Source organism: Rhea pennata, chromosome 16 (genome assembly GCF_028389875.1).
Source record: "Rhea pennata isolate bPtePen1 chromosome 16, bPtePen1.pri, whole genome shotgun sequence".
NCBI lineage: Eukaryota > Metazoa > Chordata > Aves > Rheiformes > Rheidae > Rhea > Rhea pennata.
Genome location: NC_084678.1, coordinates 4,168,590 through 4,290,602, shown reverse-complemented (window position 1 = coordinate 4,290,602; position 122,013 = coordinate 4,168,590). Strand labels below are relative to the sequence as shown.

Genomic DNA, 122,013 nt, shown 5'->3' with positions numbered 1-122,013 from the left:
GGGGGCTCCCCATGGGGTGTGAGGGTGTAGGAGGACACCCCATGGGGCAAGTGATGGAGAGGGCTCCCCATGGGGTGTGGGGGTGTAGGAGGACACCCCATGGGGCAAGTGATGGGGGGGCTCCCCACTGGGGGTGGTGATGTGGGGAGGACACCTCATGGGGCAAGGTGATATGCGGGGTCACCTAATGAGGTGAGGTGATATGGAGGGGACACACCATGGGGTGAGGTGATCTGGAGGGTCACCTCATGAGATGAGATGATGTGGCAGTACGTCATGAGCTGAGGTGACATGGGGGCACCCTATGGGACGAGGTGATGCAGGGGACACCCTATGGGGTGAGATAATGTAGGAGTGGACCACATGGGGCGATGTGATGTCAGGGGGGGACCCCAGTGGGTGAGGTGACACACGGGGCACAGTGAGTGATGCGGTAGCAGCATGTGGGGTGAGATGACTATGGAGTGTCCTGCTCTGGAGCCTTCCCCATGGGGTGAGATGGTGTGGGGGCACTCCCTGGAACAAGCTGATCGGGGGGCCTCCCCGGGAGGAGCTGGCACTGCAGTGTCCCCGTGGAATTACAGGAATGCAGTCAGAGTATGTAGAGATGCGGCGAGGAAGGCTAAGGCCCAGCTGGAACTGAGTCTGGCGAGGGATGTCAAGGACAACAGGAAGGGCTTCTCAACTACATCAGCAGCAGGAGGAGGACTAGGGAGAATGTGGGCCCGCTGCTGAATGGGGCAGGGGACCTGGCGACAAGGGATACAGAGAAGGCCCATTTCAAAAATCATAAGATATAAATTACATATTTTGGGGCGAAAATAAAATCCCATTTGAGGCAAAGGGAATGGCCTGGCCCTTAGAAGTACGCAGTACTCGGAAGTACGCAGTGCTGGCATGTGTGGATAAATCTGTTGTCTTGGCTATAAAACAGTGGTGCATTAACAGATGAGAGAACAAGTTTACTAGGTCTTTTCCATTTCCCACCCTTATGGAAACCCACCACATAGTTACATTATGTGTTTCTCAGTCCTGAGATGTCTGTGTAGGGACTGCGGTTCTCTCTGATGAAGCTTGTGACGGTTTCTGCCCCTGCGACGTGGCTTTGCCCAGTGATGTGGGTATGATTTTGCTTTTACTGGTCTCGGTGCACGGCAGACAAAGGAGAGGAGGCTGTCGTGTGGCAACTGTCATACCAACCCTCTCGTCCCAGCTGAGGCCAATGGCAGGGAACACTCCCTACACGTACTCACCTTGGGCTTGGTGAAAGATTGTGATTTCTTTAGGAGAAATATTTTTTGTTGCATTGCTAGAGCATGGTTCAACTCTGAAGAACTACTGCAGAATAGATGCAATACCAATAGCGATGTGTTGGCTTTGGAAAGGTCTTCTCTACCAAGTGAAGGTGTCCAACTTTCCCATTAGCTTCAGAAACCATGTAATGTGCTGTGAATAGTGAATGTGATTTCTGTACAAGTTTCACCCTTATAGGACTGAAGGCAACTTCCAAATATTTCTTTAAAAACAAACAAACAAACAAACAAACCTTAGATGATGTTCACATTTTAGGTGCTATGTCCAGTGGGAGCACAACATGGTGTGACACTGAAATGACTCTATTGTTAATTGTTCCTGCTAGAAAGCAAATGCTTTGCACAATCACTGTGGTTGCAAAGGTAAAATAGACATTAGACTTCAAATCTTGGCTATGCTCCAGGAATGTTTTGATTTGAAGAATGAATGGGTTGCCTGAAGAGATTGTGGAGTCTCCTGCTTTGGACATATTCAAAACGCACCTGGATGCAATCCTGTGCAACGTGCTCTAGGTGACCCTGCTTAAGCAGGGGGATTGGACTAGATGATCTCCAGAGGTCCCTTCCAACCTCAACCATTCTGTGATTCTGTGCGTAATGGTGGTTTGTTAGAAAAGTTTTCTCTAACGGACTCACCACCAGTACTTGCCAATATCGTGTTGTGCCTTAATACTGGGGACAATAATTTTACTGATTTATTGGAATAGATCTGATAATTGTTGGGCTGAATTGAAATACCATTTATTGAAAGTAACCAAAGTTTTCCTCTCTAGAGATCGCTGACTGCGACGGTGAGTGATCTTTATTCCTGCATTGATACAGAGGATCAGTGTCATCTGCAGAGAGGACAGCAGGAGAAAGACTCAGGACCAAATGACTCAGCTGGTGTTTCCTTGCTGCCAGGGAACAGCTTAAGTGACAAAAATACAAGCTGTGAAGACAGTCTCCTGCTGCAAGTAAATAATCCACAAAATACCAGGCAACACCGAAAAAGAAGTCTCCAAAACCGCTTTTTTTTCCTGGATTCAGCAAACATCTGAAAAGTTTCTAATTGTCTGTGGGTTTCCAGTCAAAAGGGTTTCTTCTTCTGGAAGCAGAAGCCCCTAACTCTTCATTCTGAGCAATCCACACAGACGCTGTCCTTCATCACAATCAAGAAACTCCACCTAGTGAGCTGGAAATGGAGAAATCAATTGCCTCTTGCTTGTCCTCCTACTGCAAACCATAAGGCTGTGCAAGCTGCTTTTGTGTGTAGAGGTGCATACCACATTAAGAGTAGTCTCTGTGAATGTCAAGCAACGTTATCATAATAAGTCGTAATAAGAAAACTGAACTAGACGAAAGCTCCTGTAGTTCATAAAACTGAAAGCATTTCCAGTGATAAGACCTCAGCGGGTGAACAGGTAGATTCATATCCTTTGAAAGCAGCATCTGAGAGAACTGGCAGATTGAAAGCTGAGTGTGGTGTTTTGTATATTAACTCATTGACTCTTGCTTTATCTGGGCACTCAGGATTCCTGCCAGGGGCCGCCCCAAAGTGCCTCAGCCTCTGGAGGGGCAACCACAAACAGCTGATTCTGCCGCATATCAAGAGAGCTGGTGCTAGTTAAAGCTGAACCTCTGGGTGAGAACCAGCTCCTTGTGTCACCAGAAGATACACAAGACAGACTCAGACCCGTCAGACACTCCATTGTGTATCTCAGTCCCAAAGAAATACAACAAGATCAACATTTTAAAGAGAAATCTTGCAATTCCTTCAAAAGTGACTTGGATATTATACCTTACAGCCTTTGATCATAACTATAAAACTGTGGAAGAAGCAGAAACTGATACATTAAATACTCTAAACAGAAGCTCTTATATGTCATTGCTTTCCACTATGTAACCTGAATATCAGGCTGCATCTAAAGAGGAGACGTGATGCTATGAAGCCCTGACATCCTAGGAGGTAGCAGTCAAGAAGTGTGTGGTAACACACAGCCTCTCTTGACAGTCCTGACCCAGTGATAACTGCAGTTTGGAGGAAACCTGCTGCCTCTCACCAGCCCAGAGGAGGACAGATGGGAAGATGCAGCACATCCTCAGCTTCTGCTTTGGGTGGCCTGTAGGGAAACAGAAGTTTGAGAAGTCTCTCACTAATGGGGAGAGGTCTTCCTCTGCAGAGAGCACAGAAAGTGCACAGGAAGGCCTCTCAACCCCCTCTCTCCCTCTCCCACAAAAGGAACATCTTGCAAATCCTCTGCCTTTTCTGCGGGAGGGAGAGCCTTCCAAGGCTCCCTCTCCTCCCAAGGAGGAGATCCCAAGCAAACCCCTACTCCCTGGTGAGAGAGGGAGCCCAGCGACCCCCTTTCCCTGCAAGAAGGGGCAGAATCAGAGCTCTGTGGATGAAGCATTGCGGCCTTCAGACAGCAAGAGTGCTGTGGACTCACCGTGCACTGGCAGCAGTCATGACTTAACTCAGCCACTGGAGAAAGGAAGCACATTTGAGGACAATAATAATGCCTCTTCAGAGGAACTGAGGCCTAATGCTGCCCAGGTGCCTCCTGAAGATTCAGTCCTGAATCAGCTCCTGTTGTGCAGATGTGGCCATGTCCCTCCTCACCAACTCTTCCTCAGTGGAGATGTTTCCCAGGCAGTTACCAGGAAAAGCAAAAGCAGCTCTGTTACTGCAATGGAACGTGGTAAATCTGAATCCTCATGTGTGATCTCCTGTGAAGAAGCAGCAGGTGACATAAATGAAAGATACTGGCAACATTACCAAGCTATGTTTCCAGTTCATTCATCCTTGGAAAGCATCCACAAGTATGAGGACAAGAAGATGCAGCTTGCAACCACACAGTCTTTCTTTGAGAAGGGCTTTCCAGCTAACAGCACGAAAGGTGAGCTGCTGCGGGAAGGTGTGCAAGTGGGAATGAATGGAAAAAAAAATGTCAAGACCAACACAGATGCTGATGCAATACAGCTGAATTATGTCCCTGGTGTATACGTGTGCTCCCTTCCCATGAAAGGTGAGGTGACTCGGTCAGAGAGCGCCATCCATCACCCCCTTCTCTCCTCCTCCTGTCTAACTGCTGCCAGAAAAACCTCTGGCTCAGAAAGTGACTCTTCCAACTGTTGCAAGCCAAAACTGGAAACACCAGAGAGTTACAAGAGTGCAGACAAAGGATCTATGTTTAACCCTTGCCTGGGGAGTAGAAGCTGGTGCAAGTGCTCCCAAGAAATCCTGCTCCACCGTCTGGAAGAAGGTGCTAGCTACAAGGGGAGGAGAGGAACCCTTTCAAAGAGCAATATCCCAGACATCATCCAGGTTTGTACCAGCTTCAGAGTTTGTACTTGCCACACCTGTCCCTCAGCAGCATAACTCTAGCTGGCCTGCTCACCTCCCACTGGGGAAGGGCCTCCTCAGACTGGGGTCTCCTCACATTTCTAAGCATTTGCAGAGGTGGCTGATGTGGAGAGCATGTTCTCCACCCCTCCTCAGGCAAGACTGGTTCATGTTTTATGTCTTTCATCACACTATCCAATTCATTTGAAATTGTCCCAGCTTGGAGGGACCTGTGAAGTCTGGAAGTCAGTCCTACACTGCTCTGCAGGCCTTCTCTTTCCTGCAGGTCTACTTTTTCTTTCATAGGGCCTCTAAGCACATTCACTCTGTAGAACTTGGAACCTAGACCTTGATTTATTTTACATGACAGATCAGTCCCAGGGTATCTTCTGCTAATCTGCAACACCATTTCTGCTAGAAATGGCAGTGTGAAAAAAATCTGGAGGCATATTTTTGCAGAAGTATATCTGTACTGGAAGAGTGAAAATTTGTTTATATAAAAATAAATCCAATCCAAACCAGGCCCTTCCTACATTTTTTCTTTAAATATACAAAAGAGCTGTCAGTCCTAACTTGCTCTGCCCTTACAAAAAGCATAATGCGAACAAATTATTCTAACAAGTTTACCAGTAACATAACATTGATACAGTGTAACTAGAAGAAAGATTTATGGTATCACAAGGCATTCCTCTGTGTACGTATTGGAGCAATATAATTATTTAGGCATTTTTAGAGAGCATTTATGATACAGCTATGTGAAGTGGTATGGATATGTGAGGCTCTGACAAAAGCAGTGGGAAAGAACATGGTTTCTGACCTGGTTTGTGAATAATGTTTCATATCACTGATTATTGGCAAATAGACAGTTGTGTGAAGCTTGTGCATAGCTGGAAGAATAAAGGCTGCATACAGCCTCAATTTGCATTTTATTTGAACTTAATTTTTCACTGGTGCAGGTTTTGGAATTGAATGTGTAATCCATATATGATGCTCAGCTCCTACAGCCACAAAACCAGGAAATTGTAAATTATTATTTCATTGACTTTAGTATACTGCCAACAGATACCCATTTTTTTCTGCATACTGTACAGCCAGAGATGCGCTTGGACATTTCCTCATGTCAAGGAATCAGAGAGGTGCTGGTGGGGAATAGACTGGACTCTAACCCAACCTCCTGCTCAGAGTAGGACTGTTTCTAGCAGTAGATCAGGGTGGCCATGCCTTTGTCTAGCTGAGTCTTGAAAATCTCAGAGAATGCAGATCTCCCCACCTCTCTGGTGACCTGTGCCAGGACGGCATCACCCTCTTGGAGATGAAGTTTTTCCTAAAGTCCAACCTGAATGTCCCAATCTGCAATTAGTGGATGTTGCCCCTTGTGACATTGTTTGACACTGCCTAGAAGAGTTTGGCTCCATCATCTTTGTATGTAACTACAGCCTTCTCCTCTCAAGCCAGACGAGCCCAGCACTCTGAGAAGAGAGGGAAGGTCTGGGCAACGGAGACTCAGGTGTTGCTCACAGGTCTAGAGCTGGCTCCAATCCTGAGGGACTGCCTGCCCCTGGGGATAAGCCAGAGCATATGTGATGTGTGAGAGTGGCAAATGGAGTGCTTCACCTCTTCCAAGTTTTCTTTCTTTTCTTTAGGATGTTTCACAAAATCACCACTGCTAGAAAAAAAGATGAAAGCACAGGATCTATGTGAAGGCAGAGCTCAGTACAGCACTGGATGAAGCTGTTGAATAAGGATGAGATGTGCTGGCTTCAAATCCCTGGTGAGAGTTTACATCAAAGTATGCATGCCTGATGAATAAAGAATGTCTCTGTATGGTGTGCAGCAAAGCTTGGGGCCACAGAGCCGCAGCAGTGGGGCTGAATGAGGGACATGGCTGGTAGCTGAACTGTGGATGCAGACAAGAGAGGCTGTGCCAGGCTTGCCCTCAGTGTGCTGTGGTATGGTGCTGTCTTGCAGCTTTGGGCAGGAACAGGGTTTAAGAACAGCCCTTGTGTGAAAATGGAGAGGTTGGGCTCCACTGCCCAGTGCACACTCAGCAGCTCTGTGTGACCTTGGCTCGAGGGCAGTGCACCAGCTCCGATCCCTCCTTTTTTTGCCTATCCCTGCATCATGTGGCGCATCGCTGGCCTGGAGTGGGGCTCACAGGTTCCCTTTATCTTCCCACAGTCCTAGGGAAGGAGCTGATGGTGCACCATTTCTGCTCTTGGGGGGAGCAGCATGTCCAGGATGCTGGCAGAGCAGCACTCAGCAGTGCTGCTGGCCAGTGGTGACACTGTTTTTCTATGTGCATTAGGAATGCATTCCTGGTTTAGGGGGTAATTGCTAACTTGAGCAAGTGTAGCAGCAATGGGAGAGCCCCTCTGCCCAGTCTTGCCCTGCCTTCTTGCTCCTATGGGCAGCACAGCCCAGGAATTGGTGCTGGCCCTGTGTGCCCACCTCACACTGTGTGATGGGCACAGGGCATGTGGCCATCATCCCAGTCTGTCCTCCAGATCATGCTATTGTCAATGGTGCCCCAACCTGGGTATTTTAGGAGGATGGTATGATATGTGGGGAAATAATCTGGTGACCTGGGGCCTGATCTCAGTGCCACACATCTGCTCTCATAGCTCTGCTTTTGTTGGTCTGTGTGAGCTTGGTCACTGGAGTTGAGCGGCTGCAGTGTAAGGACAGAGCTCATCTCATGTCCGTGTCACTAGCAGTGCTTCATCCAGGCACTGTGGCGGGCAGAACCCGCTGCCCTGCTCTGCCCTCTCACACCAGCAGCTCCTGGGTTTCCAGCCTCTGCAGAAACAAAGCTCCCCAGGCTCATAGTTTCTGTGGCTCAGGCTGCCAGCCATCAGCCTCTTGTGCTGATGACCCAAATTGTATCAAGGGCTCTAGGTTTTGCAAGCCCTAATGCTTACCTACGTCGGAGTTGACAACCCTGCTCTGACCTAGCCTCCCTCATTGACTTCAACTGAGTGCTTACCTCTCTGTCCTATTTTTCCCTATCGTAAAATGGGAGGAGTAGTGCTCTCCAACAAGCAGCAAGGCTGGGACACTCTGTGGTCTCACTGCTATATAGGGAGGGGAAGATCACTGCAAATGGCAGGTAAGGAGAGCACCCGGACAATGACCTAGGTGGACATCAGGTATCTTTGGTGTGATGGGCCTAGGCCTATTGTGTGCAGGCTTCCTGCACACATGCAGCTTTAATGTTAGCTCAGCTTTTCATGAATGCCTGAACCCTGATGCATGCTGAAACCCACCAGCTGCTGTGCTGGACTTGACTATGGTGCTATGTGGAATGGAAGAAGGGATGCTTTCCTCACTTGACCACTGACCTGCTGATGATTTTGGGCAAGAGACTTTATCCTTTGCCTTGGTTTCTCCATCCACCCTCTTCTCTGCCTTCTCTCTGATGATAGAAGCTAAGTGTTGTTATCTGGCAGCAAAAGCAGTCAGTACCAAGTCGGGGATGAGACATGCTAAGTGCCAAGCCCGAAAGGAAGCCCTCAGCTCTGGAGTTCATCTGCACAAGTTAAGTCTAGGATGTCTCCTCCTCCCTGAGCATCACTGCATGCCAGCCTCACCTGTTGGCTGGAAGAAGCTTGCCTGGATGTGCTCCACCACTGCAAAGACAGTTCCTGACCCATCTAACCGGCAGAGAGGCAATGGGTGGATTGAGACTATATATATATATATATACACATTACATATATACATATACATATATATATATATATATGCATATATGTATTTATGCTTGGAGCATGGCTGCCAGTGAGGGTGCCAGCTGCATGCATGCTGCACTGAGGAGTGTGCTGCTTGTGTGCTCACACAAGTCTGCACGCTACGGTGCACACCCATATACCTACAAGTGAAACTCCCAGACACGAGCGTCCAGCCTTGGGACACATTAATTGGAGGATGCTGGGATGTGCTGGCCCATGATGAGGGTATTTCTTCAGTAAGCACTGAGCAATGCTTACTGTTACATGTGGTCACCTTCCACAGACAGATCATCATCAGTGGCCAGGCTTTTTATTCTACTACCAGCTTCAGGAATTGTCCAAGTCATTGCAAGTTTCTTGTCTCTGCTTTTACTGTCCCATTAATGAACGTTTATCCAAAGGGCTTAGTGTGTGGGCTTCTTTGGAAGGGAGTTTGAAAGAAACCTTTCTCCCCTTCTCAGCTGCATTTCTCAGGGGTACAGCATGCCCTACACACTTCTCTTGGGAGCCCATGCCAGTCACATGCCCATGACAGGCAGTGCTTTTTCACTCTGACTGCCCACCCCACCACAAATATCCCTGTGTGGTTTCTGCCAGCGCCCTGCTCAGAGTGGTGGTTGGAGCAGCGGAAAAAATGGGAAAAATGAAGAGTAGCCTCACCCCTGGTTACGGGTCAGTGTGAGATGCCATGGGACACAGACATGCCAGTGCAGAATTTAAGCATGATACTCTGGGTGCAGGCAGGGGTGGCAACCCCTTGTCCTATGTACTTTGGCTGTCATATCCCCCTGAGCACTTCTGAGAGTGACACATGGGAGCCAGACGTGGCTCACATCACTGCTGTCATCTGCCAGGAACAAGTGATCTGCACCATCACCAGGGCAGAGCATTGTTTCCTGATGACTCTGGCAGTGCCTGTAACAATTTCCCCAGTGCATGGAGGTACCTCAGCCCTGGCCACCAGATCTCCAGAAGGACGAGGTGTTATGCTGAGGGGTGGGATCACTTCTGCCAGCCCACCCTTTGCTCTGTCTTGCTAAAAAGATCCTGCTGTTATCGTTTTTCTGCCTTATCTCACGCTGCGTAGCTCTGAAACACTGCTCTGTGGTTATAGAACTCCAACACACCCGTTTTGTGGCTTTTCTGGCCTGGGGAGTCCTATTTCTTTTTCCTCTGTGGATATCCTGCCATCCCTTTAGTGAGTAATCATGGATCTAAACCTTTGATGAATAATAACCCAGAATTTAGAAGCGGATTGGTGATCCAATCCTGTCTTGCAATAATATCGCTCTTACCAGGAGCTTGCTCAGCCCCTCAACACTGGGCAAAGTCTGTTCTCCCAGCTGTTGGCCAAATGGCAGAATTAAGGAGGAAAGTCAAATAGTTTTAAAGGCAATGCGGAATGATGGAGTTTGACTCAAAGAGAAACACTCTCCTCTCAATCCTAGGTCTTGGCAGTGTCCTGAGTCCTCTCTACTCTATTTGCTCTGAGAGTCTTAGGGCATAAAAAGCTTGAGTTTCTGTGCGAAACTTTGCAAAAAAATGCTCCAGTTTTATTGCAAGAAAGTGGAAAAAGGTGCTGCTCTCTCCTCAAGAACTCCTAGAACTCATGCATACTGCTCAGACTAGGAAAGCTCTTTTTATAGAGAGCGCTGGCTTACCTTTTCTTTCTCTTATTCCAAATTCAGCCTGGAGAATGAGATCTTTTCATTGTAATCCAGTAGCCTAGGAAGGATTTGTACATGAATATAGCCCATAATCTCTTCCGCAACGTAAGAGAGCTGCAATGCGGCTCAGAGAAGGTTAAATGATAAAAAATATGGCAGACATGGTAAGTATTTGGCATGTTACATGCAACAAAAGATGAACAACAGCAACTGGGACATTATCTTTATTTGCTAAAAATAGAGACCTGCAAAGTTGCAAGAAAAGCACATTATACTTGTAAACCTCTCCTCTGACTGTTAGAGAGCCTGCAACGATGGGCTTCGAGGCTTTAGGATGTCGCATCCCCTTTCAACGGCTGCCCAGCGCTCAGACAATTGAAACTCAATCCAATATCAGCAATAGCAGGGAGGAATAAATAGTTCTGACACTACCCTGCTTTGGTTTTACATCAGAGCCTGCTGTGTGAACGTGACGGTTGTCGCAGGTATGTCCTCCCGCACAGCTCCATTCCCGTACCTGGGAAGTTTGTGGCACAGCCTAGGCCCCCAAAGTCCTGCCAGTGCCCTCTCTGTACTTGCAGAGCACAAGCACCCCGGCGCTGAGTGCACTGACAGAGCACACCAGCAAGCGAGCAGATTGTGTGCCAGCGATGTTGCGGAGTTATGCACGGGCATTTGATACACTGCAGCTGACGGGCCTGTTGCAGAGCTGGGTGCCTGGCTGCCGTCCACTCCTTCAGTGAATCACTCATCAGCCTCACACGGGTGCACTCCATTTCCCCGGTACCCAATAACGCAGACAAAAAAATATCCCCAAATGCTGTTTTGCTCTTCCAGCTGCAAAGAAACAAGCTTAGAAAAATCTGAGGTTTTGGCCAACGCTGGATATTTTGTGCATTAATAGAGAAAATCATTTTGAACTAGAGTAGTACCAAATCCACTGACTTGACCATGCCAGCAGAGGGGATGGATGATGTGATGTTTGACATCAGCCAAATAAAGGCCAAACAATAGGGCTATTTTTGTGGGAGAGCGTTCAGAAAACTCCCTGGGGAGCTGAACCTTGCGCTGGCCCAACATGCGAAAGAAAAACAAGACAGAGCTCTTGCACTCCAGCTTCTCTGTTGTATAAATACCAGCTTCAGTAAGGGCACGAAAGAAATCTATTATCTCTGCATTTCAATGTGAAATGCTCTGGTAAGGCCAGCAATCTTAACCCCCCCCACACACGTGTGCCTATTGTTTGAAGTGCAGAACAATTGAAGAGTGCTCTAATGGGCTAAAGATAGAAAGGCAGCTGGTGCTGTCCTTTTCCCTGTAACTGAGAATAAAACAATGACCAAGTATTGTCTGCATTACTGGAGCAATGACATTGGACTCTCTGCCAGAAGAGCATCTAAAAGATCAATGAAACCCGGGTTATTTTTAAATGGGTAGTGTCATTTCTTCCCAAAAGTAATTTCACTTCCTTAGCTTTTCCACCAGGCCTTTCTGCGACATTAAGTGGCCATGTAGTGAAGTATAAATAGAATGAAGCCCGGCTGTGAGAGAGACAAAAGGAACAGGACTGATGGAAAACAAAGCGATCGTAACAAACCTCGGTTTGGCTGTGCCTTCGCTTCCCAGAGCTGTGCACAGAGCAGGCCCCAGGGCTCCCTGGCAAAGGGCAGAGGCAGGGACAGGGATAGGGGCACCTGTCTCCTAGTCTTTCTCCCCTGTCCGTGACCACGGGTGCTGAGCCCTGAGTGCTGACTCCCCTGGCTCAGACCGTGGGGGGATCAGCTTCCTGCAGGCACAGCCCCCCAGCTGGGGCATGACTCTTCCCTGTGCCTCATGGGCCTTTCGTGGGCCCAGCAGCTGGGTAGTACAGGACCAGAGTTCCTCCAACACAGTACTTGCTTCCTGAGGGGAGCTTTTAGGGAGCTGGCCATCAAACAGAAGCAGCATTAGCTTCATACTTCTGTCCAGCTCAGCAGTTGCACTGAGATGCACAAGGCAATCCTTGAGTCCACAAGCTGTTGTCCAGAATCTTGTCTAGGGACAAACGGCATCTTGTAAGAGAAACATGTTACCTGCAAGACATCATCCCACCAAGGTGTATCCAGACAAAAGAGTGGAAACCTGGGGTCAGATATTCAATGCAGTGTGGAGAAAACAAAGCCCTTCACTCCTGTGGTGGAGCAGCTGTTGGACACTGAGTCAAGGCTGGAAGATCATCTCTGGGCATAACAGAATAGCAACTGATTTTTTTTTCTCTCTTAGCCAATGTGCGGTGAGTTCTTGTCCCCAAACCAGGCCTGGGCTGGAACCTGCTATGGCCTTCTGTGCAGGTCCAAGAGCAGGTGCCCTCCACCAGAGGATGTTAAGGTTCTGCTGCCAGGGCCAAGAATGGAGAAGTCCTGGGTAGTTGCCACCATCTCATGCCATCCTAACCAAAGTATGGCCTGTTGGAGACTCAAAAGTGAGCTACCTCTTTTCTTTGACTGTATGATGGACTGTAGTGAAGTGGGAAGGTCTCCTGTCATGATCTGGGGATATACAGGAATATTGCTTCCTCCCAGGTGCAGCCAGCCTCAAGCAGAGTCCAAGCCTATCGGGTCCTACAAGAAGGTCCTTGTGTTTGCTGCCACTCCATTTTGAACAGTTGTCACTTGTCACTGGATAAACTGAGCTCGATCAAGTGTGCATCCTACGTGACCAAGCACACGAGGAGCGCAAGCTGTGCTATGTCTAAGCTGACAGTGAGTGGAAAACTAGGTAGATGGGCTAGGAGAGCAAAGCTATGGCCTTCGCCAAGGAAACAAATGCTCAACCAAACAGCAGGTCCCAGCCCAGTGTGGCCACTTCTCATCAGCTTATCTTCTCAACACGTCCCTAATCTAGGTTTCCATGGAGCAAGAAGAAGGCGTGTGAGGAGTGGAGAGAGCAGGGGGCTGTGATGGGATTGTCTGGGGGACTATTGCTCTTTGAGCAGCTGAGTTGTGCAGGTTCACTGTGATAATGTATCTGCAAGGCTACAGTGCAGAAAAGCTGGGTCAAAACAGGAGGGAAACAGCCCCTAAATGGCTTTATGGAGCTGGAGAGGTGAAGCCCAGGCAGGAGGGAGAACACAACCTTCCCTCTTTTTCCCAGTTCTCAAAGCACATGGAAACTGTTGCAAAATGAGAAACCATTAGGGCACTCCAAGAATGGCAGGCCCAGAATATGGACTGGCAGAGCCATGGCCTGGTGCTGGCTCTGATCTGAGCTCTCTGCCTCCATCACAACCTCCAAGGCAGCTCTGGGTCTTGATTTCCAGCGGCTGTTACCCCCTATTGCCCCTGAAGAGTGCTAATTCCAAAGACCTAGCAGAGTCTCTGGGTTGAGGCATCCAGCATGTGGTTGTCTGTGCCCTTGGCAGGCTCTGCCTCCTTAGGCTTCGGGAATATGACCACAGCTCTCCTGGCACAGCATACTGATGCTCTACTCAGCTGTAGGCCCTACAGGGAAACAGTGTCCTGCAGAGGCCCAGCTGCTGAAGGAGTTATCCTTCTGAGATATCCTTCTCGATCTCCTGGCAGGCCTTCCCACATGTATGCCGTGGTTCATGATGCATTACGGCAGCTCTAGGTTTGGCCTTTCTGTGCTTGTGCCAATACGTGCCTCCCGAGCTGTTATTTGCCGACTCCATGCCCAAGCCTGGCCCATTTCCTAAGGTGTTGCGTGCTTCATGCAGATGCCAATCTCTGAGACTGGCTTATGGAACTGAGGCCAACAGGCCTGGCCGTAGGAAGGACAGCCTAATGCCAGGGGTTCTCACCACTGTGTGAGTGTGATAACAAGCCTTGGCTCAGCCCAAAGCTGAGGAGTAATTATCCACCATGGTCCTCTCCAAGCTGGGAGCCCGGCACTGGCCTTGCGTGCAGACCAACATACACCAGCTACTGTTTCCCCTCACACCCTTCCTCTGTGGGAGCGCTCCTATTTTATTCCCTTCCTGGCGTAGCAGCAAGGCAAACATTCCCTTCAAACAAAAAGGACATCCTGGCTGGAAACAGGTAACTGCTTGTCAAAGCACTGGAAAGGACTCCTGGTGTGATCATCTGTTTCAAGTGAACTCGCTCTGCCTTACAGCTGCCATTTAGCCTTTTACTATTCATTTCTTCTACCTTTTTCAAAGTTTCTTCTGCTCTGTTGCTGTGTGCCAGGGCCTGTCTCAGCAAGCTAGCTGCAGTGAGGTGCTGTTAAGTGTTCAAATAAATGGGGGGCAAGAGTCTCTTTTCTCTCATCTCTTTTTGAAACACATTGCCAAAACCTCAGGCATATTTGCCAGAGTCAATTCACACATTGCTACAGGAAGTAGAATGATTTTTGCAATGATGTTCACTACAGCCTTCATCTTTAAATGAAACCTGGATCTTTTCAGTGCCAATCTCTCTAGAAAAAAAAAAATACAAGAAACTCAAAACTAGTAGATTCAAAATGAACAAACAAAAATTCCCCAGTTTTCCTAGTCTCCAGGTCATCTTGCTGTCTCTGATACTCATTTTGAGGCTCTTTTCTTGTCACATGCTCCCAGGTGCATGTAGCAGTGCCGCTGCACTGGAAGCGAGGTGCCAAGAGGCTCAGCCCTCAGCACCCTCATGCTGCAGAAGCCTCATGCCATAACGAGCTGCTTCCACAGCACTGAGGCACTCACTGTAGCAGCAAGTTCACATACTTTCCTGAAGGTTTATGAAGTTAGCACCTCATCCGTGGCCAAATGGCAGCCAGATGGGGATGCAGGTGAAAGCATATTCCTGGTGTGGTATGTCCAGGCAGTAGGGGACACACATGCTGGAGGGGCCCAGGGAGCAGAGATGAAGGGATTAAGCACTGTGCCCTATCTTGAGCCCTGTGGGTGCCTCTTTTGGCTCCCTGCAGCAGTGTCGGTGCTACATCCCTGTCCTTGCTCCACATCTTCCCAGCATGTGGGCCTTGAGAGTAAGTCTCATAGACCCCTCTAAAGCTGACGCCATCGTACTGAGACCACCACCTCTTCTCCTCTCTAACAAGGAGCTGGGTCTGATTCTTCTGCCTGTAAATTCAGGAATAATTCTGCTGATATGGAGGAATACATTAAAAGCAGAGCTGGGATTGTGGTTGCTATCATCTCTCTCGCTCTCTGGTGGGATGTGGCTGTGGGGAAGGAATACAACAGGAAAATGGTTCCTAGTGCAGGCTGTAGCCCAGACTCTGTCTCAGTCCTAGAAGGCAGGATTGCTTTTTGGTGAAAAAGTGCTTCCTAGAAAACACATCCATGATGTTGGTATTTGCTTTGGAGGGAGCCTTGCAGCCACAGGCTTGTATGGCCAGGCTGAGCCAGAGGGACATTGTCAGACTTGTAGCACTGGCCTGTCACCTTCGCCTGTCTGCTTGTAAGTGGACATTCTCGCTTGATGGAAATATGCCTTAAATAGCCCCTTTGCAGATTGTCTCTATCTAATCAGCTGCCTTTGCAGTCCCCTCTAGTGCATTTCAGGGAGCTGATAGTGCTGATATGTTAAGTGTAGAAACCTCTAGCGAACTGTCTGACACATAGAGTAATTCTCCTTCCTGTCACTTATCAGAACTTGCTAATGGGAAACATTCCTCCTATGGGGTCAGGGAGCAGCCCTGGGATTTTACTGCACAGGATGACTGGGCTCTGGGCACCCTCCTGGTTCTCCTGAGATTGGGTAGGCACTGATCTGGCTGTAAAATGCTGCTCGGTAAAGGAACTGCTCTGTAGTCTAGCGCTGGTGGTGTCATGTCCCATGGAGAGAGGCTTCTCCCATCCTCAGGAGCAAAATTGAGGAGCCCTTTCCTCTTCCATCATGCCATGAGATCCCAGTGGGTCAAGCATAGAGCCACAGGGGGAGCAGATAGCACATTGATGGCCAAGGGAGATGCTTCTGCAGCTAGGGATGGTTGCACAGGATGGGTGAAACATTCAGGCAAACTGCTTGCTTCACACTCTAACTACCTAAAGTAAATTCCTCTCTGCTCGGACTAGAGGCCATGGGCTCCTAGTTATGCCTGTGGGGTTTCATGGGAGCTTCATACAAACCTCTTTCCATAGCTGCGCCACTCAAGATGCCCATTTTACATGTGTGTGAGCAGGACACAGCATGGGCCTTCCCAGGAATATGAGGAGCTCCCTACCACACTGAAAACCACATCACAACCTCCAGCTTAGAAAATGTCCGAAACTAAAGGAAGTACATTTTAGCAGCTGCTGGAGTGACCGTTCCATATTTCCCTGTCTGTAGATCTGCTAGGCCTTTGATGGGCCCTGCTGGAACATCTTCAAAGAGGGAGAGAAACTATGGCTAACAGAAGGAACTGTAGAAGGAATCTCCGAAAATAAAATCGCTTTAAAGATAAGGCAGGGAGGGGGTGAGCAGAGCATGGGGTGGGTACATGCCCTGAGAAGAATGTGTGAGGCTGGGCCAGCTGGTGGGTCTGGGCCGAGAGCTCATCCCACTGCTGGGGCACGCGTGGCAAAGGTACTTGGCACCAGACCTGCCAAAGGCCTTAGGCTCCACCAGGATGTGGGTGGAAATCTGACTCCAAGCTCACAACAGTGAGGCGGAAGACCACCAGGCTAACCTCAGAGGAACCCGTGGTCAACCAAGGCTTGTTTGCACTGCGTTGTTCTTCAGGACACTGCCCTGCTTTTGCTGCCTCTCACCACTGCCATCTTGGCACAGTTGAATACATTGATGCCTCTTGGACACCAGGCAAAGTAGAATTTCAGTGCTAGCATCCCCTGACTATCTCCCCAGGAGGGTATAGCAGCTACATCTGCATGTGCCCACAGTGTCCAGCTCCGCACAGTGAACCTAGGCTCTTCTCAAATCTGGATGAGGACATGAACTGCTGACCACCAGCCTTGTGGGAGAGTGCCCCCCCCCCCGGACATGGAGGTGTGGGCTTACATCCTGCTTTATCCTAATGAGCTCAAAGTCACCTTGTTTCACCAAAGGAACATGCCCTATGTGCCAGGGAAGACAAACATGGAGAAAAACTTTACACTACACAGTCAATGAGGACAATGTTAACCTGTCCCTGAGCCTGGCTATCCTCTCTCTGGAGGCTCAACACATAGGGGAAGAGTCCAGGGCCCTTCTCCACCCATAAATCTCACAGTCTTTACTGCAAAACAGGATGGGAGGGCAGAGGGCCTGTCTGTCACTGGAGGGCTGCAGAGTTGTGGGAAGGATGCTCCCCAGGGTGAGGCTGGGATGCCCAGACTCTCACACTGCTGTAGGTGCTTTGAGCATTGATTGTGGCAGAAAACTGTGCCGGTGTGCTGGCCAGCGGGTGCTCTGTGTAACGAATCCCTAGTCATCCTATACCTCAGCTTCCCCTTCAGCTCGGTGCTGCAGTACCTTCAGGCAGAAGAGAGAAATGGCCATGAGAGAAACCACCCGAGCTGGGACGGCAGGGCCCTGGTGCTCGGCACCTGCATGCAGCTCACAGGTTGTCTGGCTGTAGCTAAACTATTTGCACCTTTGGAGGTTGCTGCAGCTCATTTCATACGTGTCAGTGTTGAAGCCAAGCAGCCAACAAACACGCCTGCTTCCACAAGAGGATAAGATGTCTCTGCAGCAAGGAAGAAGCAAAGCTACACTGCAAGGAGGACCAGCATGTGTTGTTTCGTGGAGGGGCTGAGAGGGGGTCACCCCCCACCCCCGGCCTGGTGAGCGTGTCCCCAGCCGTGGCATGCGCTGGCAGTCACCTGGCTGCTTGGCCATCCAGGCCCTTTGCTCCCAGGTAGGGGCATGCTGAGCCTGCGTGTTGACCACGTGTGCCTGGTCGCTGGGCAGTGGCCACGAGAGTCCCATGGCTGCGGCGAGCGGGGCTGCCCAGCACTGGGCTGCCACTGCAATGCCTCTCCAATCGGCTTTGCCGCGGGGAGAGGGAGAGGAGTGGGGCAAAAGCTTCCAAGCCTGCTTTGCTTTTTAAATACACCACAGGAGAGGCAATGAGAGGAGCAGAACTCCTAAATGCCACCGGCTGTCCTGCAGCGAGCGCTGCCTGTGGTGGAAACGGCCTGCGAGAGTCCTTTGGGGAGGCAGCAACGTTGCGAGCCCAGAGGGGCAGAAACATAATTTCACTTTGGATGCCAGCAACTAAAATTACTCTTCCCTGAGTGTGGCACAGGCCACCCTTTGGCCCTTCCCATTTCAGAGAACACGTAGCGGAGCTGCTGGGATGCAGGCGGGCTCGAGGCCGTGAGCACTGTGCTGTGCCTGGTGTCTCTGGGGGAAGTACAGCAACCTCTCTGTCAAGAGAGTCTTTTAATCTGTCCTAGCCATGAGCCAAGCTCGCTGCCTGCAGCCCCGTGGGCTCTGAGAGCGCAGGACGCAGGGGTTACAGCTGGGCAGATTTTGCCAGGCTTGGGCCCAGTGCAGCAGGGCAGAGCTGGGGGCTCGAGCCCAGCCCTTCCCAAGCAGCGCATGTGCCCTCCTGGGGCTGAGCTCCACAGGGCCGCTGTGGCTCTGGGGGAAGAATCAGGCGCCTCTTAGAAAACTGTTGAGTTTCATTTGCCTGTAACTAGAAAAGTAAATTCTGGTGTTTGTGAAATCTGCTGTTAAATGCAGGAAGCAGCTGATGTTCCTTGGTAAACAAGGCAAGTCCTTGGAAAGAAGGTAACGTGGTAGCAGGGGCTGAGCCCTGGGATCCTTCTTCTCGTCCTGGGGCGCATGGGCATGGAAAAGCTGAACCAGAGCCGAGGGAGAGGTTCGGCTGTGCATGGCTTGGGGAGCATGCCGACGGTGCTGCTCTCCACCAGACAGCGGTTCTGGCAGGGGCATGAGGAAGAAAGCAGAATCGCTCAGGTGCAGGAGAAGCAGCAGCAAAGTTCTTGTTCCTCAGCTCCCCTCTAGATCAGGCAGACACAGATAGCCTTGGAGAGCTGCGCTGCCTCCAAAGCTGGCGTTTCTCACTCTGCCTTTGTACTCGCCTGACAATACAGGAATAAAAATAACCAGGCTGCATTTGCAGAGAGATAAAAGTGAAGTTTGCCTTTTGTGTCTCTCTGGGCAGTGGGACAGCAGCACCAATGGAGCTGTGGGGACATGACACATGGGAATTTCTGACATATCTTTTCCCACTCTGACCTTGACAGACACAATAAAAAGGGGCTTTGCTGCACACACACAGCCACTCAGTCCTATCGCCGAGGTTAGTAATAAAGAGCATGTCTGTGTGCACGCTTGTCCTGTGCTACTAACCCGCTTCACCTTTGCAGGATAGCTGTTCCCAGAGGACAGGGGCTCTTGAACTGACTGTGGCGGTGCAGGGGAGGGCAGGACAGACCTTAATCGAGAGCATTTTTGCTGAGATCTGTGCACTTTGCCGACTGACTGGCTAGCAGCGTGGGTTGCAATGGTTGCAATAGCTAAGGCATTTTGAGGTTCTGCTGTGCGCTATTGTGTTAGATAGAAAATAGGAAGCAATATCATAAAAGCGCTTTTCCAAGCAGCTGTCACTGTGGTCGTCTAGAAGAGATTTTGCAAGGTTTAGTGCTTCCACCCTCGCTGCTATTGTCTGCAATATTGCTCTGGAATGAGGAGCCAGGTCTTTACATGGGTTTTGGACAGGGCACTAGTGCTCAACAGGTCTATAAACTTGCAATAATTTTTAGCTAAGTTTATCAAGAAAAGAGGTGTTGGACTCTAATGACATCCAAAATGTGAATATAGATTTCAGCACTAAAGCAATGCAGGGCACGTAGTTGGGACTTGTAGTGCAGGGCAGAGCAGTAATTGCATTATTATTACAGTTATTAATAGCTAGTATTGTTGTCACTGTCTTTTCTTGCTCTCTAAAATTAAAAGCATGTTTGGCAATTGCATTTCTCTTGGTTGGCAGCCCACTGCTGGGCTCTTTCTCTGTGCACTGACTCCTTCTCCTTACCCTCTTTTTAGCGTTCAGGTGTCTTTCACTCTTCTTTTGCTGCTGTCAAGCCGTCTCCCTCCAGCCAAGCAAGATGTCTATGCTAGACATGAGCGAGTTTGGGGAGGCTGCTGAGTACCTCCGGAAAAGCTACACAGAGCAGCTGAAGCTTCAGACAATTCCATTTGATGGTAAGCCCTGCAGAAGCTTGCAGCCAGCAGGTAGAGCCTCCAAGGGAGCCCTTGGCCATAGCTGTCTCCGTAAAGCATCCCTGCCCCCTTACCTGTGTGGCTGAGTGTGGCAGGGCTTATGATACGGGAACTGGTATTGTAGGATCTGGAGACTTGCCCCCCACCACACTGGAGGACAAGAAGATCTCAGAAGTAGGAAAGGCAGGGTTTTGACTGTCCCGTCATATTCAGCTGCAGTGCAAGGAGAAGGCAGCCCTTCGTCTTCCTCCGTGGTGGCCAAAAGGACAGAGGGAGATAGGCTGAATGTGTAGTGGCATGGTGAAGCTGTCTCCAGCTCCATCTCATTTTGGAGGTGTACAGCGCTTGCTCCACAGCCCTCCCATTCTGCCCCAGCCACCCCACTGTATTGCAACTGGTATTTCTGCTGCCCACAGTGTTACTGGGCTCCAGGGATGAGCATATGCTCAGCAAGCTTTGCATCTATCTCAACACAGCAAAGGAGGAACAACTTAAGAAATAAGATTTTTGTCTCCTCTAAACTGCATTTTTCTCATGACATTCTGAATGCAAGTACACATTAAACAGCAGTCATCTGTCAACATAAAAGTTGATCTGGGAAAATTAAAGAACTGCCAAACATGAAAAATCAAAGAAATCCCAGCTCCTATGACCAAGAGCATAGGAAGGAATAATGATTGTCCTTCCATATAATCAGACTGCATTCATGCGGCCTTCATTTGATAAATGGTTTCCTCCATTTCAACCTGTTTTTTTCCCTTCCCTTCCCTTCCCTTCCCTTCCCTTCCCTTCCCTTCCCTTCCCTTCCCTTCCCTTCCCTTCCCTTCCCTTCCCTTCCCTTCCCTTCCCTTCCCTTCCCTTCCCTTCCCTTCCCTTCCCTTCCCTTCCCTTCCCTTCCCTTCCCTTCCCTTCCCTTCCCTTCCCTTCCCTTCCCTTCCCTTCCCTTCCCTTCCCTTCCCTTTCCCTCCTTTTTTTCTTTTCTTTTTTTTCCTCTCCTCCTTAAGGGAAGAAGCGAGCATGGATTCCGGATGAGAAGGAGGCTTATATTGAAGTAGAAATCAAAGAAAGTTCTGGTGGCAAAGTCACTGTGGAAACCAAAGACAAGCAAGTAAGCAAAGTCTTCCCTTTTTCAAGGGCTGGTAAGAATGTGTGCTGGGGGGGATATGTGAGATGAGATCGTGTCTGAACCTAGCCGAGCTCTCCCTGATAACACTTGCATGCCCCGCGGTCGCTCGTCCCCCGAGGGCTGGCTGTGGTGTTTGTCACACTGCAGCGCGTCAGGACACATAGGCCAGTTCCTCTCCAAGCATGTCAATGGTTCAGCGTTCCTCCATCAGATGTTAGCTTTCAAAACTGATCTACCCTGTGAGATGGATCAAAGGGAGGTAGTCAGGCTTCCCCAGCACAAGTCCCAGCCGTGCCTCCCCCCAGCCGTAAGGAGGGCTGGTGAAGGAAGCGCCTACTCCAGAACAGCCCTTTGCAATGCTGAATGTGTGGCTAACTGTGAAGAGCAAAGCAAAAGGTAAGGATCCAGTTCCTGCTCCTCTTAGCCTGGATTTACACCAGTGTAAGGCAGAGTGGTTCTGTTTGGAGAACAGGTTTCTAAGCAAAGAACGACTGTGCGGGAAGTGTGAGTGTGCCATTCGCTGCGGGCATGTGTGATCACCAGGATGATTAAGGACTTGTTCTTTGCCAAATCTAAATGTGTTATTATGTGCCTCGGGCCAGATCCCAAACTCTGCTCTCCCTCTTTAGGTCCACTGGCTGGTCTCATTGCCCCAGCCAGGAATAACCTCCCAAAGCGAGCAGAGTTAGAGAGTAGGGTGGCTGGAGGCGAGACTAGTTACGTTTAGTGGTGTTACTGCAGCTTTCCAGCAGTGGATAGTGAGGCAAACAAGCAATGATCAGTTCTTATTTTTCAGGATAATACCTAGTACAAATAACCACAAATGAGCTTAATTAGTATTGATGTTTTCAGCTATGGGAGTCACATGCCTATGAAATGCTATTGCAATGCACAAGCTTACAGTGGTGTAAAACTGGAAAACAGAACAGGGTCTCCACGAGGCAATGAGCAGTGGTTTTCACTATTTTTTCCCCATATCTGCCTTAACTAAGGGAAATAAATATAATTTTCTTTGAAAAATGTCAGGTTTTGAAAATACTTTGGTCTGAAATTGGGACAAAAATTGGAACTGTTTTTCCCTACACAAAATAAAATTTGTTTGCGGGAAGTCAGTTTGAAGAATTTATTTTGATTTTTAAGATGTTGTGGTTAAAATTCTGTTCTTCGGCTTCTGTAGATGAAAACAGTTTCCTAACCTTTTCTGCTGTTCTCTCATTAAACTATTTTTTTAAAACATCATGGTTTTGCAAAATACAAAACTACAGCTACTTTCATTGGATTAGCGTTTCTAATGGAAGTAGTTTCAGGTAAAATAACCTCACCCTTAATCTCCCTTCCACTTTCTTGCTTTTAGTACCTAACACACATGGGTTTAATATTCACATGTAAAAAAATCTCTTTGAAATGTTTTACTTAAGCTTTATTAACAGGAGCATTTGCTAAATTGAATTTCTTCCATTCAGGCCAGATATGTAATGTGATAGTTTGCCAGTGCTTGGATTTACAGGATTAAATAAATCCAGTTATAAGTGATGGGGTACACACTTCAGCTGTTGGCCAAAAGAACCAGAAGTCTCTCTGAGCAATGTCAAGATAGCAGGGCTGCCCTTTGGTGGCTTCGGAGACTTTCAAAGACCCCAGGGTGAGGGCCGAGCTGTTTCCCGCACTGAGCGTCCATCCCATGCTTCAAGCACTGGTGTCCGGGCAGCTCAACACTTTCCCCTCTGGCAGCAAGAAGGACTCTGTGGCCGTGGGGCAGGGACGTGTGCATGCAGGGGTGACGAGAGCTCGGGGTGTCCCAGAGGACAAGGCAAGGCAGAGGACCAGAAGGTCTCTGTAGAGGCTGGAGCTTGTCACCTTGCGGTCTGGGTGAATGTTGGGCATGGCTGACACGGCCCCTCCTGATGCTCCCTCCTCCCTCCTCCTGCAGACGCGGGTTGTCAAGGAGGACGAGCTGCAGCAGATGAACCCCCCTAAATTTGACATGATTGAAGACATGGCCATGCTGACGCATCTCAATGAGGCCTCCGTGCTGTACAACCTGAGGCGCCGCTACTCCCACTGGATGATCTACGTAAGCTGCCTGCTCTGGGGCACGTAACGCATGGGAAATGCTTGAGGTGCCCCCAGAGGGACCTGCCCGCAGGCGCGTGCAGGTTCACAGAAAGTCCATGTTGGTCCCCATGGCATCCCTGGCCATGGCCAGCTCCCCAGGCATTGCCATATCCCTCACAGATATGAGGCCACTCAGGGGCTGTGCACATGGCTCCGGGCATCCCTCAGCCATCTCCTTCCTTCCTTCAGACCTATTCGGGCCTGTTCTGTGTCACCATCAACCCGTACAAGTGGCTTCCTGTCTACACTGCTCCCGTGGTGGCAGCCTACAAGGGCAAGCGGAGGTCTGAGGCCCCCCCCCACATCTACTCCATCGCGGACAACGCCTACAACGACATGCTGCGCAGTAAGCTCCCTGCTGCCCTCCCGCCTGCCCCACAAGCCCATCTACAAGGGATTAGGACCTGACTCTAGGGACAGTTTGGGGCCAAGTCCAGCCCAGAAAGCCTTCAGGATGCTGATTTGGTCTGAGCTCAGGCAACTCTTAATCAACTCCAAAAAATGTAGCCCAGGAGATGAGGCAGGGCATTCCCCTTCCAAAAAGGCATGGGGCCAGTGTCCGTGTGATCCAGGTGCACTGTGTCACTGTGCCAAGGCAGGGGACAGGATTCAGCCCCCTGAGCCAGCAAAGCAGACTCCAAAGGGAAGAAACAGCTGGTGCATTTCCTGCTGCAGAAGTTTGGTAGGTGAGGACAGAGAGACAGTTTGCAAGGCTTCTGCCATGAGGCTGAAATCCCCAAGCAGGCTGGCGAGAAACACCTCGTGAAGGTGCCTGTAGCCATCCTTTCTGGGCCCCTCTCCCAGGGAGTTCATGCACCCAGAGCTGTGCTAGGTGTGGACGGGGGAGGCAGTAGATCGCCAGCCCAGGCAGAGAGGGGCCACATGAGAGAGGACCCTGCTCAGGGCGGGCCGTGGGCGATACTTGTCTTCCTCTGGGATGGTGGGTTTCAGCTGAACGTTTGCTCCTTCTCTTCCAGACCGCGAGAACCAGTCCATGCTCATCACGTAAGTGGCTCTTGCCCTCTCTGTGCCTCCAGTGCCTATTTGTTAGCCTAAGTTCCTGGGTACAAGCAGCCTTTGAGATCCCTGGTCCCTTATGCTCGCCTCCTTGAGGGGCCAGATTTGCCTGGTGATGAGTAACTGTCCCCTGAGGAGTGCCACCCAGCCGTGGCCCCCACCGCATTCCCTCGGCAGCTGTCCAGCCCACCCAGCCCGTCTTGCTAAGCTTCCCGTCGGCTGCGCCAGGTGACAAAGCCCTGCGAGGGCCTCAGAGCCCGGCTCCTCGGCACCCCCCGACAGCTGCGGGAGCCTGCCATGGGGCACCCCGTCCGCCAGCAGTAGCCCCCAGGCAAGGTGGCATCCGCAGGAGGAGCCCAGCCTGCCATCTTTCCCCAGGGAATCACAGCTGAGCGCTGGGGCAGGCATCTCCGCAGCTAGGCCACCACTCGGCCGAGGACCACGCTGGCTCCTCACTGCCCTGCGCTTGTGGGCAGAGGGAGGGGAGATGGAGGCCAAGGCCGGAGGGAGATGGTGCCTGTGGTCGGAGGGGCGATGGGGGAGGAGGAGAGAGGCCAGGGTGATGTGGGAGGAGGTAGGCCAGGTTAATTTCAAGTGACATATAGATAAGGGCTATATAAAGGACTCTAAAGGACCCTACACTGCTGCCAGGAGCCATGGACATTTTTAGCCTCAGCCATAGCCTAATTAGGTAACGCAGGGGCTGCGGAGAGATGCTTGGCTCCTGTCCTGCGGCGACTCCATTCCCCCAACTCCCCCCCGCTCTTTGTGATCTGGGATTACAATAGGAAAGCGGCTAACTATAGGGATGAGCTCACGGCGGCCTTCGGACTGCCCGCGCGAGGGGCCGCGCGCACCGGGCCGCCCCGCCGGCCCCGCTCGGCCTGCCAGCCGGCGCCCGCCACGCTGCCGGGGCCCTGCGCGGAAGCGGCACGGGCCTGTGCGGGATCTGCCGCGCCGTCTCCAAGAACCCCCAACAAACTGGAGCGTGCCGAAACTATCCGAGCGCTAGCAGGAAAGGGCTGGTTTCTTGCTGAGCCGGGACAGCTGAAGCCCTGGGGTGAGGGCTGCATGCCCAGAGAGAGGCAAAGCTCGGCGCAGCCTTGCCGTGTGCGGGCACCTCCCGCGGCGCTTGGCCATATCTGCCCGTCTGCGGCCGGCAGCTGACTCCCTGCAGCCCCTCAGCAGAGGAAGGCGAAGCCCAGCCTTGCGGCGGGCTTGCTCTGGAGGACGTGGCTCTGCTGTAACGGGGTCTGTTCGGGGGCCCATGACAGCATGGCAGGGCCTCCTGCACAAGCTGCTGCTTGGGCTGGAGGGTGTTGGTAGTGCCGGCCTTTCCTGTCCCTCCGATACCTGCTTCTCCTACCTGGCAGTGTGAGTGGGGTGGCTGGGCAGCCTGGCAGGTTTGTGGAGTCTCTGTTTAAAGTTTTGCCTCTTCTTTGCCTCTTGTCTTTGATCTGTGTATTTCTGTTACTCTAAGCGGAGAATCTGGTGCTGGTAAGACTGTAAACACCAAGCGGGTCATTCAGTACTTTGCCATTGTCGCAGCCTTGGGCGACACACCGGGCAAGAAAGTAGTAAGCCCCTCTTTTGAAACAAATTCTTGTTGTTTTCTTCCTTTCTTTCCCCCCTCCCCTTCTTCTTTTTGCTTTTTTTTCTTCCCCCGACTTTTTGCATTTGGAAGCGTGTTTTGGTCTGACCCACCCAGGGCTTGGCTTTTCCCTGACTTTTGAACAAGCAAGGCTTGAAACTATTTTGCTCAGGGGGAAATGGATATTTTTAAGTGGCTGTTCAATCTGAGCAGCCCATAAGAGGTACTTAAGATGCCCCTCTTTATCTTCTCTTTCCCCTTCAACACTCCACAGATGACCTTCTTAAGGAGCATTAAAGGAATGGAGCAAACCAGCCATTTCCCACCTTGTCTCTTTTAAGCCTTGCTTTTTATCCATTTCTCTTTCTTTTTTTTTCTTTTGTTCATTTTGATCCTTTTCTACCCTTGTGCTTTTCTTGCTCTTGTTTTGATTCTTGCATTTCTTTGGTGCTGGTTATTTTTGAGCTGCCCTTGCAATTGCTTATTTCTTCTTGATACATTGAGGCTCCAGCCTGCTTTTTCCTTGTAGAAGCAAACTGGCTGCTTTAGGTATCAGACAAGCATTTCCTCGGCATTATTTTCCTTTCCTCTTCTTTGGGTTTGGATTTAACTGTTCTTGCTTTTTGGTGCATTTCTTCTTTTTCTTGAGCTAATCTATTTAACAACTTTTTGGCATATCTTAAAAAGTTTAATCCTTCCATCTTTTTTCTTGGACGGTTTTTGGCACTAAATGTTCATGTCCTGCTTTTCTGATCATGCTTCCTGTGGTTCTTGCCTGGCTTTTCTGGATTTCTAAAGACAATTTTCTTTCCTTTCTCTAGGCAACTCCTGCCACTAAAACTGGGGTAAGTGTTACAGGCTCCTGATCTTTATTGTTGAGGCAGAGTTCAGCTGCGCCACCAAGCTGTGACAGGGCAGTGGGAAATGCCCATGTGGGGCAACTCTCTTGGTTTTGGGAGTGAGAGTGGCCCCAGCATCTGGGCAGGGTTGCAGTTCTTTGCTTAGCTTTGTATTTCTCACCTTTCCGTAGGTTGAGACTTTGGGATCTCACCTCTTAGTGACTTTCCACCTTTCTGACTCCAGCTTCTCTTTTAAGGAATCATTACGCTCAATTGCTTTAATGTCTAATTAATGCAGTGTTTGCCTGTGGGGTGCCTAGCTTGAATTGCATTGCTGTTGGGGTTGGCTCCTCCAAAGGGAAGGTGAGGCCTCCACTTTGGGGTCTTTGGGAGTCCCACTCAGCCTGGAGGCTCAACAGAAGGTGGTGGCGCTGAGTGGCAAGGGCAGAGGCCTGTTTGCCATGGGCAGTGCTGCGCTCTGGCTGCAGAGATCAGGGTGCTAGTGATGCCTGGAAATCACCAGGTGCTGCACAGGCCTGAACTGACTCAGCCTACAGCACTGCAGGCAGCCAGTGCCTTTCTCAGGGGTGAGAGAAGCAGAGGTAGACTCCAGTCAGGATACTCAAATTTAGCCTCTGCTTGAGGATATCTCCATCTGGGGGGTCCAGGTGAAGATTCCTTCCTCCTGTGTGCTCCATTAGCTTCAAAGGCAGGGGCAACAACTGAGTATTTCTGGAAATCCAGGAAAGATTGAGTCCCTAACTCAGCTAAGGGCTCTGCCATTTCAGCAGCTCTGTGGTATGTCCTTGGCTCTCAGTCCTTCCATCTGAACACTGGGGATGGCCTTTAGCTAATGCCTGCAACCAGATGCATTCACTGCCCCGTTGGATGGGAAATGATCATTAATGCATGAGTCTCAGGCCACTTGGGCAAACAGTTACTAAGAGTGGGATAGCTGGGGGCTGATTCTGGGGGCTCTAGGGCAGCCCCTATGGGACCTAACAGAAAAAGCAATTTTTGATCAGACTAAATTCAAAGATAACAGCTCAAAGGATATCTAGGTAGCAAAATACAGTGTGTTATTCACAGCTGCTCCCTTGCTCTTTTGCCTGTCACATGCCTGGAGTTGTGGAGTTTGGGAGCAGTCGTGGCCCCACCTCTGAAATGACAGTGCAGCTCCCCAACATGCAGACAGGCAGGGCCCAGGTCTGATGGTCCCTACCTAGCAGGACAGCGCTATGGACTGTAAGTCAGGGCTTGGGCACTCAAAGACCCTGTCATGAAAAATCCTGCATCCCATATCTTGCAGGTGCCTGTGCTACCAAACTCTCCTCCTGTTGTCAAATCCCACTGCCCTTCATGTGGCTTGGCATGAGTCTCTTGTGTCTCTCCTACAATTCTTCTCCTGCTTTGCCTATGTTACGTAGAGACTGTCTCTTTATCTTTGAACTATGCTAGCGAAACATGAATGGAAAAACAAGTTTGGAGGAGTGGGTAGTTTGAGGGTTTGTTCAAAAGATCTCCTGTGAGTTCAGCAGATCATGCCAGCTGGGATCTGTGATGTGTTCCTGGCACACTATAGCCTTGCTGTGTACTTTGTTGCTGTAGAGAGTCATAGATGAAGGCTATTTTCTGGGTCTCTTCATTCATAATGTACTGTGATTCAAACAGTCCAAGGGCTGGGTTTAGTGGAAGAGAAAATGCCTGTCAGGGTCAGAGCCTGAAATGTTTCAGACTGCTACAGTGACAACATGCCCTTGCCTTCAGTTTCCAAATTGTGGCAGCCTAAGAAAGTGATTCAGGACTTCTTCGTGCGGAGTGTAGCCTGGATTTCAGGGACGGGGGGGGGGGGGGGGGGGGGGGACAGTTTAAGCAAGGAGAAGGCCACAGAGAACATTGCTGCAAAACTCAGCTCTGTTGATCCCAGAACCCGTCTGCATCCGCTATATGAGACAAGGAGATGCCTCAGCACCAGCAGGCTCTAAGGAGAGCAGGATGATGTGTGAAGGAGCGCCACTTTGTTTTCCTGCTGCATTAGTGACAGATCGCCTCTGGTGGGGTGGGAGCTGATGCACCCTTTGGTTTTGTTTTCCAGGGCACCCTTGAAGATCAAATCATTGAGGCAAACCCAGCTATGGAAGCTTTTGGCAATGCCAAAACCATAAGAAATGACAACTCCTCGCGTTTTGTGAGTATCTTAGCACAGCTAATGTGCAGCACTTACTTATGTAAACTGAAGACGTCATCTGTGGCATTCATGTGTTTGTGTGGTGTGGGCCCAAGGCATGTAGCAGGAGGCTAGCTTTTATACCTAGTGGGGATGAACTGTTGGGCCAGGCTTCCCCTGTTTAAGTCAGTTCAGTAAATAGTGCACTGTTCAGAATGAATCACCCCCATGTCATAATCTGTGGCTGGAGAGAAGTGGTCCTTTGCAGGACCAAATGGTGAGGGGGGCCAGTAACCACAGCCTGGAGCACTGGTGCTGGGAGGGACAGCTGTCCGGTCCCTGCCAATCCGAACCCTGAGTCTGCTCTGGGATGCTGAGCTCGTCAACCACAGGTGCCTTTGATATCCATATTGTGTCTTGGAGGAAAAGAAGAGGCTCTTGGGCCTAAATTCTCAGGTTTCTAGGAACTGTTTAGCGTTTTACCTGTCTAGACAAGCCCAGTGCTCACTTCCCTGTGAATATTTCAGGGCAAGTTCATCCGGATCCATTTTGGCCCCTCAGGGAAGCTGGCCTCTGCAGATATCGACATCTGTGAGTAAACACATGCTAGCTGCAGGAGGAAAGAATTTGATCTTGCTATTTGTGCTGATGCTAGGTCGACTCCAGGGAAGAATGAGTCCCCTTCTAAGCCTTCTGCCCTATTTGCTTCTAGATCTTCTGGAAAAATCAAGAGTGATTTTCCAGCAACCCAAAGAGCGAAGCTACCATATCTACTACCAGATCCTCTCTGGGAAGAAACCAGAGCTGCAAGGTAAGGCGACCAAAGCTGCAGCACAACCTCTACAGTGTGGCTGCTTGAAAAAAGCCAGGAAGACCTGTTGTCAGCTTGGCGGTACTGCCTTTCAGGGGCACCGAACAACTTGGCTCACCATGGAGGCACTGCCCTCAAAGATTTTGCTAGTTGCGTAGAGTTGTAGGTTTGTAGGATAATTCAGGTTGAAAGAGGCTTCAGGAGGTCATTTAGTCCAGCTTCCTTTATCCTCACAATTAAACTGAGAAGCCAAACTCGAACCTTTTCTGCGAGTGTCTGGGAGCAGAGAAGTGGTCACTCAGGGTCTGTCTGCAGGCTGTGAGTGCAATTTGCTAAGCTTCCATGCAGAGAGACTCCTTGGTATGTGGCTGGTACAGCACTAAGCTCGGCATGTGCAGGCTGGCTATTCACCTGTTTTGTGGTAGTGGATGTGTATTTCAGCCTGTCCTGATCCTTAAGCTCCTTCTGCTGCCCTAGCAAGATGACCTATTTCAAGTGAGCTTGAAAACAGCTGCACGGCTCACTCGCAGCAGTAACTCCGGCCTAGGCGTATACTGAACGTGTTCCCCGGGACAGTCTCAGCTGACCCTGGCTTTGCCCTCAGGCCACCTCTTGTGCTCTGAGCAGCCTTGCTCTCCAGGTGCCAGGTCACACACAGTGCACAGAAAACTTCTCCACACTGCAAGATGATGGCTGACACAATCCCCCAGGGTGGTCAGCCTCATGTCTGTAGGCTCTTGAGCTGGCTACTGGCTCCAAAACAATACCTTATTAGGCAGGTCTGGAGAGTGATGCGGAGCAGTAATCTTATCTGATGGTCACAAGGGAATGGATGGCAACTTCTAAATCAGTCTGCAGCCAAGCCATGTCCCAAGATAGCAAGCTGGAGGCACAGTCACAGAAAAAATGGACCTTTGAGAGGGCCTGTCTGAGCGTGCAGAAACTGCCCTGCCAGTGGATGTCTCCTGGTTGAGGTCAACATAGTGGGTGATATCCCACCAGGGGTCATGCCCAGACAGCCATATCTCCTCCATTCTGACTGAAGTTGGGCAGGAAGTGATTTTTCCATCCTATGGTTTGGTTTGAGATTCCTAAACCTCCCATTCTGCTTTGGGACAAACCTGAGGACTTTTACTCAGAGACACCAGGGGATTTTAGAAGCCAGTGAATGTAGATGACAACAGACTAAGTGCCTGGGTAGAGCTAGGCAGATGTAGGGTTTGAGCTTAAAAGATGCTGCTCAGGAGAACTCCCATCCTGCTTGGGCAAAGTGGTCATGGTCTCAACAAAGTTTCAGTTCTAAGACTCTTCCAAATAGACCCCTTTAGTATTTCCTCTCAGCCACATCCTTTTGCAAGACAGAGCTGGAACAGGCAAACTGCAACCTGCCTTTGTGCTGTTGGGGACAGGGACCAGCCGCACTAGCCAAAGCAGTCAGCCCCTAGCCCTGAAGGGGAGGATACCCATGTCCACAAGAAGGGAATGGGCAGAACATCGCATTCTCCAGGCTACTGGAGACAATGCAAGCATGGGGCATTGGAAGGAAGCACATTTAATGGGAAGCTAAAGGGGATTAAAAGGAGCTTTCATGCTTGTGTGCAGCCAGCACTGGCAGAGCCCAATGCAAGTGTCCTCTTAGGTTGGGCTCTCCTGGGGTTTTGAGGGCAATCTCCAAACATGATGTTGCAGCTACCAGCAGCCTCTCTATGGACAGTGCTGCTAGTGAGTACTGCAGAGATCTCTGCTGGCACAAGCCTTCCTTGGAGGACTGTGGGGCTACTTCTGGGTTCACAGGCAAAATCTGCACTTTGATGGCCCCAAAGGCTTTTGTTAGAGCCTTACTGTTTCATCTTTATCCAAAGTTACCTCTCTCCCCCAGCTTCTTCTCTGTCAGACTGATCTCACTCCCTGTATGTCTTCCCCACCATAGATATTCTGCTGCTCTCGCTCAACCCCTATGATTACCACTTCTGCTCTCAGGGTGTAACAACTGTGGACAACCTGGATGACGGCGAGGAACTCATGGCAACAGATGTATGTGCATTTCCTTCACACCACACAGCTAGAGATGAGGGTTTAGGGGAGGGCTTGGTCTCAGAACCACTTTCTAGGCAGATGGGAGGATGTGTTCCGGCTCTTCTGTGTCCCTCTCCAAATTAGTTGTGAGTTTTCTCTGTTTTACTGCAGTCATTCAGCAGACACTATGAGCCTGTAAGGACGAATGGAGTGTATCTGATCCCATCAACACCCCTTTCAAACAGAGAAGAGAGAACAAGCCCCCGTGTTAGGAAGGGCTTGTAGCACATGCACACTTCCCTTATTATGAAGATGAGAGATACAGTCCTTCAGCTTCAGCTCAGAAAGCCTCCTGCTTGTCGCTGCTAGCCTTGTTCTTTTGCTTTCAAATTGGCCTTTGGGGAGCCGGACCCATATTTAAAATCCCATAGAGCCGGATTCCTCAGCTAGCTGCACACAGGGTAAAGCACCCTGTCCCATTCAGCCCTCAGACCCACAGGATAGAGGGAGTCCCCTGTGGAGACAGTGAGAGCACCTACCCTCCCTTCTCATCTCAGAGGGATGACTTTGTTCTGTCTGTACTACTTTGTCTCTCCTCAGCATGCCATGGACATCTTGGGCTTCAGCAATGATGAGAAATATGGCTCCTATAAAATAGTGGGCGCTATCATGCACTTTGGCAACATGAAGTTCAAGCAGAAGCAGCGGGAAGAGCAGGCAGAGGCTGACGGCACTGAAAGTGAGTTGGTCTCCATGCTGCCAGGTTCTCCCAAACTGGGCTGGGTGTGCAAACTGCTCCTAGAACTGTCTGTGATAACATCCCTGGCGTGGTCCATGAAGGTCAGTGGCCACAATCCCAAGCAGCCACACTGTCTTACCATCTGCTTTGGTTCACAAAGGGGCTTATGCAGGAGCAGGTATTTTGGGGGACAACATCTTCTGCAAGCACTAGGTGGTCTCATCTGCCTCACACTTGCCTCAGCAATACCACAGGCTGCCACAGAGCTGTGAATATGTACTGGGTAAACACAGAGAAGCCTGGCTCTGTGCTTTACCTTGTTCAGTGTTCTCCTGCCCTTCCTCACCTCTTCTCTAGCTCTTTGTTAGACCCCTACCACAGCATGTTGTCTGCAGGATAGGAGCCAGGCCTTGATCAGGGCTAAAAGCCCTTCTTGAGTCCCAGCCTCCTGAAGAACAGTTAGAGTTGGATACAATCACTGTCTAATACATTTCGTTGTTTGTTGCTTAGGAGAATCCTGTGCAAAACATAGGTCTAAGAAAATAATCGGTCTGCAGAGAAAGCTGTTAAAAATCCAGAAAAGTCAAAACTCAGATATTTTCTACTGTTTTTGCACTGTCCCAGATGTCATGGAGCCAGCTTCAAAGACAGAGTGACTTTCCAGTATGACCCTTCCTATGGTCAGTGCACTGTGGCAGGGCAGGAGAGGGAGAGCTCTGTCCCTGTCACTTAACTGGAAGGTTAAGAAATGACTGTACGTTGCCTGAGACAGAGATCCAGCAAAAATGACTGCCTGAAACAGACCTTGTCATGTTCTTCTTCACGTAAGAGTTCCCCTTCCCTAAGAAATGTCAACACAGGATTCAGTTGCTACCTAATAATTAAAGAGGACTTTGATCTAACAGAAGGGATTCACTTACAGAAGTGATTTTCTAGCTATGGTCTGCTCTTAAGAGTCTGTGAAAGACGAATAAGAAAATCATATCTTAGGATCAGTTCAAATTCACTGTATGTGAATGCACAGTATGAAGTCCACGCTTACACTGGAGAACAGGTAGAGCTCCTAAAATCAAGAAGACTGAAAACCATTTAAGCTACAACAGATCTGCTAAGACCATCTTCTTCAAACTGTAACTTCTTATGCAGGAAGTCCAGACTTTAAAAACCATGTACAGTATCTGAGTTAGGAAATCACATTTCAGACACTGGGAGCAACTTTGGAGCAGGTGAAACAACAGTAGAGTTAGTGTTGATCAGCAGAAAAGCTGGTAATCTTTTTTTCAGGACTTCCTTGCTGGATTCCTCATGCTTTGGTACTTTTTTACAGGTGCTGACAAAGCTGCCTACCTCATGGGAATCAGCTCAGCTGATCTCATCAAAGGTTTGCTCCATCCTCGTGTGAAAGTGGGCAATGAATATGTGACCAAAGGTCAGAATGTAGAACAAGTGAGTACCCTGGGATAAGAACTGCATGCTCAGATGGCTCTGTGACTCCTCTGTGGACAGGCTCTTTGTAAAATGTTTCCTGGACAGGATGCCTGGTGCTTCAGTTCATTCTCTTAGGTTTGGGAGTTGTCCCCAGAACACCATGAGAAGACATATTGGTGGTTACTTGCCTTTAGGAGCTGGGAAAGTTGGTGGCAGAGCTGGCAGATGATGTTGGACATTAACCAACACTGGAATATCAATTCAGTATCTTTGAAATTTTGGTTGGATCGAAAGCTAGAAAAGGTTCAGTTTCTATGGGTCTGCTTCAGACACAGCCACACTCTCATGAAGAATTCAGCTCTGGACAGTAGAAATCTCACCTAAATAACTGATCTTGTCAGAGGCTCAAACATAGCAAAAGTACTTTGTGTCTTATTTCAGCCATATCATTTAGGAATCCAGACTTTGTCTGAATAGTGCAAGCCAGTCCTGAAGTAAAATTCAAGAGGAACTTAGGGGCTGGAGTCTTATCCAAAGTCATTGTAATATAGGCTTCTACCAACCACAAAGCTTCTGAAAATAGCACTTTAGACTGAATCTGTATCCTAACACCTTGGAGACTGCCTAAGTGCAGGCCAGGGGCACAAGAACATGCTTGCAAGCACGTGAAAACTAGTCTCCGTGTAAATACTGTAACTGCGAACCCTGGATTTCTCTAGCTTGCTATTTGTGTGCCAGTAGGAGCTCTTTCATGCATCCTGTAGCTTCTACGAAAGTAGAAGCATGAGTCCTATCATGACCTGCTCTGTAATTTTCTTTGACAGGTTGTTTACGCTGTGGGAGCCCTGGCTAAAGCCACCTATGATCGTATGTTCAAGTGGCTGGTGGCTCGGATCAACAAGACTCTAGACACCAAGCTGGCAAGACAGTTCTTCATTGGAGTACTGGACATTGCAGGCTTCGAGATTTTTGACGTGAGTTCTGCAGGTTCCCAGCAGTGAATAGAGGGGAATTGTAACTAGACACTTGAGTCCCTCAGTTCCTGACAGCTTTATCTCTTGCAAGAAACTACTGGCCTTGATAAGGAAAAGAGCTTATGCCTGAATTCATTTATCTGTAGTAAACATCTGCAGCTCACAAGGACTGTTCTAACACTCCTGTGGGCCAGTCTCCAGTGAGCTCCTGGCTGTCTACTCTGGAGACTCACCTCTGGAGCTCCACCTGCTGAAGCAGGTTTGTTTTGTTCTTGCAGTTCAACAGCTTTGAGCAGCTGTGCATCAATTTCACCAATGAGAAACTGCAGCAGTTCTTCAACCACCATATGTTTGTCCTGGAGCAAGAAGAGTACAAGAAAGAAGGCATCGAATGGGTCTTCATTGACTTCGGCCTGGACCTGCAGGCTTGCATCGACCTGATTGAGAAGGTAAAAATTTCTACCACTGGAGTGGAAGAAACTCACCTTTTTTGGAAAAAAAAATATACCTGTCAGGATACTGGAGAGGACCTCCTCTCCCTTGACAGTCTGAAAGACCTGCAAAGCCCCCCATGACTTGCAGGCTTGGCCAGCCCTATTCTGACTGGCTGGAGGAATGCAGTGGTCCATGCGTCCTGGGGTACACCAGAGGAACAGTGATAGCTTGCCCCATGGCAGATGTCTCATGTCATTTCCCTCACCTGGGCCAGTAGCACAGAATCCCCCATTCTGGGATGGCACCTGGCAACACTGAGCTTATACCACCTTCTCCCTGCAGCCACTGGGAATCCTGTCCATCCTTGAAGAGGAGTGCATGTTCCCAAAAGCCTCCGACATGTCATTCAAAGCCAAGCTCTATGACAACCATATTGGAAAGTCACCTAACTTCCAGAAGCCCCGACCAGATAAAAAGAGGAAATATGAGGCCCACTTTGAGCTGGTGCACTATGCTGGTGTGGTACGTCCTTTGTTAGCTCTTCTTCAGTATTCACAACTCTCTTTGCTGGTCTGTCCTTACTTTTGCCTCTCTTCTTTGGTAATAGGTGCCATACAACATCATTGGGTGGCTGGACAAGAACAAGGACCCCCTGAATGAGACAGTGGTGGCAGTCTTCCAAAAATCCCAGAACAAGCTCCTAGCCTCCCTGTATGAGAACTATGTAGGCTCTAGTTCAGGTGAGGAACAATCTCATGCCTCTTTGTGCACTGTCCCTCCTTCCCTTTTCAGCAAAGTTTCCTCATCCCCACATCTTCCTGTTGGTGCAACATTCCTGTGCCTAGCAGCCCTGGCAAAGGGAAGACCCAAACTGGTTCTTAAAAATCTCAGTGGCCTAGGGACTCTGAACTCGCAGCTGTTCATTGACCTAGTGGCCCTGGGTGGCTGGTCAGGATCAGGCTGTGCCCACATAGTGTGGTCCTGCTGGAGGTGACATGGGATATGTGAAGGAGAGCCCTGTTACTGAGAGCTCAGGGGGCAACAACGAGAGCGAGGTGCTGTGGTAGGGCTTTTTTGGCAGTCTGCTATCTCGTACCATTGCAGTATTTGCCATCTCTGTTTTAGAGAGACCAGGCACTCCGGGGGTTTCACTGATATTCCCAGTGTAGAGGAGTTTGGAGGTGCTTCTGAGTCCTCCAAATCAAGCTGATGCAGTGCAGTACTTATTTAATTAATTGATATTTCAATCCAACAGAGGAAGCTCATAAGCCAGGGACCAAGGAGAAACGTAAGAAGGCAGCTTCCTTCCAAACAGTGTCCCAGCTGCACAAGGTAAGAAACAAGCCCCTCATTCAGTGCCATGAGAGAAGCATGTTTAGAGTCTCCCAGTATCAGTCCCACTTCCCAGCCCAGACTCTGGAGTGTCTTGCTCATGAGCTCTTGGGCTCTTCAAGGACACAGGGTCTCCAGAGAGTGGTCCTGGCTAGGAGAAAGGTCTTGACATCCTCTTGTCCTTGAGCAAGGGCAAGCTCTGTCCCCATGCTGCTAGGGAAGGACATGAAGCTCCAGGCTGGGAGAGCAATGGCTCTCTTTGAGCTGGGGCTTGTGCTGCTTCCGCCCGTGTGATGCTTGCACTGCCCGGCAGCTCCTTCACCTTTGAGAGAGCGGCAGTTAAGACTTGTAGTGATGTTTAGATAATGTATTACATGAACATCACTTTAAGTCTGTGCTACTTCTCTCCTCATTCTTGTCGGCGGGAAAGACAGCCCTTGGGCAGAAGAAAATGGAGGAGGATCTTACGGGTCTCTGAGCAGGCAGCTCTTGGCTCTCCTGTTTGGGGAAGTGACCTGAGCCATTTGATAGCTCCCTGATTCCATGCTTATCACAGGAGTTATTTGTCTAATTCAGAGCTTAAGCAAATGAAAAACAGTACAGAGAGGGATCCGTGAGCCCAAAGCTGTGTCCTGCTGTGACAGCCTTATGATTAAAGGGTGATGTAAAAAGGCAGCACTTGTGTCAGGGCTACGAACAGCTCTGGTAGCCAAGGGGAGTTTCATGAGAGGAAGGTCTCTGACCCTGTCTCCTTCAGGGATGCATGTGGCTTTCTTCCTATGGACAAGTCACAGGCCTCTGCTGCAAGAAGTTGCTCCATGATGGTATGGAGCTGTAGCCAGGTGTCCGCTCCCAGAGTCAGGTCCTGGATGGGTTGAGCTTGTATGAGGAGGGGAAGGCAGTCTGGAAGGACCAAGGGTGCAGATGCCTTTTGCTTGAGCAAAAGCAGAGCCATGACTTAGCTTGAGCCCTGCCTTGAAGAAAAATCAAGCCTAGAAACAAGTGTAATATAACCCCATGCTCTGAGACCTGCTGCACCTGCAGGACCCCGTCTCCCTTCCCTCATGCAGCAGCCTTGCAGGCGTGAGTCACCTCTGGATTTGTGGCCCTTGGTGGTGCTCTGCAGGGAAGTAATTCCAGAGGCTCACTTTCATGGTTCTGCCAGGATAAACAGGGCTCCAAGCAGATGTTCGCAGAATGACCCTGCCATGAGCCAGGCCTGGCTTTGCATGGCACTTAGTCTGGGCGAATGGACAACAGCAGAGCAGTGTTCCAGGAATGTGCTCAGCCCTGTGGGTGCTGTGGCTGATTCTCCCATCCTCTGTGATAAAACTTTACCTACACATATTTGGGAGGTATCTGGCTCCTCTCTAGCACTGCCGAACCAGCATGTGCTGTTTGACATGTCTGACAGGCCAGTGCTGTCAGTGCTCCCACCTTGACAGAGCACAGTGGTCCTCCTACAAGGCTGGGCTGCCCAATTGACAGGACAGTACAGAGAGCAACCAAGCTGGAGAGAATTCCCCTTTCTTCCATGAATAGTGGTAAGGGGCTCCCAGTGTCCCCTTTCTCCCTGCTTTGGGTGAAGGGGCTGGGGAAAAGTGTTGTAGGATAGCAGAGATGTCATCTCATGCCTCATGCCCCGTGTCTGCCCTACAGGAGAATCTCAACAAGCTGATGACCAACTTGCGCTCCACTCAGCCCCACTTTGTCCGCTGCATCATCCCCAATGAGACCAAGACCCCAGGTATGCATGGACTGAGATAGTTGCCTGTCAGCTCCCTCGGGTGATATCGTTATGTGTGAGTTGGCAGGGACTCCTGTCCAGCTTCTGCATCCACCTTCTCCCCAAACATTCACTCTCAGCAACCCTTCTGCTGCTGAGACCTGGCATATCTGTGTGGAAACCACTGTGACCCCTGCTAGTCCTCCCTACTGGGGAAAATGAGTTTTTCTGGGCTCTCAGCTTGCCTATGTGCTACCGCCTTGCACTTGTGTCTAACAGTAGGCACAGATGAATCTTCCAGGCTGACTTCTACCCTCCAGAGCTGAGGCTGAGGTGCTGGTGCTCAGCATAGGTCCACAGGATGGGTTAACACCCATGCTCAGAAATGCAGTTTATTTGCAGAGTTCAAGCCCATGCTGCAGCTGTATTTCCTCTGTCCCTGAGGGACAGATGTCAGCTCCATCCCTGCTCTCACCTCTAGGAGCCATGGACGCTTTCCTGGTGCTGCACCAGCTGCGGTGTAATGGTGTCCTTGAAGGCATACGCATCTGCCGTAAGGGATTCCCCAACAGGATCCTCTATGCAGACTTCAAGCAACGGTAACTCCCTCTTCTCCCAGCCCCAGCAGCCAACACATGTTTTAGGGGGAAGCACACTGCTTGGACCCTGCCCTGCTCCCCAACTTATTCAGGGTTGGTCTGAATCACCACAATATGCCCAGCACACGCACCGTTCGGGATCGCTCTGCTGTTGGCTCTGTGGTGCGAGTCATGGAGCGTGTGGTGCCAGCTGTAGATAGCTTGGTGCATCAGTGAAGGGCTGATGTTTAGGATGGTTGAACGCAGGGCTGATGTAAGTGGATGCTGGCAAGGCCCAGGTCCTTGGATCCTGATTCTGATTTCCCTCTGCTTTTGGGACCTTTACTGTTCTCGGGCTGACACCATACACAGACCTTGGGCTGGGCCTGGCCAGGAAAGGTGAAGCCATTGGCCTTCTCCTGCATAGTCATCCTCACGTACAGGCAGGGTTCCCTGAGGCCTGCTCTGGGATAGACCCCAATACTGCACTTTGGAGCTCCTGGTCCATGCATGGCTACAGTCTGTGCTGCAGAGATATCCTTCCAGGGGTGACAGGCATGACCTGCATACAGGAATGATGGAGGAGCCATCACCTCTGTGCTGGGGTTCTCTTGCATGCTCTTGTCCCTCTGCTTTGTCCCTGCAGCTACCGTATACTGAATCCAGCAGCCATCCCAGATGACAAGTTTGTGGACAGCAGAAAGGCCACAGAGAAGCTGCTGAGCTCCCTGGATCTTGACCACTCACAGTACAAGTTTGGTCATACCAAGGTGAGACCAAGCAGCTTGGTACATTTTCCTTGGGATGGAGATGATGCCATTCCTGTGTCTGTCTACAACTCCACTATGCGCTCCCTGTCCAGCTTGCTCTCTGCCTGGCTACAGCACTGATGAAGCCCTATGCTCTGTGGCCCCTGAAGGGATTGAGGAGGGTAGGACACGCAGGTTGGGAAGGAGATCACCACACTGTCTCCTCATGCCACCTGACACAGCAGAGTGAAGCCAGTCTATGCTAGAGGCTGTGAGGGGATGTGCACAGGGCAGAGAGGTCTGGTGTCCAGCTGTGCCCATGATCTGTGTGGGTGTCTCCAACCAGTGCAGAGCCTGGGTTTGTGCCTGTGCAGGGTGCTTGGACCTGCAGTGCATAGCCCTCATTGCTCTGTTGCCGCAGCCCAAGTACCTGCTTTAGGCTGCTTGTAGCCCAGGCCAGTCTCACATGTCATATCACCCCAAGCTCTTTGCCCTCCCTGCCCTTAACTCTGCTCTCATTCCCTTGCCTGCAGGTGTTTTTCAAAGCTGGTTTGCTGGGCCTGTTGGAAGAGATGCGAGATGAGCGTTTGGCCAAGATCCTGACTATGCTGCAGGCCAGAATCCGTGGGCACCTTATGCGCATTGAGTATCAAAAGATCATCAGCAGGAGGTAGAGTTGTGGGAAGGAGATAGAACCTTGTGATTGCCCCTCTTCAATCCTTCTGTCCATTTCAATGAATTTGGCCCTGGGGGCTTGCCTGTGGCTGGCATTGGATTGGCATGGTCCTGTCCTGCAGGGATAGAGGTAGACCTGCAAGGAGTCTGGCATGGGTCTGGCAGCAAAAGTCAATGTATTTGGGTGGGGAGAGCTTTTGAGTTGCACAGGAAGGATTTGCCACATTGCTCATCCTACTGGGCTATCACACTGTGTAAATAACATGCCATTCACTCAACACTCTGCCATTCATCCTTCTGCTGGAGATGCAGAGTCATCTTCAGGCCTGCAAAAGCCAGGTCTCTGCTGGGGTGAGGATAGGAGGTGGGGAATCCACACCCATGATAATGTTGTGCTTCTATCCCTTCAGGGAAGCCCTCTATACCATCCAGTGGAACATCCGAGCTTTCAATGCTGTCAAGAACTGGTCCTGGATGAAGCTGTTCTTTAAGATCAAGCCTTTACTCAAGTCTGCTCAGACTGAGAAGGAAATGGCCAACCTGAAGGAGGAGTTCCAGAAGCTGAAAGAGGCTCTGGAGAAGTCAGAGGCTAAAAGGAAAGAGCTAGAAGAGAAACAGGTCTCCATGATCCAGGAGAAGAATGACCTCGCTCTTCAGCTGCAGGCGGTAAGTGCCTCACCCACTCCTTGTCAGGTGTAAAGGTACTGCAGCTGGCTGAGGCTCTATGGGTAGAGCAAGGAGCAGAGAGTGCTAAAGCCCTCCTTCAGCCTCCTGTGGTTCTGGGAGCTCTTTACTGTTTTGATCTGTTTGAAGTGTAATGTTAGACCTCAGTGAAAAACTTGCAACTATGTTACAGACTTACTTGCTCAGGTCTGCTAGGGAAATTCATGCTCCTCTGACTCTGTGAGGGATGATCTTCTCAGATTGGGGTAGGAGGGATGGAGATATTTGCTATCCAAGCTCCAGCTAATCTGTGGCATTTGTGTGCCAGGAAGGGTTAGTTCACCCTTTCTTGCCTCTGGGAAGAAATGGTTGCAGTTAGCACTTTGGCCTTGGTCAGCGTTAGCTGCTCTTCCATTGTTCTTGGAATGGGCAACAACTGGAGCTGTCTTTTGATGCGCCTGAACATCTTGAGCTTGCTCTACCCCCTCAATGAGGAGAGCTCGAGCCCAAGGTCAGGACAGTGTGGCTGAGTACCTCTTGACATGCTTTTGGGGTAGTAGGTGAGCACTGTCTCTCTTGTGCCTGTCCCAGGAGCAAGACAACCTGGCAGATGCAGAGGAGCGTTGTGACCTGCTAATCAAGTCCAAGATCCAGCTGGAGGCCAAGGTGAAGGAGCTGACAGAGCGTCTGGAGGATGAGGAGGAGATGAACTCAGACCTCACAGCCAAGAAACGCAAGCTGGAGGATGAGTGTGCAGAACTGAAGAAGGACATTGATGACCTAGAGATCACACTGGCCAAGGTGGAGAAGGAGAAGCATGCTACAGAGAACAAGGTAACTCCCCCTTTCTGTGGACCCCAGCCATGCTCTGCTGTGGATGCTGGCACAGCTCAGTGGCTTCAGTGCTTGTGGCAGCTCTTGGTGGTACACAGAAGAGAAATATGGGGGACAAGGCTGCTGCTGTTGTGGAGCTGGGGCTTGGCAGAATGCAAGTGTGGAGATGTGGGAGAGGACAAAACCCTCCAGCGTCCTGTGGCATCGCATGTGGATCTGTTGGCAAATGGTTCTGTGCAATGGCAAATGGTCCTGGGGCAATGGCAAACTACCTGATGGGGTAAACTTGGTCAAGGGGAGAGAGGATGGCTGCTGCTGTGCTGGCAAGTTGCTGCTGATCATCGACTGCTGCCCTTCATAGGCCAGTCCGTTGTATTAGCTTTGTGTTCTCCTGTCTCAGAGAATGTGCACTCAATTTTTAACCTCACTGATCTAGGTTAAAAACCTGATTGAAGAGATGGCTGCTCTGGATGAGATCATTGCGAAGCTGACAAAAGAGAAGAAAGCACTTCAAGAGGCCCATCAGCAAGCTCTGGATGACCTGCAGGCTGAGGAAGACAAAGTCAACACACTGACCAAAGCGAAAGTCAAACTGGAGCAGCAAGTGGATGATGTGAGTCATGGGCCGGTAACAGTGAAGTGAGATAGGTTTGAGTCACATATATCCTGGAGTGCCCAAATGCTGGCCCTGAATGAGATCTGGCAAGTGGATTCATTATCAGACCCCAGTTAAATACAGCCAAATGATGCATAACCCATTGACAAACTGTGCCTGAGCCAAGAGGCCATCCAGAGGACCCCATGGGGAGCGGTCCTGGGCTGGGGGAATGGGACTGGAGACCAAATGGGAAACAGCTCTGGCTCTACAGGCAGGGTAAAGTTCCCACAGCAATGGGCATGGGGAAGTCAGGAGCTACAGGAGTCCTTTCCATCCCTAGCCTGTCTCCCTTCATTCTCCAGCTGGAAAGCTCTCTTGAACAAGAAAAGAAAATCCGCATGGATTTGGAGAGAGCAAAGCGGAAACTTGAAGGTGACCTGAAGTTAACACAAGAGTCTGTAATGGATCTGGAGAATGACAAACAGCAACTGGAGGAGAAACTCAAAAAGTGAGTGCTTGACATGTACCTGGACACTGGCCAGGCAGAATAAGGACACTACCCACTTCTATACCAGGTGGACACATGGCCGCAGCAGAGGCTGTTGGGATGTGGCTGTGAGCACTGCTAGTGTGATTAGTCCAGGCAAAATAAGGGCTTAGTTTAGTTTTATAGAGATGTTGCAGGAGTCCCTCTCCTTGGAGCTTGTCAGCTGTGTGGACTAACAGATCAAGGTGCTATAGAACTTTCTCTGCCCGTGGAGTTGAGAGGAGAGACTTACCTGACAGGAACCTAATGCAGAGCCCCGGCTTTAGTCACAAGTGCAATCTTCATCACTCATATCTCATACTAGTTAGGGTGTTAGAGAAGGACACCTAGACACCTCACAGGGAAAACCTCAGAGTCAGGTTGTCTGCAAGTCTGGCCACTCCAGGCCTGCTCCAGAGAAGTGCATGCACTGTTCTCCACTCCAGCTGGCCTTTTCCTATATGCATTTATTTACTCTCCGGGCCTGGCTGATGTAATGAAGGGAACAATCTTCCTCGGGCTTCAGGGGCTAGAGGGACTTAATGGGACAGTGGTTGTCTGACCAGAGGCTCTGCCTTCTTTTTATGCAGGAAAGACTTTGAAATAAGTCAACTGAATTCAAGGATTGAAGATGAGCAAGTGCTTGAGGCCCAGCTGCAGAAGAAGATCAAGGAGCTCCAGGTATAGTGAGAATTGTCCTAAATTTCCATCAAACATAATGGGCTGGGGAACTGAGATGGTCTGGACCCTGTCTGAGTGTAGGTGTACCTCCTTGGCAGTGGAAAAATGGAAAAAAAAAAAGATATTCTTAGCTCAAGCAAAACCAACTGCCTAGATGAGGTGGACTGAAAAAATCAGGAATGAACTAATGAGGTGAACACTAACACTAGTATGAAGAACACCTTCTAGGATGTAGTCCTTTGTCTAGACTAAGACCTTAGACCTAGTCCCCGAACTCTGCAGATCCAAATCTTGTATGTTGGGCTTCTTCCTAGCAAAGACAGACCCTCAAATTCAGGCTCTAGATCTAGGGTCATTGAAGAAAAGCTAGTATCAGCCTAGATCCTCACAGCAGGGTCCACAGGAGAGTAGAATTTGAACAAACGAAGCTATCAGCGCATACCTGCCTCCAAGAAACCCCAAACAACCCAAGCATTTGGTCTGGGCTGGTGGATTGTTGCTACCCAGCATCAGAGGAAATACCTTGCTTCATTTGGGGGAGCAAAGATGCTGGAGCTTCATTCAATGCTTGAAGCATCTGCTTCATTTGGTCTTTGCCAGGCTCGGATTGAGGAGCTGGAGGAGGAGCTGGAGGCTGAGCGCACAGCCAGAGCCAAGGTGGAAAAGCAGCGGGCAGAAGTGTCACGTGAGCTGGAGGAGCTGAGTGAGCGGCTGGAGGAGGCTGGTGGGGCGACGGCCACGCAGCTGGAGATGAACAAGAAGCGGGAGGCAGAATTTCTGAAGCTTCGTCGGGACCTGGAGGAGGCAACCCTGCAGCATGAGTCCACAGCAGCTGCCCTGCGGAAGAAGCATGCAGACAGTGTGGCAGAGCTGAGTGAGCAGATTGACAACTTGCAGCGTGTCAAGCAGAAGCTGGAGAAGGAGAAGAGTGAGATGAAGATGGAGGTGGATGACCTGTCATCCAACATTGAATATCTCACCAAGAACAAGGTGGGTACTGGCTCTGTGTGGAGCAGGTTCAATCGCTTCATGAGGGCTGGGCCTTGCAGCTGCGAGTCGGCAGCATCATGGCAGCTGGCTGCAGTGTGTTCCGCACAGCCACATCCATGGGCTGTTGTCCTAGCTTTATCTACTTTGCAAGGGCGAGTCCCTCTTACTCAGTGTGTACTGCTGTATAGCAGTGTCTGCAGGCTTTGAGGTGCTTTGAGGTTCTAGTCCTAGTCAAGGCTGGAGGATCTAGGAAGACACTTCCCATGAGACAGACAGTAGCTCTCTGCTGTAGGCAGCTACTGTCAGCCTAGAAGGGGACAGGAGAGCTCTGGCAGGCTCCTGCTGTCTTGTGTTCATATGAGATTAGCTGAGCAGGGAAGAGAGGTCCCAAGATGATGCACAGTCACTGAGCCCCTTATGGGAGAATGGCACTCTCTGAGCGGAGCAGGGTCTCATGTGGGCTTTGCTTGGTGTGTGCAGGCCAATGCTGAGAAGCTGTGTCGCACCTATGAGGACCAGCTGAGTGAAGCCAAGTCCAAGGTGGACGAGCTGCAGCGACAACTGGCTGATGTGAGCACGCAGCGTGGCAGGCTGCAGACTGAGAACGGTAGGTGAAGGAGGCAGCCGGAGGACTCATTGTTGCTCTGGGGCTGGTCTTGCACTGCGGCATCTACGTCAGGGAGCAGTGGTTTAGCCGTACAAACTGTCCTGCCTCTCATATGGACAAATGATGGCAGAAGCTACGGTCAGGAGTGAAGAGGAGCAAGATGTCCATGTTGTGTCTGTGCTCAGGCCTGGCAGAAGAGTCATACTGGCAAGGGGGAGAATCTCTGTAGTGATGCTGGTCTCACTGGTCCTGGGGTATGTGCAGTGATCTCAAGCATCAGAACAAGAGTACTCCTAGCTGCCATGCTTAGCCTTTAGCTGCTGGAGCGCAGCCTCTTTCCATGGACCCCAGCTTTTCTGGGCGTACAGTTGGGGCTGCTGGAGGTTTCCACACAGCTCCCCTCAGCAGGCAAGTCTGGGCCATAGGTGTCATCTCCACCAGGTACTTTGTTACATGAGTTTGCTCTCTTCCACCAAGCAGGGGGAAAAGAACCCATATCCTCATTGTCCTGGCCCACATCTGCTGTCCCAGCAAACTTTCTGCACTGCATGGGACAGTCTTGGAGCTCAGACCCCTCAAGCTTGGCCAAGGGAAGGGTCACCTGTGTGAGGCCTCTCAAGTCCTTGGAGGATGATGAAGGCTAGACAGAAGCTGTGGTGACTGTATGGTTAGTGAGGGAGCAGCCCAGAGGGCCCCTGGTTTGGGGATATCCCACCAATGCTTGTGCTCATGGAGTAGCTGTGGATGAAAATGCTGCCGGGGCATCCTGGGACAGGGTAATGATGTTGCAATGAGCTGAAGGCCACAAGCTCTCTGGGGGTGTGGGTTCGTGCAGATCTCAGCCTCTCTGCCCCAACATAGCTGTTTGGTTCTGAATACAGGGGAGCTGAGTCGGCTGCTGGAGGAGAAGGAGTCCTTCATCAACCAGCTGAGCCGTGGCAAGACCTCGTTCACACAGACCATTGAGGAGCTCAAGAGGCAGCTAGAGGAAGAGACCAAGGTGAGGCTGCTCAGGCATGGCTGATCTCTGTGGCCCCAGAGGCATTGCCTAAAAGGCAATAGCTCAGCAGAAGAATTGGGAATCCAGGACTTGAGAGAAGAAAAATCATCTCTGTGGCCTCCTGGGGTCTACACACAGCAATGTGTGGTTCTGCTGGGAGGGCCATACAGGGGCCCAAGCTGCAGCATGGACTTGCTGGAGGAATGTCACCAGTGCTGATCAGATTCCTATTAACTTTCATGGCTGCATCCATGCAGGACAGTCAGAGTGACAGTGGTATCAAGGGATGGGACATGTGTCCAACCATGGCAGTGGCCCAGCAGCTTGGGCTGGGGAGGTAGGACATACCTTACATGCAAGAGACCAAAGAGCAGCTCTTGACTCAGGACAAACAAAAGTCTATCCCCCAGCATCCAACGCTGCCCTAGAGCTAGCATCCAGGAGCCTGGTGTCAGCTGCTCCTCTCATGAACTCTTCCTTCCTCAGAGTAAGAATGCCCTGGCCCATGCTCTGCAAGCCTCCCGACATGACTGTGACCTGTTGCGGGAACAGTATGAGGAAGAGGTAGAGGCCAAGAGTGAGCTCCAGAGGACACTATCCAAAGCCAATGCAGAAGTGGCCCAGTGGAGGACCAAGTATGAGACAGATGCCATCCAAAGGACAGAAGAGCTTGAGGAAGCCAAGTGAGTCTTATGCCATGTGGCACAGAAGCATGTTTTTCACAAGTAGCCAATTTCCATTCGAAGATGGGGCTTTCCCAGACCCCAGGGTCAGATTGCAGTTCTCTGCCCAGACCTGAGCCTCAGGGAGAGCCTTTCCAGGGTGTTTGGGCAGCTCAGGGACTTCCATCCCCAGAGTAACAGGTGGGATGATTCTTGGGCTAGATGTGTTCATCCCTTGCTGTCATTGGCAGGAAGAAGCTGGCCATCCGGCTGCAGGAGGCAGAGGAGGCAGTGGAGGCTGCTCACGCTAAGTGCTCCTCACTGGAAAAAACCAAGCACCGGCTGCAGACGGAGATCGAAGACCTCTCAGTGGACCTGGAACGAGCCAACTCAGCCTGCGCTGCCTTGGACAAGAAGCAACGCAACTTTGACAGGGTCTTGGCTGAGTGGAAGCAGAAGTATGAGGAGACCCAGGCAGAGCTGGAAGCATCACAGAAGGAGTCGCGTAGCCTGAGCACAGAGCTCTTCAAGCTCAAGAATGCCTATGAGGAGTCCCTGGACAACCTGGAGACCCTAAAGAGGGAGAACAAGAACCTGCAGGGTAGGACTGGGCTCAGGCTCTCCCCTTAGACTGCTAGCTCCCTGAGGCCTTTCTTTTGTGGATAGTCTGTAGCTTCCTTGTCCTCACCAAGATTTGAGGTGGGATGGGTGTACCTCTGGGAAGGAGCTGACCTTGCTTCTCAGCCAGGTTTGGCCTCATTTCCTCCCTACCTGGGCTGTGGGGCCCTATGTCCCTCCAGGAAACCAATGTTTGGCTGGGGGGACTCCAGGCAGAAGGTCCGGATTTTTATTGCCAAATGCATTTTGCTGCCGGACGGACGTGCCATGGCTGCGACATGTTGCTTACTTCAGAGTTTTGCTTTTAGAGAAGTAGGTCTCTGTGGCACCTTATGCCTCTCCTGTGACTCCTCCCCTCCTCCCTGCTCCCAGGCTGCAGAGGAGTACAGCAGGATTCAGCAAAGGGGACTGGTGCCCATTCTGCTAGCACAGACAACCCCAGTGCCTGGATGGCTGCTCTCCAGTGGACTAGGGATGACTTAGGCTCAATCTGGGCTGGGGGATTTGTGAAATTGCCCATGTGGGCTTCGCCCTACAACTCAGTCCTGACCCAGTGCCCTTCTGCTCCTGCCAGAGGAAATTGCTGATCTGACTGACCAGATTAGTCTTAGTGGCAAAACCATCCATGAGCTGGAGAAACTGAAGAAGGCCTTGGAGAGTGAGAAGAGTGATATACAGGCAGCCCTGGAGGAGGCTGAGGTGAGTCTGTGTTACCCACCAATGTGTTGGGAATGTGTTTCTGTGTGTCTGCTACCCTCTGAGGGCCACCTCACCTACCCTACAGCTCCAGTTAGGGTAGTTTGGGGCAGGTGACCTATACAGTATGATAGCCCTGAGTGACAGGCTACAACCAGCACATGGGGGATTCTTGGGCCCTGCTCGTGGGTATTGTGCAACCCCTAGCAAGTCATTGAGGTGGGCTCCTGACTCCCCGTGCTCCCCACAACTTTAGACTGGGACATGATGCCAGGCTGAGATGGCTGGGGAGACCTTCCTGGGGGCTGCATTCACACAGGGATGCTGTTATCTCTAGGGGGCCCTGGAACATGAAGAGAGCAAGACGCTGCGTATCCAACTGGAGCTGAACCAGATCAAGGCTGATGTGGACAGGAAGCTGGCGGAGAAGGATGAGGAGTTTGAGAACCTGAGGTGTGTGGGAAGAGGAGACAGGCTGGGCTATTACTTCGGGGCAGAGCTGGCAGGACATCCATGATGGGATAATTGGTGTGGCTGCAACTTCCTGGGGCCGCGTGCTTGCAGCAGGATGGGGCTGACACATTGTCACACAATGCCTCCTGTAGACGAAACCACCAGCGTGCCATGGACTCCATGCAGGCCACCCTGGATGCAGAGGCTCGGGCCAAGAACGAGGCTGTCAGGCTGAGGAAGAAAATGGAGGGAGACCTGAATGAGATGGAGATCCAGCTGAGCCATGCCAACCGCCAGGCGGCTGAGTTCCAGAAGTTGGGCCGCCAGCTTCAGGCCCAAATTAAGGTTGGATGGCCGTGGGTGGGACGATTTGGTGCTGCCGCAACTGCCAGCCCTAGTTTGGGGCCGTCCCCTTCTCCTTTTCTTCCCCACTGACCCCTTGCTGCCTGGCAGGACCTGCAAATCGAGCTGGATGACACCCACCGCCACAACGATGATCTGAAAGAGCAGGCAGCTGCTCTGGAACGACGCAACAACTTGCTGCTGGCAGAAGTGGAGGAGCTGCGGGCAGCCCTGGAGCAGGCTGAGAGGAGCAGGAAGCTGGCAGAGCAGGAGCTGTTGGAGGCCACTGAGAGGGTCAACCTGCTCCACTCACAGGTGAGGGGCATGTCGATCAGCTGGGATGTGGGGCTCTGTCTGCCCATGGCTGGGCTTAGGCACCTGAGAGCTGGGAGCCTGTCTAGCATTGGGGCCACCACCAACGTGAACAACTGGTCCCTATGCCACTACCCCATTCTCTGTCTGCAGAACACAGGCCTGATCAACCAAAAGAAGAAGCTGGAAACCGACATCTCGCAGCTGAGCAGCGAGGTGGAGGATGCAGTGCAGGAGTGCCGCAATGCTGAGGAGAAGGCGAAGAAGGCCATCACAGATGTAAGAGCATGATGGAGACTGTGCTACATGGCTGGGCCCAGTGCCCTGTGGGGCTGGAAGCTGTGAGGAGAGGGGAGGATCTTGCAGCTCCTCTGTGGGGCCCCTGTATCTGGTAGAGGTGCCTTGCCTGGTGGTGATGTGTATATGCCCTTGGCCCTGCAGGCTGCCATGATGGCAGAGGAGCTAAAGAAGGAGCAGGACACAAGTGCACACTTGGAGCGGATGAAGAAGAACATGGAGCAGACCATCAAGGACCTGCAGATGCGCCTGGACGAAGCGGAGCAGATTGCTCTCAAGGGGGGCAAGAAGCAGATCCAGAAGCTGGAAGCCAGGGTGAGGCAGCAAGGACAGGCCACCAGCATTGCCCACCTAGGAGTGGGCTTCTGGCACTGCCCTAGCTTGCACACTCTCTAGTCTGGGGTGGTACCAAGCTTTGCAGGGCACAGGCACCACCCTAACTCTCTCTGGGGGCCAGCAGGTGCCACAGGGTAGGTCATAGGTGGTGGGGTCTGCCCTTGAAGATCTGAGAGCTTGGGGCTCAGTTCAAGCCATTGCCTGGGATGGCACAGTCACTGCTGGGGCTCCTCTGAGCAGGGGAGCTGGCTTCCCCCTGGCTGGATACTGGGCCACCCCACCAGCCCAGTCAGGCTGTGATGCTGGTGAAGCAGAGCGCTGACCTGGCCTCTCTCTACATGCAGGTGCGTGAGCTGGAGGGAGAGCTGGATATGGAGCAGAAGAAGATGGCCGAAGCCCAGAAGGGCATTCGCAAGTATGAGCGGCGGATCAAGGAGCTGAGCTACCAGGTACAGCAGCACGGACGCAGCCCTACCTCAGCAGGACGCTGGGCTTGGCACCCTCCTCACCTGGCCCCCACCCTGTGCTCAGCCCCTTGCCCTCTCTAGCACGCCACCAGTCCAGCAGGCCCAGCTCCCAGGCCAGCACAGCACTATCTTGTTCTGAGCCCCATACTGGCACATAAAAGGAGGTACAGAGCTCTCCCCGTTCCTGATATCTGCCACCTCAGCTGGGTGTTGTGAGACATGGGGGGGGGGGGGGGGGAAGGGTCCAGGGGACAGCCCATGTTACATGAGGGTCAGTGGCTTGGATCAGCGGGGGGGGGGGGCCTGGCACCACTGGGTCTCCTGTAAAGGAGTTGGGGCAGAAGTCCAAGCAGGACAATATGGTCTCACATTAGCTGCCAGGGTTCCTGCTAACCAGGTTGGGGGCTCTTCCAGGCTGAGGAAGACCGGAAAAACCTGACAAGGATGCAGGATCTGATTGACAAGCTGCAGAGCAAGGTCAAGAGCTACAAGCGCCAGTTTGAGGAGGCGGTAAGTGCTAATCGCTACCACTGCTCCGGCCTTCCCCAGGGGGAATCACTGTGGGCACCCTACACTGCCCAGCCAGGTGGGCTAAAGGGGAAAAGGGCCCCAGGTCCAGTGTGGGGAATTCAGGGCCCAGGTACTGGGCTGTGCCTCATTCACACCCACCTCTCCCCTCACCCTGCCTGTTTGTGGCTTCCCCCAACCACAGGAGCAGCAAGCCAACTCCAACCTGGTGAAATACCGCAAGGTGCAGCACGAGCTGGACGATGCAGAGGAGCGGGCAGACATTGCCGAGACACAAGTCAACAAGCTGCGTGCCCGCACCAGGGAGGTCATCACCTCCAAGGTAAGGCCCAGGCCTTGAGTCCACCTGGCTGCAGGGAGGGGAAGAGAGGGCAGGGGCTCATGGTCTATCCAGCCAGGTCGTGCTGCCAGGCAGACCGGAGTGGTGCCTGAGCGCTCGCTGCCTTCAGGCCCAGCATTTCATCCAGTCTCTTTATTTTTTTGCCAGCACGAGGAGTAGGAACACAGACCTGTGCCCGGTCCCGTCCCCCATCCGCCTGCTGTACTTTGGAGGCAAATGGCTGCAACAGTCACTGCCAGCTTTGCGCTCGGTGAATAAACGTAGCTCTACCAGGACAGGCTCCTTCGTGTCTGTGATGGGGTAATGCCTTACCTCGGGCTCTGCTGCAGTAGTGTAACGGAGACCTGGGGAGGCAAGGTAGGATCGTTGTGGGCCTTTTACCTCCAGGCAGGGCTAGGAAAGGAGCTTTGGCCTCCTCTAGCACCAGGGAATCAGAGCTGCTGCCAGCTCTGGGAAAACTGGTCCCTGTGCAACAGAACTCCAAGCTCTGGCAAGAACAGCTTTTTTCCTTATCCCTCACTGATGGAGTGGTTCAGCTCTGGGGAAAAAGCCCTTTCCTCACTTTCCCTACCACAACCCATGAGCACACTCACCCTTCAGTACGCTCAGGCAAGGGAGGACAGGCTAGACCTCACTCAATTTAGCCAAGGTAAGAATGTAAAAATCCTAAGTACATTCCTAAGGCCACTACAAAGAAAGACAATTCCACTTACTTCTTTAAAATAGATTTCTTTAATAAGTTTCCATTTAATATGTTTATTTGCAGTTAGTAAATTGGCATTAATCCAGGCAGCACAAACCTCAGCAATCTGTGGGGATAGTGCAGACTTCCAGAAGTATTTGTTAGTCTCAGGGGGTCCCACCTCCACCCCCTATTCTAGCACTCAACCTGCTGAAGCCTCTACTGAAGTCAGTGGCAAGGTCAGTGAGGTGCCACTCCCTGGCACTGCACAGGACACTTCTTCCCTCTGTGCTCCATAAATAAGACAAAATGAGGATGAAGGCCTGAGCTGTCTGGTCCCTCTCAAGAAACCTTCTTGAGGCAGCTAGCATGGCCAGACAAGCTCACAGTCAAAAGTTGCCAGCAGCCCTCCCCTTGCCTGCGCAGTGGCTGCAAGCAGAACCTTTCTGCTGGAGACCAGAGCACGCGCTCCAGGAGGAGTCACCACGGGTTTCCCTTCCGTGCACTTCTCTGAAGACAGCCAACTTAGCCTCCTGCGTAAGCCTGAAGGTGAAAGCAAAGCCAAGCTGCTTCTAGCAGACAAGAACCCAAAACATACAAAGACATATAAATTACTGTGCTCCCACTGTGGAGAGGAGGGATTCACAAGCTGGAAGGCAGGCTGGGATTATTTCAGCTCAGCCATACACAGGCCAAGAGCCAAGAACAAATGCAGCTTGGCCCCTAACTGTAAGTTACATAAATACAGAGATGTAAATGAGACTGCAGGTTTATAGCAGCAATCATTGGATGCACCAATTAACTAGACTATGGAAAAGGCATCCCTTAACTTAAAAGCCTTTTAATTTGAAGCATTTATTTTACGTGTACATCTATTACAGTTAAGAAGAAGCAAAGATACACCAAAAACACGAATACCCAAGAACAAAAAAAAAAGTACAGATGAGAAAGAAATCGGCTGGGGGGGGGGGCAGGAAGGGGGGTAGGGTGGAGGTGACCCAATGAAGAACAGAGTGTTGCAGCTGCCAGAGCAGAATTCCCTGACACAAGGAACATGACTGGAGAAACATCACTGGAGCTGGCCAAAGGCTACCAGGGGAATTCAGCCCTCCAGGGCAGCTCGTCTGCAAGACTCTGGATCTGGATCAGCATCTCTGACCACCCTGCAAGCAACAAGCAAAGTACTGACTGTAAGTCCATAGCAGGACATGGAAGTATAAGAAAAGCTGGAGGAGAAGGGTGACTTGTAGAGAGCAAATCCTGCACTAGGGGCTGGAAGCCAGGCCCCAGCACAGAGATGTCCAGAATGGCTTTCACTCTGCTGGCAAAGATTAGCGACAATATGCTACAGCTCAGGGACATTCTCACCACCAGTCCCTGCCTCCAGATCCTGGAGATATGTGTAGTCACATTGCCTCATCAAATAAATTAAAAGAAAAAAAATAATTCAGATGCATGTCTGAAAGGAAAATGTTTTTTTTTAGCTGGAGCTGCAAAATGCATACAATTTGACTTAAATGCAGTGGCTCAGGACTTCAGGCTGTATTTCATTCTTGGGAATGTGACTGTCTTGGAGCAACATAATTAACACTGGTGAGTAGGCAGGGCACATTCAGGTTTGGCAATTGGGCTCTGCCAAAACCTGCTTCTTCCTCCCCCAATATATCCTCCAAAGTTACTTTCAACTAGGAGTGTTTATTCCCAGCATTTAACACATTCTGCTTAAAACAAATCCAGGAAAAACTGACATCTCCAATAAATATTGCACTTTAAGATTAACGTGTGTGTGGTGATATTAAGGACTGAAAGCAGAGACTGATACAAGACTTCCAGGCATAGCAGTTAGCATCAAGAGCAATGGTCCTGAAAAGAATTTTAAAAACAGATTAGTTACCCAAGAAGGGACAAGCCGCAAGTTTTAAAAAATTAGTACGTTTTAATGCTAGTGCTCCATGAAAAAGCCAACCCCTGTTGCAATCCCATCACTGCTGAAATGTCTCTGTTCTCCGCAGCATTGTAAAAACACCTTCAGACAGGAAGGATCTGCAGGAAAGACAGCAGGAGCAAAGGTTCCCTCCTAACACACAAACAGACCAAGGCCGAACAGATTTAGTACCAAATGATCCAAAAGTAGATGGTAAAGAGGTGACTGGAGCTAGGGCTCTCAGGAATTAAAAGCACACGCACACACACTCATTCTAACCAACCCTAAATCCCTGATTCTAAACCCCAACAGAGGAGTTAAACCTGAAGGGAGTCCTCTCGGTGGCTCTGCAAGTGGCTGGTGTGTTGGGGTCCCAGTCAGATTGGCTCCTTGGACCTCACATTTGGAGGGCAAATTCTGTGCTTTTTAACTTGCTAATTCTAGCAGCCAGGAAAAAGGAGCCACAACCAAACTGGCACATACAGAATACTGTCATCTGTCATCAAAAAGGACTCCAGCCATATTCGACTGGGGAAAAAAAAAAAACAACAAAAAAAGCTTTTTTTTTTTTTTTTTTTTTGCAGGTGATTATTTTTATCCCAGAACAAATGGAAGATATATCCCTGAATGTGTTGCCCAGAGAGCTTTCAAAGTCTCCTCCGTTAGAGATCAGAGATGGGGACTGGGAAGGGGGGCCAGGGTTTTAACAATGCAGTAACGCTCCGTGGTTCCAAGCCGCACACGCGCACACACACACTACACAGCGTATCCCTGAAAATCCATGGTCTGCGAGGTACCCTCCAAGCGCTGTCCATCAGAAGCCAGAGTGAAGAATCACTCCTCAGAAAAGTCTCTGTCAATGTCCATATATGCCTCGTCAATGTAGCTAACTATGGCACAGGGGGATGTCCGGTCCGGACTGAGCAGTATAGATACAGTCTCTTTCCAGTAGGTAAAACTAATACATGAGCTCTGTGGAGAGAGGAAGAGACTGGTTAGCAAGGTCTGCAGGCACCAACACGCATTAGGACAGACACCTCAGAGGCAGAGAAAACTGAAAATCACTTCCTTTCTAGCCTGACTTGCTCAGCCACACATTTTAACCTCCAATTCACCACTGAGACCATCCTGTTCAGGGCTGTGGAGCAGAAGAGACTGACATTGAATCAACTATCCCAGGCAACACTATTTCTACTATGACCTCCAGCGCATCAATTCTACGAGCAGAGCAGCATTAGAGATGGTACTTAAGGGCACTGGATACTTCTGGCAACCAGGCAAAAGGAAAACAGCAGCACAGGGAACTCCCCAGAAGGCAGCACATCCCACTTCTATAAGCAGACAGATTGCTGGAGCAGGATGCTGAGGTATAGATCCCTAAAACCAGCAGGTTAGTCATCTGCGTATGCCTCTGGAAGGCACCTGATTCATAGCTTGGATAATTTGGAAAAACTAAGTAGAACCAGTGGACCTTGGCTGTATCCTCATAAGAAATGAGTGTAGGGGGAAAACGAGGTTAAGATACAAGACAGAAATCTATTTCACAAAAGACCCAAGATCCACACAAACAAAAAGGCCATGAAGATGCAAGGAAGCTGCCAATTTAGGGAGTAGCAGGCACTGAAGCTCATGTGCTTAGCCACACAGAAGGTGGTAAGACACCTCCTGGCTTGGGATCTTTAATAGCAATTCTATATAGACTCCCCAAAAAGACGACCAGCTTCCTTACATGGTCACTTCCACCTCTGACCTGCTCATGTGAGAGACCTGAACCGTACATCTGCCTTGTGCTACCCTGACTGCATGCACTAGGCACATGACTGACAAAATGGCGTGAAAAGCATTTCAGAAAATTACACTGGGAGGAGGTTGAACTTGCTCCTTTCTTCCCCTTCACATCATCTCATTTCCCATTATTGCTAGGTGACTAGTACACAGACGTTTGTGTTTTTTCTTACTATGTTTAAAAGGTTCACATACATTTTCTAGGCAGGTGCTGTCTTTGTCCTTGTTGAGGTAATGCTGTTGCCAGAATCGCAGGAGACTATGGAAGTTGTTCAGAATGAAGCCTGGGTATTTTTCTGTATATTCCATCTGTTGCAAAGTGCGCAGATAAAAAGGTAGCTTTTCTTTCCTTCGGGCCAGCATTAAGATAACTAAACTTGTGTTCAAACAACTGACATTTTCCTGAAAGTAAAAATAACATAGTAGGTCAAATGAGAAAAAATTGAAATACTGATTGTACAGATGACATTCAAAATGCCCTCGAGGCAAGCATGCAGAGGAATTTCTTTACTTGTAAGACAAAAAAAAAAAAAAAAAAGGGACATCGGTCTCTTAAAGAGAAACCAAGTTCCTCCCTGCTCCCAGCCCAGCTCATCAGCAAGGTATCAGTGAAATTACTGCCAGCTCTTTACCTGTGTAAGTGTCTGTACATGAATAATATTAATGAGACGGAAAAGAAAGGACATTCTCATGGACATCTGGGACATATACGATAGCAGGCGGCACTCTGACAAGACTTCTGCAACTGCAGCAAGAGGGAAAAGAGAATCATCAAGTGCTCAAAGTTTAGATACATTGATCTGAGTATTGCAGCTGTAAGAACTGGTGCTTAGACCACAGGAACAAATACAGGGGGTAATTACACAGAACCAGTAAGGTTGGAAGGGACCTCTGGAGATCATCTAGTCCAACCTCCCAAAGATTTCCTGATGCTGGTTCCACTGGGGCTTGAATCTAAGACCTTCTGAATGTGAAGCAGATGTGAAAACCACTACGCTACAGAGGATCTTCAATTATCTGTCTCCAACCAACATTTTCAAAGCTCAGGCTTAAAATAACCACAATCACTACCAAACAAAAACAACACTCCTTATTCTTTACCTTTAGCATCAGACTGATTCTCAAATCGGTCCAGGGACAATGTAATGCAGCGAACCAACATGTTTGAGTCAACCAATGAACTGTTGATCTGATTCAAAAATGTCTGGAACTAAAGAGAAACACCTTTTTAGTGTTGCATTTGCCCCAAAATGTCCTATATGCGCACTAACAGATGAAGCCTGACAGAACAGCATTTTATACTCTTTTAAGAATGTGTGCACCGAGAGGTGCACTAAAACAATTATTCTGTTGGAACAAGAGGAACAGGCTACTGAACCTCAGCAGGCAGAACAACAAATAAGGCTTGGTGAGTAGGATAACAACAATAGTCTTGGAAATTCAGTTCTGGAGTGCTGAAAGAGCACAATTCTTAAAAGTTCTGGGAGAAACCATTGCGTAAGCACCCAGCAGTGCACATCACCAAAATGAGGCTTCACAAATGCAGACAGCTTCCCCTTCCCTTCTAGGCAGAAGCTAGGTTCTGAATGCCAAAACCCAGATGGTCATTTCCTTACCAGTCACTTTCAGTCTGAACACTTAGTGTACTTCTTCACTCTTAAGTAAATATGTGCACTAGGACAACTCATAGGAAAGTGGAACAGGTATCAAGGCTCAGTCCGCCGAAGAACAAGGAATGGATACACTCACTCTTAAGTAACTCGCTTTAACCCTAACAAGAACAAAAGGAGAGATATGCCCCCAAACTGCTTTGGCCAACCCAAGCCATTACTGGCAGCAAGGGCTGACTAAAAGATGCCTGACACTCCTAAAATCTACTATGAAGCAGCCCCTATCACTTCAATGAGGCCAAAATTTCATAGGCTATTTGTTTTGAAAGAAGGAGATGAGATAAGCTGGGTTGTTGGGCTCTGTACTTCCTCCAGGTCCACGTTTTCCTACATTTAACCATTGGACAGCAGTTGGTACTAGGGAGGCACGCAGTAAGACATTCACAAAGAATGAGGACTAAGAAAAAGTTACAAATCAATAAATAGGAAGCGCACACAAAGTATATTCTCTAGAATTAGATTCTCTCAAAGTAGATTCTCTAGAATTTGTCAGTTCAGTTACCAGAGACTAACCTAGTATTAAATATACCCTTCTTGGAAATACTTCTCTGCTTCTATTCTCCAAGGTCTGCAAAATTTAGAAGCAACTAGAGAAATATTTTAGTATCATAAGCAGAAGTAGGCCATTCAAAACTTAATCACCAGCTGAGATTATATACACAGAAGCGTATAAAACTATGAAACCACTAATTCACGGAGAGCTGTCCATTCTCGAGCTACATACAAAATTAGGTGTTTTATAGGGACTTGTATCAGCCATGATTTTTAAAACGTGCTTCTAAGTTCAAATGATACCAAAGCAAAGAAATACCTTTCAGCATTAACAAATAATAATGAAAGTAATCTACATTAAGATTTGTCTTCCATAACGATTTTCTTTACAAGTGACCATGAAAGATTCATTGGATAGCCTGTATCAACATCCACAACAACCAGCTTAAACCAAAACCCAGTAACGTTACAGGACCTGTTCTACAGTCCGAGCTCTGACATTGGATCTGCCCGATCATGCAATGGGGCAACATTTTCTGAACAACTCAGAACTCGCTGACTCAGAACAGCTGGGAGCACTTCGAACAATATGAGTGTATGCAGAGAAAAAGTCAGAAACTTATATACTTACCAAGAGACTTTGGCAGGTCAGCGCTGTGTTTGTTGTGCACTAAACTCAACAGTCACACCAAAATTAGCAAACGATCCTGAGTTTCCCACTGATACAACTGGCTATATGAGGCTGTAATTTGAACTACTGGGGACAGCTTTTACAAATATTTACCTTCTCATCTGTGTTGATATATTTGTTGAACCTCTTGAATGCATCAATATTGAATTTCATCAGTTCCCCTAGAAGGTCAAAGTAACTCTGCAGCACATCCCGCGATTTGCACTCACTATCAACAATGCAGTAGAGAATATGCTGGCATGGGAAGAAAACATGTTGTTGTCACAGTTTAGCCAAGCCAGTTTGATTTAATCACTACTTCAAATGTTTATTGGTGGGTTTAATTCTTATATGGCTGAATTACAGACAACCATTCAGATGAGTTTTCTACAGTCTGCATTGGTGGAAAATTAATTTTGTAGAATGGGCCACCTCATATTTAGTTGCCACAAGCAAAACTCACAAAGGCTTTTCAACATTACAAAAATTGCCCTTCTACTATAACGAATATTTAGCCACTCCATTTCACCCTCTCTGAATTCTTTATTAAAAAGACCTTCTTGATTGCAATAGAGATATGTTACAGATTAAGCTTAACATGTGCTTCTTACCTCCAGGAGTCCTCTCTTTAGCAGGAACATCTGGTCTGCATAGGAGGTTGTGCCTCGCAGAAAACTTTCAACTGCCCTTGCTTGCCAAAACCTGACAAACAGGAGAAATGAAGTTTCAGTTTTAATATTGGAGCAAGAGTTTTATCACAACCAAATTTTAAACTAAGTTCCCTTATTGGATTCATTCTAAGCTGAAGAGAGATTTGTTGATCTCACAAAGTCACTGACTGTAATTGGATACACAGTTCAATGCATGCTTTGGCCTTCTCCCTCATCTGCACTGTCACTACAGCCAAATCCAACAAAAAAAATTCTCAGCTTATGGTTTTGTAAGTATTTTCAACTGCTGCAAGCCCTGTGAAAACTGCTCTTTCAGTTACTTCAAAACAATATGCTGAAGTGCAAGCAAGGCCTACCTGAAGGAGGATTCAGCTGGTTCCTTCTTCATGACCTGAAGTAGTCTGGTTAACAAACCTCTCTTCCCATCACACACAAGACTCCTAAAGCACACACACAAAAAAATACAGCATGAGTGGAAGGGCTGAGAAGCACTGTACTTTGCTGAACACTGAATCCAGAACTTCTAGTGACCTACAGCCCAGAAATAGCTATACAGCAAGAAAATGCCGTAACTCTTTTTTTCACTTGTCCTACCAGTGGGAGAAGTCTCCTAAATACCTTTGGTAAAGTTGTGAAAAGCCTTCCAAATGAATGGCTTCCTAATAAATCCAACAGAAGACCATTTCTTTTCTTTCAAAATATTAAATGATTTCAAAAATACAATCCTTCCTTAACACACATAAAGGAAGGTCTGAATTCTGTTTAGCAGGCAGCAGATCAGAGGATGGAAACCTAGCATCTTGCATCTTTCAGATTAGGTAGCGTCTTTCTGTTTGTACTAATAAAATTATAGAAGCCATGAAACCGTGGTATTATCTGCATATAACAGCACCTCAGTAGAGTATCTACCCACTGGAAGCACGTGCAGCAGCACCACCTTAATCTCATGCATCAAGAAAGGTGCTACGGAAATGAAATGCTAAGGTTGGAAAAGGAATTAAGTTTATACCAGAAACTAAGTAATGCTGCCTGTCTGGCCATACAAGCCATTCTGCAGAGGCAGGGTAAGATGTTTCAAAGCAGCACTTTTCTACTCCAAGAAAAATAGCATGTGTATTCAGCTGATCGATCCTGGTTCTTTGCTGCATATTGCATCAGCACTTTTGCTGAGCAGTCAATAATCAGCTGACCAAGTCCTTGTGGAAAATAGTATGTTTTCAGCATGACAGTCTGTTTTTACTAAGACTCAAGAACACTGAGAAACTTTGTAGGATGGAAAAAGCTGTTTACATCCTTGTTCCACTTCCTTTCAGTGCATTCATAACAGGCCAAATTTCTTCCTCTCCCCAAATACTTATTCCTTTGTGAACAAAGGCAAAAAGGTACCTGTGCTTAGGAGGAAGGGATGCTGATACCACTTCTTAATAGTTAGACAAATAATTGTGATGATTATTATAATTCGGAAATCATCTTAGAGAATTTTATAGAAATTTACCTTTTCAAGCAAGGTAAATCTGTTTTGTGCAGTCCAAGTCTGAACTGATACTCTGGAAGTATTTTGACCACTAAATTCTGAAAACACTTAACTTCGTGAAGTTTTTACATCAGTGTTATATATTAAATTAAATCAAAATAGTCAACCCAATAGACAGCCATGTAAAACACAGGGAATTCTCTAAGTAGATTAATATGTTAATCTAATTTAGCTTATTCTAGATACTAGTTGCTCTTAAAATAAAAGCTTTGAACAGATGCACTTAAATCTATTTATGTAGATTAGAAATGGACATTATGCACAGACTGCTCCTGAATCTCAGGTCTAATATTAATTAGTAGCAGCAGTGTACGCATTAGAGGGATCCCAGCTCTTCTGCGAAGCCACTAGAGAGACAGGCCAGACAAACAGACAGATCTAGTGCATCATACGGGAGTCTGGGCCACAAACCTAAAAACCCCACATCATGTTGCATTTGTTTCTAAAGGGTACTTACTAAGAGTACAAGAACACTTTAAAGTTGCTAACAACCACAAATACTATACAAACTGAGATACTTCAGGCTGAAACATATCACTGAAGCTAAAGCAAGTATGGTGCTCTGCAGGACTTCAGACAAAACAGGTGACATCAAATCTCCAATGAAAGGGCTTGTAAAATGCTAGAAGCTGCTGATGCTGCACTTCTACATCAACTTACCTGTCTGTGTTAACAACTGCATCAACTTCAGGGATGTTGGCTTTATGGGAGATTGCACTCAGTTCATTAAGTTCTTGGCTGTTTAAAAGCAAGTACTTGTTCCTAAAGCGAGATAGTTGGGGAGTTGGGGGGGGGGGGGGGGGAAGAGATGATGAAACCATTAAAGAGACAGACATATGTGCAATTCCATGAAGCGTAACACCACACCACACAGCTAGCTGCAATTTTGTAAGCCTCCTCTGAAGTTTGCCAAATGCAAGTCTCAACACTAACCAGCTTCATGACACCTAACCTCTGCTGACCTGGTCAAGATCTCAGGGTTTGTTTTGTAAATATTTGCTTCCAGATGGCACTAGCTTTTTTCTTTCTTTCTTCTTTTTTTTTTTTTTTTAATCAACCTCAGCAACAGTTCAACAGACTTAAATAGCAGACTCCTTCACAGCTTCCTACAGTTTTTCTCTGCTGTAAAGTGACTATGTTGTTTATCAGTAATTAACCTCACAGAGGGCAGGAATCTGAAACCGTAAAAATCAAAATACTCAGTCTTTTTGGTATTTTATTACTGTGATCAAATTGGTTACCTTAGAAATATTTAAAGACTTCATGAAATGCAGAAAAGAAAATAGAGATGGATATAAAAATCTAGATATAAAAAAATTAAATAAAACGTCTTATCGAATACTGTATTTTTCACAATGAAATCCAATCGGATTATCTGCAAAACAAAAGAAACTCCCAGAGTTCAGTAGCAGTCAACCAAAGTACTAGTGTACTCCAGAGTCTCCTTTTTGCCACAGTCCCACCACCATTCCAGTATGCTCCCAAAGGCCCTCCTATTTCAACCTGCTCAGAATCAGACAGCAAAGATTTATTTTCAGGAAACCATAAAGAATAATGTGATACCTGGGTGTGGGTGTGGGAAGAGAACCTGTTCATGAAAACATAGTAACTACATAGAAGATAAGCTATTAGACCAGAAAGGTGATGGGGAGGGGAAGCTTCCTTCATATGCCTTCTTGCTTCAAACACTATCTTCCAGATTAGTGCTCACTGAGGCTGTCATGTGAAGCTTCTTTTGATCTGGATCAACAGGTTTCTGTAATGAAAATATAACCTCTCTCTCCACATATAAACAGTTCTGAAGGTTTGGTTTACTCAGTTTTACTGAAGTTAATATTAGAATACAAGCACTTGTTTTCATCTTGTTCTCAGCTCACTCTACTGATCTGTGATTTCAGAGAGTTTATGTAATTGTTTGTTTAAAAAAACCTAACCAGATTCAACACATTCCATTTGCTCAGACATTACAGTTGAAAGCTGTTGTTCATTTAAACAAGCCTGAAATCTTTCTAGAACCCACTTAAATATGAATAGTATCTTAAAAAGATTCTATTGGAAAACCAGGACTGATTCCTGGACAATGTCTTACATGGCGGAACTGCAATCTCAATCTTCCTTTATGTTTAAAATATATCCAGCAGCTCCCCATATTTAAAACTCTTTTTTCCAATTAAACTGGCTGACATTTCTCATACTAAGATCTAGATAATACCTACACAGAAGTATCAGCCCTTGTTGTAAATAAGACCACCTAGACAAGAAGTGAAGGCATCAAGATGATTAATATACAAATTTAGTGCAATATACCTCAAAAGAGATTTACAAGGACTTGCAGAGTCTAATTAGAGAGGCACAACACCAACACAGTTGAAGATGGGATTCTGCAAGTAAGGCTATAGAGCAAACAAGCATAGTTGTCATCAGCACTGAACATGCGCTTCCTGAATAAGTTCGTTAAAAACAAACAAAAAAATCTGCATCACCTTCCAGCTACTCCAGAAGAATCAAGCTTCAGAAATATGCCTTCTGAAGGGAAATAAAAGCTTTCTTCCAGTTTCCAACCTAACTTCCTGATGATGAACTTACAGATAATTGTTCTAACATTTTTCTTCAATTAAATTGGGTCTTCTCCATTGCTGGCATTTAAGCAGCAATCATTCTTCCTAGACTTTATGCAAGGACAAAAGAGCATTGATATCCTCTGCAGAGATGCAGAGATGTGCTGTCTTTCCCCCTGATGTTCTAACAGCCTTTTTAGCTTTTTTTTTTTTTTTTTTTTTTTTTTTTTAACTTATTCCACTTTGAACTAAACCTGAGCATGCACACAGGAGAAAAGTTATCCTGTGAACACATTGCCTCACTACCAGCTCTCAGGGAACAGACAGATGAATGGCATCATGAAAGCCACTTCCTTATTTCTTCAGCCATAAAGTGGCAACTGATCACATAAAAGCTTCAGTTCATTCCAACAGGAGGGAAAATGGGCTACTTTTCATCATAAGTAGGCATACTTAAAATATGCTCACTGGTGAGCAGATCCTGAGTCTATTCATAGCAGAAGTTCAAAGACATGTGAACATCTGAATAGAGTTTCAAGGGTAAGACAACTTTCTATCTACACAGAGCCTGCACTCTTGGACACCCATTGTAACTGCAATTGGGCAACAGTATTGCTGAGCCACAATCCACCAAGTTTTTCATACTCACTCATGATGATCACTAAAGCTCTGAAGAAGCCTCAGGAACTGTATTTTTAAAGTGATGTCCTAAAAAGAGAGAAGAAAGAGGTTGAAAATAGCTTCAGGATTTTTAGAATTCTTCATTTACTTACCAGACATTAAGCAGTTGAAATGGAAACCTCTCCAAATCAAACCTATTTGCACAGCAGAGCAAGCGATTTGCATAAATGCAGAAGGCTGCACTTTGCAGGTTTCCACAAATAGAATTGAAGTGGAGCCCACATGCAAACCTGTGCATATGACAGTCAATAAGTGATTGTTCCCACTGCAAAGGCAAAAAAGCTCACGGATCGATTTAGAATAATGTTTTATATCCAGGTTTGAAAAACCTGATTGCAATCCATTTTTTTCTGGCCCTCTCTGCTAGACCTGTTACCTACCATTTCTTTAAGTTCTGGTCTTCTCCTCCCTTTGGCCTTCAGGGATTATAGAAATAACCCCTTTCCCAGTTCCAAAACTGGGAGAGAAAAGAAAGGCTAGATTTCCCACAAATAAACTAGAGTGAACCAAAGATGAAGACTTCAGTGAAAAGAATTCCCAGTATAAAAACAAAATGCTGAATCCTACCATGTCTCACTGCATTTATGATCCAGCCATTCAGTTACTCGGTACAGTTTCTCAGAATTGTATTACAAATGAGATCAAGATTCCATATAGAATTAATAAAGTTACTCACTGGGCTACAGTCACAATTTTGATTATGTCCGTGCAGAACAAGGGCTGATGCTGAATGTTTCCTCCAGATCAGTTTATCAAACAAATTATTGAGGCCAGGAATCAGCTTGAACTCTGCTATCATTTTATGAACCTAGAAAAGAAAAGAAGTTCTCATTTGTTGCAGCCTCAAATATGGATATAACATAGACTGGAAAACAGATGGGCATAATTATGCAATTTTCTGACAACAGAAAGAGTGAATTCTTTATCAAACAGCATATGTTTACGTTAACATGCATACTAAGCATGGAGCATCATTAGAATAGTTTGCATTTGGTGGACATAGATAGAAAACAGACTTTAAAAAAAGAAGAAGAAAAAAAAAGAAAGCTCTCAACCAATACTCGAATTAACTGCTGTGCCTCCTCAGGAATCAGTTTGGGACATCAGAAGATCGTTTGAAATTGAAACAACACATTCAAAATACATCCATACTTAATTTCTGTGCGTCACAAACTAAACTGTTAACATTTTGCTGCCAGCCATCTACAGAGCATATTTCACCTTTCTAGCTCATGCAGTTAATCCTGAGGTAGCCCTTTGAAGACAATATAAAATACCGACTGCATTTTTGTCCAAGCGACCTAAGGCAGGAGTTCTGAGCAGAGTTCAGCAGTAACACACACTCAAACAACGGTTCAATCACTGTTTCGGCAGGTTAACAGAAATTCAAACTTCTCTAGAGTACACTAAAAAGAAAAGAAAATGCTAAAATACTCAGGTATATTTGCCTGCCTGCAAAGGCAATGATGTAAAACACTGACATATTTGAAACAGGCTACAGAGCTTACTCATGTAAAAACCTTAGTGTTTTTGGTTAAATGCCTTCAGTCCAAGTATCACTACTTTTGATGTAAGCAATCTGAAAGGGGAGGAATAGGAGAACTACAAAAGCAGACCCTGAGCAGTTAACAGTCCTATGATAAGCAGTATCTCGAGATGTCATACAGGTGAAAACCATGTATGACTGGCTCTGCTTCTGCATTGACAAGCTCCCTCTGGATTCAGTAAATATTCCACATTTTTTTTAAACAGACACACAAATAATAAAAGAAGTGCCCAAAGTAGAAAGAGGAATGTTCCTTAAAAATCAGGTCACCTAAATACTAACCTAGGCTGTCCCTGCAATGAATTATAACTAATAGTATTTTAAGCTGAGCACTCCATTTTGCTCTGTTTCCTCAAACACTTGAGCCAATTGAAAGTATTTAAATCAACAGTATTTTATAGGTTTTCTTTTTACTCTTGTTAGCATCATAGCTAGTAGTGTTTTGAATTCCTCTCAGCTGCAGCTACTAACTTCCCACTGATATGTAAATCACACTCCCTCTGCTGAGCAGTTTTGTGAGCATCAAGTTTGAGGTGGCATGCATCTCCTTCATGCGACCCTGACAGACTGCAAAACTTGGAAGACTTCTGTGTACCCTTATTTTAAAAGGCTCTCAGATACTCTGTCCCAGGTACAAGCCTCCAACAGCAGTTGCTCTTGGGGGTTTGTCCAAACAAAGCACTCCCCGCAGGCTCCATCCCTCGTGGCCAGCGTGGCACAAGCACAACAGGATGAAGCCAGGCGTGTGACCGCCTGTGAGTGCTCTGGCTCGCTCACGGAAGCTGCTTGCCATGCTCACTGTTTTAACTTGGGAATCTGCTTTCCATACAGAATATAATCTGCTTGTCCCAAACGATATGTCCCTAATTTGAAATGTATTCGGTCTACCTTTAGTTTGCTGAACTCAAAGCTCTCACCTGACCACTGCACTACAGAGCTCCTGAATCAGCCATCGTTTTTGGATCATGCTCCCTCCCAGACCCCCAACTCATTCCAACAGTCCTTCAAACGCCTTTGACCTTTCCCTGCTGCTGCTCAGCTTCATGTGAGTTGCTCTACTGCTTTCTCACTAAAGCTATCATGTATCCTTCCACTCAGCTCCCTATAACAGGAGCAAGTAAAATGATTGATTGTCTTTCACCACAATAGAAAAATACAAGTCTGTCTAGATAAGTTTATGAGAGAAGTAGTTTGGGGTGTGACCACAATGAGAGGGAAGCAAAGTGAAACATCACTTGTCTCCACGAGTGAGAGCACCTGCAACGTGGGAGCAAGAAGGAGCCGAGTCACTGCTAATGCAGTTTTCAATCTGTGCAAGTTAGCCAGCAGTCAAGTTTAAACCAAGGATTTAGAGTAAACATTCAGGAACAGAATAAGTTGGCTAAGAAGTTGCATCATGCTTTAAGCAAATGTCAGACTATTACGTTGTCTATCACGGGGCAGTGGACTGAAGACAGTTGTGATGTCCTTTAGAAATTCTATTCAAAATTATTCCAGTATCAAACTAGTAAGACCTTTGGCTGCTTAAACTGGAAGACTGATGTGACAGAGCCAGCACTTTTAGCTCCTCATGGAACAGAGATACCACCATGTAGCTGAAAAGCTTGCCAGTTACAATGCTAAAGGCAGACACTGCTCTTTCCTGGCTTATTGGAGCTTTCTACATAAAACGATTTATTTCTGAAGCAGAACAGCTCAGTTCTAGTTTTTAATCTGATTTTCTCTCAAAAAGTAGCATGATTTACATCCATCAAAATTTCTTGAAAGTTCTACATAGATTAAGTAATGTTGGACGCATCACGGTTTTCAAACAAAGGCAGTGTTTTTTTACAAAAAGATTGGGCTCTTGATACAAAGTGTTTGGACTTAAATCTTGCAAAATGTACTTCCAGTCCCAAATTATCTCCAGAAAAGAAGCTTCCTGCCTGCCAGCTTTACCCTATGACAAATAGTTTCTCTGTTTGCATGGGGGCAGAAATAGCAGAGGAAGAACAAGGAATTTTCTTCCTAGCAAATAAAAGAAGTTAGCTTCAAAGCTAGCTATTTCTATAGCATACTTGCTACTTCGTCACATTTGAGGATAACACACTAAAATTGAGCCACAGAGATACCACAGCTAGCGTTGCCAGCTCCCTAAACAGATGGCAGTGGCACAAGTGCAAGCTGGAAGCAGGTTCTGCAGCATCTATAAAACTGCATTCTTGTGGTGAAATTAGGCAGGGATGAATTATCTGTCTTGATACAATGCAAAATAACAGTCCTCTTAACAGATCCTGTCCCAGCAGCTACAATTACATCTTGGGCATTCCTTCAGCCTGTTAAAGCAGAGTCACCAGTGCACAGGGAGGAGGAAGAATGCCCCAGAAGGCAGCTCCAGAAGTAGGCAGATATATCTACGTGTTTCCTTATATGCAGGTAGAAGATGCTTCTGGGATGAGATGTTCCTGGTAGCTGCTGCTGCAGATCAGGTCAGGTTATGGCTGCTTTAACATATGCATCAGATTAGGGTCTGCCTCTGTCACTGTGCATCCATCTTGCACTAGAGAGGCAGCTCTGCAAAGACTGAACGCCACCCCCACGCTGCTCAGCACAGCTTGTGACAAGCCTGACCCAACAGATCATTCTGGTTCCCAGCAACAGAACACTGTTTGTGCACCGCTGCAATGATGGGATTTGCCTAGCTTTATGCCTTGAGCTTTGCTCTTCATGTTGCTGCATCTATAACCTAATTAACGAGCACTTAGGTTTAAAAAGACATCAACTTATGCATGTGTGACCTTTTACAAATGCTCACCTGATTTCTTTGTCTCCCCATGAGTAACACACAGAGAACATACAACACTTCCAGCTTATACATAATCTCATGCATGATCTTCATGGACTGGGGAAGCTGTGTTCGTGTTGAGGGGTTGGCCAATCCACTTTCATCTGAAGACTCTGAACAAGACGGCAAAGATGAGAGTCTGAGACAGTTTCAACAGGAAAGGATCTGTTACAGCTGCTTTTACATTCTGACAATGCATATGTAGGCCCAGAGTATCTGCTTGAATCCTCTTCTCAACAAAAATTAATAGTATACAACAAATAACCAATTTAAGTGTTAAATGCAAGAGAAGAGGAAACATAGCTGGAAGTTAGTTAGATAAAATTTAACTAAGTAATATTTCCACAATAAGCTAAATGTCACCTCCTACATGAAATAAGTAGATTATCTACATGAATACAGACAACCGTACCAGAAAGGACATGGCAAAAAAGATAATAAAAATAGTAGTGGGTTTTATCAGAAGCACTTACTATTACCATGCTTCCATTTCACAGCTCAATACCAGCGTCCTTAGGCCAGAGCTAAATGTTTTCATAGCTCTGCTCTAGAATTACATTGCTAAGGGCAGAAATAGGATATAACATGCCATGACGCCAAGTGAAAAACATGACAGAAATCATGACTGACAAAGTAAAGAGGACTGAGCAGAACTTGTGAATTGCAGTTCAGAAAAAGAGTTAGCTCTTTACACAGTACCTAGGCTGTGAAATGCCTTAGCACAGTATAGCATGAATGCATTTTGAACCCACGTGAAAAAACTAACCAGGTAAGCACATGAAACAGAACAAAAAAAGACCTCGAAGACTGAAAACAGACATCACCTTTGACTCAGAAATCCCTAAACCACAAGCCACTGGAGACTGAGACAGTATCCTAGGAAAGTACATCTGTATGTTTGCCAGGTAACTGATGTGGTGGGTCAAGAGTAGTGACCAAGCATATTCTACCTTTGAGAGTGCTCTTGTGAATTCTGTTTCTAACTGCTACGTGTTTTTCAGTTTCTACTAACTTTCAATAATTAATTGCTATACAACTGATTAAGTTGGATAATGAAGAGAGTTTTCTAAAGAAGCACAGAGGCAAAGATTTAGATGTCAAAATTTTGGGATAATTCTCATTCCGTTACGGAGTATTTTTGGTTAAATAAGGCAAATGCTACATCTTTGTAATACAAACGGTGAAGAAACAAACCAGACGTACAGTCCAAAGTATCTTCCTAAGGTTGTATCAACCCTTCCATACACTCCTATGGAACAATACATTTTTTCCCCAATTAGCTTGCTTAATTTTGCTGTAACTACCTCCCTTTTTAGAGAAGGGACCACTCGTTTAGCAAGAAGCAGACAAAACTAATTCCATCACCCTAAGTGTTAGAGAAAATGTTGGTAAAATAACTTACCCCACATGTCTGTTTTCTTCTGTATCCCTGGAAGATTAGCTCTGAGGATGCATAGCATTATAGTAAGTGTTATTTAGGTGTGAAAAGAGCATGGTTGCCTTGGGACATTTCTTTCCCTTTTGTTAACTTTAGCTCATGAAAACTAATCAGTGCTACACAAAAATAAAACAGAAGAGATACCTAACTGCTGATACGTTAGCCTTATGTGTAAGAGAAGGGATCAATATGAGGAGGAAGAAAAAGCAAGATGTAGTAGATACCGTAGTAGTAAAATAAGGATGAGTTAACAGTAATTAGAAGAATGGAAACCAGATACCTGTGCTGCTCTGCTCTGCCTCTTCATTTGCCACTCTCATCAGCGCATCAAGCACAAGGGCATTGTCCAGCCAGGTGTACCATTCTTCTAACTCCTGGAGAAAGCTGGAAGTACCTGTAGTTTCAGACACCTTTCGTGTTGCCAGTTTGCATAATCGCTCAATGAAGCCTGGAATATTTAAAAGTGTAGCTGAAAAAGAAAAATAGTTTTATTATGACATAAGATTGCAAACATAGCATCATCAAATCCTCTACACTACAAGGTCCCAGAACTTTTGTATTAGCAGCAGAGAATAGTAAACAGAAGCAATTTCCTTCTAGTTTAGAAGATCCAGAGAAAGAAGAAATCAGTCCACTTGCCCCAGCAAGGACTGGAACACAGTATATATGCTTTAGGCATTATTCAGTCACCACTAAACTGGTCTATGTTGGGTTGACACTGTAACAAAACCAATCCCATCCTATTGTAGCTACTTGTCTATGGTCAATTCCCCTTTGCTGGTCTGCTGTTTTCCAGCCCACGGTGAGTCAGATCAAGGAATTGATTCAGCTGAAAATTAAGCTGGTAGAAATATGTAGCAGCCCTTGGAAGGGGGCAGCTTCACCTCTCCCTCTCCACGGGATGCCATCTCCTTAATTTTACCTCAGAGATGTTTATCTCATAGCTAACTGCACTAGCTCACTTCAGCAATGGGGCTGAAAGCTTCTTTTAAGTATTAGTTTCCTTAACTAGTTAATCAGAGAACAAAACAGCTGAAGAACAGATCACAGCAGCTGCAAGTGAGAAGGCTTTAATTGTCATGGAACTGCACACCAAGACACAGTAGTTCAAGGACACAGGTCACTAGTCTGCAGAATCTTGGGGTGTGGGAAGGCACTAGGAGCTATATTTTGTCCTAAATTTTTCACAGAATGACTACATTACTAGAGCTTATTACAGATTCATGGTTAAGTCTTCACACTTACGCATACAGAAAACAAGGAACAAGGAATTTAGCCAGGAATGCTATGTGAAAGACTTGCAACACTGCCACTGGTATCATCTCAGTTAGCATGTGCAACCTGGTAAAGGCTTTGAAATGCAATATGCTTTACAGTTTTTGATGTAGTCTCTGATTGTGCAAACAAAAAATGAGATTAAGTATTTGTTTGGCTCAGTTCAGCTCTGTAGGTTCCAAGTTTATTCAGTTCAACTAATTTAAATTAAACTTTGTACCTGCACCTACATACTCCATTGCTCTTTAAAAGCAAGCATTTGTGATCACAGGGTAGAAAACAGTACATCTCCCACTTTAAAGTTTTCCAGCATTTGCCTGCTGTACTATGCTATCCATCTCTCACTGGATAATCTACAGATGACACACATAACAAATAGAGCTTTATTGTTCATGGCTAATGCAGAATGTGGCAATATGATTGTCAGAAGATGCGTAAGAACTCCAAATACCCTTTTTATACTCTATGAAACTGTTTGACCACAGCCTATGTACATGTCTAGATGCTAAAACAAAGCTCCTACTCTACTTTTACTTCATAAAAATTGAAACCAGGAGATTACATCTTTGATGGTACAAAGTTAAGACTATTGCATCCAAGCAGTACTTGGCAAAATAAGAAAATCCTCACTGTGCCCAAAGTTAAAGTTCAGATTAGACCCACAGGTTTCCAAGGCTAACTCTCCAGTCAACAAGTCAACAGTATGTATAAAATAAGATGACAAACTTATAATCACTGGTGTGGCAAAGGTAGGCAATATGACTAACATTAAACACTCCTCCTTGTTGATAAAGACAGACATCCTGCTCATGACAAAGCCACATAAAAATCACAGAAGGAACTGCCCAGACAATAACTGTGTTGCAGGCAATTTTAGTTCAGTACTGACAGAATATAAAACTGAAGGCTACCAAGTAAGCTTCATTAAAAGTAGTTTCTAGGAAATTGTTCAAGAAAACTAAATAAATACACATCCATCATAAATACACTAAATGAAAACACTTATAGTATCCTCTAGAAACACACATCACAGATCTGAGGCTGAGAGAAGCGAATGAAGTTTTACAGACTGTTTTGATTCTTCTACATTTATTCAATATAACAAATACCTTGATTAATTTCAGCTCGAGAAGGACCCAAGTTTTTTTTCTGCTGTGCATTTTTGGCAAGAAGCGTGTGCTTGTCATCACTTCCTGTGTCAAGTTCAGAAATTGTGACAGCAAGGATCCTACAGAAGTTCGCAAGTTGCTGCTGATCAAAACTGGACACAAGGCTTGAAAGATTGGGAATATCATCCAGTTGTATCATCTCCTGGGGGAGGCAACATAATCTACTGTTTGAGTAAATCACACTAATGTTTATACGGGAAAATATCCACACATGTTGAAGGCCAGAGGGTTTTAGCTACAGCTCTTCCCTGGCAAAACCTGTGTGCTATTTCAATGTTACTAGCATAGAAGCAAATAGGCAATGACAAGTGAGGAGTCTGAAAACATCAGCAAATTTACAATTGATGTCACTTACATTTATCAGTTTAAGAAGCATAGAAATTCATATTTTAAAGACTTTTTAAGGACTCTGTGTTTAAGTAAATTTGGGGGGACTTTTCTTTAAAAAAATAATTCAATAGACTAATTGCATTCAGGTACTAAGAAGTTTCATTATTTATTTTCCAATTCTGTCTGTATTCGCTTTAAAGCTTACAGAGATCAGAGCAGACTCCTGGATTTGTTTCCATACAATGATTTTCATCTAAAAATATCAGAAAGATGTTGAAGCCAATTTTTAGCAGAAGGGCATACAGAGATAAACTAAGTTGGTTTCTTACCTCAGCAAGTATAACATCCTCACATTTACTCTAAAAAAATAAGTTACAGGACCCTGACCCTTTCACAGAATGTTGCATAAGTACATTTAATCCATGGTTTTCCCATGGTTACCCCTCCAATATTTTATTTGCACTTCAGGACACTAAGCTGTAACGACAGGGCATTTGACAGCCTGACAAACATTTCAGGGCAAGTTCAAAAATGTATTTTGTGCAGAAGACCTAAATGACCTGTTTCCCTCAGCTTACAGGAAACAATATCAAGTGTCTGAACTGTGATTAAAATTACTGATCCATTTAAATAGCCAAATTTCAAACAAGCTACAAGAAACAAGAATGCTAGCTCAGAATATTATTTTCACCAACTCTTCATAGATACAGGTGTATTTCTTCCACTGGTCTGAAAAAGCCATATAAATGAATTTAAAAAAGTAGTCTCAAACCTTTTTAACTCCTAGGATATCTTCGATGAGAGTTGCAGTTTGTAGGAATGTCTTTTTGTTTGTCATCAGCGTAAACAGGAACAACACAAAGTCATTTCTTTCTGCCAATCGTCTTGTGACTCCTTCCGTCTAGAAAGAAGCAAGAATCACACATACACACACAGAAGGTTTCACAGATGATGTGTTATCTAATCAGCTATTCCTGAGACCAGGAAACATGGACTTTATAGTGACCGAAACTAACTACAATCCCTGTTTGAAGTTAACACAAGGCTTGCAGCAGCACCAGGCACCAGGATGAAAGGCTTCATCTCAGTGCAGAGTTGTTTATTTGCCTGAAACAAGTAAACACTGCATGCCTGGAAACACGTCAGAGAAGCTTGCTTCTTGTTTCTCATATGAATTACGACCAGCTCCATTTTACGGAAGTTAAACTCGGTCCCCAGATTCCTCCTGAACTGTTAGCACTGCTGTCAGCTGGGCAGCATCTATGCAACCAGAACCAAGCGCTGGCCTTAATTTATGTCAGTAACGAACCTAAAAGGTCATGACAGCAAGGCCACCTTTCATGCTCTGTTATCTGCTGAGAGCTTGGGCAGTCCTTTCGAAAATTAATCGTATCTGCTTGCAAAGTTGTCTATGACTGACTTTTTACCTATGCTCACAGGGCAATAGTTGAACTTAGATTCTTGCTGAATATTCAAACACAAGGATAAGAACATTTAATGTGGACACAGAATATTCCTGTAATCCTGAACACATCTCTTTCAAAAGAGAGCACTATTTCTTAAGTGATTTAAGTCAAACAGCAGCCAGTCCATAAATTACACTACTTGTTCATTAACATATTATACTAGTCAAAATTTGCCTTGCCTTTAAAGAGCAACAACAAAAAAAAAACCACTTATGAAGTCAAGTAAAAGTGTTCCACCTCTTACCCTTCCCATCCATGTATGAATATTTATTACTGACAACATGGTCTATTAACACTCAAACACTCTAGATGGAGCTTTTTCAAAAAATCAACCTTAAGTCAGTAATTACTTTTTTTTTTGTTGTTAATAAACAATGCTCCCTGAGTAATGACATAGTAATCTGTACAGTTAAGTAAATAGTCTAGAGGTTGTTCCTCGTACACATAATCCGAGGAATGTACTTTCAGCTTCAGATTTTAAAGGTGAGCTCAATAGGCTTTTAGCCCAGAACCTTTCCTCAGCACTGACCTCCCATGAATTAACTACTGAACTGATATTCAGCACATGAAATATTTGCACGGTAAAATTTAAAACACTTTGCCAGCACCATTATTGAACAAGTCAGGCAGAGTTGCTGCAGGCATACATTTCCACTTCAATTAAATTTCAATAGAACAAGACCTTAAATGGCTTTCCTGTGGGAACCCAGACAGGCAAAGAGCCAAACAAGAGGCAGAATTACTTAAGCTTGACAATATGCGTAAAACCCACAAATTACTTGAGTAACACCTCAAAATACAGAGTGGTTCTGTATTTAAGTAAAGAAATCTTAATGCAAAGTTTCAGAGTAGGTTTAAATTACGCTTAGAAGAACCTACGTTATCTTATCAATTGGCACACATAAAACTGACTAGCAAATGCTCTGGTCAAGCAGAACAACATTTTTCCATAGCAGTTGTACTTACACATATGCACGTGTTGTACAGTATGCTCAAACAGTCTTTGATGAGGTCATCGCTTACTGTAAAGAAAAAAAAAAAACAGTCATCCATTAGCCACAAGCTGCCAAAGAAAACTAACATCCACATTAGTGAGATAAATAGCTACGAAATCAGTGAACACTTCCGGCTAACTGCTTGTTCAGATCACATCTGCCGATACTTTAAAGGGTAAAAAAACAACAGAGGAAGAATCACTCTATACCTGCCCTGTTCACATACTTTCTTTCAAAAATATCTCTATCACGACTGCCTAAAACCTCAGGCAGAGATGTATTTGTGGTATAACGCACTTCTTAGTCATACACAAACTGTGTAAACATTATTTTATTTTAGGAAGAAAAAATAAACAAAAATCACCGCAAATCAACCCAAAAAAGCTTTTCAATACGAGAAACTGCTGTGGGAATATTAGTTCCAATTACTGAACACGGAAAAACAAAAAAAGTCTTTAGTCCATGCAGTTTTCTCCAGGCAACATCAGGAACTGATAGAAAAGCTTTCATCCTCATTTACATCCAGCACTTTCATATTTAAAATGTAGTTTCATTACAGATAGAACATACAATAGATTTCTCTAGCCCAAGTTCAAGTTACTTTACCTTTCAAGTTACCCACCTGAAGGTCATAGAGTGTACCATAACATTTCCCTTCCTCATAAGGGTTGTAGGCAACCAGCAGAATCACAGACAAGAGAAATGAAAATACTAAACCAAAGCTGTTCCAGAAGGAAAGCTGCACTGAAGCAAATGCTCCCCATTAGCAAGTTTTCCTTGTAACATTTTGGATATTACTAATCACTATGACTAGCTCAGGAAGACAGTATACTTTTTATTATTTCACAATTTCTACTGCTCCTGTTACATTAACAGTATTTCATGGCTTATTGTTAATAATTGTTAATAGTAGCTATAGGCCCAGTAACAACAGAAGTTTCTAGTGACTGCAGATTTACTGCACTGAGAAAGATACATTACATTGAGAGCATGAAGATTCCTGAACTGCACTTTGTGAAGAGCAACTATCCTAAATCCCATCATGAATCAGTACTGCAGAAAATAAAGAAACCAATGATTTAAGAACAGAAAATTGCTGGTATAGAAAGGAAAAAGAACAGAAAAACAGAATAATTCCTGTTTGAAGAACAACACAAGGCAAGAATGAAGAAAGGTAAAGTATCTATTCACTTACTTTTCTGTTTCTTTTTCTGTGTAATAAGAGTTGGTCTCATGAGAATTTCTACTAAAAGCTGTAATAACAAGATAAAAAATTAAGGGAAGAATCAGTGTGATACTAATAAATTTTAACTTGACAGTGAAAAATCCAAGCTTAGTAGACTCTGCTGAAATCACTGATATAAACGATAGAAGCTCTATAATCAACACCTCCTGGTATAAAAATCGCATTGATAAAAAACAATTGTATTTATCCAGAAGAAAGCATAGTATTTGTATACAGTCCCACTGGCAAGTTTTTAAGAACTTGAGTCTGCAGAGAATAGAATTTCATATGTGCCTAGACAATAAAGATGACTATCACATCTTCCAGGCTTGTGAACCTTCAGCAATAATCTGCAAAGATGCATGAACTTTGGCAAATTCTCCCTAAATCTTGCTGGGCTTCAAAATATATTTCAGGTCCAGATGTAACAGAACTTAGTTGTTCCAGATTTTAATTTCACCAGCAAATGGCAAAACAGTGTTTGTGCACATGCACATTACATGTATACTTGTTTATACATATTTAAAGTTTGTGAAGTGTGATCTCATTTCATTTTAAGAAATATAGCAGCCAGGCTCCTCAACCTAGGGCTACTGTTCCAATAGACTTAGAACCGATCTTTACTTGTTCTAGCCTATACCATTACTTTGACCCAAGGTAGTGTTCCTACATAGTTAAAAGTGGTAGCTAGCCACTAGAAGGAACTGATGATTCTAGAAAAAGTATTAAAAAGACCCTAGTTTAAAATTCAACTGAAAACAACTAAAATAGTGTAAAGTATTTTGCACTTCCAGATCATGCCACCGATAACTTAACCACACTTTACACCTAGTTTTCCATATTCTTTCTCAACTTAGCTTTATTCTTCTTTTAATGAATGACCTTCTCAGACACAGAGAAAAATATAATACTGGAGACACTGCTTATATTTTAAATGCTGTCAAATGCACAGCATGGGCAACCTGAAAGATAAAGATACATTTTAAAATACTACTATAATATTTGTAGAACCAGCAGGGTAGAGCAAAATGACTGTAGCACTAGTGCAGTGCTCATATTAAAGGTTTAAGTTTTAGGAGGAGAATGCATACCTCAAGACTAGGTATCTGAGATACACCAGAATGCATATATGTGCTCAGGAGGTAGGCAACCTGCACTTTCCCCAGGGAAGACACCAAGTCAGGCTTTGAAGGATGGTAGTAGCTGCAAAGATGTCTTCGGCTCTGCTGCGAAGTACATCTTTTATATAACTACTTGGTGCACGTTTTTCTTGGTCAACGCTATAATCACAATGCATTTATCACCTTATACTTGCAAAACTGGTATTCGTGCTTCTCATACATACTCTCAGAGCCCGGACTGCAGTGGTGCAAGACATTCCTAGCAAATAGCTTTCTTCACCCATCCTACCAAAACCACAACAGGAACACAGTAAGAAGTGCACAAGTCCAAGGATAGAAAAAGAACAGGAAACAGGGTGTCCCACTTGTCCAGAAAGAGCAGAAAAGGAGTTAAGGGATCTTATTTCTTGGACTAGGTCAGCATTCATGATCAAAGGTCATGAGGTTCATGTACCAGATCATGCATTTGTATCGTTGGGCAATATATTATCCATAGAAGTGGAGAATATATAAACCTGCTTTTGTTCTTCCTTGATGTAAAGGCTGTCTGATTCTGAAAATATTTTAAAGAATATACTATTATACATCACAGTGTAAGGAGTACACTGCAAATTCACTGTCCTTCAAACTACTACTGCTTCACAGCTTAGAACACTGCAACAAGGAATCAATAAGTGGCATACACAGAACTAGCAGATTACAGATTACTTGCCTTTCCAGTCCTAGAGTATGATTTTCAAGAACACAGCATTGACTTAAATACTGTCCCAAAATTAAGTTCTACCACTGCCTTTAATCAGATCAAACCCACCTGTATCAGCCAAATCTTTGGCTATAGCACCAGGTAATTAAGAACAAGGATATCTGATATTTCAAAAGCTTGGGAGAAAACAGCTTGCTTTGTTTCTCATGTCACCTTAATAGTCTCTAACCTGAAAAAAATGGAGGGAAAAAAAACACCCGCCCACTTATTTAAATATGAAACAAAGTAATTTTCTGTGCATTCTTATGGGAAAAGTACTTCCACAGGAAGCATCTTTATTTCCATTTAGAAATAAAAAGTATTATTTTAAATATGTTCTAAATTGCTTGAGTAGCTGAAGATTTTGTCCTCAATTAACGGGATACTAGCAACTGAACCAGCGTTCATTTCAAACCAACATGCTCTGCATACAAGCTTTACTGAAATAAAGACATACCAAGTGCCACAAGATGCAAGTAGGGAAGAGACTCAAATATAGTTCGACAAAAGGAATTAGCCAATTAGTCCATTTAAAAACATGAATTTTAATTCTAATGAAAGTCGAGATCCCAGTGTCTGTCATCATAAAATTGAGTTCACTTGTATATTTGGGTAATATAGATTTAAAACAAACAAAAATTGCTAAAACGTCAGCATATAAATCCAGCAGTTGTTTAAAAACACTTCCATAGATAAGGTAGTAGTGCATGCCAACAATAAACACAGCCTTGCTTAGAGAATGCCTTGCTGCATTAGTTTACTTAAAACACACAAATCCTTCTGTGGAAGTGAAATTCTCTGTGCTCTTGCAGTGGATCTAGTATTTAACGACACAGACAGAAATCACGTGAAGCTGCTCTCACTGAGAAACTAGACATCTTGCTTTTAAGTTAGAAGCAGAGTACGTGAAGAAACAATCAGGTTTTTTTTATATCTTATAAGAAAAGAAAAAGCATCTTGCTTTTGATGATGTAGCACCTTGAAAAATATACCTTTCTTTTTTTCATTTTGATTAACAGAAGCATGCACATTTGTAACATCAAATCAGTAAAACAAATTTGTAGCTTGTATTTTGAAGCTTCAAGAGTTTCAAATACCTCCTTTACAGACTGCTCAATGGTATAACTATAATGCAGAAGCTTTTCAGGTATCTTGGGGGGCAGGGGGGAGCACACACTTACATCAACTCCTCCAAATAAGTCAAATGTGTACGTGTTTGGGAAAGTGGATTCTTGAGCAGCTTTTCTATCTTCTGTGACAAATGCCATGGCTTCCATTGAAAGAAGTGGAGAAATTTCCTGCATATAGTAAAAACACAAGTTTCAAAAAGAAAACTATTCCCCAATACAGATGCAACTGTCTGACTATTTTTGTGACCTAGTGAATAATCAATTATATACATTCCTAGCTTTCACTACATCCAATTCACAGATACTGTCACACAATTTCAAAAATTTTAGAATATGATCACATCAACCTATACAGAGAGTAACAACAAAACGTTTTTGCTTCCAGCAAGATCAGTATACACAGTACCTTAAGGATGCTTTGGCACTGGGAGAAATCGCTGTTTGGGTGACTTTGCTCATACAACTTTTGCAATAGTAAGGGAATCCCATTCCATTTTGCTTGTTTATCTCTTTCCTTTAACAAGGCCTCTGTGATCTGCAATGAAAAAAAATACAATATACTTGTGTCCCATGCTTCACACTCAAGAATACCAACTCATAAATTATATCCCCTCAGAATATTAGTATTAGAATACCACAGAAAAATAGTTTATTGCAGACAGTACCACTATAAAATCCAGTACCTTTTTCCATGTGACAATTTATCCAGCACTGGTAGCTGCATAATCTTACAAACGGACAAAGCATCTTAACCAGGATACCTCTTGAAGTGCAGATATCACTTAAAGTGCTTAATCTTGTTCCTTTTTTTGATACTGATCATATATTTTAATGGGACATTAGTCTCTAAACACTTCCATCACTAAAGCTGTGATTTACTGACACATCAAAAATTACACTAGCCTAAAACAGAGAGAATACTGAAGATGTAAAAACTTCATTACTTTGTTACATGCAACCAGTAATGAACATTTTCTCAGACAAGTCCCTGAAACTGGTACTAGTCTTAGCAATGGCTCAAAACACTAAGATTTAAAAGCTGCTTCAGAAGAACATGTCAACAATGCAGCGCAAATTTCGTCTGTAGTCTTGGCTGGTTACATAGGAGATTGACAACTAAACCAGTAAGAAAAGAACACTGGTGTTATCATCTGGGAAGCTGCCTGCAATCACACACACACACACACACACACACACACACACACACACACCACCCACGCACCAAATTTAGCACCTGTGAAAAAGTTTTTGCAAACTTTCTCCAGCTCTCCCCCTCCTCTCCAAAATATAAAAACCCTTCTCAATATTAATCACAATATTTTATGTTTGAAAAAAAAATCAAGTAGCAGCAAAAGACTAATGAATATTTTGCTTAGAGTGTCCAAGAATCCCTGGCAGGTATTCTGAAACCTAAACATCTCCAGGTTGCTTCCAGCAGATGCTGTAAAGCATCAACAAGGTTCAACAAAGTTCATCATCTACTTAAAGGTGACCAAAATTTAACCTCCTTCTTTCTCTCTGCATCTTCATCAAAGGAGTTGGTTGAAGTGTGGTGCTAATAATGCCAAGGTCACGGGTTCAATACCTGAATGGGCCACTTGCTTGAGGGTTGGACTAGATGATCTCCAGAGGTCCCTTCCAACCTTACCAATTCAGTGATTCTATACCTAGATCAACACTGGAATAGGGGTTTATCCTTGTACGGAAAGGTAAGGTGACAATAATTGCAGTTAGCAAAATTTCCAGTGGGTTTTAGCAAGGCTTTTGTATACCCCTGCCCCCCCCCCCAAAAATCCATAGCAAGACTGCAATTTAAGTCAGAATTTATGGATTTTCTCTTAGACCTAAACATTCAAGCTGCTCTCATCCTGTATCAATCACTCCTTTAATCTTTTCCAGTTAACTTGTGTTGTTTCCTTTGCAGTCTACTTAAATGTTCATTGTTAACAGTTAACACCCAGGAAATCTTGCTGTTTACTATTTCAATCAAGGCATCCTTCTCAGCTATACAGGAGTGTACAATTCCAAAAGGTCATTCAGTACTGACTAAACTACTATATGCAAATATTTCTAATTGCTGACTGAGAATTTAACTGTCTCTCTCTCTGACTGTAAGACTGCATACAGGATGATCAGGACACTGATGCTCACACATCAGCTCAGACTGGTAATTTAGCTCCTATGCATCCTCTTGTCTTCTTCCCAAATTCCCAAATACTTAGGGCTCCTCTCCTGATGAAATAAATGCAAATCTTTTGAACAGTTATGGTTAACTAAAAACTTCAAGGCTCTGAAATATCAGTTTTCCTTACTGCAAGGAGCGACTGGAGGCAGTATGAATAAACTCAGGACAACTTCTCTAATTTAACTTTTTCTGATTTCCTACTTCTGAATAAGATTAATCAACCAGCATTGTTGGTGAATGACACAGAATTCTTTCTAAGGAGACTTATCCTTACGAGAATTACCAGAACAGAAACAGAAAGTCAAAATGGCCTCTCATCATTTCGACTGAGATTAATGAGACATTTCCTTTAAAGTCAGAAGCTTCTACTTCTCCCTATAATACGCAGAACAAAAAAAAAAAAAAAAAAAAAAGGCAAGAGGAACTTATCACTACACCATCTCCGGTGTGGGAGGGGTAGAGAACCCCATGAGCTGCAGGAAGAACAAGATTAATTGCTGGGTAAAGTGCAAAGAATGCACAGCAAAATGCCAGGGAAAGAGTCCAACTATGCGGTTCCAACCGATGTGAAAGATACCACATTCAGAGATGATGTGCATGGCTGCAATCTGAGATTCCAGCGGCGCCGCTCAGAATTCAGTACCCAAGTGCTCTCCGCTAAAACCAAATGCTCTTAATCACTGTTAAAAACTTGTTTGGGTTTATCATTTGATTTGTTAATCATATCTACGCTTTTTGGATTGCGGTAGGATCCATCTCCATTCTCATTTCTATACCAACAGGTCTTCCTTGCCCTTCATCAAACTCCGAGATGTCACTCGCCTTAATCCGCAGAAAACATTCAGAACTCAAATTCTGAAAGACTGAAGCAAATGTTTACTTGCTCTCATCTTCTCGTGACTGCTTTCAAAAAAGTTTCTATCTCCCTCTCTCTCGATTTAACACATGCCTTTGGTTTCATTACTAGCTCTAGTTTGTGGTCCCTATTCTGTGTTTATGAGGCTACCATGGCTCTGAATATTTCCATTGTGGTGGGGGTGGTATTTGCCAATGCAAAGATTTTGGATGCTGTTGAGGGATTGAAATCCAATTAAATTCTATGGAGCTGTCTTTGTTTGCAGCCATTTGGGGTTTAAATATGCATCTCGTGATTTCTGTAATAGCAGCTAGTTAATAGCTTTCATATATAAGCAAAGTTAATTCCTTTCTTGCTCTTTTTAAGCAGATACTAGTGAACGGTCATCAAAATTAGCACTAGGCCTCTGGGGCCCTCTCTCTTCGACATTTATTTAGTTTCATCTCACCCAAATGAGACAAGTCCAGTCTAACACCAATTTCACAGAACATTTCTTCACTTACTGAATGGCTCTGGATAAAACTTCTGGATTTAAGACATTATCTAATAAGAACAGGAGGTTGCAGAAGCTCAGCTGGAAATGGTATCAATAAAACAAAGGGTCTACCTAACAGACGGCTGCAGGGATTACAGCTGCCATGCCTTACTCACATTAGAAAGAGAAGAGAAAGGAGTAAGTACCAATTATGGAGAAAACTTAAGTATCAAAATTTCCCTACCACCTAGTTAACTGAACTGGTACAAAAAGCAAGACATCACACAGTCATTTCTCAGAAGTTTGCCTTAACAGTTCCAAGTTTTGAAATATAAACCAAGAAACGTTGGGACTGGCATGTTATGGCCCTCCTGAACATGTTACACTCTCAAACAAGAAGGCACAAAGCTTTCAAACTACCTAACATATAGTCCAAAAAGGTCTGTACTAATGCCAATTTTACATTCACAGTTTACTGAATGCTGTTCATCAGTCAAGCCTAACCAGATATTAGTCATCTCCCCTGCTCCAATTGTGCTATGGAAGCTGTGTCAGCATGGTTTTGCTGGAAGGGCAAAGACTTTTGAGAGGATTAAAGTATAAAGCTAAAATGTGTCATCAAGCCCATGCAATGTAGAGCAGACACAGTGCTTTTCTCTTTAATGTCTTCCAAGTCTTTCTCACTGCTCACTATAGGAGAGTACTTTAACATAGTATTTTCTGAGAAGCTGACGTTTCAAAAGGCAAAAATATGAACTCAGGTTCCCAAGCATCCACCACTAAAGGATTCATTTTGTGATGTGTCTTAATTGTAAAGCCTATCATTTGCATTTTTTTTAATTCAAGTTTTTCATGGCATTAAGCTAGAGCAAAAAATCTTTAAGGGAAAAACTGAGTTTCCAGTCTCAGCACTTTTCATGACCGCTTTTTAAATATATATTCAAAGGTTCTGGTAGTTTAAGAAGGAAAAAAACAGAGGCATAGGATTATGGTTCTCAAGGAACAGATACAAGTGCAGGTACATACTTTAAATAAAACCAAAGCCCTTCCATATCCTTTCCTTCAAACCTTTTAGCCCGTGCCTCTAAAACAAGAAACTGTAATATTTGCGCAATGAAATATTTGCTTCCTAAGTTATTATTGCTCCCCAAAATATTAGCCTTTGACACACCAACAGAAAAATTATTCAGTATTTTGAGGTGTTCTCAGTCATCTCTGTTCATTTTTACATTTTCCTTTTCAGTCACTAATGGATACGCATCAGTCTGGCTAAGTTCTCTTTCCTCACATAACTTTTCAAAAAAAAAAAAAAAAAAAAAAAACTATAATCAAGGCAAAAGCCCCCAGAATTATTATTTTAACACGACAGCAGTGTACAGAAATAAAACTGCAGGACTATAAAGTGATTCTGAAAAGTATTTAAAGGGAGAAGCAGTGAGCTGCTACTTTGCAACCATAGAATAGTGTTGCCAGTTATGAACAGAGTCTTTTACATGTAGCTTTGAGTCAGAAGCTCTAAACAGGTGATATTAAGCTGGGGAGAAGTTCATATAGGAACATCTGCCCCCAGTCCTTTCTCCCTGTAAGGGAGACCTGAACTGATAGATCCCTCAAGTGTGAGGCAACTTTCTCACTTTTTTTACTACTGTTTCCACATTCCCTTCAAGTTTGGATTGAATCTGTCATTTTTTCCTCCTGACAACCTGAAAGCAGAGCTTCATTCCCAACCAAGAGACATGGCATCCTAGGACACAACCTGCATTAGCTTCTATCCAGGTCTCTAATCTACATCTCCAAAGCTCTGCTATCTGATAGCCACCCAGGCAGTCTTCTCCAGGATTGGAGCTGCTGATGGTTCCGTCTTCTCTGAAAACTCCAGACATTCATTGTGATTCTGACAACTGAACTCTTGTAGTTACTGAAGTCTCTCTGATGAGCTAGTTGTACCAGGGAAAACCTCAATCACAAGCTCCCTTTACAGGTTACACTTTGAAATCTCCTACCATGTCACTAGTTTTCAGGGTTACAGACAGCCAAATGCCTTAGCACTTGAGCATTTTGCTTTGTATTTCCTTTTTAGTGGCTAACCATTGCCACAACTCCCAAACAACTGCTCCACCCACTAGCACCAGAAGAACAGCTAGTCTGTCAGAATAAAGACAAGGTCTCAAGAAAAGCCAGTGTTTGAGAGCAGAACAACTCCAAAATAGATCACACCAGTAGTTCTTCAGCATCAAGGAAACCACAACAGAATAGGATGGGCTCCTGATACTTGTTTTCGATCTTACGCTCAGAGAAAAAATAAATAAACATAAAAAATATTAACTCATCAGCGATTACTCTTTAGTTGCCTAAAAAGTTTCCTTTACGACTCATGTTGAAGAAAAATAAAATTTGTAGGGGTATCTTAGAAAAATCAAAGGTAAGAAGTCATCACAGGTACAATAGGTTTTTTTCCAACTCACCTTTAGTCAAGCAAAATAAAGACCACTGAAGCCTATCACTAGCACTTTTTAGCGTTTCTAGGACGTGACAGATGTCTGCTCCCAGCTGCATAAAAAGTATGTCCAGGCTTTCTGATACTAGTTAGCTGTCCTCCGCTGAAGATACACAAGCCTGCTAAGACCAATACAATTAGGCCTACTAAAGTGGATTATAGTCACATGATTTTTTTTAAAAAGGAGAAAACAATATTACTTAGAAAATAAAATATTTCCTAATATTTTAGGAAAACAACAGCTAGAAGGAAAACTATTGCAAACTGCTGGTAACCTATAATGGTAAGACCTGGAAATTTAGATGTTTGAGGCAGAAAATGTCTTCCTTTCACAGACAGGTTTTTCAGAGTAGATATGGACTATACTGCTCAGGGAAGCCATTTATTCCTCGGAATAACAGATCATGAAATACAGCTGGAAAAACTGACTTTTTTTTCCCCCCATTCTGATCATTTCAGCTAAGCCTTGGCAATCTTGAGAGAGTGAGACACCAGTGCTGATCTGTTCTTGGTACCACACCAGAATCAAAACACCAGTTTGCCAACAAACACTGGCTAATCCATTATTACAATTTTGTTTACAAGGATTCATGCAGCTATACCTAAATGTTTTCTAGTTTCACACTATATTCATACTTTTAACAGTTGGCTTGCACCAGATGAAGTGTGTGCCCTTTTGCTAAGAGGATAAACTCCTGTTTTGAGCTTGATCAGCTGCACCAAAATGTTTCTTTGCCTTCATTCAACTGTAATGTAAACCCCTTCCGGTCTTATTTACAATGTCTGTGTGCATGCAACAAAACTGTGCCAGGAAAGGGAATAGAGACCAGCCAGTCTGGAAGCAGTATCTTTCATTATTACGAAATATGTGTCGCTTCTGGAAAGTTGCTCTGCTTCTAGTTTACTAATATCCACAAACACCTTTTCACATGATCTGTACTCAGTACTAGCGCAAACCTTGATACAAGGTTGTGTAATCTGACACTAATAGTTGATGCTTGTATAACGGGTGGCAGCTGATGCTAACAATAGGGCAAAAATTGATATATTAATAGATAATGGAGATATCTACTAACATCTGTTTTACTTATCAATCTTATAATTATTAATAATAAGGCAAACAGAACAACCAAAAAAACAGCTGTGGCTGCTGCTAGGTGAGTACAGCAAGAACCCAAGACAAGCAGATTTTAGAGATCTAGCTGGCCTCAAAACTGCCATACTGTGTTGTGTTGGCTGTTGTTGTCAAAAATATTTTTATGTGTCCTGCTAAGATCAGATGAGTGAACTTTCAGGTGCATATCTGAGAAAAATTATCCTTACCAATCCAAGAATGAGCCCCTGCTTTCCTTACACAAAAAAAGAATTTGAGATCATCTAGAAAAAAGCGATTAGGACTTCATTCAATAAGAAATACCACAGTTGCCCACAGAAGAGTGCTAGCTATCTCCCAGAAATCAGCTATTGAAGTACAGTGACAATACCGTGCAATAACACTACTTAGATGGCATGCATCAGAATTCAGAGAGATTTAGGAAGACTCTTCTTTGTTAAGACCTTGAAAACGGCTTCTCCTCTTTGTACGGTATCAGAGATGCAGTCCACATGGCACTTGACCCAAAGCTTCCTTACAAAGGACAGGAAGAAAGATCTGGGAGAACATTCCCCTGACTTGTTCTGCCAGACCCCAACAGAGCAGTTTGGAAAGTTGATCTGCTTTCATGTATTTCACGAGCAGAATGAGTTGAGCCTCTTAAGAAAGGGCTACCATGCTGCTACTGAGGAGTCAACAGCAGGAAAATTACAGTCATTCTGATAAAAATAGAAATTAATGAAAAGTATCTGGGACTGCCTTGGACTTCTTCAAAATTACATCATAGTCTTTTATATTTTGATCTTCTACAATTAAAAAGAAGAAAAAACACTTCAAGGTAAAAGTACACAAATATATTTCAAAACGAACACTGCATCCAGTAAACATTTCACTGAACTTATTTACAGAGTAAAACAAATCACAGCTTCTAAAACACACTACTCACTTTAGCAACATTTATCAACTTCTTGACACGATGGTTCAGCACACTTACTTGCTTCAATGTCTCATATGTCCCATCTCCAAATAGAGACCCACAAACACACACTGGAGTCAAGTGCAGAATTCCCAAAGGTCCTTAATCTGCTGCTAAGTTCCAGAGACATTATTTTTACAAAGTTCAAAGCCATCCAAGGAGTTAATTTTTTCCTCGGTGCAAGTAATTTAATGACGTATTGCTACACACTTTCCAAGCACTGGGAAGTCTAGGCGTCCAAGCCTTAAATCTCTCCTTGCAGCAAAGCAATATTGGAAATATATTAAAAACAAACCAACAAAAAGCCCACAAACCCTGAACATAGCCATTACAAATAGGATGTAATGGGCAGATGTTTCCTAAGTTACTGCACAAGTAGTCATTTTCTTCTTCAGTTGTTTCAAACAAGCCATAAAAGCTCCAAATAAAAATATAATACCACTGCACTTCTGAAGGAAATCAAAGCCCACAGTCAAGGTCCCATCCAAATAGATAACACTGGTGCACAGTGTATTGTTACAGGCTTTTCTCACTGAAATTGCTACAGTTATGAGGGAAAGCATAGGCAAGTGTGTGGAGGTGGACAGGAGAGTTAGCGAAACACGGTACCATTGTGACTGTATGCCCTATGAAACACATTCCTAAAACAGTTCTGTGGAAACAGCTTATTTTAAAATAGACAACATCAGGGTTAAAATTATGTAGATTATTTGCTTTTCTTAAAACTAAGAACTAAACTGGTACTTGAGCGAGCAGTATGATAAGGACAAAAGAGCAATTAAAAATGACCTCCTGCTCTTTTACCTACCAAACCTACAGAACTATACATATTTATTTAGATGAACAAGTCTTCTCTTGTTAATTGATCTGAACCCTTGTTAATGGAGGAAAATACTCTGTTGCTTGCACTAATGCACAAAGAAATCCTGTTATTCTATCTCAACCCTTTAAATATACTTGAGCTCAACAAATCACTGTCTAAATATAAGCCCTTTATCTCCTCTCTAGTTTTCAAATCTTTGCATTATTTTATATTTAACCTGTAAAATAAATGCCACTTACTCTTCACAAAAAGTAATTAGCAGTTAGGCATCCGTGGGCAGCTTCTCAAAAAGCCAACAAAAAGCATGGACTATAGACAAGAATCTAGGTTAACAAGCCGATTTCACTTCTCAGTATTTCCCAATGTCATCAGCTGGGAAATATGATGATTGTGAATGGAGCTGGAAGCATTTCACGGAAAACCACCAGCAGAAAACCTACTCCATTTCAGAGCTAAAGGTTTCCTGAGCCGTAACGCTGTGAGGCTGCATTTGCCAATCGAGTACGCTTAAATTTCAACGCTGGGTTCAGTTCCAGTTTCAGGTGGACCTTCCTTTCTTCGCCCCACGGTCCCTACCAGCAGCCAAGGCAACACCAGAGAACGGCTCTCCTACAGCATGGCAAACGCTTGCCCTGCTCCACAATCTTCCTACAGAAAGGTGGGCGACAGGAAAGAGGGAAAGCGAGCAGGAAGACGTAGGGCATTTTTCTTCTCCGGGAGGCTGCAGGCCCATCGCTGCAGCGCCTGGCCCGACACCGGGCTGGCGGAGAAGAACGGGGAGCTCGGGAGCGCTCGGCGCCAGAGCCGGAGGCCGCCTTGCCGGCTGCTACTCCGAAACACAGGCTCGGCGGCAGGCGCCGCTCGGCCGGAGCTCCGGGAGAGGCCCGGCAGCCCCGAGCCCCGGCCAGAACGCCCGCCGGCGGTGCCGCCGGAGCGGGCCGCGCTGCGAGGCGGCCCCGCAGGCCCGGGCGCGGGGGTAGGCCCCGGGCGCGCGGGTAGGCCCCGGCCGGCCCGGGCCCATCTCTGCAGCCCCAGCGCAGGGCCCTGCCCGCGCCACGAGGGGCCCCGGCCCCGCCGCGGCCTCCCCCCGCCGCGGTCCCGGCCCGCCCCCGGTACCTGCGCCCCCCGCGTGAGGCCCCGGCCGCTGAGCTGCCCGTGCCGGAGCTGCGCCAGGATGTTGGTGGCCGCCCTGCGGGCTCCGCGCCGCCCGCCGCCGGGCCCGGCCCCCCCCGCCGCCGCCGCCGCCGCCGCCGCCGCCGCCATGGCCGCTCCTGCCGCTGGACGCAGACAAACAGGAAGCGCCCCCTCCCCCCGGCGCCCTAACGGAGCGGCGCAGGGGCCGCGCCGCAGCGCCCCCCGCCGGGCCCCGCGCGCGCCGCCACGCCCCGCCCCGCGGCTGCTGGGAAGCGTAGTCCAGCCGCCGGGCGTCGCGCATGCGCAGAGCCGCGGAGCCAGGGGCGGGTGGTGGCTCCCGCGCGCGGAGCATGACGGGAAGCAGGCGGACGGGGGCGCGAGCGGCGCCCCGCGGCCTCCCGGGGGGACGAGGCGGCGCCTGGGCACGGCCCGGGCCTCGCTCCCCCCCAGCTCCGCCGCCACGGGCCTGCCCGGAGGGGCCTTCCTGGGCGCGGGAGGGACTGTGAAACCCCGCAGCCGGGACCCGCGGGCCGGAGGCGATGGCTCGGCCCCGGCCGCGGGCTGCCGCGGAGGAGCGGCCCGTCCCACCCCGCCTCTCCCGCGCTCCCTCCCGTGCCGCTTCGGACCCGCCTCCGGCCGCGCAGCGCTGCGGCCTGGTTGGGGTTGTGCCGCGTTTCCACCTCTCCTCCCGCGCCCCCGTCCTCGCAGCGGCACCGCGGAAGGGCACGCGTGCCCTCGCCTCAGCTCGAAGCTCGGGTCAAAGCCCAGCATCTTAAGCAGCAGATGGTCAGCGGAGGCAGGGGCACGCGTTCCCTACTGCCAGCGGTGCCGTGGGAGCGGGGACACGGCCGCTCGTCCCAGCACGAGGCACAAGCAGCCAAGGGATGCTGCATAACCCCACCTGCTCCGCCTCTTGGTTTATCTGTCACGACGACTTTACCAGCCAGAATTGTCCACTGGTGGTCTAAACTTAGCGGATACACCTCTCCTCCTCCACAGGCCTAACAGGATTTATTGCACTCAGCATTAAGCTCAAGTGACATTTAGTAAAGCTTGTGTACTTACAAATCAGTGTCAGGCAACCTTGTGGTAAAACATCCTGCTGCCCAGGGCTGTGCAAGTAGCTGAGTGCATCAGTTTTTCGTCCTTCAGAGGACCATTGCAGGCACCAAACGACCACACCATGAATAACTTCAGGGAACTCCATTTGCAGACAACTTATTTTAGTTGAATAAGTAATGGGTCTGACCTCAAAAGATCTTCCCTGGCTTGTGGCTTGCAGGCTGCCTATTAGACCTCCTCCATACATCTTGTTCTGCATAACATCCAGAAAAATCAGGGCAGATGGAAATCAACACCCGTTTCACCACAGCAGCCCAAAATACTGTAAAATCTGTTACTTCAACTGGAATCCTAGAACAATTAGCTGCAATTCGTAAGTGTCCTGCCTTGATAAATTCCTTTATTACATAATTTAAGATCCTTATTAGGCAGGCACATGGAGAACAGTCATTATTAATCAAGCAAGATTAGAAATAGCCTGATCACATTAAAATAATATGTTTATTTCCTTTAAAATACTGACCTGGGCTTTATTACTGCTGGTTGAGGTGAGCAGTTCAGAAACTTGTGGGCAAAACTAAAATTCATAGCATCCAAAAAGCTTCTTGAGTCAAACAGAATGAACCATGAAAACAAAATTCATGAATTTGCGAAGAGGCTAGACCACAGGATAGGCTTTCATGACAAAACTGTTCCTTCCCGTGGAAAAAAGAGAATAGGCTGGATTTATAGCACCTACTTTGGTAGGTCACATTCTCCACACCACAGCAAGACATCACAAATACTCCCACAGGGTTAAAGAACCCAAGGCAAAGGAAGCAGGAAGTCTGCTGTGAGGGCAAAGATGACACACGTCCTTGGGGAGGAGTTCTTGAGCACACTGTTGGCAGCTCCAAGTGAGCTGCGAGGCGATGATGGCCCCCTACGGACTAAGAACTATCATGGGTGGCTGTCCTTCTCCCGTACTTGCTACAGCCTCACCTAGACATTTAGAACTGCTGTCACCTGTCTGACAGAGCAGCTCAGCTGCAGTTTATGGCAAGACAGCAACTAATGCAGCAAAAGGCCTGAATAACAAAATCACAACAGATCTAAATGCAGACCTTTGTACAGTAAAGACAAATAGAATATGAACTAAGAATGATAGAAACTATGAGAGATACTAGAGATTAACATGTCACTTAGAAGCACTGCCTAACCATCTGTATCCCTCACATGTCAGGTGATGGGATCCAGAAGATGTATTTAGAAGTTTCACAGTGTCACATCTTATATCACTACTCTCCACCATGAATAATGTGGAGCCTGCTGTTGAGCCCTTCTTTGTAAAAATCAGGATCTGCTAATGGATGACTTGCTGTTCAGATTAAACACTGCATCTGAAGAAAGGCAAACATGGCAATCTTCACTTAATACATTCACATTGCCTCACAGATGCAAAAGGCGGCTCTCAGTCCACTTTCCTGCTGCTCCCTTCCTCTCCCAATTTTTTTTCCCCGTATAGGTACGTTTTCGCCACGAATTCATGTGAAGGAGTTACTCATTTTCCTTTATCCTCTCCTTGAGCAGTTCTACTAAAATAGTCGTTCCCAAGATCCTCATTTGACCTTTCATCAATCTAGCCACATCTATAGCCTCTCCAAGCCACATCAAGTCTAAACAATTACCTTTGAAATATTCAAAAAAAAAAAAAAAAAAAAAAGAAAAAAAAAAAAGAAAAAAAAGAAAAAGAAAAAAGAAAAAAGAAAAAATCTGGCCTCAAATTGTGTGGTCTTTCTTTCTTTTATGCTGCTTACACTGGAGAAAAGAAAATAATTACAAAGGTGTTTCCAGCAACAAATGCTAAATTTGGTTTCTGTGCTAACTTTCACAGCTCTACCAACTCCGCTATTTGCTTCAAGCCTTTGACAGATATCACAAGTATGTACTGTAGGTGGGACCTTTTGAGTTCTGATCTGCCTCATTTGGAAACCATCCAAAATTGCCAATATCCATGTGTGTTTCACACACATCTCATTTTGGATTCCTGACAAAACTCCTCCACGTTCTATTAACACAACCAAGTGCTCACCACATTGTTTGACTGGAGCTCTCCCTCCAGCTGGAATATGCCAAAATAGACCCACCATCTCTTCCCACAGATGTCCTTCATTGTGAGGCTCCTGGGAGAAGAGGTAGTAAAAGACAGTAAATTTTAAATCTGTTTTCTCAACTAATTTGTAATTGTAATTCTGGATTAGTTCTCACTAAGAGTAAAATCTCTTAACTTAGACATAAATGAAATAGAATCTGATCTCTAATGGCACAAACAGGCACCATCATTTCATCCTACCATTCCTTAGAAAAAGCTTCCCAAACACCTGTCTTTCATCATGCTGTCTAAAAAAACGTAACTTGTACACAGGTCACTAGGGTTTAAGCATGCCATTTGCCCTTTAGCAGCAAGCCCAAATCACAGAACCTTCCCCAAAAAACAAACCACCACCACAAACTTTACTAAGGATCTTAAGAAATTACATCAAAGATTGTTAAAGTAAGTCTTCATAAGCTGGCAGTCACTCCCAAATGTTGTAGCAGGCCAAGATCTGTTGTGAAGATGACCTTAATCTGACTCATCCCATAACACCTACTACAATCCAGTCTAATCACTCACAGTGAAAAGTGGCAGTGGGCAAACACCTTTAAGATCAAACTGAGCTGAGGAAAGATCTTACTGCCTAAGCCTACTACCCCTCAGTTCTGCTACTGGAGCCACTACTGAGGATACCAAAATGCTTTGGTTAGCAGAGATCTACTGTTTTGGCATTCTGCAGCCTATCCCCCACATCCTTCGTTTCCCCCTAGTGCATGGGTGAGGCAATGCAGATTACCCACATTGAGTGCCCTGTGAAGCTGTTGGTGAATACTCGTATTCTGTCGTTCTACAAACTACACAATAGGTGGCATGTGAGGTACGAAGAAATTGTGGGAAAAAAGCCCCCGTAACACAAAATATAACCTTATGGTTATAATGAGTCACTTGCAAAAACTCCTGCTCTTTCTAACAATGCCTCAATTCTAGGAGACTCTGCTTATTATCTGCCTGCAATAGTTGCATCAAGATACTCAGATCTTCAAGATATTCACAACAGAGTGCAAGACAAGGCTGCAACACTCAAGAGCCATACACTAGATGCCAGACTGACATCATGGTGGCAGGCAAAACACAGAGGCAAACCCAAATCAGCATTAGATGGCACCCAAAATAGTGTTAGATGCAAACCCAAACCATTAACATACCTGAGCTACTAGGGTGCACTTTAAAGCTGCCAGAGAACAGCTGTTAGATACAACAATAAGGCAGCAGTGGCTGGCCACAAATGGGGAGATAAGACTCTTCTGGCTGTTTAGCTAGTAATCTAAACTTCTATATAGGCCTGTAGACACGATCTTATTGATGTCCAAACGTCGACTTTAAACTACCGATCTGGGGCCTCTGCCATTGATTGTAACTTTCTTGTGCTTGTTCCAGATTACTCACCTTTCAGCAGGCTTGAACGAAGTCAATCATTTTTTCTGCCTTAAAAAAAAAGCAAACAAGTCTTCTTAGTACCAATTCAAGTAAACACTACTGATTTCTTCCCTTCTAGTTACTGCATGCACCTGTTGCAAATAGACACTAATAAGAATACATACAAAGCTTTCATTTGTCAAGTCAACTGAACACCATCAAGAGGTTTCATTAACACAGGTACAAACAAAACATTTCACTTGTTGAGGAAAATAAAGGAAATGCAGCTTGGTTTCCATTAAAGGAAAGATCCTAGGGAGCTCTCCCACTTCCTGCTGCAAGAAGCACCTTACAAACTGTAGTTCAGCTGTCTCCTGCAGCAAGGGAGAGTGGCATTTCAGTCTGAAGCAAGTCCATTTCCAACATAGCCTTATGCATGCCACACATACAGCTAAGGTAGTCCATCCTGAGGCCAACTTTACTGACTGGGGTGGCTGCTGTAGATTTGGGCAAGTGAGGCCTTAAAGGGAAGTTTAGGAGAGGAAAGAGGAAAAAATTTCACAGGAGAAATACATCAGATTCTGAGAGAAGGAACAGAGTGCTACTGCAGGGATTGAACAATCAAACTTTTGCTAGTCCATGCTCCACCTCTATTTCCAGATGACATTACCTAGACACTTACTGAAGAGATTTCAGGTAGATGGTATTGACCCACATTGATTCTACATCTGTATGTCACAAGCCCTTTCCTTCCTCCATGCCACCCCTTGATTCTTGAAACACCCTTCCCCATACTAGAGATGCAAGCTGAAATTTTTAGATCATGAACCAAAAAGGTTTTCTTGACTGATCATAAATCTCTCAGGCTAAATATGTATTCACATAGAGACCACTAACGAAAGTGGAGGATGTCACAGTGGAGACTTGTCATCTCAGACGTGAAACTAGAGCTAGTAACCCAACGCTTTTTCCCTACAGGCAGGGAACAGCTAAGGTTCACTTTTATGGAGCAAAGTAAGCTGTGGACTCTGCAAGAGCTTGGAAAATTTCAAAAACAAACTCAATGAAATAAAGGTACATCTCAAACTGTAGACTTTTCTTTTTCTTTCTGCACATATTGCGTCTTAAGCAAACAACTGGTTTGAGATAAGCAACTTACAGCATTAACAGCTGATCATCTGAATCACATTTTATGAACCTGTTAATAGTAGACTAATGAGAGGCTGTTTTACTTCATAACAGAATTCACGAGGCATGACTTTTTCCATTATGAAACTATAAATTCCCAGAGTCTGAATCAAGTTCAATAATTTAAACTGATAGTAAAAACAGAATCAGGTGTTGTCTAGGAAGACCTGTCCCAGTACTGAAAGTTTGGAATTAAAAGATTGACTGGGGCAACTCAAGAGGGAGTATGTTTTCTTCAACTTAGAGTTTCTTTTCTCTCTGCCACTCTCTGAAGAGGCATCTACAGAGTCTTGCACACTTTCCCCTTCTTTATGGTCTGAAGATCTTTTTAAAGTTAATTTCTTGTTTCTCTTCAATGAGTAGAATTCTCGCATCAAGTCTTCTACCTCCCACTGCTCTTCCTTCCGCTTCCTACAGCAATGTAGTGCAGCAGGGTCTATAGGATGAGCTTCAGTGTTAAAGATGTATCCTCCAGCATTCAAGATGCATTCCCCATATGGAGTAAGCACCACATCAAAGACTGACCCATCATTGTGAATGAAGTTGTCTGGGTCAAATAGCAGATACAAGTATTTCACTGTTTCAGCCAAAAAGAAGGATTCCATGCGATTATCCAGTCTGTGGTCTCTCAAGTCTTTGATCTGCAAGAGAAGAAATCCAGTGGATTACACTTTTTCTAAATCAAGGCACAAGAAGTCATGAACTTTGGGGGAAAGAAAAACCAGCTTGCAATTCATATAATTTAAAGAGCAGAATATGACAGCAATCATACACATGCAAGCATTTCAACTAGTTCTCAGATGCTTGGAATTAGCATAGACTAATGATAAGGAACAGGAAAGTAACAATCAGGAGAAACATATTTCCTACACGGGTAAGGAGTGGAAAAGTGAGTAATCTTCCTATCATTTCCCCGCCTAAAAAAAATTTCCATGGCTCTTACCTACTTGCCCAATCACAAGACCTAATTCCCAATATTTATAAGCATTTTTTTTTGTATAAGAGATTTCAAATATGCTATCAAACTCTGTTATTAACAGATTTTGGGGAAATCACTCACTACAATTCTCTTGTGTTTGGTCAGATTTTCAAGATAAAAAGAGAAAGCAGAACTGCACAACTAATAGACAGAAAACATCTCAATTTTTAAAGAGCATACGAGCCTTTCTGCCAACTTGAGACATCCAGTATCTACCAAGATACAAGAGGTGGGAGAAGCTTCTGATGCTTTCCCATGTTTTGGATTCCAGTGCATCTGCTAGTGACAAATTTGACCCAGTTTTCAGGCTAAGAGGGAAGTTACTTCCAGAAACATGACCAGCATCACCAGATGAGCTTTACAGAGAAATACCAGGTGTTTATTTGAAAAAGAAGTCATGTTTCAACCTAAGATATATACTGACTTGACAGCAAAATATCACTCATGAGAAGGCTTTCTAGCTAAAAGCTGATTTTTAGCAGCTACACTTACTGTTGCAAATCCACAGTCCACCTTGCTGATTTTCTCAATAGACTCCACTGCATCTCTTCCCAATTCTAAGAGGATGGGGTCTCGGGTTGCACGGTACAGATACATCGCACTCTCAATCAGCTCTGCAAAAATGCAGTTGCAAGCGTAAAAAAAAAAAAAAAAAGAAAAAAAATCAAGATAAGATGTTCCTTGTACAGACTAAAAAGTATTATTTTAAGATGGTTAGGTTAAGTGGCCTTTTTTTTTTTTTTTTACTTTCTCTGGCAGAGGAAATACAGAGATACCTTCTTTTCCTGAGGATTTGCTACAAAGGAAACTTACTCTAACCAGATTCCATTAACTCAGGTAAGACTGAAAAATAGTCCCTTCCCACTTTCAGGGAGGAGAAGGGGAGAGAGAGAAAAGGATTAAAAATTGTTTAAGAGAGGGGGAAAAACGAAAAAGGTGCTTCTAGATAGAATTACATACAGGATCCAAAATCTCAAACATCATTTTTAAATAGTACTGTAAACTACTGAAACAGGGGTATTTAAAACACTGCAAAACCAGGCATTACAGAATTACTCTACACGGACAACATATGCACTATATTTTCATTATTCACTAAAGAAGCAGTTTTTTTTTTTTGACGATATAATACATTTTAAAGATAATGCTGAGAATTTTTGGTAGAAGTGTCCAACGTGGATGTTACCTGAACATTCAAATTGAAAGAAACTCAATTTATGCTCATTTACAAATATAATCAAGTGTGAAATAAAAAAATAAAACTGTCAGAGTGGTAAAGAATAGGAAAAATATGAATCATTCCATTGCAGTATCACAGACAATATACAATCCTCTCATCTGCTGTACTTCAGTAGTGTTACTAGAATTAGTTTATTTAAGGAACATCAATCAACAGAACTGGAGCAGTCTATTCATACTCGCTTCCAATTCCTACATTTAAAGGATACAAGCAGTCACATTAATATTTTACACTGATTTAGATTTTCTGACATGAGATGTTTTGAATTCAAACACTTAAACATTTCAGATCCTACTGTGAACCTAATTCATCAACAGGCCCCCTTTATAATAGTAACACTATGGTTATCAAATCAAAATATGTAGTTTTGAACATTAAAATCACTAGTAAGATGCATGCAAGAACTAAGTCAAAGTAAAATTTGGGAGGCACCTTTGGAGGATAGGTATTGTCAACATTTGATCTCACTACCAGATCAACAGCAGAACTCTACATGCTTCTTATTTTATTTCTGCTTACCAGGCCTGAGCGGATACCCTTCTCTCTTCTCCACTGTATAGCCCTGAGGAATGTTGTAGAACTCAGGCAGTCCACCAAACTGCTTCCAAACAGTGTAATAGTTGAGGAAGGTTCGCATGGCATTATCTACATCTCCAATTAGGCTCTGAGAAAGAAGAAACAGTTAGCAAAGCAACATTTAACCAGAGAAGAAACAGCATAGCAATTGCCTAAATAACATTTCTACAGCCAAAGCAAGAGATGGTGACTGAAATGGGTTCTTCAGCAAGTCTGAATCAGTTAACTAATATTTAGACAGAACGCCTTAAGAATAGGTAGGACTGAAGAGAAATTAGCTGCTGCTTTTCTGTTCGATCATATTCTACATGTCTGAAGTAACATGAAGTCTCTTTGCTACTTAGTTTGTCACAGTAGAACTGCTCTCCTATCATGCTTAACAGGGGACTTCTCTACTGAACATAGATGAAGGAAACATCTGCTCTTCCACAGGCTCAGACTAACCAGAAGGAGTGAGGGTTATATTTTAAGTGTTCTGTATTAAGATGGACCCAAGACAGAGGAACAAAATTACTCTATGCTACTGGTATGACAGCTCTTACCTGTAGGCCTGGCCAGTAGGCCTCCAGAGACTGAAAAACAGGCATGGACACTGTTCCTTTGTACATCTGAACCCAGAGGTACCAGTCATCAAACTTTGTGTAATTTTTAATAGCTTTGTTATATTCTATGAAGAAACACAAAAGAGCAGGTAATTCAATATCTTCTCCTCCTACAGTCCCTCATGCAAAGTTTCTACAGGTGCAGTCAAGGATGTATTCTTGGGATTCATCACATAAAATGAACTACTCACCTAGGAACATGGACATCAGCTCCTTGTCCTGCAGGAGAATGGCTCCTTTAACAAGGTATTCAAAGTAGGAGTCCACCCCAGCCCCAATGCCAGCATCTTGAGCTACCCATTTGGCAGTTATCACATCAATGTGGTTACCAACCTGGAAGTCAGAGAAAGAGTAGAACAAATAAATTTTAAATGAAAACGAAACTAATTTTTAAATTCTTCAGATACAACGAAAACCCCAAAGTCAAAGCTGTAGAGGCTGGGAATATCCCTGTGCTCTTGTTGTGTTCTTGTTCTCTTCTTTAGGCTATTGTCAGGCCAGATATTAGACAAACCTTTTATTTAGTCTTGTGCAGCTGCCATTAGAAAAACTGCAATATCTAGTATAAGGCATTTGTTTCCAAACCACATCTGCTATGTAGCAGAACAATGGCGTTAACATTGGATTATGGCACTAAATGCAGAGACGTGGATGTTGCAGGTGCTCAGTAACAACGTTGAGCACACTACTTTCAACACAATTATTAGCACTGTGATTATTTAACCAGTACTGTGTTCACTCAGCTTATACATGTTTACACTTAAATTGCATCCCACATAAATATACAGAAAGCAAGCAAGCAAATTCAAACTTTGTTTCCTCACTCACCAGTCCAATATCTGAGCGATTTTTCCATAGTGCCTTCAGGGCCTTCCTGGCAACATCCTCGAACACTGGATCACCAGTAAGGTGGCTTAAAGTGGCAAATTCCACTATAAATGTACCTATTCCAGCAGTACAGGTAACTGGGGTCTCACCAGGGTTTACTCCATGCAGCAAGTTCACTGTTCCATAAGGCATCCCAGTTGGAGTCTGAAAAGCTGAAACATAATGTTTCTGGTTCAAATGAGTGTGTTCACTGTGGGCTCTCTGACAGCATTTAACAGATTGCTGGGCAAATCTGTGCCTCACATTTAACTGTACATACAGCAGCAAGAGATGGGCCTGGAGTCCCCCCAAAAGTACCCCCCCCCCAAAAAAAAAGAAAAAAAAAAAGAAAAGAAAGCGTAGCGTGATCCAGCCAAGGGCACAGAGAAGGGAATGTGCGACTGCTTTATGACTTAATTATTAAGCAGTGTCATCTTTATCAACCATACCAGTTACCTCAGAAGCTACAACACGCAATACAAAACCGCTAAGTTCTCACCAGGCAGAAGTTTGCGAGCTGCTTCCTCCGCCATCCTCAAGAGAGGTCCAGAGCACGGCCATCCCACTTCTACTTCAACACCAGCCTTCTTTGATAGCAAGTGAGCGGAGAGGAGACCACCCACCACTGGCAGGTGCACATGAAGAAGCCATTAAAGGACGTGGGGAAGGAGTAAAATCTGAAACTCGTGCTACGTTATCATGACACAGAGGCTGTCTACTATCACGTAACAAGTATGAGTTTATGTTCCATAAACACAGAGAAAATTAGAGTTGCAGAAACTGTCTTAGTAATATTTGACAGTAGAAAGAAAACAAGCATAACTAACAGTTATATTTCCCTGTCAGTGTCTTTTAGTAAGACGGAAAAAAGACAAATTTCACTTTACGTCACTCAAACATGAGATTAATAATTGCTATTCCAGAACAGTACATAAAACAAACAAACAAAACAAAATTACTTTGATGGATAATAGTAGCTCATTTCAGGGAAAAGAATATTTAGTCTGAAGCTTAAAACCTGGCACCAGGACAATGAAAGTGCTGTGTCTTGTTCCGTTTACACAGAGGAATAAAGCAGGAAGGTGATGCACAAAAAGAAAGGGGAAGTTAATCTGCTTTGGATTTTTCCTTTGCGTGTGCATGCCCTGTTACAATGCATTAGAAATTCATTTTGACTGCTACTTTGCATTATATTTGTGTACGGTTCAGAAACTTGTACGCAAAGAAATTCCTGTCTAAGCACCATGAAGAAAACTCAGCTCACCTCGAATGTTAGTTTCGAAGACAGATGCATTGACATCAATATCAAAATCCACCCCTTCCTGCAGCACATTGACAACTCTCTGGAACTCAGAAACGTTTCCCAAGATCTGCAGTGGGAGCAGGACAACAGAGAACATGGCTCAGAGTTCAAAGGATGATGGCATGGAAAAACAAAGGTGTGAGTCAGTGTTAGAGGGTAATTCTTGTTCGTCTGTTTTTTTTATTGTTTCGTGGGACTAGTATTTGTAGGAGATACTAAAAAGGCAAGTGTCTCATCTCATTTCAAACCCTTTGCTCCCCACGTTGTAGGTGCTCATCCCACAGCTAGGAGGTGTCGGAGACAGGGAGCTCTGGCCACCGGCCTCTTGCTGCTGGTGCGACGCGAAACGCAAAACCTCCTCGGTCGATTAATAACTGACTTTCAGTCACTGCAGCAGAGAAACCAGGGCAGCGGCGGGTCGCGGCCGGGAGCCGGCCGGCAGCCAGCCGGGGCGCAGCGCAGGGCGGCGCGGCGCGGCCCGGCGGGGACGGGGCAGCGGGCACGTCGCACTCACCAGCAGAGTGTCCAGGGCGTCGATCAGCGTGAGGGAAAAGCTGTACGGGGAGAGAAGGCGAGGTGAAGAGCGGCGGCGGCCGGGCCGCAGGCGGCCCCGCGGCGGCGGCGGCGGCGCCCCGGGCTCGGCCCCGCGGCCAGGCGGCGCGGCGCGGCGCCTACCTGCCCCAGGTGTCCTGCCCGTCGCAGGTGAGCGGCCGCAGCTCGTCGTAGGGGAAGGCGCTCTCCAGGTAGTGCTCGTAGGCGTGGTAGAACATGGCGCGCACCCGCTCCCTGCGGCACAAGGCTCAAGGCTCAGCCCCGCGCGGCGCGGCGCGGCGCGGCCCCGCTCGGCCCCCGGCCGCCGCCTCACCTGTAGGCCGCCACGTCAAGGCGGCGGGAGGCGCCGGCGGCGGCAGCGGAGCCGCCCGCAAGACGCAGCGCCCACAGGCACAGCACGCAGCGCAGCATGGCGGCGGCGCCGCCACCGCCCCGCGCCCCGCCCCCGAGCGCCAGCCAATCGGCGCGGTGGAGCCGGGCGGCGCACGCGCACTCCCGCGGGGCGCCGCACGGGGCCGCCCGACGCCTGCTCGCGGGCGCGAGCGCGGGCGTTTTGCCGCCGCGCGGCGGCCGGGCCGAGCCGGGCCGGGCCGGGCCGGGCCGGGCCGAGCCGAGCCGAGCTGTCGGGGGCTGCGGAGCCCCGCCGGCTTAGGGGCGGCTCTCCCCTGCAGCACACACGGACACATGCGCGTGTCTGTATGTGTACGTGTGCGCGCCTGCCTGTCTGTATTCGCGCGCGCGCGCACGGGTGAGCAGTAGCTGGCGGCTCCGCCGAGCGCCTTCTCTGCGTCGCGCTTCGGCGCTTCGGCGCTCGGGGGCCGCCAGAGTAGCCGGAGGGTGAGCTGCTGGCGTGCGCGACGCTGCCGAGCGGCCGGCGCGGCCGTGCTGGCTGCCTGCCTTCCGGGAGGAGCGGCCGGCCCGCCGAGCCCGCCGAGCCCCCCGCGCTTGACTGGTGGTGCCCCCCAGTGAGGCCGAGCAGTCTCGTGTTTAGACGTGCTGTGATAAAAGTCAGCAGCGCAGGAATTTGTTGCCAGTGCTTTAGTATGGAGGAGGAGATCCCTGTGCTGCTCCTGCTGGAGGCTGTGACGTTGTCACGGCATGGGGACTGGACATCCCGTGAGGCAGAAGTGAGCATCCCGCGTGCGTCGCGAGGCCGTGAGAGCAGGCCCTAGCGTGGCTGGGAACTACAGCGTGCTCGTGCGCGGGAGCTGGAGGTGCTGGCAGGACGGGAGATGTAGCCCTCAGACCTGAAAGTGGATATAATACCATGCTATCAAAAAGAACTTCGGAGAAAAGTTAATTCTTAATGTTACCACCTTCAGGAGTGAGCATGAGTTTCAGGACACAAAGCAGCTTATTTGTAATACTGATTCATAATTACAGTTCATTCCATTACTGTTTCGAAATTCATTGGTGTATTATCCGCCAAATGCAAAACATTGCATATTTTACTTAACAGAATGTATCCCTTTTCTTGCATGATCTGAGTCCTATTTTGACTGACACTATCTCATGTCATCTCTGTCTAATTTCCAAACTCTCCTAAGAAAATCATTCTTCTCCATCTAATTCTTGAGGGAAAGGTTGCGTTTGCTGAAGATCCTGACTTTTGCCTTCTTCCAGCCAGTCCCCAGAGAGCCTGTTCTCCCTTTGCTCTCTTCGCAAGCACACCCGAGTGTTCCCAGCGCTCCGCGTTAGGAGTTTACGTTCCAAAGGCTGAGAGAAAGTGCTGGTACTTGGCTCTTGTGAAGCCCCACAACATCTTCTGGCTTCTGTAGATATTAAGCAGCTTTGAGAGGATTAGAGTTCCTGAAGCCCAAAAGGATGCATGAACAGTGCTTTTTCCAGGCTCCTTTTCAAAAGGAGCATCGGTATCAATCTAGTGCATCCCTCTTCCTGAGCTGTAGAGCATTTATATTGTAAAGGTCTTTCCATGGCAGCTGTACCATCACTGGTAATTCTCTGAAGCAGCTGGGCTCACAGCAGCCAATTTCTCTGAAAGAGAAAGCAGAGTGGCAGGTAGTCCCATGGAGTGTCAGTGCTGTGGCTTATTCAGACTAAGGAAGGTTTCAAACAATCCCAGCGTGATTACACTGAATTTTAGCACCCTACTGCTTCACTGGCGGGTTACATTTTAGCTTCCTCTGACTTTTCTTTGTGATATGGTGTGTCTCTGCCCAAGCATCGCTTAACCTTGATTGATCCACAGTAAGTCCTTTGCTTTCTCCTCCTCCCATGCTCATAGGTAGAGAGCTAGTGCTGTGGGACCCTGTCAGGGAGAGTGGCAATGAGAGGAGAGGTGATAATCTAGTCTTTGGGCTGACAAAGGTGCAACCTGTAGAAATCAAAACTGCTCACAGGACAAGAGGTCCGTAAATAACCCAACATTTTACTGCATCATACTATCACTTAGCATCACTGAGGGCTGACTATCTTGGTGTTCATTAATAAAAAAAAAAAAAAGGACTATATCCCAAGGCTCATGCACTGAATGCCTCACAAGGAATGAATGTGAGATAGCAGGAAATGCAAGCCTCGCTTCACCCAATTCCTTTGGGCACAGACTTCCCTGAAGCTGTGGGTTGCTCCAGGGCAGACCAAGGTGTAAGGCCCGGCGGAGGGGCAGCTGGGCTGGTTCCTCGCCCGGGGCTGTTCCGCTAGGTGTCAGTGTACACTCGTGTACGGACGCGGTTGCCCACAGCTCCTGGTGGCTGCAACAAAAAGCCACCGAGTAATTTCAACATATTGTTCATTTGCTGCAGCTGTAATTTAGGTTTCTAGGGCCATTTATCATAAAGCTGTCTGCTTTCTTATTCCACGGCTCAAGGCTGCTAGAGTTTATCTCACTGCGTTCCTGGGAGAATCAAAGTATTGGAGTTGATTTCACTAAAAGCTGTCACAGTACATTATTGGAGCACATTTTATTAAAGTTCATTTTCCAGACTTAAATTTAACCGTGTTCTAGACTGCTGTCATTTACTGTATACTGGAACAATAATTTCTCTATCAAAGTCAGTTATTGAATTCTAAAAGTTGACTAAACTATTTTAGAAACAGATATAGTATATGACTTGAAAGAAAAACAAGAAGACACAACAGAAGCAGAGCCATGCAACAGCTCTCCACCAACTTAAGAGGGAATGCCAAGAAGGTGGAAGCCTATTTCCACCGTGGCCATGGAAGAGAGAGAGTCTATAGCTGCAATACCATGAATAGTGATTGAAGCATGGTAGTTAGTCACTGCACCCTGCTAAGCACTTCTAAAATATTTTCACCAAAGAAAATGTTGCTCCTTTGTGTAACACATTAGAGCTGAAAATCACGGAAGAGCTTTCTATCTCAATAGGCAAGGGCCAGTGTTCACCAAAAAGCAAAACAAGTGCTCAGTGGAGGAGGACAGCGTAAACGATGTCAAATCGCTCCTCTGAGGACCGTGATGGGCTAGCAAAGCAATGGCTGGGAGGAACGGGGTTAAAACTGAGCTGGTCGTGAAAAGGTCGCATTTGGTGCAGTGCTCATCACCCTTATTGCCATTTCTGAGAATGCTTTAGGCTGCTGAGCTCCCTGGGAGGGGGTTGGATATGCAGGCCCAGCAGGAACATTTGAGAGGTGTATGGAGCCATGAATCAGCACTGGACTTTGACTTGGCTCTTCCTAAGCGTTGGCTGTTCTGTCCCCTGATGTATCTGCAGATTTGGTTTAAGCCCCCCTGAAGCCAAGCAAATTTGTTACCACCACAACGTCCACCACACAGACCTGGAGAAAACTGGCTGTAGAAACCAGGCTGAGAGAGCTTTCATTTCCAGAATGGGGCATATTGTGCCAGTCCTCAGGGTTTCAGCTAGGCATGTGGGACAAACCGGTGTAAGTGATGCTCCATGGCCCTGTTGTGAGGATAAACAGCAACTCGCAGGTAGTCGTGTTGCGATTGCCTTACTGCTAATGAAAATAGATCATGCTAGAGGGACAGGAATTATCTGGCGGAACAGGTGCATTTTGGTGTGGCTGTAGCATGCACCAGAGGAACATTAACGTGGCGTGCACATTTCCTCAGATTCATGCAAGTTGCATCGGCCTGCGAGAAATAAATCAAACAAGATGTGGAGAGAGGTGCTTTCAAATGGACATAGCACGTTACTAAAATATTTAGGCCACATCAGACTTAAGTGCTACTTCAGATACTTCTCTATCCAGCTCATCAGGCATCCTGTCTTTATGAAAAGGCCACCAACAAAATAACATGAAGTTTCATTTGGATGTGGGGGACGGTGTAATTATTATAGGGGCGTTCAACACTTTGGTTTATGACATCTTTGGGCTGGTGACTTGTTTACTACTTGCTATTGCCGTAAGTGGTGCTGTTGCCCTGCCTGCAGTTTTGATGCCCATTAAGACGGAAACTGTATGTAAATCAGGATCACACATTAATATTTATAATTCATGGTGAAATGTAGGAGTGTGTCTGTTGTAAGAAGAACCATAAACAGGAGTTTTATGAACACTGAGAACTGTTGCTAAGGTGGTTCTCTTGAAATAATTTTCCTTTGCAGTCGGACATCAATTCTTAATTTTAGTAGTACACATAGCGGGATGGAAATGATGATTGATTTTTCTCCAAGTGCTGTGGGCTGCTGCAGTTGAGATTTCACTATAAAAGACTAGACATTTCCAATTGCTTTTTATAAGTTCAGAATTGATTTTATTTGTTTAGCACCTGACTAACATAATGAAAGAGAAAAGAAATACAGCCAAATACAAGACACAGAAAGCTCATGAGGTGCCTGGTTTCTGGCCTTCCTCTTGGTGCCGTGATATTAAGCCATGCTGCAATTTCATAAAGAAAGAGCTCAGCTCCCAGCTGCTTCGCTGTGGCTGCCGAGGTGTCCCAGAGCTGGCTGTGACAGTCGGGCAGCCTTCGCGGAGCTCTGCTCTCCCAGGCAAAGGAGCAGAGCGCAGCCCACAAAGAGGACAGTTGGTGAGCAGAAATGAACGGCAAGGGTTGGGAGGGACAGAACTGACTCGGTGGTTCTCCACCACGCCGCTTCCCTGGCTTCAGTTGGTCCTCCTTAAATTTTTGTTTTCTTTCTTTCTCTTTCTTTCTTTCCTTCTTTCTTTCTTTCTTTCTTTCTGATTGACTAACTAACACACAGTTGCAAAAGCTTGCTGGGCAGTAACCAGAATATTAGCATGATGAGGGCTCCTGCGCCAAATAAGTCTCTTCCAAATACGGTCATGCAGAAGTTGTTTACACTGGGATCACAAAGAATTATGTCTCTATATAGGATTTTAATATTTTATAGAAGCCTGGTTTACTGTTGTGATTTTGACAAGCGAGAAAGCAAAAATAAAACAGTTAACATCAACATGTCTTGGTTTTTAGAATGGGGGTTTATGATACCCACATTACATGATGTTGATAAAGTCCAGAGCTGCTACACTTGTGTGAATAAGCTTTCGTTTAAGCTAAGTACTAGGATTTTCCCACAGGGATTGTGTCTTCAAAATTCTTTTTCCAGTAAGATTTAGAAGTGTTTAGATGATTTGACTCTGTGCAATATAGATAGGCAAAATAGGAGACTACTAGAGTCAAGGATATCTGGAGAGGGACTGGCTTTTACAGCTTTTTTTTCTTGGTGGGCTTGCCACCAAGATAGAATAAAGGCAGGTCTTGGCACTAGAGGGTGTCACTCTTGTATTACTGTCCCTCAGACCACCTCCCAAAATACTATCAGTAGCAATCTGGCAAATCAGCAATGTGTAATGTTCCTGCAGTGCTGCTGTAATATACTTCATGGGATGTAAGTTCTAAGCAGTGTCTCTAAATTCAGCGTTAAAGGAGCTAAAGCCTACCCCTCAGTTAATGAGGCGTTCCTAGATCTCTTTTCCCACCTTGTCTGTGACCCTTGAAACTGTCCTTTTTTTTCATTTTTTGTATGGAGGGGATGTGGAGGATGGGTTGTTTTAAGTTGGGCCTGGGAACTGTTATATATAATCTTGGTCTCAGTTGTGGCCTGCACATCACAGTCCACAGTCACATGTCAGGTAAAGAGTGATCCTAAACCCATGCAGTCCCTAAAGGTCTTCTGGAGTATGGGGTGGCTAGCGATACCAGCCAGGGGATCAGCTCCTTGCCTGCCTTCCCCAACAGCCGCTCTGCAGCTAGCCCAGGAGCCAGTCTGCTGAAACTCCACTGAAAAACCAAATCTTAGTGGAACTCTTGCCTTTGCTGAATCAGCCCCAAAGAGTTGTGTCTGTCCTCTGTGACTTTAGGATTACCCCTTTGCAAAGTCCTAAATCAAGTGATTCCTGGCTGCCTGATATATTCTGCAGTGAGCAATCCAGGAACATGGTGCCTGGTTAAACTTAAATGCTGGAACTGGGAATTGTGCCAGATGCTGCACAGTTTGCTCTCTGTGAGCTGGAACTGTTAGGTATCCCCAGACCGTGCAGCCTGCTTGGCAGTAACACCTTTTTGTGGCTCTGTGTGACAGACATAGCAAAGGTACGCTGGAATAATCTGGTGTTAAGGGAGTAGCATGAGGTTGGAGCCGAGGGAAATCCCGGCTCTGCTCAGAGCTAACTTTTTTCTCCTATATGAACCCTTGCTTAGCAGGGCTGGCTCACAGGAGCTGCTTGGCAATGCAGTGATCCTTCTTGCAGCCACGGAAGAGCACTGGTGCCTGGCCCTGGCTGTAGGTGGTGAAAACTTAGTAGTAGAAGTTCAGAAACCAAGATCAGGCCGAGGGGGCACATCTACTCCCAGTTCCTTGGGAATGAGAAGTGCTGCTTAAGTCAGCGGTGTTATAACTTCACGTGACACATGCTTCTTCATAACATCTTTGTAGCTCAGAGGAAGCTCTTTAGCTTTGAGTGGTCCCACTGAGCATTAATGCAGTCTGCAAGACTTGCTTTGGTGGTGATAAGGCAAATGAGCCCTCTGTGGCTTCAAAGGGTATTCGTTTCCCAGTGAGTGGATAACTGCACTCAGTCATGAGCCATTCATATGTAACTGTGCAGTTTGTAAGAGCCAGAGCTGCAGATGTATAGAATGATCTGATGGGGCTTTGGAGGATGCCAGGGCTGTCATACATCTCTGCTGAAATCATCAGCATGAAGCTCAGCAAATCCATTTCAGCAGAAAGGGTGAGATCCAGTCCCAGGTCACTGCAGATCTGAGCTGCTGCAAGGGTCTCCAGGCCCCATTGACTATGAGTGACTCCTGGGCACCACGACTTTGTCCCCAGGGAGATATGATTTCCCTGGGGTATACAAGCGAATGACCCTGTGTCCTGCTCCCAGTGCTGCTGCCACCTTGTTAGATGCATTTGGTTTCCATCTAATGGAAAAGGGCTGCTCATGGTGCTGGGTTTGCCCTGTCCTGGATCGAGACTGAAGCAGATCACCACTGTCTGGAACCAGCGAGATGCCACTCAGCAGTGGAGAGCTGCCTACTCCACTCGGGCTGGGCTCCATGTGGGCTCTGTGCTGTAAGCTGGTTTGGGGGCTCTGTGCTTGGCATTAATCCTGCTCCCACACTGAGCTGCTCTTGCCCACAGCACTCAGGCAGAGACTCCTCCCTTAGAATCACAGGTACTCCAGCTCTTCCCATCTTCCTCTTCTATCATTGAATTGCTTTTCCCCCCCCCTTTTTGGAGAAACAGCTCCTCAGTCCTTGGGATCTTCTTGCCTCTCCTCTTGCAGCTGAAGAACCAATCAGCTCTGATGACCAAAAAAAAAAAAAAAAAAAAAAAAAAAAAAATTAAAAAAAAGAAAGAAGAAAGAAGAAAGAAAGACTGTTAGGCATTAGGGCTAACTGCATGTCTCAGCTGGCAAGATGGAGGAGTAGCTGCTTCCTCAAAGCTGTCATTTTAGGCTGCCTGCAGATTCAGGAAGACCTGCTGCCCAAGTAACACCCAACTCATATTCGGAAATTATATCTTTGCAACTTGAAGAAGGCTGATAGCAGAGCATCAGCATCAGACAGATGCAGCAAGAGGCTACAGGTAGTGACACTTCTGGTCTAGAAACTCTGAAGACCAACTCCTACACTTCCTGAGATGCCAAGCCATAAAATAATTGTCTGTACAGACAGTATAGGTGAATTGCAGGCTGCTCTTTGCTGCCCTAGAGTCTCTGAGGGTTGCTCAACTCAGTCATATCTCTTCTCTGTCACATGAGTGTCAACCCCACCAGGATACGAGACACAGAGGCTCATGGGCCCTTGGTTACTCCCTGCTCTGTGGTAAGACTTAGTTATTTGAAATGCTTTGCCTTCTTCCGGCATCTTTCCATGGCCCTCTCTATGCAGTCTTCCTCCCAAAACTTGGGGTGGCCAAACTGTATGAGAACTGGGAACCTGATTCCTCCGTGCAGATTAGCAGCCAGATCCAGGGTCAAACTTCTTTTCCCCTTCAATTCTTTACTTTATAAACTGAACCTGATCCTGGCACAAGCTAGGCACAGGCAAAAGATGTGGCCTGCTTTATGTCTGTGAGTGAGCCAGCGCAGATCATCCAGGAGCAAGGGAGACAGCCTACTAGACTGGGCAGTCCTAGGCCTCAACCTTCCCTTTGAACTAGCCCTCTGTGATGGACCAGCAGTGGGTCCGGTGTGCGTGTGGCATAAGTCTAGCATAAGATGTGCTGTGCTGGCCTCACTTCACTCCTCCTTGCAAGAGGGATTGATGATCATGTGTGAACAGCTGGGAGCTCCTTGCACCGCAGCACAAACACTGCTCAGACTTTGCTACCTCTCCTTTTCCATGAAGGGTGCTGTGACACTTCCAGCCACCCCAGTGAGATCCAGCACTGGTGCTCTTAGGGCCCTGGGCTCACAACAGCAATGGCCAAAGTCAATTTGGTTCATGTTTGGTCAAAGCCTGTGCCTTTGCTCGGGTTTTAACATGTGTGCTGTGCTGGAAATCTGGCCTATACTGCCCTCAGCCTGAGTAAGCGCTCCAGAGCTCTCTGAGCCTTGTGCTGGTCTTTGCCTAATGCCCATTCTCAGCTGTCCCCTTTTTCCACTGCTTTGGTTGGTCTCTGACTGTTTTCTGAAATGGCATTTGTTGCCATTTCCCCTGCTCGTTACCATTTCTGGCCCCCCTGGCCGGGGTTCCTCAGGCAGCTGGAGTGGAGTTTCCCATCGGAGATGAACTTGCTGTCCATTTGCCTGTGCTCCACCAAGGCTGAGTTCCCCTGATGTCAGCTCACCTCCAGCTGCTTGTGAGGAGGGCAGCAGGATGTATTCTCCATCCAAAGATTCACACATCAGGCCATGCATGCTCTACTACTTCTGCTCCAGAAGGGCAGGGAAAGGAACACATACGGCACAGGTTTTCTGTGTGCTTGTCTCTCTTGGCTTTTCCGTGCAATGCTGAAGGCTCAGTAATTACTATTACTTTTTTTTTTTTTTTTTTTTTTTAAGCAAGCTGAGAGTCTTATAGATCTCAAGGATTCAAGGAATAGGTCTTTAAGGAGGAAAGAAATCCGATGCCCAAAACTTGCTCTAAAGTCTCCGGTAAAGGAAGGCTGCAGCTGCCTCCTCTCCCCAGGCTGTTTTGCTGCCTGCTCTGAGGCCTGTGTTGTTCCAGCTAGTCAGAGGGTGCTTTCTTACACTCTCTAGTGACTAAAGGAAAGTCCCAAAAAGGAGGTGGTAAACTGTGAGTGGAAGCAAGCTGGCAGGGGGTTAGCACCTGACATCTGCTTGGCCTTTGGACATCCTTGGCAAAAACAACCGCTTTGTAAGACCAGGACTCTGAGCCTGCAGCTGAAGGTCCTGGTCCCGCTGCTGGCAAAGTCACAGACAAAGACAACTTTCTGTATTGAGAACCAGCCCAAAACAGGCCACTTCCATGGCTGCCTGGACACAGCTGCCAGCACAAAAGAAAGGTGCTCATGAAGATGTTTGTGTTGAAACTTCTCAAGCAAACAGTTCGTGGTTGATAGAGAACTGAAAGAGTAAAAACTTTACTTAAAACCAAAACTTTCAGTTTTCAATTGTTCATTTCGGACTTTTGATAAAAATCAAGCATTTTTTCACTGACGATGACTTTTTAGTGCCAGGTTTTGGTGGCTAACCACCCCCTCCCTCCGTGGTCAACCAAAACTGTTTCAAGGGCAATTTTGCACTGCAGTGACTGTGCCCCTAGAGAGTTCCTACCCCTCTGAACAGTGCCACGAGACACCGCAGTAGACCCTGCAGGGACTGTTGCAGTGTGTGGGATGGTGTCTCTGCTAGACCCATGACAAGCCTGAGGTTGGGAGAACTTCTCTATTATGACCTTAGCCAGATTCAGTAGAGATGTGATGATACTGCTGGAAATGAGCAGGGCCATAATAATCATTATGTGGCCACATGGTCCTAGTACCATCCTGGGTTCATGCCTGCAGGCATGCGACCGCCTGCTGACATGGGGCTTTGCTGGTTGCCTGTAGAGTCTCTCCTTGAGGTATGATTTGGTAGCTGCTCATCTCCCTTTGAAGCATGAGAGATGGATTAGATATTGAGCAGGAGTGCTGGTACTTCTGTTGGTCTAAAAAATCACTTGGAGTAGGATTTGTGCTCAGGCATTGGCCCATGGGAGCACCTGCACCTGTCACGGTGTTTGCTGGGCCCTTGTGAAGCTCTGATCTCCTTTTTGCCCAGGTTAAAGGCTGTTCTACCCTTGGCTGTAAGTAAACAACAGACCACAGCACTGCAGCTGGCAGTCAACAGAGTTGCCAACATGAAAATGATTTTTAGAGAAATCTCTGTGTATTTTTTGTTACAATTATTATAGATGGTCAAATAGCTTCTGTGCCATGACAGGTCCTTTTTCATCTTATTTGAAGATGATATTTATTTTTACACTGTTAGTGTTTGCTAGAGCCTTCTAGAGAGTCTTGAAGACAAGTTGTGGCTCTGCTTAGACTACAGGCAAAATGCAACTTTTTAGGTATTCTTCAAGGCAACTGTGAAGCTCTTTAGAAACCAGTAAGGTGACACAGTGGCAATGAGCTTTGATAGGATGCGATGACAACACATCAAGCTGGCAGTGCAAAGGGCTGTTCAAAACTCCCTTGGATGATCTTCCAGCTCCGCTGAAACAGAAGTCCCAATGACTTCAGTGTGCTGGGAGATCTCTCCCCTATGAGCTTAGGCTTCATTTTGTGATCCACCAGGCTGGGGAATCTGCTTCTTTACAGTTCAGTGTAGACGTGCAAGAATTTGGTAGGAGTGGATTGTGGATGAAAAGGCCTCTCCAGTGCCACAGCCAAGCCAGAGAACAGGCCAGGGCTGGCGAACCTGTGCTGCAAAGGCAGTTCCTCTGCAGCACAGTCCAGGCTGCCTCTGTGCATCTTACATTGGGCTGACATTTGGCTTTTCTGCTGTGTCCTGTGTAAGTGACTCAAGGTTTTAGTCATGATTTCTAAAAACTGGATGAGCACCGACAAGGCAATAGCAACAACGAACCAGCCTACCACAAAAATATATTGCAATTCTAGGATCAGGCTTGATCAGATTCTGCCAACAGATCTGAATTGAATTTTGCTCATTATGAGACCAAGTTGTTGTAGCTGATTTCCTGTCTTTTCCTCTGTCTTGTTTTCTTGTAGTGTAACAAAACTCTGTGAAGCTTAAGATTAGAAATGAGTTAGGACTTTCCTGAACAGTATTTGGATGTTTTAAGGGCATTTTGGAGAATTTCTTTTTTTTATCATTCACTGAAAAAAATTTATCGAGCTTGCATTTTTTAGTTAAAATTAAGATGACTAAAACTGACTACTTATCTAGATTTTAATCTAACAATTTGTGGGTGATACTTTATACCAACACATACTTTCTGAATTTGTATACATATAAACAGGTGAAAGAGTGGTTTTCATAGCTGAAAGGGGAAAATATGACCTTTCCAAAATTCTGAATCTTCCCCCCTCCTCTCTGCAAAAGAAAAAAACATCCAGTGAAAAACACTCTGAAATGTTTGTTTTGCAGATTACAGAGGGATTGTTTAATCTACAGTCCAAAGAAGCTCAAACTGCAAGAGTCCTCCATAGTCCATGCAGAAGAGTATAAATGATCCCATTCTCAGGCTAGGCTCCAGGACTCTGAAGTCAGAAGATGGGCTGCAGAATTACAAGGTTCTAAAATTTCTGGGTCCCCTCTGCTTAACTCCTTACTTCAGAGTCCTAAGTGGTCAATGACCTTTTCAAGCCTTCCCTTGCTACCCTCAGTGTTAGAAACATAACATTTTTCTTACTGACAGCTGAGGTTTTAACTGAATCCCATGGCTTCAGGCTGAGATTTTAGGAAAGAAAGCAAATGTCTTGATAGTTGTTGGTGCTTGGTCAAGGCAGTGTAAAGTCAGGGTACATGAACACCTTGATCCTCCATCAGGCACTGTGATGTGTGGAGCTGCACTGGCTGCACCTCAGCCCGAGCTTGACTTTTGTCAAGATTTCAGACCTGTCCCAGTTGTGGTTGGGTTAATACACCAGGGCTTATGCCCAATGGCCAGAGCTCAGCAGAGCTAGGAGGCTGCAGGCAGATGCGAAGGCAGCACCTTTCCCCTGCTCACTTTGTTCTGCAGGCAGGCAGCACCTGCTGAGCTGGGGCCAGTAAGTGGTGTGGGATCCTTGTGCAGAGTCCTGCCACAGCCACAGGCCTCAGCCTTACTGGTTACTCTGTGGAGGTTGCATTCATGACATTTTGGGGCTGTATCACCTAAATTGCTTTGTTCCTTGGAGCGTCGCCTGTGGCTCCCTGGATGTGTTGTACTTGTCTCTGCCAGAATTGCAACGGGTGTCCTGGAGATGAACCAGCCAGCTCATCTCATAACTGCTGTCTTTGCAAGCGTGGTGTTAGGAAATGAAGTGATGCAGTGATAGAGATCAGAGGCGCTTGTGCTCCATGGTGTTTATCATGAGAGGTGGGTGAGGAGTGGTTATTCTGTTCTGCAGAACTGGTTGTGATTTCAGACACGCTCCCATTATGGGCTGTGATGGAAACATGACTTTCTGACATTTCTCATGAGAAGTGGGACTTGGCCCTTTCTGGAGTAGCCTTTCACTGTGCGTTCAGTCATTTCTTATACTGTGGAAGAGGCTGCGCAGCTGCAGACCAGGCCAGGGCCACACTGGCTGTTGTGGCTGCAGCTCTTGCCTTCGTACCTATGCCATACACCAGGCAGGCTGCACCATCTCTGGCCCTCTTGCAGATCCACCCAGGACCAGGCAGTCCTGCATCGCTCTGTTCCACATCGCTCTGAGTGCCTGCTCCTGTCCAGTCTGTGCTACGATGAAGGTCTCTCTTCTTGCCACTCTCTACTTGAATAACTGAAGGGGTAAATGCTCACTTACTGGAGCAGCCATTTCAGCCTAAGTCATTGACTTCCAAAAAAAAGCTTAGGGCTCAACCTTTGGGCTGTTGGTTTTGTTTCATTTGTAATTTTAACCAGTTATTCTTCACAAATCTGAGAAAACATTCTCAACACAAACTTCAGAAAATGTGGCACATTTCAGTGAAAAGTTCCAGTTTTGACAAAGCCGTATTTTCCAAAACAAAATTGTATTCCCTTAGGCTCCACCTGTTTGGCTCCACCTGGCCTGGTCTTACTAAAATAGAAAGCCCTAATTTTGCATATTTTGCCTGTTAAGAACATGGCTGTAGTTGGGCACCTCCAGCCTTGCTTGGCTGCTGAGGCTGGCTGTTGCATAGACCATCTCTAGCTGGTCCCCTGTTGTTGCAGGGAATGAAGCCACGACCCGCTGCAGAGCTAAGCTTTGCTCTTAACTACATGATTGACCATACCTGTTTTCCTGCATAAACTGAACCTATGAACAAGTCAAATTAGCTGACTAGGCACATCCAGATGCTATAGCTGAAGAAGACATTACCATCAAAGGAGGAGAAAATGAGTGAGCGAAGGAGGAAGTTTGCAGAGGAAAGGGAAAGTTGAGAGTATGTTGAAGCGCTTGTTCATTCAGATGGACTTGTGCTAAAAAATAGCCAAAAGCTCTTCAGGTTGCACACACCAGTCCATCTCTCCATTTCTGAGTTGCCCGTTAGTGAGAGTTTGCTTCTGTGGGACAGAGATGTTTACAACTGCATGGCCTCTGTAGTACCAGAATACACAGTCTTCTAGCAGTCAGGAAATTGCCAGTGCTTTAATGAGCAAAATGCGGTTTGGATAGGCTCTCCCTGCCTGAGCACCTGCCCTGCTTTTCTCCTGCACAGGTGCAGGGGCCAGGACAAGAGGGTCTCTGATCAGCTGTAGGAAACAGGCAGGCTGGTGGTCCCCGTGGCCATGGACTCTTAACAGCCTACGAACAAGCCTTGTGCTAGCACTGTGCCCCTGAGGAGCCACAGGTCTTGATAAGATGGCTACCAAGAGGCAGAGCTGCTCAGCACTGCCACTTTAGTATCAAAAGGTGGGATTTCCCTTAGGTTTCTCTCATGGGAAGGGATTCTGGGGAGGGAAGGAGCCAGCAGTTGGAGGCAGCTTTGTAAGAAGAAGATGTGAAGGTTCTTGTCCTGCTGCAGGTCTCCCAGCAGCCATCACAGATGGGCTGCATTCCCTGTCACGTCCATCCATACCAGCAACAAGACTATCCCACAAGATGCTGGAGGAACAGGCAGGTGGCGGGGCTCCATTGGTCAGTGTGGAAAAGCTCTTCATTGTCCAGCAGCTCTCTCCAGGGCAAAGCCTGCTCCTGCCAGGTTTTGCTGGGAAGAGCATTGCTCCCAAGAATATGCTCAAGAGGAGTACCCGGGCCTGTGTCACCAAAGCAGGGATGCTGCCCGTGGTGCCACCCAATGATCAGTCCACCTAGGAGCTCATAAGGGATGGAGCTGGGCTACACCTTCCTCTGACACACCCATGTTTTTTCATTATTCATGAATCCAAACAGGTTATTCTGAACGTATGACAGCTCACTGGAAACATTTGAATAAGGTAGTTGGAATCCCCTTCTCCTGTCATTGAGAGGAGTTTAATATGTTGAAGAAAGGCTTGGAGCACTTTAATCTGCCTTTCATCGCCAGAGAGAGCTTTCTGGCTTCTGCCTGCATGTGGTGCATCTTCCCCTTCCCCAGCTCCATGGCAGGGAGATGCGTGCGGCCAGATGAGGACACCAAGGAGAACTGGCAGAGGATTCCTTTTCCTCTAAAGCACCATGAAGCCTTTTTCCTTTTCTAGACTTTCTCTTGAGTCTTACTGGACATCTGTCCAGCAGCCAGTGCTACAAGTTGTTTTACTGCACTGTCATGGCTTGACACTGGGGAATGCAGTCATCCATCCTGCCAGAAACTATGAAATATAAACTGAGTTTTAAAAGAAAATTTGTTGAGGAAACAAAGTTCACAGATCTCATACAGTCTCTCTTGTTTGGGCTCAAATGCTCCAGCATTTGAGCTCTGGTTCTTTTGACCACCATTTTTGAGAGATAGGAGGAAAAGACACGCCTGGATATTTATATATAATAATAATGAACTATTGGCCCTTCCTTTGGGCAAATTTAGCAAATCGTTGGAGCTTGGGAAGAGGTGGTCTTTTTGCTAGATGTTTGGCTTTTCCTCTGCAAACCTGTCCCAGTTTGGCTGTATCACAAACCTTTGGAGAAATCACATATTTCATATACTCAGGTGGTAAGAGCTTTGTAATTAAGAACTCCAGAGATCCCACCTGCACTGGCCAAAGCTGTGAGACCAGTCCTAGCTGGTCTGTGGCCCTTTGCTAGTGATTAAGCAGTATGTGTAGGGATGGCAGGAATTCTGGGCTGGATGAAGGCAGAGGGTGTAGGAAGGGTAAGATAAAGAGCCCAAAGAATGTGGTGAGCTGGGACTGGGCCACTGGAAAAATTTGCTTGGCTGTGCAAGACACCAGGAGCTGTACCTTGGATGGGAGCAGTGCTGACAAGATTGAGTGAGACTTTTGGCTTCTTTGGCAGAGATCTGTGAAGTTTCCGACCTTGCTAATGAGCCACATGGGTGTGACTATAATGGCAAAGGAAATAATTGCTTTATTTCATTTTCTTCTTGAGAAATTCATCTGATCACACTCACATGCTACTCTGGTAGCAGACTAGTGAGAAATTTTGCAAGTCCAGTGCATGGGAGTGAATTCAGACGGCCAGCATACAGGTCGTCTGCGCCTTTTGGGAGTGCAGGATGGCAGCAACAGGCAGCACTCAAATTCTGCAAGTTGTACAATGTCATTTAAAAGTCAAAATAGCCCCAAATTCAGAGATCCAAATCCTGTCTATTGCTAAGGCAGCTCTTTGATATGTGGCTAATATCAAGTCACCCCCAAGTCAGCCAGCATCCCTTGAAGACCTGTTGAGTGCCAAAATTCAGTAGCTGGTGGTCACAAATATCATTACTAAGCCATTAGTGGAACCGCAGTTTTAGAGAACTGGATCTAAACCTAGCCAGTGATATAGGCAAGGGCTTTATTTAGTATATGTCTGTCTTACCTGCTGTTCAAAAGTTAAAATTGTTCCTTACTGAAAGGAAACAAAACACAGCTCTTAAATATATATATCTTGCTGATGGGCTTTGTTTTGTGTTTCTTTGTGACAAAAGTGATTAAACTGTTAAATCACAGCATCTTTCCTCATTAAAAAAAGACAAAGCATCTTTAGATCCCTACATCATTTCGAGAGCTGCAGAAAGCTCTAGGTAAATGGGAGTGATTAGATCTATCTTGGTTTTATCACTACACCTCCTACACCCACGGGCTCCCAAGCAGGGTGTATTTGCTGTCTCATGCCCTAATAGCTTCCTGTGTTACTCATAACTTAAACACCGAGACAAAGATAAAGGATTGGGTTTGGTTTATTTCCTTCAAGAAGAAATGAGCATTAATAAATATCTCATTACCAGAAAGTGTCATAGTGAAAGTACAGAGCTTTCTCTTGTTCCACAGCTGGTTCTTTAATTTTCATATGGTTGAAGAACAACATGAAACCCCTGAGAAATGATCCCAGTATCACTGAGCTGGGTTTTCAATAATTACTGGATCAGATAGGGCTGAGTGCTTACCACAGGGAATGATCAGATAGAGGCAGCAAACTGCTGCAACCTTTGCTCAACACAAACGATTATCTGGTAATGTCCATTGAAATGGCATGGCAGAGCTGAAAGGAGCAGAGGCCACCCAGTACTGAGCGTCATGAGAAGGACTGCCCAGAAACGGAGCTGCTGTGAGGCAGAGGCCAAGGGAACTGCCTTGCAAGCTTGCTGTGAAAATACAGAAGGTGGGAGAAAAGTAGTGAGCTACTCAAAAAGTGGTTTAGTTCAAAAAGGCAACACAGTCTGTCCTGGATGGACCCCCCAAAATATGGCAGAACCTGCGTTGCTCATGGGAAAAAAGCTGTGATAAAGAAGATGCCAGAGCAGCGCCAGCAATGTCTGTACTTGGTTGGTTATCCAATCCTGAAGTCACACCAGGCCCAGTGGTGTGGCCCACGTGGTGGAAGGTGGTATCAGACGTAACAAACAGGGTACAGCTAAGCTCTGGACTGAACACTGGTGTCAAGAATGATTTGATGCCTGGGTTTGCATGGCAAACACTTTTGGGCAAATCACAGCCTATTTTCTAGCATCTTGAGAATAGCAGCAGAAGTGAATAGGCAGCATGTTGCTCACATTAGAAAGCTCCAGCTACTCAATCAAGAGATTTCAGGAAACTATTGATTTTCATTTAAGACAGAGAAATACAGTGCCAGCTCTGGGGGGATGGAGAGGAAGGCTTGAAAAAAAAAGGGGGCAAGTGAACAGGAAAGGCCCAGAAACCAGAGAACCATCCAGCTCTTAAAACTGCTAGGAAGGGAAAATCTCATGATTTTTAAGCCAATCTCCTGACACACAACTCCAGATTTTAGAACATGTGGGGCTGACAATACCGTGGATTATCTGTTGCAAATGATTTACAAGGCCCTTCAAAGGGAAATAAATTTCACAGGACAATGCCTCCAGGGAAAATAATACATATTTGGATGGGTGATTCATCATTCTGCATTAAGCCCATAAGCTCAGCTGACATCAAAGTATACCTGATAATCTCTTATCTAAATAATTTCCCCTTGAAATCCTCCATCTGTGCAGCTTTGTGCTGTTGATGTGAGGATAAACTGTTGGGCTAGAACTTCAACTGGGGAAGCTGGCCCTGTAACAGTAAGGTTGAGACAGACAGATGCTGAGTCCTCCCTGCTCCACCATTATATTAGGTGGAAGCATTGATGATGCCAGATAACCTCAGAGAAGTGGTAGAAGGTAGGGCTAGAGGCCTGCTCTGCGTTTTCTGAAAATCTGGGACACTTTAAAGTTTCTGGGGATCACCCACCTGGTCATTTCTTGGCTCATGATCAATACCAGAGGAAAGCATAAGACCTTCTTGCAAAGCCCGTATCATCTAGCTTGCCCAAAAGGGGTTTTTCTCCAAGCTTCATGAATTAGTAATCGTCTATATGCTGAGATAGTTCATCAAACTTCTTCAGATCTTTTCTTTACCATTTCAGTCTGGATCACCTTCATTAGCCATCCCAGGATGAGATCAGGCCCAAATTCTGGGCTTCCATATCATCCTCCAGTGATGAAATCAAAAGTGATTCTGAAAACACCATCAATACCCAGCCATGCTGTTTTCTGCTGTGCTGATCATCGCTTCTCATAGCTCAGGTTCTCCATTTTCAAATAATTCCTCTCTCATAGAAACAGTTCCGGTCTGTTTGTTGCTACCTTCCCCGTAGCAAACGCCCTTTTTTTTTTTTTTTTTTTTTTTGCCTTTCAGTTTGATGGAAGCATCTCTCAGCATCCTTTTTCTGCTGTTGCAGACACAGTGCTCTCCCTGTTGCAGGGCTTGGAGGGGCTGGTTTGCAGCAAGGATGCTGGCCATGTGCAGGTAGATCTTATCACATGCAGTGTGTTGGGGTAAGGGCAGGACTGCCCCAGCTAGGATGAGAACAGAGCTAGGAAAGGCTGGCATGGGTCTGGACATGGGCAAGTGGCCCTTCAGGGGGGCCTTCAGCCCCACAGCACCCTCCCACCAAGCTCGCCTCAATGTTGTTATACAACTATTGTCTCTGAAGCTGTGTCCTGCTATAGCTTGTGAAAGCAGTCATTTGGGGCGATGCTGAAGGCAGTTCAGGCTGCCAAAACTGAGGTCTAATATCTCCAGACAGTCAAGAGAGGGAGGGATCTTCAGGGGCACATCAGGGCATCTAAGCTGCTTAAAAATAAGATAGGGAGCTTGGAGTTAGGTCCGAACTCTGCCCTTCTCAAGCCCCTTTGTGGGCTCTCAGCCAGTGGTTCTCAAACTTGGTCAATGAACAAGCTGCTGCTAGGCCTTGAAAATCCCCCCAGCCCCCAGTACCCTTACAACCCTGCTGTGAATGGGAGGCACTTGCTGGGTGATGTGAAAGATGCACCATTTCCTCCAGCCAATCCGCCACGGTGGGACTGGGACCTGGCCTGGGAGGGCAACGTGATGCCTGTGCTACAGAATTCAAGAAATTAATCACTAATTATAGCAACCTCCCATTTTGTCCCCAATAATATGGTATCTGAGAAGGTCATGAACCCCATGAATCACATATGAATCCACATGTAAAATCCGGTAAAATGACAGGAAATACAGGCATAATGAGACATCACCCAATCTCTGATTTCACCGATAATATGTACAGTGCTTGTTCCTTTGCCATGGAAACAGGTTTGGATGGGACCCAAAAGGGCAAATGCTCTGCAGCCACCTCTCTTTCAAATTCAGGTTGCAGGTTTGACTTCTTTCCTGGCTCAGCAGGATTAGCAGGCATCTTGTACCAGCAACCTTACAGCCCACAGCTTGCTGAATTTCTGCTAGCCCCAAATGTCAGAGAACTTCTGCAGAAAACTCCCATTCAGCCCCGCTCTGTCAGCCCAGGGCTACAGAGGGGCTGACGCACATGGTTGGCAAATGCACAGTGCTGTGTCCAAATGAGAAGCTCCATCCCTCTGTCCTGCCAGGGCTTGAGCCACCCCGACACAACTTCACCTGGACAAACGCTGGGAAGAAGATGCAACAGTGGGTCACCCCATGGTACCAGTGTCCCGGACCCCTTTGCATCGCTGCTTGCTGACACAATTTCTCTGTTGGCGAGGTGCATGCAGTGCCGTGGCACAGCTGCCAGTAAGCAGCGTAACTAGAGCTTTTCAGATGTGGTTATTTTGTTTTTCTCCCTTCTTGTCCTCAGGGAGAAAACTGTTCATTGAGTTCATTGCTTTTATTTTTGATGTGTCATGAGAAAGGGACGTGCAGCAGAGGATGCACGTCAAAAGCCAGCTTTCCACATGGCACAGTGCATGGCAAGTCTGAGTCTTCCTTATTCACCCAGGTTACCCAGTTAGGTCCTGGCGGGAGCCACCCTGCCAGTGACGGGTGCAAAAGCTATGCCTGGCCCCATTTTTGGCAGGACCCTGGCTGTCATCAAGGTGCACCAGCATCTGTGCTGCTCCCTCTGGGCTTGACCCCCCCCCCCATCGCTGCCTGGGCTGTCTGCTCTGCCAAGACTACCCCCCACTCCTCTCTGTCCCCACTGGGAGCTCCTCTCCCTCTCCAGCTGCTCCAGACTCTCTCCCCACTGTCCTTGCGGTGCCCCACAAACCACTGCCCACCTCACTTTTGCCTCTCACTACATCCTCCTGCCCATTGCAACTCACCCCTCCCTCCCTGCCCCACACTCAGCTTGTGTCTGCACAAGAGTTTTTTGATTAGCATGAAATTCAACAAACCCAGGACATTTTGGAAGGGCTGAAGG

The 122,013-nt window shown here is 46.3% G+C and overlaps 4 protein-coding genes across 7 annotated transcripts; 2 read left to right on the top strand and 2 right to left on the bottom strand.

Annotated features, from left to right (window-relative positions):
* The first annotated feature begins 3,874 nt into the window (after positions 1–3,874).
* LOC134147921 (uncharacterized) lies at positions 3,875–6,436 on the top strand. The gene is made up of 2 exons (XM_062589508.1): positions 3,875–4,620; positions 6,282–6,436. The coding sequence occupies exons 1-2, from the start codon at positions 3,985–3,987 to the stop codon at positions 6,306–6,308; spliced, it is 663 nt and encodes a 220-aa protein (XP_062445492.1). The 5' UTR covers positions 3,875–3,984; the 3' UTR covers positions 6,309–6,436.
* Positions 6,437–19,968: 13,532 nt separating this feature from the next.
* On the top strand, positions 19,969–51,688 carry MYH7B (myosin heavy chain 7B). 2 transcript variants are annotated; one of them, XM_062589493.1, is made up of 42 exons: positions 19,969–20,127; positions 21,150–21,253; positions 23,202–23,345; positions 23,576–23,732; positions 24,364–24,391; positions 25,884–25,980; positions 26,816–26,839; positions 28,929–29,021; positions 29,528–29,591; positions 29,713–29,811; positions 31,742–31,845; positions 32,428–32,566; positions 33,894–34,012; positions 34,819–34,968; positions 35,247–35,417; positions 35,746–35,925; positions 36,011–36,143; positions 36,659–36,735; positions 38,395–38,482; positions 38,943–39,060; positions 39,686–39,809; positions 40,322–40,458; positions 40,874–41,129; positions 41,718–41,960; positions 42,397–42,573; positions 42,921–43,066; positions 43,675–43,765; positions 44,366–44,755; positions 45,236–45,362; positions 46,244–46,362; positions 46,849–47,045; positions 47,276–47,625; positions 48,217–48,341; positions 48,676–48,791; positions 48,944–49,136; positions 49,245–49,448; positions 49,599–49,724; positions 49,887–50,057; positions 50,423–50,527; positions 50,960–51,055; positions 51,258–51,395; positions 51,561–51,688. In XM_062589493.1, exons 1-42 carry the CDS (start codon positions 20,031–20,033, stop codon positions 51,570–51,572), a joined length of 5,829 nt encoding a protein of 1,942 aa, XP_062445477.1. In that variant the 5' UTR covers positions 19,969–20,030; the 3' UTR covers positions 51,573–51,688. The 2 variants fall into 2 exon arrangements, with proteins under 2 accessions (XP_062445477.1, XP_062445476.1); XM_062589492.1 differs by lacking the exons at positions 19,969–20,127; positions 21,150–21,253; positions 23,202–23,345; positions 25,884–25,980; positions 26,816–26,839 and having other exon boundaries at positions 23,670–23,732.
* A 438-nt stretch (positions 51,689–52,126) lies between these two features.
* Positions 52,127–89,476, bottom strand: TRPC4AP (transient receptor potential cation channel subfamily C member 4 associated protein; the record flags this gene model as incomplete). Its single annotated transcript, XM_062589495.1, has 19 exons — positions 52,127–54,991; positions 56,000–56,206; positions 56,437–56,549; positions 56,906–57,014; positions 58,751–58,891; positions 59,248–59,338; positions 59,664–59,747; positions 61,502–61,603; positions 64,049–64,107; positions 64,757–64,888; positions 68,421–68,563; positions 70,169–70,357; positions 72,273–72,474; positions 73,435–73,563; positions 75,095–75,150; positions 76,319–76,376; positions 79,393–79,509; positions 79,748–79,876; positions 89,363–89,476. Coding segments are annotated over 19 exons (2,313 nt in total), but the record flags the coding sequence as incomplete, so codon positions are not given.
* EDEM2 (ER degradation enhancing alpha-mannosidase like protein 2) lies at positions 79,855–101,659 on the bottom strand. 3 transcript variants are annotated; one of them, XR_009960101.1, is made up of 13 exons: positions 101,553–101,659; positions 101,363–101,473; positions 101,202–101,241; positions 100,649–100,754; positions 99,884–100,009; positions 99,346–99,557; positions 98,709–98,850; positions 98,458–98,582; positions 97,859–98,003; positions 96,592–96,713; positions 95,092–95,761; positions 93,963–94,001; positions 79,855–79,876 (listed from the first exon to the last, which is right to left on the bottom strand). XR_009960101.1 is itself a non-coding variant. In XM_062589494.1 (11 exons), the coding sequence occupies exons 1-11, from the start codon at positions 101,648–101,650 to the stop codon at positions 95,267–95,269; spliced, it is 1,722 nt and encodes a 573-aa protein (XP_062445478.1). In that variant the 5' UTR covers positions 101,651–101,659; the 3' UTR covers positions 95,014–95,266. The 3 variants fall into 3 exon arrangements, 1 of the variants encoding a protein (XP_062445478.1); XR_009960100.1 differs by lacking the exon at positions 79,855–79,876 and adding an exon at positions 90,925–92,604; XM_062589494.1 differs by lacking the exons at positions 79,855–79,876; positions 93,963–94,001 and having other exon boundaries at positions 95,014–95,761.
* Between the last annotated feature and the right edge of the window lie 20,354 nt (positions 101,660–122,013).

Coding starts and splice junctions, on each gene's coding strand:
- MYH7B (XM_062589493.1), top strand. CDS start 20,031: ATGTCTATGCTAGACATGAGCGAGTTTGGGGAGGCTGCTGAGTACCTC. Junction 39,810..40,321: donor ACAAGTTTGGTCATACCAAG/GTGAGACCAAGC, acceptor CCTTGCCTGCAG/GTGTTTTTCAAAGCTGGTTT. Junction 51,056..51,257: donor AGCGCCAGTTTGAGGAGGCG/GTAAGTGCTAAT, acceptor CCCCAACCACAG/GAGCAGCAAGCCAACTCCAA.
- EDEM2 (XM_062589494.1), bottom strand. CDS start 101,650: ATGCTGCGCTGCGTGCTGTGCCTGTGGGCGCTGCGTCTTGCGGGCGGC. Junction 101,242..101,362: donor GGGCAGGACACCTGGGGCAG/GTAGGCGCCGCG, acceptor CTCCCCGTACAG/CTTTTCCCTCACGCTGATCG. Junction 99,558..99,883: donor AGCTCGCAAACTTCTGCCTG/GTGAGAACTTAG, acceptor ATTATGTTTCAG/CTTTTCAGACTCCAACTGGG.
- LOC134147921 (XM_062589508.1), top strand. CDS start 3,985: ATGGAACGTGGTAAATCTGAATCCTCATGTGTGATCTCCTGTGAAGAA. Junction 4,621..6,281: donor ATATCCCAGACATCATCCAG/GTTTGTACCAGC, acceptor TCTTTTCTTTAG/GATGTTTCACAAAATCACCA.